This window comes from Arctopsyche grandis, chromosome 6 (assembly GCF_051622035.1).
Source record: "Arctopsyche grandis isolate Sample6627 chromosome 6, ASM5162203v2, whole genome shotgun sequence".
Taxonomy (NCBI): domain Eukaryota; kingdom Metazoa; phylum Arthropoda; class Insecta; order Trichoptera; family Hydropsychidae; genus Arctopsyche; species Arctopsyche grandis.
The window spans coordinates 22474732-22618910 of record NC_135360.1 but is presented as its reverse complement, the minus strand read 5'-3'; the positions used below and the strand labels follow the sequence as shown (position 1 = coordinate 22618910).

The 144179-nt window shown below is 32.6% G+C and overlaps 9 protein-coding genes across 10 annotated transcripts; 5 read left to right on the top strand and 4 right to left on the bottom strand.

The window, feature by feature from the left end:
* Positions 1 to 61373: 61373 nt before the first annotated feature.
* Positions 61374 to 61733, bottom strand: LOC143912651 (putative salivary secreted peptide). Its single transcript, XM_077431947.1, has one exon. The coding sequence runs from the start codon at positions 61731 to 61733 to the stop codon at positions 61374 to 61376; it is 360 nt and encodes a 119-aa protein (XP_077288073.1).
* Positions 61734 to 64113: 2380 nt separating this feature from the next.
* LOC143912937 (putative salivary secreted peptide) lies at positions 64114 to 64872 on the bottom strand. Its single transcript, XM_077432400.1, has one exon. The coding sequence runs from the start codon at positions 64815 to 64817 to the stop codon at positions 64458 to 64460; it is 360 nt and encodes a 119-aa protein (XP_077288526.1). The 5' UTR covers positions 64818 to 64872; the 3' UTR covers positions 64114 to 64457.
* A 5226-nt stretch (positions 64873 to 70098) lies between these two features.
* Positions 70099 to 77721, top strand: LOC143913362 (pancreatic triacylglycerol lipase-like). Of its 2 annotated transcripts, none has more exons than XM_077433097.1 (6): positions 70099 to 70225; positions 74723 to 74780; positions 74977 to 75229; positions 75980 to 76128; positions 76207 to 76590; positions 77219 to 77721. In XM_077433097.1, the coding sequence occupies exons 1-6, from the start codon at positions 70177 to 70179 to the stop codon at positions 77298 to 77300; spliced, it is 975 nt and encodes a 324-aa protein (XP_077289223.1). In that variant the 5' UTR covers positions 70099 to 70176; the 3' UTR covers positions 77301 to 77721. The 2 variants fall into 2 exon arrangements, with proteins under 2 accessions (XP_077289223.1, XP_077289222.1); XM_077433096.1 differs by lacking the exon at positions 70099 to 70225 and adding an exon at positions 74499 to 74656.
* A 3090-nt stretch (positions 77722 to 80811) lies between these two features.
* On the top strand, positions 80812 to 83710 carry LOC143912945 (phospholipase A1-like). Its single transcript, XM_077432410.1, has 7 exons — positions 80812 to 80985; positions 81383 to 81440; positions 81517 to 81769; positions 82839 to 82987; positions 83054 to 83271; positions 83348 to 83510; positions 83592 to 83710. The coding sequence occupies exons 1-7, from the start codon at positions 80856 to 80858 to the stop codon at positions 83662 to 83664; spliced, it is 1044 nt and encodes a 347-aa protein (XP_077288536.1). The 5' UTR covers positions 80812 to 80855; the 3' UTR covers positions 83665 to 83710.
* LOC143912944 (KIF-binding protein) lies at positions 83677 to 85988 on the bottom strand. The gene is made up of 2 exons (XM_077432409.1): positions 84955 to 85988; positions 83677 to 84873 (listed from the first exon to the last, which is right to left on the bottom strand). The coding sequence occupies exons 1-2, from the start codon at positions 85910 to 85912 to the stop codon at positions 84038 to 84040; spliced, it is 1794 nt and encodes a 597-aa protein (XP_077288535.1). The 5' UTR covers positions 85913 to 85988; the 3' UTR covers positions 83677 to 84037.
* Positions 85989 to 87206: 1218 nt separating this feature from the next.
* Positions 87207 to 90416, top strand: MED17 (mediator complex subunit 17). The gene is made up of 11 exons (XM_077433095.1): positions 87207 to 87430; positions 87503 to 87773; positions 87842 to 88123; positions 88194 to 88344; positions 88414 to 88637; positions 88709 to 88943; positions 89011 to 89147; positions 89225 to 89310; positions 89395 to 89527; positions 89609 to 89750; positions 89832 to 90416. Exons 1-11 carry the CDS (start codon positions 87342 to 87344, stop codon positions 90050 to 90052), a joined length of 1971 nt encoding a protein of 656 aa, XP_077289221.1. The 5' UTR covers positions 87207 to 87341; the 3' UTR covers positions 90053 to 90416.
* Positions 90417 to 92783: 2367 nt separating this feature from the next.
* Positions 92784 to 96542, top strand: Rsf1 (Repressor splicing factor 1). The gene is made up of 4 exons (XM_077433085.1): positions 92784 to 92881; positions 94441 to 95114; positions 95342 to 95460; positions 95604 to 96542. Exons 2-3 carry the CDS (start codon positions 94459 to 94461, stop codon positions 95412 to 95414), a joined length of 729 nt encoding a protein of 242 aa, XP_077289211.1. The 5' UTR covers positions 92784 to 92881; positions 94441 to 94458; the 3' UTR covers positions 95415 to 95460; positions 95604 to 96542.
* A 3572-nt stretch (positions 96543 to 100114) lies between these two features.
* Positions 100115 to 128969, top strand: bark (C-type lectin domain-containing protein bark beetle). The gene is made up of 14 exons (XM_077433062.1): positions 100115 to 100759; positions 116396 to 116559; positions 116751 to 122983; positions 123062 to 123273; positions 123394 to 123529; positions 123619 to 123838; positions 123923 to 124048; positions 125711 to 125740; positions 125919 to 126177; positions 126249 to 126450; positions 126573 to 126705; positions 126785 to 126902; positions 126981 to 127641; positions 127712 to 128969. The coding sequence occupies exons 1-14, from the start codon at positions 100403 to 100405 to the stop codon at positions 127984 to 127986; spliced, it is 9126 nt and encodes a 3041-aa protein (XP_077289188.1). The 5' UTR covers positions 100115 to 100402; the 3' UTR covers positions 127987 to 128969.
* Positions 128970 to 128972: 3 nt separating this feature from the next.
* Positions 128973 to 142231, bottom strand: LOC143913351 (uncharacterized). Its single transcript, XM_077433082.1, has 3 exons — positions 141682 to 142231; positions 138974 to 139264; positions 128973 to 129902 (listed from the first exon to the last, which is right to left on the bottom strand). Exons 1-3 carry the CDS (start codon positions 142061 to 142063, stop codon positions 129460 to 129462), a joined length of 1116 nt encoding a protein of 371 aa, XP_077289208.1. The 5' UTR covers positions 142064 to 142231; the 3' UTR covers positions 128973 to 129459.
* Positions 142232 to 144179: the final 1948 nt, after the last annotated feature.

Genomic DNA, 144179 nt, shown 5'->3' with positions numbered 1-144179 from the left:
CCAGAGCCACAGAGAGAGAGAGGCTGAGAAGCATCTCGGTGGTGTGTGCGAAACTGCTCGACCGCAGCTCGTGATACGTAGCCGCAGTATATTTTCATTAGTGCTACCGCAAGACCACAGCCAGATATTGCGCAATCTGACCCAAGAGGATTCCTGAAACACCCCAAACCTCAGTCAAGAACCCAACGTTGATGCCCAAACAGCCTATATGTAAGTCTCGATTTCAACAAATGCTGCTCGCGTGCTAGTTGGGTCGTTAACACTTAACTATCCGCATACGAATCGACATTGACGACAATTGACGCTCGTTTGACGTTGATTGAATATCTATATGGTAAGCGTATTTTGTCATGTTTATTGTATCGGTCTGATCGTTTGGTGTAATCGATTCACTTCCGAAAAAAATGACGAAGCTGTGGTCGCGTGTTCTCTTCGTTAAACCCGTTGCGTTTTCCACAGTTCTGTAACAATGTTTGTTAAAATAAATTTAGAAGAAAAAAAACATTTTTATTATTTGATTTATGTATATGATACCACGTAATCCGAAAACGCAACTAGAGCGATAAGATAGTCTTCCAAAATTTCCTAATCACTATACATTAAAATAAATTATAAAAAATATCACTAAAATAACTTTTATATATGTACGTATGTGCAATTAATTATACATTGTACATATGTACATATGTGAAAGTGGAACTCGTACATATGTACATATACATACATAAATATCCTGTATTATGAACATTTATAAGGATTGTAAATAGGTTTTTGAGCTCTTTTTCCTATTATGCTTTAGATTAACATTAGAATAATATAATACTGTGATTACTAACCAAATTAAATTAAAATTGTAAAATAGAAAATGATCAGTAGATCAGTAGCTATTAAAATAGATATAAGATGTATTGTGAACATAATTTCGTAATAATAAAAAGCATTTAAAAATCAAAAATACATAAATATCCAGATTAGGGTTACTGATTTCCCGGACTTTTTCAATTCTCGAGGCACGGGATGGAGCTCGGGATCGTTCTCGAGATTCCCGGGATACCGAGAACGGAAAATTTGATTATAAAATCAAAATTATTTGAAATAGCTTTTTTAAAAATACTAGAATATTTAAATGAGAACAGAAACCGATACAGATGTTTTCAGTAATTAAAAAAAATTTAATTTATAATTATTTGTTTTCTTTCCTATCAGCATGTATATACATACATACATACATACATGCATATTTTCATTTATTTTTTTAAGTCTTCTCAAGACAATTTTTTTACGTTATTTTGTAGTTTTGTTTTTGATGAATCCTTATTAAATTCTTCATTCATAGTCGACTACACCATATTCATATGGATCTAAAAAAGTTTTATCCATTGTGGAATCGTTGGATATACATACATGTGTGCATACATTCCCGTGAATTCCTGGGAATTTCTGTCCCGGGCCAGAAACCCTAAAATTATGTTGTTGATTTTCCAAAAAACAGTTCCATGTGAGATAAACGTACAAATGTAACTACTTTTCCGTTAGTTTCAATGTTAATTAAACTAAAATAATTTTTAAACTAAAATAATTGATTTCATAAAATGAAATATTAATGACAACAAACATCATTCGATCACGTTTTTGTTTAATTTTAGGATTTTATGAAATAAAATACGTAGCTAGGTAATTGAAAGCTCGTATCATAAAAGCTGTCATTTATAATCAAATTCATTAGCATAAGCAAAAAAGTTCCCTGTCTGACAAATTCTAAAATTTCTGTTTATACCGAGTTGGTTTAAAAAAAAATAATATACATAAAACCATAAACAAGTACCGCGTATTCGATATACCTCGACCAGTGAAAAACAACTAAATGTAAATTCAATCCTACGCTGCAGAGTTGTGTTCGACATTCGAGATTATACAGGCTTTCGAAGTTATTCCGAATGAAAATAATAATAAAAAACAAGAGAAAAAGCGACGGCAATCTCGTTCTTTCTGATTTTTCATACTGTCTGCAAACACAAAGACCCCCCGCAATATCATATACTTCGACAACGGGAGAAGCGTACGATTTTATCTCGAATTTTATAGTCGTACGTACATGCAAAAATGTACGTACAAGAACTATTTCTCATTCGCCGTAGCACAATATTGGAAATAAACAATTTCTTCAACTATTTTAAATAAATAAATATGTTCGGAATTGAATTAAAATAGTGCAAGTACATATATATACAGACATGAAGAATACAATTGATGTCGAATGAAAAGTCGCAGTTCGCCATTGTGTGCGAATCTCGGAAACTCGCGCTTCCTCCATTATCCGACTGTGAAATATCTACTTAAAAAGGAATGGAGAAAAATTCAAAAGGAAATTGCCGTCTTTAGGAGAATATAAAAGTGCAACACGGCTCGCTCGAATTTAATACCTGACACAGTGCAACGTTATCGTGCTATGTGAAAGCTTTATTATTTTACTCCAATTCCTAAGATCGTGTTGCAGAGAAAACGTGCGAACTTCGCAAATCCCAAACGACAAATCTCGATATTGTATTGAAAAATATCAATCTAAAATTTATATTATTTATCTTAACACAATCTAAATAACAAATTAAAATCGGTAATTACCAAATTTCCAAATCATAATTTTCCTTACAATTGATTTTAAACTAAAAATCAACACATTTTAAGACAACAAATAAATCAATTTGCATTTAAAATGCAGGGTGAACACCTTTTATAAACTTTCCCTCTATTATTGAATAAATTTTCCAACCAACCAACTTCCGTTCATCATTATTTTTCCTACTTTCAGTTTATTCATGTTATTCCGTTGATAAAAATCATTAATATATTATACTGTACTAAACATACTCTAAACTTTAGAGTCTAAAGTACTAAAAATCATAAAAACAAAAGCATTGAATATTTAAAAAAAAGTGCAAGTAATACGAAGTCAAATAAAATATGATTGATTGATTCAATGTTGATTAAAATAGAAAAAAAAATCAACTAGTCCGCTACTACATATATACATATATTATACTAACTATAAAAACAGAGAAAAAATTTTGTGGACAAATATAGCTTTCCCTCGGGGATTTTCGACATGTTTTGTTACATTGTGCACATACATATTACATAAAATACGAGTCAACTCATTTCAAAGCTACGTACATACAATACAAACTCCACATCCACTCATCATCGGATTTAATATTGAAACCCGGATTCGGGACACATTAACGTCTTTATGGGCAAAGTGGTCGTTGGTGAAAAAAATTCCGCAATATTTATCTCGATATAAAAACATCAACGCGGACAAACAGCGAGGAAAAAATCCCGACCACCTCGGTTATAAATTCAAATGTAATACGGTCCCTAATTGCTTTCGGCTTTTTAATTACTCTTTTGTTTGCGAATCTGGCGCTAGGCCTGGCAACGGTGTTGGGCCTGAAATTTTACAGCTTTCGGCGAGAAGAAGTGGCAAAGCGGAGGAGAGAGTGAAAATAAAAATAAATAAAAGGCGACCGCCAGAAGTGAAAAAATAAAACAAAAATAAAGGGGAAACGAGAAAAGCAGAACGTCCGTTTTGACGCCTTTAATTGCCGTGCGTCGTCTAGGTTCCCGTTTGACCTACATTTTGTCAAATGCGATTTTTGAATTTTCCTTCCCTCCTAAGCGGAAATCTACCCCATCGTGGAATAATAGAAAAACACTAAAACGACCGGTCCCCTAAACGTTCCGCATTATTTGCGGAAATTATTCGCCGCAGCTCAGAAAATATTATTTCAGGGTGGAAAATGCGCACCGAGGAATAAACATGGCGACGCTTATCTGCGCCACCATTACGTACTCGACGTGTCTGTTTTTGTTTCGGAAAAACTTATCGTATAAATTCAGGCAAATCCAACGTGACCAACACACGGTTTCCTCAAAATTCAACACAGATTTTCAAGGCAGGCCACATTGAAATGCAAGGCCAAAATTAAACAAATCCTGTCCCATGCATTGAATAAAACTTGCATAAATCAAGTCTAAATCGCATATATATACATACATATGTATACATACATACAAACATTTGTATGTATACACACGTCTGTATGTATGTATATGTTTACATATACATACATACATATGTACACACATTTATATTAAATAAATGGTTGATTGATTTTTCACTATGAAAACCAATAGTTTTCAATTCAAAATAAAATTGATATGGCGAATGTATTTTTGGTATGTTGCTTTTTAATGAAATTCTCAGTAACTATATGTATGTATATACATATATGAGAATTTGGTCAAACGATTTATCAGTTTGGTCAGTAAATATCGATTCATTAAAATGTCCTTTTTACATACCTCCCTTATTATAACTTCAGTTCGGCTTTAATTAAATTCAATTAAGATATTGAGGTACATGTACATATGTATATATTATTCTCTATTTATTTTATTTACTGGAATTATAGCAACTGACTATTTATTTTAATAACTGGCTGAAAACATACAAACTAGGGCACCAAACCCGGGATCCCGGCGTTTTCTGGTACTGAAACTAGTCTCAAAACTGGGATTACGGTGCTGACAGAAATTTATTTAAACATATAAATTTTACAAAAATAATATTTATAAAACATTAAACAACGTTATATTAGGTCATCCGATCTAAAATGTTGATTTTTATACGGATTTTTGAGAATCAGTTGTGTTTCAACCATTGGTTCTGGTTTCAACACTTGTTCTGGACGCATGCACTCTTCGTCGTCAACTTCAACATTATTTTGCGAAATTCATTTTCATAAAAAATATTATGAATAATTTTGTGTCGAACAAATATTGTAGCATATGTATATGTATTGAACAATACGGAAAAGAAATTCAATTAAAAATTGACGTCAAAACTCGATGGAATAGCATGTTTTTCATGTTGCTGCGATTTTTTGTTAAATTAAGACTGCATTTTAAAGTCATTGATTTATGTGGATTCACTCGTTTCATTTGAATTTGATTCAAAATAGAATAGAATTTGAAATAGAATCTGTATATTGATATATTATGTCACCACTATTTGAGTATGATTAATGTAAATATTACAATAAAAATGTATGTACAATTCATAAATGTCTCGTTAATTGTCGAGTTTAAGTCAGTGTATCGTAATTTAGCGACTTATGTATATAATAAAAAATGCTGTATTGTTTGTAATTTGGCCAGGAAGGCGCATTGGGGTTTACCTGTAATGCCTTCCTGGTATGAAATAAAATAAAATAATAAAATAAAATAATAAAATAATTATTATTTGTATATTATTTTTTCGTTTTATTTTGTTATTTATACTTGTGTTTTATTGTATATTATTATTACTAATATTCTAATTATATATGTATGTATTTACGTGTATTTTTTAAATAAATACAAAAATATTCAATTGAAAAAAAAAATTCTTATTCATTTAATTTTCCGGTGCTAGCACCCGGATCCCGGGATCAAAAATGTTCAGCAACGCAATTCCAATGCTGAAAAAACCTTCTGGGATTGGATGTCCTAATTCAAACTTGGTGACCCAATTAATTATAGACCATTTGAAATATTATCTCATAGACCTCTAACTATCGTAAGGGGGCTTGGAAGATCTTGGAGCTTTTTGAACATTTTTTTAACTGTCTTCCAATAGTAAAATAATATAATTAAAAAAAAAATCACAAAAAAATAATCAAAATTTCAATTAAACACACCACTTGCAATTCTTAAATGCAATTATTTTAAATAATTCCAACAGAACTTAATACCGCATAAAATGAACGTTCATTGAAATTAATCAAATCAAAATTTGCATGTAAAGAGGCATTCGTTACTAGAAGTGCTCTCTCTCTATTTACGATGAAGTGAAAATTCATCGAGTGCATTTGCATCCCCCATTCACTACGAATCTTACCGTCTGATTATACCGGGAGGCAGCTCTGAACCATTTCAAAACGCTATCGTTCAGGAGGATCTTTCAGCAATATTAAATCCTAGAATGTTTGGAGATCATCAAAAGCGCGCATACCAAGTCAGCTCAACATTGACGAATTAATACATACATACATTTGTATTTCAACGAAATACCTCATATAGTTAAATATCGTTTGAAGTTTCCTATGTGATTTTTTTACTTAAACTAAACGAGCGGGAATAAATGCAAATTTTCAAGGTAATACAAAATACGTTAATAGCCCTTAAAATTTTTGCATATATGTACATATTTATAGTAACAAAGTGAGTGACCTTCGTCAAAATGATTAAACGTCGATATTAAAACTTTTCTCTGATTAAGGTTGTCACGCAAAAGCGGTAAATTGGAATTTATAATTCAAGATTATCCTGACAAATTGCCATAGGTTCGTCGCAGCAGCCGTCCACGTACAAATTACCCCTTGTCGAGTCGACCACGGACGGCCCTGGACTGCTATGACAAATGACGACATAATCAAATTAACAACAACGGCTAGCCTAATATGACATCACTTCACATACATACGTATATCATGGAAAATTTTGGATAAAACGGAGTTCGATTACATATATGTAAGTAGACTAAGTGAATATACATAGGTATAAATAAGCCAACGATTCATTTGTAACACACTCGCAAGCTTATGCTCATAAAATACTCAGTTTCAACATTTTTAGTGTACTTAAAATGTATTAATCCTATAATCAAACAGTGTTTTACGAGCATGTGCTCACGAAAACGTTGAAAATGAATAGTCGGCTTTACATTTACATAGTACATAAATTTTCGTTGAAGTTAGATAACATGAAATGAAAAGACGAGCTTATTAACAAGTAAAGCTTGATTATTGATTTATTACCAAGTATTGTATGGTATAGTATCGTAATGAATACACATAAATACGATAGAATAATTACAGACGAGGCCGTGAAGCAAATCTAAATTAACTTCGTGAATTTCTACCATAAAGGTACAAATTTTTGGGGAATGAGTTAACTAAATTTAAATCCATTCGCAACAAATATAATAAGTAAATAATATTCATTCGTACTTATTTACACATTTATTCAAAAAATTTGTATAATTTTACTTAAATTTAAATGATTTAGAGATATATATTTTTACCTACAGAAAATATTATAGAATAACTTAATATAATTTTCTATCCCCACACGGGAACCAAACCATGTAAACTATTTTATACATAATTCACGTAAGACTGTATTATCAAAAATATATAACGAATATCTGATGAATAATTTTCATTTTCGATATTGTTTTTATTTTATTAAAAATATTTAGTAAAAATCAACATAGACATATTTTTCTTACATACATACATATGTAAATGAAATATCAGAATTTTTCTTTACAAAGATTCACTTATTTTACATATTTATTTCATCTTTTTCAACATTGTCTTGTAAATTTATTGGAAAAAACAATAATTTTATGCATTATGATAATTTACCGAACTTTTTTATAACACAGCTTACTGACTGCAAGTGACAAAGACAACTAAGTATTATTGTTACAAATTGTTGTACTCATTCTTTTACAAATCATATTTTACGATATTTTTGCAATATATCACTTACTTCCTTAAATAGACATTGTCAAAACTTGTCTAATATCTTACGCAACTATCAATCCAAGCAGCTTTTCCTGTTAAATTTAAAAAAAAAATCACTAGTCTTTATTTTGTTACTAGAAAAATTTCTATACACTACTAGAATTTTAAAATCGTTTATTAAAAAATAGTTCACGTCCTCTTTTGTATACCAAATTATGTATATATCAAAACACAAAATTACTTTTCACGCCCGTCCTGTCGCGTTATAAAAATTCACCCTCGGTAAAAGCTCAAAGCGCGACGTCATAATCCCCACACGATAATATAAAAACTACAAAACCGACCCAATTACACGCACTTTTAACAGACAAGAACCTAAAAAAATTAGCATTATAAGCATACGTACATACATACATATGTATATACAGTATAAAATATATAAAAAGATGAGAATAAATCACTCGATTCAGTATCGCTTAAATGCATAACATAATTTACCGATTGAATTATTCAATACACAACAAATATCCTTGAGTGGGAAATACCGCTGAGCGGCTTGGATAAATCTGAATGGAGGAAATTACTTTCTCGCTGTTGATTTCCTTCGTACTAGGTCCCTCGTCATCAATTACTCCCGTTGCGAGTTCGACCGACGCCTTTATTGAGATAGTTGCTAAATCCAACAAGAAAATGATAAATTGAATATTTGACCGCGAACAAAGCTCTCGCGAAACCGGGTCGACAGTACGAAAGACGCACGCAAAACTCCATTGAAATAAAAAAAATGGATATAAAATGGAGTGTTTCTAGAAAATGGATATCTTCGAGCAGCCACTATGTAAAAAGTGTGGGTAAATAACAGGGCGAGTAGGTTTTTTTTTTGCTTTTTGTACCGTTGGAAAAACTACGCCACTCCCTTTTCCCGGACGGGTGGGTAGACATGTTCGCGTTTTTTTTACAACCTCACATAGAGGTGTGCATATTTGTTTTAATTTTCTCTAATTGCTTTTCCCGTTTTTCATGCGCGGGGACAGTAAACTCTAATCGAGTTCAGTTCGAACGAAAAGCAACAAAAATATAAACACAAATGAGAAATAGCCGAGCATTCAAACACATTGCGCAACACTAATTCGCTCAATGCGCCACTTTGACATATCCGAGGATATTTTAAAAGCAAATATCGATTTGAAATCTCTTTCTGAATAAAAATTTTAGACTCGGGCTCGTGGAACAAACGGTGTGTACGTGTTGGTCGGTCGGTTTCTGCCAATAAATATCATTTTGTGAACGAGTCTACGTGATATGGCGCCTAGTGACAATGGGCGAGGCGCCGAACACAAATAAAAGGAAAACTCGGAAAACTCTTGTCCGGTAAATCAAACTAATTTTTCCAAAGTCCAATCAACGGCACATCATTGAACATGTGAGCTTTGCGGCAAATTGCTAAGTGAAAAATAAAATCGCACTCGATTTGTGTTTTTTTGTCTAGATTTCTACATCAAATTACATATCAAAATAGACCGAATTTTCAAGTCGTAATAAAAATTATAAATCATTTATTTTAACAAAATAAATTTCAAAAAACATACACATTCGAAAAAAATATACAAGACGACAATATTATAGTCAACGCATTCGATATTATTTGACTAATTCCTGCAATGTAATAGCTGTCATACCCAAATCTACCCGCATCCATTTCAGAACAGATACCTGCCCCAAAAATAATTTTAACTTAATCTATTTAATTGTTACTCTTGATTGCATTGATCTAGGCAATAAAAATACGCGATTTCTGCCGGTCGAAGTTTTTGGGATATAACTTATTTGGGATTTTCCTTTTCCGACATATCCCAAAGTATATAGAAAATATCAGAAAAGCAAAAAAAATCACAATAAAAACGTTATAAAGAATCGTGTTACCTAATATTATGCAGTAAAATCACAACGTTATAAATTTAAAATCTACCATACAAAAACCTACGTTATAAGTCAACAATATAATTTAAGATTATTTTTTCGCCAGGGGAATACGACCACTTGTGAATTTTACTTTTAAAAATTCCTTTGTCATAAATACGCGTGCCTTTGTTTCAGTAAATGAACTTAGGCTATTTGGGTTGAATACGAGATTCATAACAAAAACCAATTATACATTTCGTTTACTGTCTAGTAATATACATATAACAAAGTGTAAACAAAAGCAAACTCGTTTCGTATCACTACATAAATACATGCCCGTGTACAATAATATATTTCACATACACACACATATATTGCCATATCAGAAATTTGAAAAAATTTAATGGTATATAAACGATCTCAATGTTTTAAATGAAAATTCTACGCCGGCATTTTTGCCAATAGTCTTAAACACCTTTCGTACGTGCATAATATGTAAGTATCGGGTGTATTTTGAATGCGCGGTGTGATTTACGTAGTCCGGAGGTGAGCTGTAACCGTAACGCGGCAACTTTCCCGATATTTAATATAACATTTTGCCAGTATAAAATATGATACGGCACATCCTGTCGACGTAGCGGGACCCGACCGTCGTTTCCGGTCCCGCTTTCATCCTGCGATATGACAGCGACGGAGAGAGGTGAGAAATACACGCGAGAACCTGCAATTTTCCACGTTACCGCGACAAGTTTTCCACGAAACGACGAAAAAAAAGTTCTTCTTTTTTTCATGAGCGAATCGTCGACACGTTTCGCCACCTCATCTTCAAAAATCTTACTTCTTTTTATTTATGAATGTGACTTAAATATATAATCATAGCATTAACTTGGTCGTTTAAAATTTAAAACGAAATATTGTATAGCTTTAAAATCCATTTTTATGACATATTGTTTGGAAAACAACCGCATTCGGATTTCATTGAATATTTTGAATCACATCATAAAATAAACACACAAATTCCCATTGTTTTTGGTCATATTTCGTTTATAAAATAGAAAATCTACACAGTGCGAATTGTAAAATATTTTTAAAAGCATATAAAGCAGTTTAATTTTTTTTTAATTTTATTCAAAGTGCGCGGGCGGATAATACTATTACAAATAACGAATAGTTTTTCGGTGAAAAGCGCGATTCTCTCTCGTTACGCGCGTCTTGTCTTGTTCACGAGAAATTTTCCGTATAATAAAACGAGACATATATTCCAATGCTATGAAAGCGACGCTTAGTCACACTAAAATAGCCCGCCTCTATTTCCCTCCTAATAATAATCTCGCTTCGAATGCAACATCTTCCTGAATAAATTCAAATCCGAAAATATACGAATCTGTATATGTATATCTTTTGGTACGTGCAGGATTTTATCCCCTTTTTTCTTTTCCCGGTTAATTTTCTTGTTTCCTTTTGTAAAGAAGGCCAACTTCGACCATTGTCCCGAACCAAACATACGGACTACATCATTTTTACGTTGAATAATACAAAGCTCTGCGGGGGAAATTGCGTAAGTTTTCGCATTATGTACGAAATTGGGTTAACCGAAATGATAATTTGGCCATTTAGCTCTTTCGCTGGAATTGACTCGGAGGCACAATGCTCAACCGCACTGTATTGTGCATGGTTTCACATGACGAATAGCTTATTACTACCGGAAAATATACATCAAATTTAAACCGTTATAAAATCTTTTACTCGACGACTAATTTTATTACAAATTCAAGCCAACTTTTGGGTGAATACCATTATATTATTATCCTATCGCTAATTTATCGAAGCGATAAATACGTCAGTATTTGTATCAAATTAGATGAAGTTAATTTTCTTGGAGAAGACGGGGTTGAGTTCGAAATTCTAACTTCAATTCGGACTAAACGATTTAATTTCAATTGGTCACAATATAATATGATTTGTGACTTTGTTCTTTTTATTAATAAATAATTAAATGTTTTTGTTCATTTAGAACTTAAATGCTTTAATCAATTTCTAAATAATATAAACATGTGATTCAACTATTATATTCATATTTAAAAGCCTTTGGTAGATAAAATACAATTAACAGACTTAAAACAATATTTTTGATAAACCAACAAACAGTTAAAATTGAACAATTTTGTACAACTCGACCAAAAATTTACGCACAATATAATAAAATATTGTTAATGCAAATTTAGTCAACGACGCGACGCAAGCGAGTGCGAATTTTTTCCTCATTATTATTCGATTGATATTAATTGTTGCGTGCGTTTGTATGCGGAAAAACGTGGCGGAAAAACCAGCGCGAACCGGAAAAGCCACAGCCGCAGGCGCCCATGCGCTAAGTGGCATTTCGAATAATTAATTGTCGCCGTTTCGAACAATACACCATGAATAATAGGTTCTTTTATCGCACAGATGTATAACAACAAACCCCACCCCCCAACCCCCTACCCCTTATCCACCCATAAACTCCCACAAATCCAGCTACTAACACATTTCAAATCGCTTTTTCAGCTTAAGCCCCGCACACATACAAATAAATACATAGCTTTCGAATCGATAGCCCAAAACATTGACAACTTCTGGCGCACATCCAAAGAGTCCAATTGTACACTCCTAGACACTATTAAAAGCGAACGAAGATAAAACATAAAAAAGCACTGGAACTTCAGTAGGTATGCAAATGAGCTTAAGGCCGAATGCTGGCAAAAAAATACTATGGAAAGCTAGACCGATAGTGACGGTAAGAGTCCGTAATCGTGCAAATCCAAGTAACGATTAATTTAAACGTGATTCATTCAATTAGTTTTCTAATTAACTTCTGACGAACCACTATATGTATGTATATACTCATACATATATTATATATGTATATTCTACACAAAGTCCAATTCACTCAAAGAAGTATGGAACGCTGTATGTTTGGCATTAAGGGAAGAGAGATAGGAAATGGAATAAGTGGGTTAAAAGGGTGACAAGGCTAGTGGATGTTGTGGAGAGATTTAAGAGATTTAAATAACAATGGACGCGTCACATGGCTTGAAAAATGGATGAAATGTAGACAAAAGAATTGCTAGAATGGGGACCGAGGAAATGTAAAAGGGTGAAAAGTAATCAACAACCAAGATGGATAGACAAATCGAAAAAAAATGTGGAGTGAGATGGATGATAGTTTTGCAAAAAAAGAGACAAATGGAAGCGTGTTGGAGAAGCTTTCATCCAGCAGGGGATGATGAGTGGCTGTCGTTGATGATGATGATGATACACATACATATGTATTTATGGAAAAAAAATATTTCCAAATCTTGTGAGCTATAATATTCAGTCCACAGTAGGTATTGCATCAAGCTATTTTGTATATAAAAAAAATATATGAAATGTTGTATGAAGTTTCGTAAGTATCCATAATAAAAGAAACTTAAAATAATTTCCACTATATTCAAGGAGAAAATGCACTTGAAGTTGAAAATAAACAGCAACTTTGATATTTCATTTCACCAAGAAATTCAATGCTAGGGCGTATTTACATTTGTACATACGTACATATGTACATATGTATGTACGTAGTTTAAACGCTCCGGCGTTGTGCTTATTATTTGAAACTTACTTAAACGTTTATTTAAAAGAAAGAAACACACATACATACATAAGTACTTACATTATTTTATATAGCTACGCCACTGGTGAGGGGAAGTTTTATCGAGACTAGTCAGCTTATCTCATCAGTGTATAGTAGTACATAGTTCAGATCCTTCTCCCCGTCCACTCTGGCGCCTTGTTGTCGTCCTCGGGGTGTCCTTTATTGATTCGAGTAGTGCACAATTGTGGTGCATGGTGCACTATTGTGGTGCACCATGCGCTCAGCCACAATGAGTGATACATTGCAGTGGCCACTTGTCACAAAGGAGCTAATCTGCCCCGGGCACAAATTACCACAAATGCAACGCTGACAGGCGACGGGGACTGAACGCGAATGAGTGAAAATCAAAGCCTTAATATTAATAAGATCGATACAAGCCACGTTGTCTATATACATAACACTATGTATGTATGTACATATATATGTCACAGGGAAATTATATTTCAAGTGAACATATATTTTCATTGACGTTGCAGTAAAATCATAACCAGTTACATTTTCAGGGTTGGTTTTATTCATTTAAAATTAGATTGTTAGGGTTGGTATTATTTAAGGGTTAGGATAGGTTAGGCTAAGTAAGTGTTGGCCCTATTCATTTAATATTGGGTTGTTAGGGCTACATTTATAGAGTTAAACGTTGTAAATTCATTGTTTGACACATTTCCACTGCTTGAATTGGTGAAAATATATTTTGACTTGAAATATGCTTTCTCTGTAACATATACATAGATACTTTATGCAAATATAAACATAAACGTTCCTGCTACAAAAAATGCTATTTACCAAACCGATTCTGGCTCTGTGCAACATATGTACCTCCAACGAAATATGTCTACTTTTCTTAATTTCGAAAAATATTTTTAAAAACATTTAACAACATTTAAAAAAAATACTGGTGGCCTGTAATACGTTTATTCTGCTTTTACGTAATACGTTAATTCTGGATATATCAAATTAGAAGAAGTGATAACAATTTGTGAATTAAGTCAAACAGAAATAGTGTTTTTGGAACTGAAAGCTGGACTCCCGCCACTTTCAAATATAACGGCTCATATATATGTACATATGTATATTAAGCTACGATTTTCTTCACCCGATTTAATACGATTTTTTTCCAAAACATATGTACATACTATGCCGATATCCTACTGCAATTACAGAGTTCTTAATAATGATCGTTTTGTTTTCTTGCAACCTAGCAGGAAAATTTGTGATTCATCTTTTTTTGTTTAAGCTTTTGAATTATATAATTGATAGTCCTTATTTATTAAGTAAAATCCTATTTCAATGTTCCAGATCCTTAATGTCACATTAATCCTTGTTCTACCAACTATTCCTGTAATTCCTTTTTATATAGATCATGCTCTTCTTCATATTGGTACTTTTTAATAATAACATTTTTTATTTTTAGTTTCTTGTTTTAAATTTCTATTTTCTGATCATTTTTCTTAGTAATACATTTGTACATACATAAATACATACATACATATGTACCATATTTATGTACATATAAAATGTAATATGTATGTACATATGTATATTGCTTAGTCACCGTAATTTTAAATCTACAAAATAATTTTAAGAAATTAAGAACCACATTCATACAATGTATTACAAATTCGTCTACGTGTAAAACTATAAAAATAAGGTACAAATAGTGTAACAAAAGTGATGCAAGTCAATGAAACAGTTTTCGTTCTCCCCCGAAAAATAGTTTGAATATACGAGGTAAATTTGAATTTACGAGGTACGCAACTAACTTATGAACTAAAATTTTCAAAAATGAAATACTATATAATATATTATATCAAAATGAACTCATTTTCAACTCATATTTTTTATTTAAATAATACACAGAAAATTTTCAAGAACTAAATTTAGCAGCAAAAATAGCATTCAAATCTAAAAATATCCTTTATATAATATTTGCATTGCAATTAGAAATCAATTTTCTCCTTAGTTTGTACGGCAAGATATGTAAGTAAGAGAGACTCGTACATAATTTTAAACGATTTCAAACCAACACCTCGACAAAGGATCAAACAATTTCCCACGCATTCTCCGTCGAACCCTTCCGATCACATTATCATACACGCGTACAAACTCAGACACATTTTTGCCCGCCTAAGTTTTAATCTGCTCTAATCCCGCGCATTCCCGATTTCGCCGAGCACGTAATGATTCCATTTCCTCCATATTGAAGCGTGGCTAGCCATCAATATTCATGACACACACTCGTGTCGGTTCGTATTGGCTTACGACCGAATCGCTCTTAAAGCCTTCATTGCCTGTTAAGTATTTCGACAACTCAGCCCCTCATCAACAGTGTTCTCGGCGAATGTGCACACACACATACGCATATATGTATGTATGTACATAAACACCTATCGATCCTATTTACGTATACACGTAGAAGAGTACGTACATCTGAATAGGATGCTGCGGCTTTATTTTAAGCTGAATCTCTGTGAAATTGGGTCCCATTCTCACGGTTAATATGTTTCAGTGCGTGGAATGATGCTCTAGTTCAGAGATGCACGCGAAGAACAATGGAATCGTTAAATAACTGGAATAAATACATACATACATATGTAGAACGTTTGAGTGACTCATATATTTCTCACTAGAAATCATTATAATAATATAAACATAAATTAAAAATAATAATGCTATTACTGGCTATATGTAAATTGAATAATTAATTCTACATATGTATATGTATGTATGTATATGCATAAATGGGCAATGTTTCATATAAATATTTTTAAATCGATTTTCCTGCATAAACGTACAATGTCGTGACATACAACTTTTAAGGAAAGTTCTTCTACCTAAGCTTGCACGTAAATTTAATAGATTGTAAAGTCACAGTAAGTACTATGATTAGTAGTGGTTGTATATAAAAAGCATTTCTCGGAAGTAAAATAGTTTGCGATCTTAATTTCATTTTAATTCAGTGCGGCACACTATAATCCAATTTGTGAATTAATATTAAATTACAAAACAGTAGGCAAGGCTCACATTCAATTGCTCCTAAAATAATTTAATAATAAGTAAGAAAACCACTTACAAAATTATTTAAATGGTAAAAATACGTCAAATAATCAAAAAATGACCGAAATCGAGTTCAAATCTGTAATCGAGTCGTAGCATTTCAAGTGGAGTCGGGTCCGGAGTCGTAGTCATAAAAAATCAACCGACACCAACTCCTTATTTTTTATTTTCTTTAATCAATAGTATTGTATGACAATATGGATCAACTAGAGTCTCCAATTTAATTTAAGTAAATTCACTAACCAAATTGGTTTAATAATTTCTTTACAAAAAATATTAATTTAAATTACATTATAAATAAATTCGTTGAACTGCGCGTATATCGATGTTTTGTGGCCAAAATCGATTGTTTCTATATAATTCCTTGAATTTTTAAATTTTTAACTACTTTTTTTTATTATTTGCAATTTTATACGTTGGCAAGAAAAGTCGATCTTATTTATATCGCTCAAGTAAGAGTCTGAGTCTAGATTCGAAGTCGGTAAACTTTGAATCGACTCCACAGCTCTGCATGTATGGCATAAGTGGTGGGGTATAAATATATGAGGTATATATAGGTACATACATATATATATATATATATATATATATATATATATATATATATATATATATATATATATATATATATATATATATAGCCTGAAAAAGTGCAAACAGGATCTTTTCTTAGGCAAAAACCAAATGATCGCAATCAGATCAGAGAGCGGAGTAATAATTAGGAATAGAGAAGAAATCATAGACAGAGTTTACACGTTCTATGCAAAACTATACGAGAACGACAACGGCCAATTCCCCGCTCTGGAATCGACACACGGCCAAAGGGTTCCTGCAGTATTGCCTAGCGAAGTAGAGGCCGCGCTAAAAACTGCAAAGAACGGTAAAACCCCAGGGGAAGATAATATTCCCATTGACTTACTAAAATGTGGCGGCCCCCCCCTAATTAATATCTTAGCTAGGCTTTTCAGCAAATGCATCCAGAACCAAGCTATACCAGAAGGATGGAATAACGCAACTATCATTTTAATACACAAAAAAGGCGACAAAAGCGATATCAAGAACTACCGACCCATTAGTCTACTTTCAGCGGTCTACAAGCTCTTCACGAAGGTTATTACAGAAAGGCTGAAAAATATCCTCGACGAGAACCAACCTATAGAGCAGGCAGGGTTTAGGGCAAATTTCAGCACAATGGACCACCTCCAAGTAGTTGGCGAACTAATCGAGCGCGCCAACGAATATCAACGGCCATTGTGCCTAGGTTTCGTCGATTATGAGAAAGCCTTCGATACAGTTAGTCATAATGCAGTACTTAACGCTCTAAAAACACAGGGAGTGCCGGAACCCTATGTGGGACTGTTAGCTGCAATATATAAGAATGCCACAGCTTCGGTTAAAATTTTTTCAGGTACAGATAGATTTAGCATAGGAAAAGGAGTAAGACAAGGAGATACAATCTCGCCCAAGTTATTCAATGCGGTGCTTGAGGGAGTTTTCAGGAAATTGGATTGGGATACAGCCGGAGTAAGCATCAATGGTCGCTTTTTGAGTCACCTTCGGTTCGCAGACGATATAGTTTTAGTAGCTCGTGATTCAGCTGACCTACTTATCAGACTAACACAGCTGGACAGGGAAAGTAGAAAAGTAGGATTAAAAATTAACGTAGATAAGACTAAACTAATGTTCAATAGTTATTGCATGCCTGATAGCATCCCCTTAGATGATAAACCAGTAGAAGTAGTAAATAATTATTTATATTTAGGTCAAATAATTGACATGTCTGGTAGTAAAAATGAAGAGATAAAGAGACGTATGAAATTAGGGTGGAGTGCATTTGGACGGATGAATGCTGTTTTTAAATCAAAAATGCCACTCTGCCTGAAGAAAAGGATCTTTGATCAATGCGTTTTGCCAGTGATGACGTATGGATGTGAAACTTGGACACTGAACGCCAAGATGCAAAATAAAATCCAATGCACTCAAAGAAGTATGGAACGCTGTATGCTTGGCATAACGAGGAAAGACAGGAAGCGGAACACGTGGGTGAGAAATATGACAAGGGTAGTGGACATAGTGGATAGAGTGAAGAGATTGAAATGGCAATGGGCGGGTCACGTAGCTAGGAGGATGGACGAAAGGTGGACAAAAGAAGTGCTTGAATGGTACCCGAGAGAAGGCAAAAGAGTAAAAGGAAGACCGCAAGGAAGATGGGTGAACGAAATTAGGAAAATGTGCGGAATGAGATGGATGAGTGTTGCGCAAAACAGAGACGAGTGGAAGCGTGTTGGAGAGGCCTTCATCCAGCAGTGGATGGCGAATGGCTGTAAATGATGATGATGATGATATATATATATATATATATATATATATATATATATATATATATATATATATATATATATATATGTATATATGTATGTAGATAATATATTTTATACTAACGCTAATATATTTGAAAATTAAACATAACATACATATTTGTATGTATGTAATGAAATTCTCATGAGCTGAACCTTGTCCAAATTATTGCACAATCTACTAATTAATGAAAAGCTATTAATAAAGGCGCATGCTAAACACTCAATATATTATAGTTAATTAATTACTATATGTACATACGTCAGACAAAGTATTACATATACGAAAAATTATCTAATATAATATGTAAGAGATATGATTTATTATCATCATGAGACATACATAATTAGCTAATTGAACAAAAAAACAAACAGCAAAATTCATAACATCAACACCATGTATGTATGTTAATATAAAAAAAATAAAATAAACACTTCGATCATCCATATACATACATACATATGTACAATATAACACAACAGCAGCTTGCATAACGTCAAATTCCAATATTGATTTGTTCTTAAGCTTTATTTTCGACCCTCATTTGTATTCAGGTCGCACCACTATCCTGTTCATAAATTATGAAAACGTTCCTTTACACGTGGAATAATTAAAAAATCGTACCTCGATAATACGCAATAGCTTTCGATACTCGACGAAATTGCCCTTCCGAATTATCGCCGACCGGAAATGGGTTCATCGTATTATTTCGATCGATTTTCCACGACGAAAAACTAACGAGCTTCGGATTCAATTCCGCAAATTATTGTATTACCTAAGCCGGCGAGACTCTCGCGTAAAACCGCACGGTATAATTGATTGTATTACATTTGTCAACATGCTTGTTTATTCTAGGATGTGTACCGACATTGTAAATATGCATATGCATATGGATATAATATACACAAGTGTACATACGTATATTGATTTACAGTTAATTAACCGAACACCAACATATCAATGCTGTGATTATTGCTGTCTCTCTGAGATAAGTCAATTCAATTAATATTGCCGCTCACTTTGTGTTCCAATTCGAGCCAATCAAGACACTCAAGTAGTGAATTCATTCGATTAGAGGCACAATCGAATCAAAACATACTTTCAAAATGGTGAAATATATATAAAATGGACGATAAAATACATATATGTAATATATTAAAAGTAATCTCCCATTTAAATTGGAATCATTTACAATTTATTTTCTTTAAGAAGCAAAATCTAATATTTTAAGTTCCAAATAAAATACTCACACATATACATCATATTTCTCCGTAATAAAAAACATAATTTTCATTGCGTTCGAAAAAATGTGTCTTTTGAATACTAGGAAAAAACTAAAGCTTTAATGTAGTCACTTATAATAAATCAGAATATACTTGTTAATTTGGTTACGAAAAAATTCCACATATCTGAAAAGGTCATGTTGACATTTAATTTGGGGTTCTATTGCGTAATAATATAAAAAAGGGTCACTGGTCCGTTGTTACGTTATCTTATTTACGTGCAAACGACCATGTACATTAAGCAAATTAATATATTTTATCTTTGGGTAAGCATTTTATCTATAATTAACATTAAAGCTAATTATAAATTGAGACTAAGTACTACACACTCATTTAAATTAAACAAACTAAATATAATACATACATACATATAATATGTATGTATGTATTATATAAAGAATATATATTCAAATTTATACAAACATACATATGTACGTACATAAGTACACATTCCAAAATTTTCCTTAAACGAGTGAAAATTTATTATAATATCAAGATACAAGATCGATTATATGATTTATGAATATATACATAGGTATAAATCTTTTTTAATGTGAAACATTTTTACTAACCGATTAAAAACCGAAATCACACATAATGTGTGATTTCGGTGATAATTTACTATTTTATTTATTTATTAAAAAAAAACCAACATAATTACAACGAATAAAAAATTGACAATAAAAAAAAGTGAAAACAAAGAAGAAAAAAATTGAATAATGGTACATACATACATATATAACAATACATATGTACATATGTACATAAATGGTTTTGAAAATTCATAGCAAGATTATATCTCAATATGTACATACATATATATATATATATATATATATATATATATATATATATATATATGTATATATATATATATATATATATATATATATATATATATATATATATATATATATATATCTATATATATATATATATATATATATATATATATATATATATATATATATATGTACATATTGAGATATAATCTTGCTATGAATTTTCAAAACCATTTATGTACATATGTACATATGTATTGTTATATACATATGTATGTACCATTATTCAATTTTTTTCTTCTTTGTTTTCACTTTTTTTTTGTTGTCAATTTTTTATTCGTTGTAATTATGTTGGTTTTTTTTTAATAAATAAATAACAGTAAATTATCACCGAAAAAGAAAATCTATAAGAAAAATTAATGACAGGATTCGAGATTCTAAACCACTCCTCTGGCAGTCTCCGTATCGGTAATATTTTTAACATTCAAGCCTTCGCTGAGTATTCCAGCTTCCGGTCGGCCAGATAATGAGTATGAATTTATGGTGTGGTTGTGCGGTTGGCGTTTATGGCTCGCCTGTACCGCGGATAAACCCTGAACGACGCCATTCCCTTTACATACACACACACACACACAAAACCATATGCACCCATGGGAACCATCGCTCCTCGGACACAACGCCATAGCGACACACGCCATACCCACTATGGAAAACAATGAAAAATACAAAAAAAAAAACAAGAAAACAAAGAAAAACCCCATATTTAATTCAGCGACAGCAGCCCTATCACGCTATCGCATCAAATATCAAATTCTTAAGCTTAACCTAACACTACATACGTTAAGTAACACGTTTAACTACACAAATATTAACCTATTACCTAAAATAGGCTTCGTCACGCATACCATGACCTTATTATTGTAAAATTTATCCTTTATATGAATATACATATGTACATACATTCGTGCATTCAATATATGTAATGAGTCGTCATCATTATCCCAGTATATGAGAATCGCACTGCACAATCTGCACACTCAAAATCAAATCTGAATTCGATATTATCTCATTATCTCACATTATAAAGAGTGATTAATGGTTCATATTTAGCTCAAATCAAATGCGAATGCAATGAAAGTACACATACACTCATTGCATTCAAAATATTCGGATGTGACCAACCCATGACTTTATCTATGTATTTGAGGAATATAAGAAGTTCCCAAAACAAAATTTGATATTGAACCGTACAGACACATTCACACATACCGGCAGCGTTATAAAATACTAATAGCTATGATTGCATTTTCGATACAAATTGAGCGCAAATGTATGGAAACTTGAACAAGACAAAAGTTCTACTTTCGGTTGTCGGTTTTTTTTCAAATTTTTTTTTATTACTTAAAATCTCTATCAATAGTATGCACATTAAATATCAATAAAATAAAAATAATTTAAAAGGTCAAAATAAAATAACGAAATATTGTTTTAAAAAAAAATACTACTTCCGGTTTACGAATTCTAACCAAAACCTTATCAGCTCTATGTTAGCACATAACGTATTATACATATATAAATACAAATTTTCAGCTCGATACGTTCAGGGGTGTGGACAGAATCGTGGCTACAACATTTTTGACCTTTCTAAGAGAAAAAAAATTTCTGGTTTATAAAATTTAGTATTTTTTTTTATTTTCATCACATTAATACAAGAATAATACTTTAATTTTTTTTGTGAAGAGCACGCATCTTTAAGGGGTCAAAAATATATTGTAAGAGAAATCGAACAAGAGTAAACTGCCACTTCCGGTTGAGGGATGCTTACCAAATTTTATACAAAACTTAGTGTTAATCTTAAACTTTTAGATATGAAATTTCAGTTCAATAAACCAAAAGATTTCTAAGAAAAACATAAAAAAACCTCGATTCTATAGAATAAAAGTACTACTTCCGGTTCAGGTAAAAATGTTACATATAAAAAATTTACAGTCCGATTTGATTAGCGGCTTGAGAGATAGTTGAATTCAAAAACTTAAAAAAAAGAGGACACCAATTAAATATTTGAAAGAATATATGTACGTTGTGTCGATAAGAATTTCAGTTACCAATACTAAGTTTCAGTTCGATAGGACTAACGGTTTTCAAAACATCACCAAAATACACAGACACACACACACATTTTTTCTAGATCATTAAAACGTGATCAGTAATCGATTCTGAGTTCGAATCAGTCAAAATCTCGAGTTCGAATTTTCGCATGATCACAAAACTTCATCTATTGTTACTACGTACATATACATAGATAAGGTAAAAAATGTATCACATAAGAATAATATAATATTTTAACCACTGCAACTTTATACTATGATATTTGAAAGTAAACTTTATCTAATAGCAGCCATCAAATCCAAAACATTCTCCGTGTTCTCGTTTCTCCGTGTCCTCCAGTTGCTGAAACGTACATACATGCATACATATGAATGTATGTTCGTTGACGTGCGCCATGTCCATGTTTTCCAATGCACCCCATTTATTTAGTTGCTAATATGAACATCAAGACCAGTAATTCCCAACAATTGAATGCTTCAAAAAGGACTCATCATAATTACATATATGGCCCACCAAATTCTAAAAATAAATGAAGGCCGCTTCAAATAAAATATGCGTATAATTTATTTTTTCGTAAATAGATATACATATGCATTTTATACTTAAAAATACAATATCAGAAGTTCAATAAAATCATGTAAGTATTTATGCATCATAGATTTTGCATCACTATAGCCTCACTGTATCTAATAGTTTATTCATCTATCTGTATTGAGAATTCCTTCGTTCTCAACTTTTTAATAAGTTGTGCTTCTAAGTCATAGCCTATCCTATCTAACCTATCTTTAACTGTATTATTGCTTAGTGGCATTTCTTTGACATATTTTTCATCTATTTCCAGAACTTTCGTTAGAAAAACAGATATATGTATTGACTGTAACTGATTTAAATAAATCTTCTCCATATATCATAACTAGCTTCAAAAGTACGATTTTTGCTAGCATTTCGTGCAGAGAACAATAAATTTACTATTAATCTTCTCTCAAATTTATTTTTTAACTTCATAAATTATGTAATTCAGAGTGTAGTTTATACAAGTACTATGTTTCTTCTTAAAATGCCTTTCGAAGCGACATTTTTTTCATAGATTCGTTGGTAAAACAGCATTTGAACAAGACAGAATGGTAAACGAACGTCATTAGTAGTAAACCAAATGGTTAGTGAAATTAATGATTTACTAATTGCCCCCACACCCAACACATTAAAATTACCTCACGCTAGGAAAAACTGGTCAAGACACAAAGCAATCTAAACGCGACTTTTCACACTTGTATCACTCAATTAAAAACACACGCAAACCGAACTAAACAAACATTAAAAATTCTCATCAGACATCCAATCAACACACAAAAATAAACCATCCAAAACGCATTTATTCAGAAGCTTCCATTTTTTTATCCGCTGGAAAACTGCAGTAATGGGTTTTCACGCACTATTTACATAACGCTTCAACCATAAATTCGTGTATAAAACAACTCGTTAGACCGACCGACCGGGTAATACAACACACTGATTCGTCCATATTATAAATTCACACAACATATTCATATATTTTAAGTACCTACATCCATAAGCATACGACCCAATGCCCATTTTTCCAATAGCCACGTTCGCCGAGTAGGAAAACTCCACTCCACTCGAAACAATCCCCATCATTATCCCACACACGGCCGCCAATTTAACCATCAAAAGACCAAAGTTGAACCGGTGACGCGCGTTTAACCGCGCGTATTTGTTTTACATTCGTGCGTATATAATTTATAAGGTGAAAACCGTAATGTCAGAACGTCACGCGTTCTGTTTGCTCGCCTGACATCGTCGGACAATATGTAAATGTCAACCGTAAACTTGGACCGCTTATCGCCCACTTCCCAACCCCCCGTTTAACGACAATGTCACTAGACCAAAATCAATATTTGCCCGGAGACAACATTATTTTATTTGTCCGGTCACATCGCCGCGTAAATTACGTGAACTGTGCCCGACTACGACGTGTGTTACGCTCACGCCCAACGACTTTTCCACCTTTTAAGGGAAAGCGAAAGCGCGACGTGCTCCGATGGTCAAAGCAATGGCATATTTTCCGTGTCACTAAACAACGATTGATATGTCCATTGATGTTAAAACCTTATCGTTAAAATATAAATTTATAAATGTGCAAACTTGCAAACACATATGCAGCTTACACAACGTTAAAACTTCTCGATTCTCGATTCTTACATTTCTACAGTTAATCACTTTTTATTCCCCAAATATAATTAAAAAAAAACCTTTCAAATGGAAGATTACAAACGAAATTACACTCAAACTTATTTCGAAGCTCAATTATTTTGCAATTCTATACTCAATATCATGTTTCAATTTATTTTAAAAGAGCTTTTCAAATTCGTAATCAAAATGTCATTTTCAGATTTTTCAATTATTCGCCATTGAAGAGGATTTTAATTAGCAGCTTACAGCATTAATATTTTTACATTCATTAAATATACAATTTATTTATACTAGGTATATAATTATATGTTTTAATTGAAGTAACATTTAAGAATGCTTGGTCTTTGTACATACATATACGTATACGTACGTATATAAATGAAAAAGTTATAATATATTATAATATAAGATGAATCGTTATATTTCGAAATTTCCCGAAAATACACACCGTATTTATTAACTCAGTAAATATTTACGATACCTGAAATAATTAATCACCACGCCATAACATCGCATTTTAGCATTAGCATTTGCATAAAATTATCCCACTAAATTGCATATTTGTGTACAAACATTTCATTAAATCGAGAGGCATTAAATCGAACAACTTCAACAAATTTTAACGCAAATTGCGAAATTTATATTCAAAACTTTTATATACACTACCATTCAGAACACACAATTCGCAGCATAGTCGTTACTTTTAATGAAAACTTTCATTAATAACGTATCGAATTCATGCGTAATGGCTCTCCGTTCGTTCGCATACACATTTACATCGTGAAAAGCTAAATTTGAACGAATTTTTATCATACTGAAACAGCTCAATTTGTGAGCGAATAGCATATAGCGGTGAACAAAAAATAAATAAATTAAAAACCCTCGATTTTACGGAAAGAAACTCCTGTGAAAAATTGGTACAAATTGACGTCGTCGTTGTTGTCGACTTGAGCTTTTGAATTGGTGAAAATGTGACAGGACAGACGCAAATCGCGTCAAATTTGAACTGTTTCGTCGAGATTTTCCACACACCGGATGCCATCGTCTTCAATCTCGTGTTTATCCTTAATAACCGTTTGCTATTCGCACGCTTTCGCGTCTCTCTTTGACGTGTGCTCGTCGGATTAGATTCGCACGCGTGTTATTTTTCCAAACTAAAATAAACCTTAAAGAAAAAAGCGTAAAAAATTCTAAATTTTGAGAAGAAAATCAGACGTGTGAATTTTAAATTTTCCAACCCGCTTTTCTGCTTACCAACTGTCTAATCTTATGCATCGTTTCCAGCTTTGATTACATCCAACACGAGTACATACATATGTATGTATATACAATTCCTATGGTGACATCTAAATAAATACTGGATATCAATTTAATGTTTCTACATGCATAAAGAAACTCGGCAAATTATAAGATTCGTATCGAAAGCACGAAAATCATTAACATTACTTTCGAGTGGAGGGTGGAGAGAGGAAGAAAAATTGAAATGAGGATAATGTGAAGACAGCTCGTATCATTAGCATATATATGAAACTCTGGTCGACTAGTTTAGCCGGCATAGTTCATTTATTCCATACGCGAGGAAGTAAGCTATTATACGACAAGAAGCAAAGGGCTCTTTGTGTTCGACGAACAATGGACCTAAAAGGGGAGGACCGGCCTTTAGTCGCAGCGATCAAACAAACTAGACGCCTCTAACCGGCCTCTCCCTCAATTTCCATCTAATAGACGCACTTTCGATACAAATAGTTTGGAACAACATTCCCATAAATTTTCAGAAGCTTAAATGTCGAAAAAAATTATTACGACTTCCAATTTCTATCGAAACCACTTCAAAATTCTGCCTCTTTTCCAGCTCTCAATTCATCAATAATATCGCTAATTTCAGTGTCGCAATATAATTGAAAAATATACATATAAACATATATAAAAGTTAAATATTTCTTATCCGAAAAAATGCTGAAACTCGGAAATAATTATGAATTACTTGCGAAATTAATTAAGCATTCAACGCTCGAAACGAATAAAAGTTTTCGCGGAGATTTTTTTTCTGTTTTACAGCCACAAAAAGTATTAAACTGTAATAAAATTAAGAAAATCTCGGTTATAAAATTTTGTTTAATCATGAAATTAATTTCTCCTCAAACGTATTCATTGGTTTAATATCTGAATAGTTTATTAATTATCCATTGAAATAATTAATTTTCAAGCGAGACACGTTCATACAAATATGTAGTTAACATTTTAAATATGATTTTATGTACATGTCGGTACGTTTTAAACTTAATAATACGGATATATTTAGCCTGCATACACTAATGATGGTAAAAGAGTTGTCCAAAAATATAAAATGAAAAGGAAAACCGCGCTTCTGAACACACACTTTTTACAAAAAAATAAACCGAGCTGAAATTGTGAGCGAAACAACCATCAAAGTACTCACATACATACATATGTACAAAGGTACTTTGAAAGCTTTCGGAAACACGAAGAACTTATTACTTCCGAAGAAAATATACAGCTTTATAATTTCAGTAATATTTTATTACGATTCAACTCCAACATTATCGATTTCAAAAATCAACAGCGCTCTCAAACAGATAATAAACATATTGTTTACGAATTTTTCGCATCTAATGGGAATTGAATTTCACTCTACCGTCTTAAAACTCAAATATCTCCCTTGCACAAAGCTGTGAAGCTTTGTCATTATACTTTGTCGGATCATTCCGAAGGATAATTTTCAGGACACGCTCGCTTACGTATGAACATTGTGTATCGAATGCGACACACTGTGTTTGCATAATTTTAATTTTAATTGCATTTAACCATATCGACGAAATACTAATAGCACTATTAGAGAATCACATATATTATTCATGTCGAAATACAATTGCTGGATTTGATGTGATTAATTACCACCGAGACAATGAATTATCGCTAATACGCTCAAATCATGAGATCATACATATTCTGAGGCAGTAACAAACAATCATAGACAAATGTACCATGAAGTAACTTCTAAACAGCATGCAAAATATTATAAACTGGTAAAACATAAGTCAAATATTAATATTGAAAAATCGATACTTACGTTAAAATAATATATTTGAATTTATAATAAATGGAATTATTTTTTATCTATATATGTTAGCTTGTTTTGCTTTAACTGTATTATATTAAACTAGTGGTATGTGTGCACATAATTGTGCACTTGATAAAATATCGCAATTCGGATCAACGGAATTGATAATTTAAAATTTTATTAATTTTTTTGAAAAAAAAATCGTTTGTTGGCCGATCATGTGAACGAAGTGATATGCCGCGTCTCTTTCCACGATACACGATTCCAAGGGGAAAAAGAGAGATGGAGCGTGTTAGCGAACATTAACACGCACTTTTACACGCACGCAGGACGCAAGCAATTATTGTATATTTTTATTTATTTATTTTTATTTTTACATACATATATACAAATATACCAGGAAGGCTTAACAGGTAAACTCCAAATGCGTCTTCCTGGTCCACATAATTATTACATACATAGATACATGTAAATCTAAACAATATCTGACATCTACGGTCAGATATTACAAACATCGTATTAATACGATAAATAACGATGAATAACTTTCATGTAACAATACGAATTTTATATTCGATAAACAACCACAGAGACATCTATGGTGAGCAATATGATAAGTCTATATATGTATATAAGAAATCAATACAGATCTCTACCATGAATTATATTTAAAGATTAGTCGGTTGTTTCTATCAAACACACATACATATGTACAAATATCATCTCACTAATACTACAAAATCATTTGGTCTAAAATCACAAATTAGAATATTTGTATATATTAAAAAAAATAATTATTATACTTTAATGATAATAATAAAAAGTTTTTAAAAATTTCATTCATCGCATCAAACAAATAATTCACTATAGAAGATTATAGTGCAGCTATTTTCAAACAAAAAATATAGTATCATAGGGAAATATCGTCACTGCAACCTATCATCAATAGAAAAAGGGCCACTCACAGCGGAAAATTAATTAAAAACACAACTTTTTTTACATAATAATATGTACATATATGTACATTATATAATACATAGCCTTATCGTTTTCACGTCATCGGATCCGTTAAAAAACCGCGACCGGTTCCATTTTGCACCGACTATTCGCTGCCGATGCGTACACGCGCTCCTTTCACGAAGTAATAAAGCGTGCCGAAACGTGCCAGATAACATCTAGGCGTCGGGGAAAACTCCTGAGGAAAGTTGGGAAATGGGACACGGGACTTTCAATACAACACGCCGGCAGAGGCGAGACGATTTTAACGTCCAATGATAATAAATTTCGGGGATAAGCCGTTCATTTAGACTCATTATGGCGCCGGCTTATAAGCACCGGCGAGGGGAGTATGGGGTGGAATGGTACCGAACGCTATTCGACACTAATGGGAAACGCTGAACTAAAATGTGCGGCAACCGCCAAATTTATTGCGCAGTTTCACTTTAATTAGAGAAAAAATACCATCGCATTGTTTCATGTAAAAAATTGAAATAAAAACAAACCCCCATTGTCTTATGTTACAGCGTAACGTGAGCATGATACCGTTATGCATGTAATACATATAACGTACTACGTAGTCATCAATAATTGTGTTCGAGGATATAAATCACGTTAACGATCGTCTCGTTGACAGAAATCGTTATTCGAGAATATGTCACCCTACTATGTGTTATATGTATATACTATATGCCTGAACCCTCGCCGTACCTGTGGGACTCGTCGAACGAAACTCAATTAGGGTGACCATCGTGCACGCTAATTCGAAACGTCATCCATCACCAGAAAGCGCATACAATCAACACATTTGCAAATGATTCACTACATACGTTAGCCACTGCCGTTGACTGCTTCCAATCAGTTCAATTTTCCAGTTATATCTTCTGAAAATTATACCATCGAAGTTTAATTGAAAAGTTAGGTTGAAGAAAATCTTAATCGGAAATCGGCATCCATGACATTTCGCTCACCGCTTTACAGTCATTTGTATAATATTATATGTATGTACGTACATATGTATATATGTAAAAAATAAAGCGATTACAATTTTCAATTTAAAACCAGCAAATTTGGTATACTCTCATATTACCGTAATAATATATATATATATATATATATATATATATATATATATATATATATATATATATATATATATATATATATATATATATATATATATATATATATATATATATATATATAAATAAACGGACGCGATGTATGTATGTTTGTGGGTTTGTGGCGGACGCGTCGACCAGTATGGAGATTTAAAAAAAAATTTTAGTGCCAGGAGTATACGTTATGCATAGGAGTGTGCCATGACGTTCGATCGTGTCGAGAAGACATCGGGTAGTGGGATAGCGGGGAAGTGTGGGGGGGTGGAGCATCTGACGTGTGCTCCTCATATTGAGCAAGTTAGAACGGGTGGGTTCAGAATCAGATGCACTGCGCACACACATACACACATCCACGAAGGCACACACACACACACACATTAATTTATCATGCGAAAGGGCGAAAGGCACAACACTAGTGTTGTGCTCTATGAAATAGCATCGCATGGATTATGGCATATTAAGTTATTAAATAAAAAAAAATAAAAGTAATGTGTTGGTTCTGGTTTTGATCCGCATCGCGGTTGAATTTTTTTTCAAATACCTTTAAAATATAATTTATTTATTTTAGTTTTTGATATTTATATAAATATTTATTATATTTATATTTAATTATATAATATGAAAAAAATGGTGATTTTTCCCTTATAGTATGGCGAGCGTTATCGCACACAGACACTGCTATTATATATGATTATGTAACTTTATTTTAATTCGTGTATTCCCTTTCCGAAGCTACCCGTTGAAATAAATGGGCTCAACACTAGTAAATATACATAGTTTTTGAATGAATCAATATATCGAAAATTTCGGTAAAAACAACATTTCTATAATACAGAATAAGCGTAAAGCCATATAAAGTCGCTTGCGGCTGTGACCCACCTCGATTCATCTCAATATATTACATGTACATGTATAAGAAATCGTCGCCTACTGTCGAACAAATATAACACGAGACCGTAATCAAAGTGACAACAAATAATTTCTATTAATTCCTACCGACGACTTTGGCATTCAAGACGCGCAACGATAGGGTAGTGAAGAGAAAAAGTTTTGATTAGCACGAGACCCTGAGGGCTGCTCTCCCTTCTGACATTGATATCCTTTGGGAAATATCTTGTTTCGCACGCGGCCTCTGTATCTGGAGCTCATCTCGGGCAAACGCAATTTTACCAGCTTGTCACATGGCGCTCACGCAACTATACCCCGCTTAGGTACTCGCGAAACCCACCGCGATAATAATCGACCGTGGTTGTGGTTGGTACCTTATCCAAGTTTCGCCACTGACACGTTAAATTTGACGGCACGAAGGCGGATAACGTCTCCGTAACAACAAGTGTGTGTGTGTATGTGTGTGTGTCAAGAAAAAAATGTCAACTTCTTCCTCGCGTTCCCCTCAATGTGTAAGTAGTACATACATACATATGTACATATGTACATACACGCTAGACACTCTCATACGCCTTTGTAGAAACTTGCTCCTTGGCATTATCAATTTAATTAATAAACCAAACTATACATCTATGTACATATATATGTATGTATGTATATAAACATCAATGTTTGTCTATTTGTCTGTCACGTATGCGTTCTTAAACCATTCAACCGATTGCGATGAAACTTACAAGAGTTATTGTTTGCACGTCCGCGATGGCTTCTGTAAAAAAGTCACCAGAAAACGGGGAAAACGGGAATGAGTGGCATTGCATGGCAAATAATTTCAAATCAGTTCGCCACCTACGTTGTTAGGGTAAAATAAACAAACAATTGAATAATTGAAAAAGTGTTCGCCGCCTTCTATTGTTTTTTTAGTCAAGTTCACCGCCTGCGGTTTTCCGACAAACGAGAACGTGAACGGGAACGAAATACGGAATGATCTGGCACTCGAGCTCTGTTAGTAAGATAATTCGCATGGGTTACTATTTCTCGATGGATGGAATGTTCCGTGATCGAGATTTTAGTGACGTGTGCCAGATTACTTTGTGCGGAATAATCACTGAACCATAATTTATATCTTATCAAATTGAAACTTATTTTTAAATATTAAAATGTTAATCTTTACGTTACAATAAACTTCTAAGTTACCTCCAAGGTACCTCAAGTGGTACCTCCACTTATATATATGTAGATCACCATTTTTCATTGAGTTTAATTATCTCTTAAACCGCCAATAGATTAAAATTTTTACATTTTTAATTAACACCTTACCGCCCGCTTTGACGCGTGGATTGTTTTCACCCATGTCCGGAAATGTGCGCGACTATTTTCACCAGAATCCGGGCCGATTTCAGTTTCAATAGAAAAAAAGCCTTATTGTGCATTTGATTACTTCTAGAATAATGATCGTATTGTAATGATATTTTGAAACAGTGTTCATTATATCACTCTGCAAACATCTAAAAATTAAAACCAGGAATTTTAAACTGGAGTACGCGAATTAATGTTAAAAAATAATAAATTACGTAAATGTCATCCGAATAGCCTATGAATATAAAAATAGCATAAAACTAAAGTTTGTAGTAGTGGACAGTAATAGACAGATCATGGTAAATCAAAATTCCAAAAATGTGAAGAATAAAATCATTTTTCACACATTTGAAAATGAGACAATTTGTGATAACTTCGGAATAATAGTTGCTTAGGATAATGTTTAAATAGGATATTTGAGTTTAATTTAAATTAACTGTAAATTATAAGTATATTTTTTTAGTATCCCAAATCAACTAGTGAATCCTTGAGAACAGTATCATCTGTGTTTTAAATTTTTTAAAGATCCGGTGTTTCTTTAACTTGCATTTTTGTAAAGCGATATTTTGGTTTTAAAAAAGGCAACTATTTTTAAGAGGTCATAAAATTTATTTTCCAAGAATTATTCTCAAACTGTATTTTTTATGTAAATACATTAACAATTTTGATTCGGTGATTCTCTAACTTTTTTATTTAAAAAATACTCTTTAGCCATTAATAATTACGAGACGACATTTTTTTTTTTTTTGTAAATTGCGAAAGTTCAAGACCAAGATGTCAAAATAATAATTTTAAACTCGGTGTTTCTCAAAGATTAAGTATTAATCTAGAAAAAGTATGGTTAGTGTTAGACAACACCAGCATCCACCATACCCCAGAAGTGATACCAGCATACCCCAGAAGTGATACCAGCATACCCCAGTGAGTGAGCTGGTTGAACGTACAAACCATATTTTTAATTACTTACATTCATACTCACCAATGATGAATCCCACTGAAGAAGTTGCAATATTTAAAATATGATTAAATATTGACTAGGGTAACCAGCCTTTTTTTATACAAAAAATATTGTTGCGTACACTCGGATTAGGCCGAGTAAGTGCAATCGGATTAGGCCGAGTAGCATCCCAGAGACTGTGTGACCATTATAATTGGTTTCGAGGATTATCTCCCCCGAATGCACTTAGCGGGAGTAGCGGTAACTCAGGCTTGCATTCCGGTAGAGTTCTCAGAACCCACAGCGGTAGCGAGGGACATCTAGTACGTGACCATAACAATAGGCAAGCAAATCGGACGTTGAAGATGCCCTGAGAGACCTATCCGTTATAAGGCGGTACTTAGGCGATATCAAGACATTCTGGACGGAATCTCCTTAATCACCAATAAATGCTGTGAAACGACTTTGGCCTTTTACTTGGATCCTCCACCCACCCCTACGCAACAATATTTTCAAGTTGTAAATAAAATCTAAAAATATTCTCATTGTTTTTATGCTATGGTCTATGAATGATGACAAAATTTAAAATAAAATAATTTTTTGAACTAAGGTAACCATCCTTTTTATACAACATTTTTTTTAAGCGAGAAAACATCTACAAATATTCCCATCTTCTTTATGATTAAAATTTAAAATACTATAAATTTTGATTAGGGTAACCAGGCTTTTTTATACAGCAAAATTTTTGTAGTGAGATTTAAATCGAAAAATATTCCCATCGTCCCTATGCAAAATTTAAAATAAAATAGATTTTTTGACTAGGGCAACCAACCTTGTTATACAACAATTTTTTTTTAAGTCAGAAAACATCTCAAAATATTCCCATCATCTTTATGATTAAAATTTAATATACTATAAATTTTATTAGGGTAACCAGCCTTTTTTATACAACGATTTTTTTTAATTGACAAAATAATCTAATTTATTTTGAAAATCTATTTTATTTTAAATTTTGTATAAGAACGGTGGGAATATTTTAATATTTTTGTTGTTGTATAAAAAAGGCTGGTTACTGTTGTCAAAAAATTATAGTATTTTATTTTAAATTTTAGAATAATTGAAAGCATTTAAACGATGGGAATATTTTTGGATTTTTTCTCGCTTAAAGTTAAACATACATACATTATTAACTGTATCTTGATTTCATCTAATTTTATTTTAAAATTATTAAATATTCAAATTTTTTAAAAAATAATTTTTTAACAACGATATACAAATTTTAAAATTTAAATTAAGTTTATTTATTTTTTAAATTAAAATAATAATAAATTGTCATTAAACATTACTTACATATTATATTGATTGTTTTTTCACATTAAAAATTGTTGTATGAAAAGATTGGTAAGCCCTGTCTGAAAAATAATATTTTAAGCTTGCAATATTTATAGCATTAAGACTTTTAAATTTTATTTCCAACTCGAAAAAAATTTTTTTATAAAAAGCCTGGTTACCCTAGTCAAAAAATTATCATATTTTTAATTTTGCAATAATTTATATCACAGAGATGATGGTAATATTTTTAGATGTTTTCTAGCTTTAAAAAAAATGTTATATAAAAAGTTTGGTTACCCTACTCCAAAAAACTATTTTATTTTAAATTTTGTCATCATTTATGGCATAAAAACTATAGGAATATTTTTAAATTTTATTTTCAACTTGAAGAAATTTTTTGAATAAAAAAAGGATGGTTACCCTAGTCAAAATATTATTATATTTAAAATTTTGCAATCATTTATAGCCCAAAAATGATTTTAATATTTTTTCTTTTTTTTCTGACTTCATCTGATTTTGTTGTAAAAAAAAGGTTGGTCACCCCAGTCCAAAAATTATTTACAATAATTTAATTTTTACAATTATTTATAGCTTAAAGACGATGCTATATTTTTAGATTTTTTTTCCCACTTCAAAAATTTTTTTCTATAAAAAAAGGATGGTTACCCTGGTACAAAAAATTATTGCATTTTAAATTTTGCAATTAATTATATCGTTACGATTAGAGGTAGGATAGTCACAGTGCTATCCATTGTTCGGCAAACCTTTAACAATGCATTTACAACCTTTGAACAATACACGGCCCCCTCAGGCTCCGGTGACTAGTTACGATGATGAAAATATTTTAAAAAAATATTCTCAATTCAAAAATTTTACTATATAAAAAAAGTAAATCAAGATTTTCAGATGACCTTTAACCGATGATGAGATCATCTCAGCGTTAAAATAAATACATATACATAGATATACATACACACATATAGATATGTATGCATACATATATGTATGGGAATTTGCTTTTGTGTGCGTGAATGTACACAAAGCGCAAGCTAATTTTATTCACGTATATACGCGTGAGCGGACGTTAACGCAAAGTTTTTATTCACGCATATACGCGTGAACGGACTTTTACTCAAAGTTTTTATTCACGCATATACGCGTGAGCGGACAGTAAAGTGTTAATATGATAAACTTTATGCAATCGTATTTTTTAAATATTTTTTTCTCAACCAGTAGTTTTTTTGTTTTTCTCCGAAACCATTTATTGTATCGAATTGAAATTTAATATCTAAAATTTTCAGTTTATAATTTAATAATACAATACAAACAACCGGAAGTGATAATTTTCTCTTGATTGCATTTTCATTTGAAATATTTTTTGGCCTTTTAAATTTGTATATGCCCAGAAAATTACTGTATTATTCTGATATTAATAGCATGTAAATAAAAATAAGTTATAAATGTCGAAAATGTTGTTACCGCACGAATTTTTCCACACAGCTGAATGTATCAAGATGACAGATTTGAGCTATAATTCGTAAACTGGATGTAGTAATTTTATTAAAAACAATATTTCATCGTCATATTTTGACCCTTAAAACTATTTTCATCTTCTTCTGTTATAATTCAAATTATTATTATAGCGATTTTTGCAAATAAAAAAATATGAACAAAATTTGAGATACGCAAGTGGAACTTTTGACTTACTGAAAATTGGAAATGTGTGTTGAAAATTGAATCGTTATATATCGAGATATGTATATGTAAATATATATTCTCAGATATATTGAGAACGCTCTCATAGCTGGGTTTGTGTATTATACAACTTTAAGAAATTTTATTTTATACTACTTATATTCCTCAAATATATATATATATATATATATATATATATATATATATATATATATATATATATATATATATATATATATATATATATATATATATATATATAATATATAGACAAAGTCATGGGTTTATCACATCCAATTTTTTTTTATAAAAGCACTCACTTGTTATTCTCAATATCAGTAATGGAATGTTGTTCAAAATCTCCTACCTTTTCTGGAGGCTGAAAATTTCAAATAAAAACAATTAATATTTGAAAATAATAATAATAATTATGATATCAAATTGACTAGACGCAAACAATAAATTTAAATATGTAATTATTTCATCTAACATAAAATTCCAAAAATAAATTTCAGATATTTTATGTACCTCATAGTAGAATTAAATTTCCAATTTTAAAATTGGGAATAGAGTAAAGATACAATTGCAGAATAATAGAAGACTGGTCTGATGAGCACCGTTGTGATAAATTCGTGTGAAAGATCAAATAAGTTTATTATTAAACGACTAGTTATCATGCACGCATTGCAAATTCATCCGATCTGCATATAAAAACAGCTCGTTGAAATTCATCTAATAAAAATGTATTACAATATGTAACATGTATTTGATTGCAAGCCTTTCATTTTCATTTTTTATTATATTAAAATGAAGAAAGGTCGATTAAAAACACGTCTTTATTACTGATTGGTATCATTCATTATTACCATTATTCAATTTTCAAATAAAAAATTTAAATTTTCTTTTGTTTTCCCGTGTAAACTTCACGAATATTTTCATATTATTTAAAAATGGCTTACATATCGCTTGTTGTCTCCATAGCAGTAAAATTGGCGGCTCTGCCTACCCCTTTTTCAATTGCACAGATTCACTCTCCCGACATTTTAACCGAACAAACACTGATTTTACCTGTCATATAGTAATTAAAAATTAAAGCAATATACAGCACTTATTTTATCACTCGCGGTCGAACACCGTGTTAAAACCGAACACCGACTGGTAGGTGAAACTATAAAACAAAAGAATATTATTGTTGTCATCATTTATATGTTTGCTGTTTTATAAACCGGTTGTTAATTTGTATGTATGTCGCAATAATTGATCAGCATCATACATGCTTAATTTTATATTATAGAATGTGATAGTATGCAGCTATATTTATTATACATATACCTATATTTTATACTACGTGTAAATTATTAAGACAGCTACAGTTTGATTTTATCGTAAAGCTACATATATTTTTATTTAAACATTTGTAAATAAATATATTCGAATAGCACTGAGCAACAAAAAAAATCGTTATTAATTTTAATCTCGTTTGTGTGATATAAGCGTTCAATTTTTTGACAAAACTTTTCAGTGCAAAAAGTGATTAAAAAAAGTCAGATATTTTTTTCTATTGATTGTGAATTAAAACTTTAAAATACTTCTAAATAATTATCTAGCAAATTTTAAAACTTTAAAATATACTTTTTTTTCAAGGCTGTGGAGTCGGTGTCGGAATCATAAAAAAAAATCAACCGACTTCGCATCCTTTTTCATAATTTTCTTTAATTGAGTATTACGGTATGTGTCAACTAGAGTCCCCAATTTTACTGAATTAAATCCTCTAATAAATAAAATCGTTAAATTGCACGTACATATTTTGATGTTCTGTGGCCAAAACCGATTGTTTCCTCTGGTTCATACTATTTCTATTTTTTTTTTTTTTACTCCCATTTTTCGCATAGATTTATTTGTGTATGAAATTCATACACTATGAATGTTATTAGTTATTGTTTAATTATACCTATTTCATTACCAATAATTCAATAAATTGGGTAACAAGTCAATTTTTGGTGATTTTTTTAATTCCTTCATTTTTTTATTTTTAAAATCGGTTTTATTTCTATAGCCAATTACTAACAATTTTATACGTCGACAAGAAAAGTTCATCCTTACTAAAATCGTTTGTAATACAATTTGGAATCGGAATTTGTTGGTCGAATCATAAAATAAAGTCGGAGTCAAAAATTTTAATCTGACTCCACAACCTTGTATGTTTTTACAATTTTTCATTTTAAATATATTTAACAATTTGAGCAATATTTTCTCTTATGAACATACTACCACATATTTGAAATATACAATAAATAAATTAAGTACAATATTTAAATATAAAAATAACAAAATCAAATATACACAATATTTAAATTAATACTTTAATGTTGTTTTATTCTATAAGTATTCAAAGTTTATATATTGTGTCAAAAATGAGAACTCGTCGTCTTCATAATTGTCAGTGCAAATTAACCGAATGTAATCGTAATGATTTCATCATATACTAATAAAATATTAAAGACACCGAATAATAAGCGGTTGATTTAATTTCTTTATTATACTGACGGATATTATGAATCAAAATACATACATACATACATACATAATACCTTTCATGTATATATAAAGTACACCCCGAGCTGTCATAAATGGAAGATATATATATATCATTTAACATCGTCCATACATATGCAAGTACATTTTATACATATAAAGATCGAAAAATGCAGATATAGTTTACAAACATAAAGTTAATAGGTGTAAACAATTAAAACCTGACAAATCCAGTGGGTGTCTGAAACTAAACGTCATCGTCCCCAAAATTTTTGCATTCTTAAACGTGTTTATTACGATTATATTTCAACATCTAACTATCGGCAGCAATTTAAATTTCTATCCGTGACCAAACCGCGCAAAAAGGCAAAGTTTCAAACCGTTCGGAAGAATGTAGGAATATTCCGTGAACCATTTTCGAGGTGAAACATAAAATTCTTGTAAAGAAAGTCCCATCAATTTTTTTTGACAATTCAAAGATATTGAAATAATTTCCAAATATTCCTAATAAATTTTATTCGCTATTATTAGCTTTCTTATAAAAGCCACCGCTTTGTGAAGTATTGTAAAACTATGATTTTATAACTAAAAAAACATCAATATGGTTTATTTTATGTTTGTATACATACACATCTAACTAGCAAAAGAAACATAATAATTCAACGTGCCATACTCAACACGTTCGCGCGCTTTATACGATTTACAGCGAATTTTCCCGCAGCGACGTCAATCTCGGAAAAGCTCCAACGTGAATTTTCTTCACCCACAAGTCTACCTTTGATATGTAGTACCGTGCCGAAATTCACAAGACGTACATCGAATCGTTTCGTTTTCGCAGAAGACGAGACGCACCTGCACCAGGCGCGACAAATGAACCGTAAACCTTCGACAATGTATTTTTACGACAGCGGCGCCGTTAAGGTGTTACGATGCAATATATTTTCACTTTTCTTTTGCGCCGAACGCGTCGCGTTTCGTCGTAAAAGATCGCGATGATTCGGCGGAAAATTCGTGGAAAAACGGCGCGAGATGCGTCCTGAATCTGACCGATAAAGATTTTTTTCGATGAATATACGACTTTTTTCTGATATATGAATAATTTTATATTACACATAAAAGATTCCATATTCCGTGAATAAAAAAATAAAATCTTTATTGATTTTTAAATGAAAATAAAACAAATCTTAAATTAAATACTTTTATGTGTATATTATAATACAAACATTCCATATGCTTTTTACAATATTTTTATTAGCTTCACACTGTTATTCTTTTTCATGATGAAACATCATCATACATCAATTATATACCTTCTTATTTTATTTGGAATAATTAGCCTTTTCTCATTAACTATTGCTGATTGAACTTCCTAAAACCTTCTGGGTTAGGTACTTTTACATATTAGTAAAATTACAAATATTATCTTCAGAATTTTTTTTTGTTTTCTGTTATCCGTAGAACACGCCCCAGTATATTTTTAATCAGCAAAATAATTTTAAAGCTTCAAATTCACACCAACAAATCAATACATACTCATATACCCAAACTAGGGCTACCAAATTTTCTAATTATTCGAATATTGAATAATAAGCTTTAAATTATTTAGATGAAGTCTTAGAAATGTTAAGATATGTTTAATATCTCAACAAAATTCTTTACTGATACTTCAAATATATGTAGAATCAAATATGTTGAACATCTAAAGTAAAAACAAGGTACGTATATAAGTATTCGAATTGGTATCCCCAAATTCTATAGCCTTCTACAAGTTGATCTTTTTATATCCATTGCATTTACTTAATCATGAAAAGTAATGCTGGTTCATACTTATATATATATATATATATATATATATATATATATATATATATATATATATATATATATATATATATATATATATATATATATATTTTTTTTTTTTTTTTTTTTTTTAAATCTCCATACTGGTCGACGCATCCGCCACAAACCCACAAACATACATACATCGCGTCCGTTTATATATATATATATATATATATATATATATATATATATATATATATATATATATATATATATATATATATATATATATATATATATATATATATATATATATATATATATATATATATATATATATATATATATATATATATATATATATATATACATATATATATATATATATATACATATATATATATATATATATATATATATATATATATATATATATATATATATATATATATATACATATATATATATATATATATATATATATATATATATATTTATTTATTTATTTATTTATTTGTATATCTGCTATGTAAACCTACAATTTTCCATTTGAAAAGACCAAATTTGATTATCATACTTAGATTGTAGATTGTGAAATTTTCTGATATAATAGTCGGGAAATATAGCAATCATCTTTATAAAGATGAATTTTCATTTGATTTAAAAATGTACAGTTTTTAATTTAAAACCACCGAATATAACAATGATGTAATTTAAACTAGAAAAGGTACATATTTGGAATGGATTTAAATCCACATGCAATTTTCCCCATACAAAATTTTCTGGAAAAAGTTCATTTTTTTTCACCAGCCCAAGCAACGCCGAGCAGTTTGGTTAGTACCTATATAAGAAACAACTGCACAACGTTTCGAAAATATCTTTCAACATTTCAATACCAGATCAAGCTATTAAACTTTTACGTAACCATAGTACAAATTTAAAATTAAAATTAACTGAGCGCTCAAAATCTATGTATATATCTACATCAATATACTTAATAGGGACGTATAAATTTTCCGAGTTTGAATTTTCCACATAAATTCCTATACACGGCGAGTTTTCGGACACCGCACATGCGGGTACGAACATTTGGCGAAACGAGCCGCAAAGGGACAAAATCACCCGCGGAGAGTTTGCGGCTTGTTCGGGGGGACCTGCAAACGCGACTCGGAAGCAATAAGTCACCCAGGGGACCCCCTGGAGATACGGCGAAGATGAGGGGATAGAGGGGAAATGGGGTACCGGAGCACCCATCGGTTATAAATCGGTGGTCTAGCTTCATTGTCGTGATAAACCCACCTCATTTGCACAATCTCACCTAAGAGATCTGACGTTTTCAATTATGTATGTATATAAGACTGTAAGCTTCGGTTAAATTGTTCGATCGATGTAACGCGTAATATTTTCGACAGAGTTTGATCTATCGATTTTGTACGGCATTATATTCTCACATTGGGTTATTCGAGAGTCATATTACGCATTTGAGGAATGATAAAAAGGGTCATTTGGAAGAAACAAGTCATACGACCTTCAGCACAGAAAATAACAATCATCAAATTTCATTATATGCATAAATTACCTATGATTTGATACGTTAGAATAATAGTAGATTTTCACATTATATTTTGAAATTTTTAATCTTGAAATACTAAGCTCGGTCGTTAAGCCTCTGCTTAGCGTTGAGAGGCGACGGGTTCGATCTCTGAGCCCGAGCCTCGAATTAAAATGAATTTTTCAGAGTATGCTGTTGGTTAGACCTGGATTTGTGATTGTTGGTTAGACAGATTTCATTGTTGAAACGGTTCCCGGAAAAAAAATTGGCTAAAAATCCCTCCTATACGATATGTCACCTATAATTTGTTATTAATTAATGTACAATAAATAAAATTAATAGATGTCTTATTGATTTACGAGTTTTACAGTGTCTCGTAATTCAGTGATTTATATAAAAAAATGCTGAATTGTAATTTGTAAATTTATAATTGGCCAGAAAGGCGCATTGGAGTTTACCTGTAAGGCCTTCCTGGTATACATATATGTATGTAAAAAAATAAAAAAATAAAAAATTACATATGTATATGTATGTACATACATACGTACGAACAATGGAGCATCTATTTGATATTTTTTAAATTTCTTATATGTGTTCATTCAAATAATAATACAAATAAACTGTTAATTATAACTCCACAATCGCAAATACACTTTCATCAATGTGCGCCAGTTGTAATATAATATCTTTGACAGTTCTGATGTTTTAACGAATGCTTTAGATTTCAATAATGCCTTAAGCCTTAAGGCTTAAGGCATTATTGAAAATAATGGTATAATGAAAATAATGCCTTAAGGCTTAAGGCATTATTGAAATATTACGAATTATGGTCATGATTATCGCATTACGATAACGCATTCCAACTCAATTTACTATTCGAGTGACATTTTCGTGAAAACCTAACCTTTCCATCTAACCTGAAACCATCGTAAAAAATCGATCTTTCCATCTAAATGATCGATTCCAGGTCACAAATATCCAAGTCTGACCAGCAGTAGTGCTACAGAAATACTTTCCATTAAATTATTTTTCAATCAAGGTGAATCCAGGGCTTCAGCCCGGCAACCTCGCGGTGGTTAGCATTAACGCAACCACCGAGCTATACTGCTAGCTTAATTAAGTATAATATGTATGCAACAAACGATAACAATTTTTCAATGGTTGCTTATATTTAAATTAAAATGCAATAAAGAATGATTTACATTTAGCACAGAAACAAGAAACCATTAAGTTCCGTGCTTTATAGTCAATTTTTCATGGAAAAAAAATCGTTTGTGCAATTCGTGCAGTCAATTGCGTTTACTGTGTACTGGGAAAAAAGCGCTTTTAAACGTTTTAACGACTCAAATGAAATTTATTTATCCGCATTCTTTTGAAGTCATAATTGCATATTCCCTCTCTCGTAAAATTATATTAAATTGTACGTTGTGCACTTTTTTCCCTCATACATATGTACATACATATATACACTCATGATTTTATACATACGTAATTTGTTTACGTAGAAATGAACAAAACGATCGGTACAAACAATAGGTACGATATTCGCTTAAAAGGATTTCGTAAATAGACTAGATTAGGGTAAGCGATTTGCATCTTCAACACGGTACGAAACGACATGCATACTCATTGTTCGATCGTAGGATAAGCTAACAAAGTTTTGGGGTTTATTTTGAACATGCGAAAGCGAAAGCCGAAACAACCAAAAGGCTATCATTTCACTATCTCATTAAAATTTGTATATCGTATATAAATTAACTCCGCTTAAACGTATTCATATGTACTCGTACTGATATTTAATACATATAATATAAATTTATCATGTGTTTATGTCTGCTCTTTGTTTGAACCCAGTATAATAGATAGATAATCAAGACTGAGCATTACGCTACCTGAATTGGCATTGGTCTAAATTTAGCTACGAAACATTATAATTATTTGTTTATCAACCAATTATGATTATATTTATATAGATATTTGCATATTCAATGTTCTTTACTTAAGATTAATTTATAACAGCACAGCTTAAGTTGGCAACTGCACCTAAACAGCAGTACGAAAAATATTCTTTAGTACATTCTATATGGACGCATTCATATATACCATAACAGCAGCAGCCGACACAATAAATTCATACAATACAGCAGTACGTGTCACCGAAACGTATCAAGCAGAACCGGTTTTCTTTGACCATTGTGTGATATTCGTACTAACGAAATTGTTTCCATGTGCATCTGAACTGTTTCCGAATTGTTTCCATGTGCAAGACGAGCATGAACGTGCCGAAAACGATCGGGACTGTATAGTATGAACAGAACATGTATTTTCCGTGCAGTGCTGTGCTTTGTTGTACGGAACGTAATAAATATAGCCAGCAGCATGGTTCGGTGGTTGGGCTTTTGCTTATCACCAAGAGTTGCCGGGCTCGATCCCGTGAGTTGACCTCGATTGAAAAGAATTTATTCTGAGTATATCTGTAATGCTGCTGGTCAGACTTGGATATTTGTGACTCCAGGTCGATCGTTTCCTATCAGAGTTTGCCAATTTTTCTGATTAAATTGGCTAAAAACCTTCGTACCTACTGTCACCACTATTTGAGTATGATTAATGTACAATAAAATGTATGTACAAGTTTAAAAAAAAATCATAGATGTCACGTTAATTTTGAGGTTTTCAGTGTCTCGTAATTCAGTGACTTATGTAATAAAAAATTTTGCATTGTTTGTAATTGGCCAGGAAGATGCGTTGGGGTTTACCTGTTAGGCCTTCCTGGTTTATATGTATATAATAAAAATTTGTATTGAAACGATTAGAATAATTATAATAGCAACGTTCTGTCTTTAGTATAATTTATGTATGTTGGAAGATGGAAATAAAATATTTAAAAAAAAATAAAAAGTTGGTTGAATCGAATCAAATGCTCTTTTATAATACTTGAAGCTTTTGATGAAAGCAATTTTTAATGTGCACGGTTTGTCCAAGCGCTTTCAAGAGTTTTTCCAGACGGAACGGATGTCTTCCTGAAAGCTTAAGCGCACAAGTCCGACTTTTGACTTCCTAATGCCGCAAAAGGGTTCATTCTTACTATATAAAAAGTAGTTTTCACGGCATTTTTGCCGCATCGAAAGAGTTTTCATATGAAATTCCCGCGTTGAAAAGTGTGAAGGAATAATTGGTGAAAAAAAAAATATTGGGATTTAAACTCGCGCCCGTATTTAATTTCAAACAAGTTTTTGCGCTTTTTTTCCATTCCTCGTCGAGAGTAATTTATGTAAATATGTGGAGCATTTCGTAACACACACGCCACGTGAGTTTTCGGCTTTCAACGTGTAAAAGCTTCTTTGTGGAAACGGCTTTGATCATTCGGTTCGAGGCTAGCATTAGCACTTCACAAAGGAAATTTTCCCCGAGTGAAAAATTTAAGTCTAAATTAATTTACGACGTGCCGTCGCACTTCTTTTTCAGAAGGTACATTTATTACTATTTCCTTTGGGGGCAAAGACAAGACTATTTTAGATTGGATTAAGGTGCTAAGGAAAGCGTCTCAAAACTTCGGAATTGGTACATTTTATATCTACATATGTATGTAAATACATTAATCTATGTATGCTTTAATATATGTAATAATCTTTAATATATAATTTCGAAAGAGAATTTGTATGTATGTATGTAAATTTTGATTCGTAGAATCCGTGAAGTTAAATTTAATAAAAAAAATAAATGAATATTCAAATAAATTTAATAAAATGTTTATCTTTAGATTAGCCATGTTTAAGCGGTTTATATTACAAATACCGAGCGAAGCCGGTTAAAACCACTAGTTTACAAATATTTTTAAGTTAAGCCTCTATAAATGTATGATTACATTATTTTTTTTATTTTATTACGATTTGCCGATAAACGCACCGATAAACGCACGTGTATCTTATAATGTGAGTAGGGACTTTAGATATATACAGATACATATGTACATATGTATGTATTAGGGAGTAAAATGCCGATCAACCGGTTTACTGGTAAATAACAATTAATAGTTATTACTGTTACCGGTAAATCAATAAAATATATTCGCTCTGTTTCATCACTTTCCTCTTATTTATTTTGTCTTCTGGTTACACTAGTCTGACTAAATGCTGCATCTAAGAGCAATGTGAATATAGTATTAAAGGTTATCGAACGGATTTACAATGGAGATGTAGTAAATCTATCAGTTTCAGATTCAGTTAATGATATTGTAGTAGTTTTATTTTATTTAAATTTATTTGAATAGTTTTATTTTATTTAAATTTATTTGAATATTCATTTATTTTTTCTGCGAACCAAACAAACATACAAAGTCTCTTTCGAAATTATATATTAGATTAATTTATAAAGAATTAATTATCATTCATTCCTTTTTTCGTGCAATATAGTACATACATATGTTCAGTTTATAATAAATAATGTTTATTAGCGTTTATTCAAAGAGTATTTTTGAGTAAAATTAACACTAAAAACTAATATTACATATTAATATTTGAAAAATTATCGGATTTCCAGTAAACGGTAATTACAGTGTATTTGGTCTCCCTAGTAAATACATACATATGTACATACATACATACATACGCTATTCGTTGTAGATTATCTAGAAAAATTCCGTTGCGTAATTCTTAAAACATATTGTAACATTGTACTTTTATTTTAAAATATCTCAATTCTTACAAATATCGATATTAACGATCAATCACAGCTATTGTTATTTTCAAATTCGTCACGCTATTGTTTTTATCTATGTATCTCAAATAATATCATGTCATTGCTATTGTCAAGCAATATGTAATACAAGACGATATATCCGGCATCACGTACGTAACGTATGTACATACATATGTACATTACACATTGCCAAGGCCGAAAATAATTTAATACAATATTAGAAATCGAATAATGGTTCATCGATTAATTTTTGCTTGGATGACACCAACTATATTCTCACATAAATCATTACTTACGTACTTGTCAATAACAATTAATTGATGTACATATAATTTATTCGATTTTATTATATTATAGATAAAAATTCACATAGCAGATGTATCTTCATATTTTATATATTGAAATAAGATATTTAAACTTAATACATTTTCAATTAACTAAGCCGGATTTTCACGTCTGGAGTCAAGAGCTACAATTCTAAATTTAATAATGCAGCCAAATAAAGGACAATGCTAAAGTCGGACAAATAAAGATTAACGGTGAAGTTTCCTTGGTAGCGTTCAAGGGACATTTCTCGAGTTGCACTCGACTTTTTCTCAACCCCGACCAACCCAACGGACTTCCTCGACTAACAAGAAATCAGTCCTCGGGTAAAAGTCGCGCATTTCCGTCCCTGATTTACTTTGCACTGAAAAGTGGATCTCCCGAGGAGTAAACTTGGATTCGAGAGAGGAAGACGAAGCGAACCGAGTTACGTTACGTCCTCGTATGATATTCTCCGAGTTCAAATACGACCGACTTTTAAATTCGGTTACGACACCACCATCGTTACTTAGTTTCGTGAAATTTAAAATCGTATATTCCTCACATTTCATACATTATAAAATCGACGTCAATGTATGCACTTTCAGACCGCGTCTGAAAACGTAATGTATCGATACATACCTATCGTCAAGTACAAAATACGCTACGAACAAACGCGTAGTTTTAAAATCAAAATACACCTGAAACAAAAATTTTCACATGAAAATAAACAAAATAACATATGCATGAGAAAAGCAATACCTATATGTATGTATAAACTATATAAATTCTCAATTAAAATATGGACGCCGTTACAAAACTGCGCGGGACAAAATCGCGCAACGCATGTATAAACAAATATAAACAAGAAACTAAATATAAACACAACTAATATAAATATTAAAAAAGGTCTAATATATAAGAAAAATCCGATAGAACACAGTTATTGTAAAATAAGAATCGTTTAATTATTTTAAAAGTGTACTTTGAATATATTCACACATTATTGAAACTTGAAGAACAAGAGCAGACATATTAAATATAATATGTCCCAAATTTTAAATAATATCAAAGGATCAGCACAAATTCAAATAAACGATTCTTATTTTATCATCACTTTGTTTTATCGGATTTTTCTTATACATTAGACCTGTTTTTAATATTCATATTACTTGTTTTTGTATTTATTTTCTTGCTTATGTTTGTTTATACATACATGCGCTGCGCGATTTTGTCTCCGCGCTATTTTGGTTTGCGTGATTTTGTTGCTGCGCGGTTTTGTCTTAAACCGAAAATATGATACAATATAATGAAGGAATTCAAATTATCGATTTTTGATTAATGATCGTTTTTCTCATTGAAGCTGCCAAATCACAAATACTTTGAAGACATAGTTTACATTCTTGACTCTCAAACCACTTCATGACGACATCTAAGCATTGAAAAGCTTCAGAAATGTGTAGGATTAAATTTCCCCCTCAAGAATCTTCTTTTTGTCTTCTTGGTCTTGATCCTCAAAGTATCATTTCCATCAATCAAAATTTAGAATCCAGAATCGGACACATTGTCTTCTTCTTCGATGTATTCTCTGCATATTGAAATTCATCCTACTGTTCGTGATATTCTCTTAATCACTTTCTACTGCATAACTGGAACTTACCAACAATCTTTTCAAAATTTCTATAGATGATTTTACAAATTTGACACATCCAAAGAATTCCAACTCTCAGCTGCCATATACATAAGAACAATATTTGAATAATTTTTCTTGTGGAAGCTGTTTTTCATTATTTGCGTCTGTTAGCAATAGTCGAAATAATTTAAATTTTTCTATTACAACCTAATCCATCTATTGTTTTAAAGACCACCATTGAACCAGGTTATTACAAATTCGTAAATTTTGCGCTTGTTTTAAATAATCTGCATAATAGAGGTTCTACTGTATTGAATGTTTTAATTCACATTAAAAATACATCGTAAATTTGTTACACAAATAAGTACATACATATGTATGTATGTATATAGAAAAAAATATGCTAAAGGTATGTAAATCATTTAAAAATAAACGTAATTCCTATGGTGTTACCATTAAATTGGTATACGATAGTAGTCTTAAATAATTTTAATTTGCTCCAAAAATGTGTGAAATTAAACGTACATTATAATTCTTAATGTTTTACTTTTTAATTTTGTTTATAATGGTACATCTGAAATAATCTTTCTTTCTAGAAAATAAAAAAGTTTTCATGTTAGTTTATTTATAAAAAAATATTACTATTTATATACATAGATGTATACGAAGATAGCTCGATACTTTTACGGTCGGTTTTTCTATATTCCAGTTCATCCCAAAAACGCGTCACATACCCCACATTAAAATCGGTATTCCTTTGCATACCCACACACAGCAATATACATATATGTATGTATGTACACTAGTGTGGTCGTATTTGTGTACAAGACCAACTTAGTGTTATCATAAAATATTCAGGCTGGCCGCTGGAGCGGCGCCATCGGGTATGAATCCCAAATCAAAAAATTACCATAACCGGGTGCGAAACCGAATAAGCCTGCGCCGGCTACCGGTTTATCCGTTTAACCGGTTTATTAAAACCGTAAAAAACCGTCTCCACCGACGAAGGAAAGTTTTCACGGGTTTGCGCATTGCGCGCTTTCCATATGCGCGCATTTGGACAATGGTGTGTGTATGTGTGTGTTAGTGTGGATTTTCCAGGAGTTTTCCTCGATAAGGTCCGTTGGTTACGATAGCCATTGAGTATCGAGTCGTTTGTGTGACGGTCTAGATTTCGAATCGACATTTCCCAATCATGTACATATATTCTGAATAGATTCTTAAATCCGTTTTCGTAGCAGTTTCTGCATACGATCTACTCTAAATTGAAATGTATACAATGTATTTGAAAAATATTACTTTACTATGCATACTTATTTTTATTAACACATATTTTAACAGTTTTAGAATATAATATTGATTATGTGATGTGTTATACGTGTGTTTTTCCGTAATTTTCTGATATGACATTTGTTATAAACATTTCATTGTTCATAAGATACGTTGCAATACGTTTTAGGTCTATTCAATTAGTCACTGAATCAGTATTCTATTGTATTTTTAATGTTTTTCTTATTTCAAAATAGTATATAAAGCATAATAAGAGATGAAATTCATATCCCCAATGAATTAACAGTAAATTTTAAGTACATAGTGTCTTTTAAACTGTACTTTAAAAAGTATATTCAAAATTCCTACATATTTTAAGGAAATTCTAATTTTGTTAAACAAAAGAATGCTAAATATTTTCAAGGCAATTTAAAACATTCAATTGTTTTTATTCACATACCATGTATAGCTCTTTAAATTAGACCCAAGTTTTGGTTACATTGCGGGAAAAATTAAACATTCCTACATTAAATGTACGTATTCATGCATAATACAAAAAAATACATAGATATTTAATAACGTTGTGTTATTTACCCGACTAAAAGAGCATAATTTAGTCAAATAATTTAATTGTATTTGAATTGAATTAATTTGAGAAAGATGGAGAGAGAATGAAATAAATATTATACTACATACAGTACAGCATAATCATTGCAAAAAATTTCCAAATGGGAAAACTTAATAAAAAATAAATACGTACTCTAACTATCCACTCATTTTCGAATTAATGCTAATTCAAACTAGGCACTCAATCTCCCAGCAAATAAAAACTTCATGAGCTTTATCACCACTTGTGCGCCATATATTACAAAATATGTAGTAACTTTTTGAACATTCGATACAGATCGTCCGGAATTTTCTCATTTCATGAATTATGTAACACCGCATTCCAATAAGGGTGAAATCATGTCTGAATACGGCGCTAATTTAAATCGCAAAAATGGGTGTGTTTCACGTGTTTGCTAATGATACCTCACGAGGCAAGTTATTACGAACGTGCACGTTTTGCGATGTAAAAAATGAAACGCTTCCGGCACTAGACACGTTAAGAGGACAAGAAAAGACTGAAACGAGTCGTCGACCCTTTGCCGAAATATGAGTCACGTCCCTATTCTCCTGAAGGGTCATAAAAAACTCAAAGTTTTATTTACACAAACGCGAATTTTCCATTCGCTTCGGATAAGCGCATGGGAAAGCGCGTGTTTCGAACATCCCGCGTGTATTTCGTGAGTAATAAAAAAAAATAAAAAGTACAAAAAAATAAATGTTTATACGCCTATATAATGTGTGCACGTTCGTTGTTTTTATTGAGCAATTTGGCGCCAAACTTCCGTAACGTATTGCACGTAAATAAATACCATTTTATGATCGTATAATTATTGCGATGTAAGAGTTTTCGGTTGGCCGATCACCTATGACCCCATTGTTTTTCATTTTTATTTTTATTTTTCCTGAACGTTCTCTTCCTATAATGTAATACAATAAAGTTAACGTTCAAATAAATAAGCTCGCAAATATTAATATGTATACATACATACATACAATAAAAACGAGTTTTCTTTCAGTTGAATAAAACCCTTTTGTAATGTCACAATATAATAAGCAAAGAACAATAATACAGAGAGGAAATATACATAAGCTAATGTACTCTTATTCAAAATGCTGTTATTTTATTTATATTTCTTTCGCCCTTAATATATTTATGTACAAATGTATATAAAATTTGCAACTCTTTCTTAAAAATATGTATATCAAAGCTTAAAAGATAGTTTTTGTATTAAATGAATATGCATAAAACACTTTTTTTTAGTTTCAAACAATCTACGTAACATAAATTACTACGATTCTGATTCATCATATTGAAGGACTACACATTAGAACCCAAATAAACCCGCTTGTATCTTTTGGCAAAATTTCTATAAATATCGATATGAAAATACCAATAGACAAATCATTTGATTATACATATACATAAAAATGCATATAACAAGAATATCTACACCAAAATATTTAACTGGTTCAATCATCTTAAATACCCCATTGTTCAGTTAACACGATAGTAGAAATAAAAACACGCAACTTTTATTGATCAGCTAGATTCTACCATTTAATAAGAATTATGTATTTATAAGCTCATAACAAAGCTTGTCGACCAGTAAGAATCGAGATCTAGAGTTCACTTACTACGAAATTAACTGAAATTAAATATATGAACTTTTGTACAATGTACTTTTTTACATAACAAAATTAAGAGTGGGTAAATATTTAAAATAAATAATATATAAATATCGTCCATAAATATTATGATAGCCATGTTAACCCTATGAATGCTGACCAACGCCGACCAGCGTTTTGCGAACAAGTAGCATTAAAAATGCATTGAACGTGGGTCGTGTAATCCATGTCATTCATTTGTCAACGTTTATAAAGACTGGTTTACACCGTAATTTCTGAATTTATAACCATAACATAATTTCACGATAGAAATCCCTAACTGCAGAGTATATTAGATTGTAGCTTGGCATTTAGATTGTGAGCATTACATTTTAACAACAATGAAGAAGATGGAACTAGTTTTGGAAAAATGCATTTATTAATAGACTTCTTTTTTTATTTTATATTGTTGCAAGATATATTAGAGCGTCTAAACACACCATTATAAAACTTGAAATCCTCGGCGGTAGTTATCTAGGGTAGTAATCTAGGGTGTGTTTGGATTAGCAACAATTTTTATAACTGATTTCTATTGGATTTTTGAATAATTCTAGTTGGAAATGTTTGAGAAATTTTCAGCGTGGCGGGCTTTCAACAGAAACGATGTCAGCACTCAAAGGGTTAATGAATTTAGTTTACAGAATTCGTCTCCAAAGAAGATTACTCGCCACAATCCATCATCGACTACATCTTTTCCATCTCAAGGAGTCTCCACCACACGTGGGATACATTCGTTATATTAACCCACTATGTGGGGTTTTTCCGCCACAGCGATAGCTACATACGTTCTAACGTCCCAGGGTGGGAGAATGATTGTTATAACATCTATTTAAAAATGTAAAAGTCTCTATGGCCACTTACATAAATTCGCTTGCAAATGAGCCTATCCTCAAATTATAATTCTCCATTCTCCAAGTACGTTTTAGAAAGAAAACATCGTTAAGATCATCGCTCTCCAGAGAAAGGAGAGGAATTGGATGGAGGTTCGGGTAGAGAAAGTTAAACAGAACGGATAAAAACCCTCCTAATTTCTTAATCGTATCGAGTTTGAATATAATTGAAGGTCCCATTGAAACCGGGGAAAGGAAACAATTACGACTAACGAGCGCCATTCAATCGTTCCGCAGCTAAACATAAACGAAGGCTTCGCAATTAATGTCGTCTCGATTTAACGGACAACACCACCACTCTCCTCCAGAGGCCCCCGAAAACATCTGGACCCAAAGTCGAGGTCTAACGACCCAATTAGAGGGCGAACTTTCACCGGGGCGAATTTCACGAGTCGCGTCAATTTTTGCACGGGACGCGACATTAGCGACGGTTGATCTTCGGTTTCGCATACAAATCGGGACTTTAAAAAAAACTACGCAAAATGCCGGTGGAAAAAAATATACGCGAAAGCATACAAACTTGAGTATCGTTACCACACAGGTAATGACCTGGAGTCGATCGCACGTGAGAAATATGACCCGTTCGGGTGTATCTAAAGTGCTTCTTTATGACACGTGCGTGTCGTCGTACCTAATCATGTCTGTATTATATGTATATTTCACAGAATATGATATGTAATATTTTACAAAGAGGTGAGAATTTGCTTCGGAAACTTACTTTTCTGTTTGGCATATGAAATGATTTTTGTTTTTAATGTCAGAGTTGTTTTTTCATGTGTAATAAGTAATAATATATGTAATACTAGCTAGTGAATAGTATTCACCGGCTTTTTCTTTAATCTGTTTTTATAAAATAACTAGTGTTTTTACCCGGCTTCGCTCGGTATTTGTAATATAAACCGCTTAAACATGGCTAATCTAATAGTAAACAATTTATTAAATTTATTTGAATAGTTTTATTTTATTTAAATTTATTTGAATATTCGTTTGTTTTTGTCTACGAATCAATGAAACATACAACGTCTCTTCCGAAATTATATATTAGACAAGATCATTTAATTTAAAGAATTACAAATGTTGGTATCTCCTTTACTCACTTAAGCTTTAAAAATTTCGGCTATTTATTCTTATTAACAACTATCTGAACCCAGCATGTGTTGCAATGCCAGAATAAGGCATGCAATTCCCGTTCTCGTTCCCATTTCAAGTGATGGTTGGAACTCAACAACGTCTCTTAAACACCGTGTCGTCATAAGCCAACAGGTAACGTGGTTACCAACAAACACATTTCCTTTACTACACAGTGGCACTTCATACTATCGCATCGGTAAAATCGTAATTACGAATATTATTATTAAGAGGTTTTTTCCCGTTTTTTTTTTTTCATAGTAATCTTCCCGGACATACATACAACAAATCCTGAAACTTCCATCGTAATTGATTGAATAGTTTATGAGCCTATACGAGACAAACAGACATTCAATTTTATATATAGACATACATATATAGATAGATTCATTAATATGAATTCAATATTCAAAATCAGAATTAAAATAATTAAAAAAAATTCAACCATTTTACAATTTCAAAAAGGTGACAAATTTAACTAAATGTGTCATGTAATCTCTCGTATTACTAGAACCCACCCAGTTTATATACAACAATATAACATATGTATGTCTAGATTTAATATTGCTACCATTAAATATATAGGTACATACATACATATTATACCGGTTAATATGTAATTCGACTTAAGATCTTTCGATTTTCGATCTTTGCCTTCCGATATTTTCGTTTTCGGGCGTTTCACATTCGGGCCCGTGAGGTAGACCCATATTATACATAGGTAAATCGCGTATAAAGTGTTTACATGACTTATTATTGTAAAATTTATATGAAATAAAAGCTATAAATACATTTAGTCATAACGCCCTCAAAACTATTAACAATGCATTTATTTGAAAAAAAAAATCAGAAAATCGAATCTAAAATCTTATCTTGTCATTTTTATAAAAAAATAATACTAAATGTTTTTCTTCTCTCAATAATTCAAGATTATTGTGATACACGATCTTATTGTGCAATTGATATAAAATCGGATTATTCAATTGATGACTTAATTACGAACCGCTTAATATATCATGCAATGATTTTAATGAATATAGCAAACATTAACATTTCCGCATTTGTGCGAACAATTGAATTATCTAGAAATTGATACAGTTTGTTTTCTACTACATACATATGTACTCGAGATTTTTTAAAGAAAACACTTTTTCCTCTCTTGTGAATCGCAACCGGAACAACGACGGAAAATATGCGATGCAAGAGCGTTAACAATGCACTCTATTTGACAATATTTCAACGGAACGAGCCATTGTTTGCTCGCTTTATACTATTTTCTCGTTACTTTCCTCGCTGAACGTTGCCGTTCGTACCTATCTGACACGTACGAGAAAATAATGTACTTTGACAACAGAAATTGAAATATCATCATGAAAAAAAGATCATTCAAAAACTATCAAAAATGTCCGAACAATAAAAAACTGACATATTCATGTAATTTTTATAGGTGATTGAATTATAGATTATAATATTATATATGAGATGAAACATATGAGTATGGTATATGTATAATACAATCATCGGTATTATCTTATGAAAATAACTACATAAAAAATGTTATATGAGAATATATAATATCATCTTACATATGTTTTATCTACAGATTTAAATTTTTAATCTAAAATATAAATATTTTTCAAATATTAAATTTACTAGAAGGTTATTTATACATAATACGAGTTGAGGATTTGTTGTAAAAAATATATATAGATACATATACATACATATATAATATTGAAAAATCATTTTGTTCAACTATAATACACACATGCATCCATGATTTTATTTATGAGATGAAATTTACAATCAGACTTAAAATATATCACAACAATTTATTTTATGATCCCCAAACTTCGAGGAGAAAGTATAAACCGTTTCCTCTCTGCGATCTAAAATTCAACGAAACATGCGAAAATCCTATTCCACCTTCAGTAAGAGTACAATACCCGCCGTCTCCGTTAATATATTGATCGTAAGCTTTGATGTACGAAATAGTGGCATTATTTTCCTCTTCGGGATTGGGGAAAGTTACATCCATGGTGACAATTTGCAATAGTGATGACGCTTTCAAGACAACCTCGGAGTACAGCAACACATCGTCTTCCGTCGTATCTCCAATCTCGAAATTGTGACTCTGGCCCACTACACAGCTAGCCAAACTTATCAACAAGAAGAAAGCTGTGACTTTTGATTTCATCCTGGTGCTGTTAATGGGTTCGAACAATTCGGATAGACAAAACTTATAAATTGATCGTGGAAATCTGGTGAACTTTTTTATATTCAGAATAAATCGATAACATATGTTTTATCTGCCTGATTCTAAGAATGTTGATACTTTAATTGAGATTTTTGATTATAAATTCATTTAAAATTTAATCAGATGAACAACCGTATTAAAATAAATAGATTCAGGTAGTGAGTGCGGATGTACAATAGAATTACAAATTTACTTCTCAATGTCAGTGAAGCAAATGATTCGTATCTAAACTAGGGATCCCAAATATTCGTCAACTTCAACTATTCGAATATCGAATAGTAAATCAAGAGCTATTTGAATATTCGAATATATTCGAAAATTAAAAAGAAGGTAATTACATATGTACTAAGCATAAATTACATTATATTTATATATGTAATATATTACAATTAATAAAACATAATTTAAAAAATATATAAAAAAACATAACTAAAATACACACATAAAATGTAAGATAAAAATTTATAAACTCCTGCTGTTATTAAAGATTTTTTTTATTATTATTCTGTTATTAAAACTATTTTTGCTGAATTCTTTGATTTCGGTTTCAACGGGAGTAAGAACATCAATCAAAATTTTCAAAATAAATTTCATTCTTAGAAACAGTATTGAAATTATATTCTTTTAGTGCTGTTTACAGTTTACTAACCTTGAAAAAATCGTCTTATCATACATAGTTGCCATTGAATTCCACCTCGTTTTTATATCCAATAATAGTTTCAATTTTTTATTTTCTTTTTTTCATTATGATTTCTTCTAAAAATGTATATTTCGCCGGTGACTTCTTAAATATTCGTATTATTTTTCTGATGTTTTCTAAAATTTCGTAGAGATTATTATCGATCGAAATTTTATTTTCTTCAAACATTTCTGTATTTAATGAATAAAAATCCGTTTCTTCACATGTAGACATTTCATCTTCCTCATTATCTTTATTTTCATCACAATTATCCCCAATACATATTTAATTTTCTTCATAATCGTCGGCTTCTTCGTCATCACCCTTTTCATATTGATTTTGTGTATTTATTTTATAAAAAATATATACACGAATAATATTCGAATATTTGATGAAATATTCGAATAACGAATGGCTGAAAAATCAAACGAATAATTTGAATACTAAAATATTCGAATATTCGATTGGAATCCCTAATCGAAACCCGCTCTCACCTCGACTACGTTTACTTATCATCACTGATCTTCTCGATATTCTTGATAACCAACAAACCGAATCTACTCTTATTACGACAAAGCTTGTTTATCATTATCGCTAACCTTTATCTCAATGGTAGAGCACTATGTAGATGTGGGGGAGCAATATGAATAAACTCTGACCTCTCATTTTTATCCTCTCTTCGTTTGCGATTGTGATTAAGATTGCGATTGCTGCGTAGATCTGATCAGATTTGGCTGGTAGATTTGGGTTTTATCACAGACATCTTGGAAAAATTGAATTCTTTAATCTTGGCAGCTACACGGAAAAGACAAACATGTACATAGCTAAAATGATAAAATGTAAATGGCAGGTGACAGCGAATTTAACGTGTCATTTTTGATTAAACACCTTCGAGTGCTTCAAGAGTAATTTGAAAAGCAGTACTATAATCGAGCCAATGGTCTCCTTTTTACTTTATCTATGTATGTACGTAGTAACAATAAATGAAACTTTGTGATCATGCGAAAATTTTAACTCGAGATTTTGACTGATTGGCACTCAGAATCGATCACTGATCACGTTTTTAGAATCTAGAAAAAATGTGTGCCTGTGTGTGTTGTGTATTTTGGGGATTTTTTGAACACCGTTAGTCCTATCGAACGAAATTTAATATCGGTTACTAAAATTCTTATCGATACGACGTATATTTTTTTTGAAGTTGACCGGAAATGGTACCTCTTCTTATAGGTGTCGTCTTTTTTTTAAGTTTTTAAATTCAATTATCTCCCAAACCTCTAAACCAATCAGACTTATTTTTTATATGTAATAGAAATTATAAATTTTATACCCTAATATTTTTTGAATATTTTTATCTGAACCGAAAGTAGTTATTTTACTCTAAAGATTCGAGGTATTTTTATGTTTTTCTCAAAAACTTTTTAGTTTATTGAGTTCAGTTATTCAGTTCAATAAACATTTTGGTTTATTGAACTGAAATGTCATTTCTAGATCTTGAAACTTAAAACCAAGCGATGTATAAAATTTGGTAAGCATCCGTCAACCGTTCGATTTTTCTTCCAATATTTTTTTCGACCCCTTAAATATGTGTACTCTTAACAAAAAAAATCATGTATTATTCTTGTATCAATGTGATGAAAATAAAAAAAATCACAAAATTTAAAAAACCGGAAGTGGGATTTTTTCCTCTTAGAAAGGTCAAAAATATATATGTATATTCCTCAAATACATAGAAGTCATTGGTTGGTCACATCCGAATTATTTTACAAGACTCTTATTAGTTTGCTTTTTTTATTTATCAATCCTTTTACTTGCCAAATAAATATAATGGAAATACATAGCTGTATACATAGTAGAGCTCGTTCAAGTAAAGACAAAACTGAAGCTAGAGATTATATACCTTCAGAATGATATTATGCTAAAATTCTTCATATCCGATGAGGACTTCTGGAATACAGAGAAAAATTTCCATTCTTAAAAAAGCAGCATACAAGATAAAATTATTTTTCGATTCCACATACCTTTGCGAATCATTGTTTTCAAATATGAATTTAATAAAATCAAAATATACATAGATCTCGACTCACCGATGAGCATCTTTATGATTGTTTACTTATAGGAATATCATCACACTCTCTTAATTATGAGGCACTGGCCAATGAAATGCAATGCCAAAGATCACACTGACTTTGAGATTGATATTATAATTTTTACATAACGTTGACTTTTTATTACAAGGCTTTTTTTATGTGTTTCATTTCGCTAATGGTTCAGGCAATATTCCTACATTCTTCCGATCGCACACTGGTTGAAATTGATAAGCTGTGTGTGTAAAAGTACAAACCGAAGTAGATGTCAATTCCAATAATTGTTGCATTTCTCAGTATAGAATAAACAAGTGGTTCCTGATAAAGCATAATTTTTATGTCTGCTCAATGAATAAAATGCATACCGAGAGAAGCCGGGTAAAATTACTAGTCATTTATATATTTTAATTAAAAAAAAATTTTTGTCCAATTAAAAATTTGCTGTGAAAAAAAATAGATAGTGCTCGCCGTCTTACCGATATTTTAGAATGTGTTCTAGGGCACAACACGTTTGGAAAGCCCTGCTCTATATTATGGACCACCCGCGACCCAGCAGTTCTCTGTACATACTTCAAGATTTTATATAAAGATATGGACAAATTTTTTGAGTCGCTAAGCCGATATTACAAATTGAAAATTAATATATGTACATAGAGCCCCAAATAATTTTATTTTCATAGTACCTAATATCAATTAATTATTGAATCGTAAAGCATTAAGTTGGTATTGCAATTCATTCAACTGTCAAAAATTATAATTTCACTAATAGGGGCCAGTGAATATGTAATTTCTGTACTGAAAATATAAGTATACCCAGTGAACGTGTAATTGGATATGAATTCACTGAAACATCAGTATAATGTTGATTTCACTGCTGTCATAATTTCACTGTAACATACATATATACATTTATACAGGGCTTTTTTTTATTATGTACGCACTGGAACGGCGTTCTGGCATCTTTTTTTATTTTTTTTTATCTTTTTTAATAAAGATTAATTATGAAATTTTTTTATTCACTCCGTGGCATAGGAAAATCTGCTTTAAATTTCATTTGAATATAATTTTCTTTAATAATAAGCTTGACAAGAAATGAGTTCCAGCACATTTTTAAAAAACAAAAAAAAGCACTGCATTTATATATGTATTTAAAATGTAACGCTGTTGATATTGTTCGAATAAATAAATAATTTATTTCTTATGTTAGAAAGAACATTTTATTATTTTCAATTTCATTTAAAAAATGTCATTGTTATATGTATGTATATATGTGTCTACCTACATATATGTACATCAGTGGCGTGCGGTGAAATCCTCTCTCTTTTTCTCGTAGAGCCTTACTTAATGTGTGCGAGCAGGATACAAAGGGAACAGCCTGTTCCTCTTGTATCCTGCTCACGCACGTTAAGTAAGGCTGGACGACAAATAGAGAGAGAATTTCACCGCACGCCACTGATATACATATATGTATACAAACATTTATAAAAATTTAATTTAAAGATATATTAGTATTTTTTAAGGTTTACTGAAAAAATATTACTATACATAGGTCAATACAAAATTTTTATCTTCATAAGTATGTATGTATCTATGTAAATTTATGTATATTTAAAAATGTTCATACAGTTAAGGCATTGTTTTCATATTATATACATACATACATGTGTATATATATAATATGAAAATACATATGTAGGTATAATCATATTATAAGTATGTATACATACATATATGTATATGTACATATATATATTTAAATGTAAAAAGGTTATATTAGTATTACAATGAACAATCTACATATGTACATATGTATGTTTAATGGTGATTCATTTAATGAAATAACATAATTAATTGTTTTTAAATTATTTTATTTAAACGTCATTTTAAATTTATAATTAAATACTAATATATCACATTTCTTTAGATTTGAATTCGTCACTTAATAGCCCCAGATCTCAAGAATGAATTTTATGCCGTGTCCTCTTTGTGACTTGAAATGCAATTTAACGTTTTGGAATCCAAGTCCACCACTCAAAAGTGTGCAATATCCTCCATTTCCGTTAGTGTATTGGTCGTAAGCTCTGATATATGTGATGATGCCGTTGTTAATTGTTCCAGGAACGGGGAAAGTCACATCCTTAGTAACAATCGTCAACACCGTAGATGACTTGGTCACAATCTCGTAATAAAGTTGCCTATCACCAGGGTTCTTATTTCCGATTTCGAAATGATTGCTTTGGGCCAAGGCACATGCAACCAAAGCTACCAACAGGAAGGTGATGATGGTTTTGGAAACCATTTTTGTACAGCTGACAAGTTTCAGTGGTTTAGACAAACAAAACAATGTAAGTGTTCGAAAATTTTAATCTAGCCACTTATATACAACATACAATCATTTTATCAATCTTTCTGATATGAAATTCCTCACTGATCGATTGTCTATTTTTTAATTAATGTTTATCTTTCAATTGTTCAAAGGTTTTGATTGCGACTGCCAATAGGCGAATTTGTACTTAGAACTTTTATTAGATTTGTTTAGTATAATTGGAAACTCCACTATATTATTCATAAAAAAAATGTTATCAATTGGTCTTACAATATTGTTTTATCAAACCTTCTAAGCTTTCAAAAAAAATCTGTGTTTTGAAATTTGATTCTTTGCAGTCATATTGAATTTCTAATAAATATTATTCTACTTGAATCAAAAATATACAATTGGAAAAATAATGTTTATTTTATTTCCAATATATAAGTATGCATATGATAGGTATTTATAAATTCTGTTATTATTTATATATCGGTTATATATTTTAATAATTGAAAGATCATCTGCTTTGTTTACGTGTATATATATATATGTACATACGTACATACATACATACAAATGTACATAAATTTTACATAAAATTAAAATCAGTTGTGTATGTTTGACCAAAGTTAAATATGTATATAGTTAACAGTGGTTCTCAGGCGAAATTTTACCGTGGCCGCACAGGTGATAATAGTGGTCCCATGGAAATGTCTGGTGGCCGCACCAAATTTAATCAAATAAATTAAAGTTACAAAAAAAAGTGGATCAATTTATTCATAAAATAAAAGAAATTTTAACATTTTGGTATCTATTTATTTAATAATAATGCAAATGGAAATCGCTCAATACTCCTTTCTTCCAATGCAAGCCGCATTGCTGCTTCTTCATAAGTTTGCGTCTGTCAGCTGGTTTCTAACTTTGTTTTTAATAAAGTGCATTACACTGAATGATCTTTCGCAACATACGGTAGTGGGAAAAATAGATAATATTAATAAAGCAATTGTTGCCAAATCTTTATATTGGTTTGTTTCATTTTCAATTTATATTTCCGACCAAAATTTTTGAACCGAAATATTATCAAAATGGTTATTAAGTACTTGATCATGACTAATTTCTAATAATGCATATTTGACGTTAGCCCAGTTAATTAATCTCAATACTGAAAATGATTTTAATCTATTTTGTAGTACTATAAAATTTTCATTTGTCATCATAATAAAAGGGGAAGATACAAAAGAAACAGTTTTAAAAAAATTAAATTCTTCGAACCTTTTATCAAGTTCCAGATTCAGAGATTTAAGACACTATTATTTTAAGTTTTGATTTTAATTTTGAAGTTGTGTCTGTCATCTTATCTATCAAATCACTAACAGAAGATAAAATTAAAAATTGTCATTTTCAACTTCTGTCACAAGGCTTTTCTCTATATTTTTTAGTTGATGATGAGCATAGTTTCTATTATTGTTAAGTTACTTTTTTGTAGTTTTTAAAATATATTTAATTTTTTTTAAATATTAGTATTATTTACTATTAAGTCGCTGGTGGCCGCAGTAAAATCCACTAGTGGCCGCACTTGAGAACCACTGATATAGTACCCTATTTAAGTCCAACATATTATGCATACATCAATAAATTTAATTTTTAATCAATAAATTTAAATAATTTTTTAGTAAGTGTTCATATAAAGTTGAATATTTTGCACTTTTTCATTTTATGAAGCATGTGCATGTAAATTTAAATACATCACATCTAAAATATTTTTACACATAAATTTTTTGTAGACATATATCTTGCTTCACTTTCTTATATCTTTGTAAGTTACATATGTATATTTGGATAGTTCATTAAATTTCGTGATGATAATTGATGATAATGAAATTCAAGGTACATACATTGTAAATGCATCAGCGGGCCCGGTTTCACCTTACATTAATATAATTTGTCATCAATTTTGAATAAGTTTAATAATTTATTGTGTATTTAATGAAACCAAAATCTTTTAAATTTAATAATTAATAATTTTATTTAAAACTAATTATTTTTTACATTTAATAAATATTGAATTTAAAGTATAAACATAGTAGAGATATTGGAAAATGTTTCTGGAATAATTACTATGATGATCCTAGTACCAAGCCAACGACACAAGTGTAGAAACAGAGAGTTGATTTAACGAGAATTGATGTTTTGCAGGAGATCTATAAATACATAAATCCACATCAAATGTCCCTGTACAAACCATGAGGCCATTGCTTCCTTATAGTATACGTTTAGTATAATCAAACAAATTATTAATACAAAAACATTATTTCTAATAAATGTTTGTATATTAATTAATAGGAAAATTAAAAAAAATTCAAATAAATACAAATTTTGTTTTTCTCTAAAAAAATTTATGTATGTAAATGTTTATAATAAATATGCTGTCAGCTAATTTGAAGCCAAACTGGCAATAAAACCATTATAATACATATGCAGATTGTACTTTTTATACTTCATAAAAATCAAATCATAAAATTATGAATATCTTTGTTCATTCCTATACACACGTTTTATAAATCAATTTATTTTCATAAATTTAAATACAAAATTATTTTTTTAATATGAAAAATTTACTATCCACTTAAATATTATGTACATATATATGCATTACAAAAATAACATAAATCAAAATTAAATAACACTTTTATTTACTTTCGAAATTAAAACATCTTATATGCCCCAAATTTCAAGAATGAAATTAAATCCATGCCCTCTCTGAGACTTGAAGTGGAGCTTAGCTGTCTGATAGCCGACACCTCCGCCGATGAGCGTACAATATCCACCGTTTCCGTTAGTGTATTGATCATAAGCCTTGATATAAGTTATCATAGCCATATTTGTTGATCCTGCCGCAGGGAAAGTAATATCTTTGGTGACGACTTGCAAAACTGATGAAGATTTTTGCACAATCTCGTAATGAAGACGCCTATCATTGATTCCTTTTTGTCCTATTTCAAAGTGATTACTCTGAGCGATGACACAGCTGGCTATCGCGAGCAGTACAAATGATACTAGCACCTTCGAAACCATGTTTGATTTTGTGCTTAGACGAATTGAAAGATATCACTGAACACCTCAACACTTGTGCTGTGGCTGAAATTTGTACAGCGTCTTTATAATGTGTGTTATCAATAAAAATGTTATCCTTCACAAATCTGTATTATTCGTTGCATTACCAAACAATAAAGTCATTGTGAGGATTAACCACTTACATTAAATATAACAGAATACTAGAAGATAAGATGTCATTGTTTAATCATTTTCACGTGCATTTTCAAACTTATTAAATACATTCTAACAGGTATAATATCTGTATGTATGTATGTACATATATGTATTAAATGCTCCTACATATTAAAAGTAAAACCTCGAAGTAAAAATTTTCTCAAGTTCGCAATACTTCATTTATTAATATTCCGTATATAAAGTAATTAATGCTGAAGATTTACAATATTTATACATATTTTATCTACAAGCATATTGGATCAATGTTTTGTAAATGAATTTAAGAAAATATCAAAATTGTGTAGCAAATTTAGCTAATGAAATAACTTTTTTCTCAATAATTCTATTTTATACAGTTAAATATATACATACATAATGCAATATAAATTACAACATTATGCATACATATATAAATTAGAACTTGTAATAATTATTTATTTTTCAAATTATTATAGTGACATCTATATACAATTTTGTAAACTAGAACGTTTATAAATGAAAATAATTTATTGATACAGAAACATTAATTTTCATGCGATAATGTCAATTTTCAAATATTTCACATTATTTACATATTCTAAGAAAAACAGTAATAATTTTCAATTTGAATTGAAAATTTAATTTAAGTAAAACCAATTTTTCTACAAAAAAACCCAAACTCAAAGTACCCTTTTTTTGTTCAATCAATAATCTATATTAAATATAAAAAAAATCGATTTATGCTCTGTTTCGTTTCACATTATTATATACATGGTGTAAGAAATATATAGGATAACTATTTAATATAATATAAAGCGAAATATAACAAAATTAATAAAATAATAATTTTAATAAAAAAAAGGCAGATAGCTCAGCATAGTAGCTAAGACGAGAAAAAGTAAAAAAATGGAATATTTTTAAAAATATTATACTCCACAATAGTTAGGCTAACATGATATAGCATGGCAAATTCGATGGTCTTGATGGATTTGAAAACTGTTGATTTGCATCGTAACGAAACATTCATTTATATATAACTTATATCCAATTTTATTATAAAATAATATTTCATACATGGTTTTTAATTCGTCCAAGTTGAATTGTAATAAAACAACTAATTTTTCGGTTTCATTAAGGCCTTTTATAACCAACGGCATATATTCAGAGTGTACTAGGTGTGTATCACACACCCTCACAAACTTTAAACCTCACTATGTAAAATATTTTAAGGACGAATGATAATATAATTTAAACAAAAATAATTTTAAGTTTTGATTACGATATTGCAGTTCGCTAGTACATATGGTTTTAAATCAAATAATTAAAATAATCCACACGTATTTATTTCATAGTCATAATAATTTGTTTTACATGAATGACAGCATAAAATCCTGGTGCGTTTAAAACGAGACACCTTGTCAAAAAGATTTCATAAAACCATGATAGGGTTAATTGGATGGTTGACCTTTGGCGTATTTAACATTCTCCAGATGCATTAAAACACTTGTATACAATATCCATATATAGTTATGGTATAATAATACTACAGTATGCCTAAATCACGCTGTACAATAATCACTATAAAGTGTATATAAAGGTATTTCAACCGAACAGAATAATGCAATCTTGTTCCAAGCCCAAGTGTGATTATAAGTACATACATATCTTGTGGTGTTGAAGAATTTAATACTTAACACATTTTAAGAAAATGTTTCATTTATTCAAATTTGTATTGTTAATTAACATATTCATTATTTTTCCATTGAAAATTCAAGGATTCTTTTCCATAACCACCCCAAATACAAGTAAGTTCCATTATAACTATTCTGATATATTGTCATTGTACATATATTTAAATATATATATTAAAAACTACATACATGAATGTCTGTATTATATTTTATACGAACTCACATATGTATAGTAAAAGTATAATACTCACCAAATACGGTTATTTTATTCCGTCAAAGTGTTAACATAACTTTCATCTGATTTTAATACCCAATTGTTAAACTGTTACATCACTTCCAAATTACACAATACCTTTATCGTTTGAACAAATACAGAAAAAAATAATAATATAATGGAAAAAAGTACTGAAATGACCAGTTGGTACAATTTTGTAAAAGAAATTCTTATTTTGATGATGAAATCCTAAAATTTATACAACAAACTCTTTTTTCTAACTTGTACACATGTATTTCTGTATTTTAATGACTTTGTTTTTGGTGATAGTTACAAAACCTTTATAATTGTTACAAACGATTTTAAAAATTGAAATTTAATGAAATAGAACATTGTTGATTTTCGTATACATATGTATGTCAACATGTATGTATATATGTATGTCTGAATTTTTTTTCATTTGATAACAATTCTGAGGCTGAAAATATGACATCATTCGACCATCGCACATTTTTGTATGTTTATTTGTTTCATGTGGTGTTCTTATTAATTCAATTGCACAACGGCCGAGTGTAAACGACCTTTTAGCACATTTTGTATATTCAAATCTATGCACACTCGTCTCGTTCACTGAATATGTGCCGTGCCCTACGTGAATCCAGAATCTCAAACATTCCGTTTAAAACTCTCGTTACATTATATTATTTTGTACGTTGTTTATTTCAAATTGATTCCCATTACATTGAACTGATTTTGTTTAGACATAAACGTTCAATATTTTAATCAAGCTGCTTAATACATACATATTTTCAATTTGTATTTACTCAAAGTTCTTAAATAACTATTGAGCTTTCTGAGTATTTACACAGAAAAAAATCAGCCATTTTAAAACTGATTCAATATTTGTTTTTTATTATTTACTATTATTTACTAAGAAATCAGCCTTGCTCGGTGAGCATGTCGGTAAATTATCACCACAAATAATTCCAATTGCAATACAACAATTCTATTTTATTTTTATTTTACTTTAAATAAGATACAGTTCATATGGAAAGGTATGAATTGATTCTGTAATGATGTAAAAAATCGAATCGGCGCCTACGAATCGAAAAAAAAATAAATCGAACGTGTCGTCTACGAACGAACCAACCAACCAATGTTACATACAAAGTCTCTTTCCAAATTATATATATTAGATAGAATATTCGTTTGAAACATAAAAAATGCTGAGACAAAAAGGTGACGGAACGCCGTTCCACCGTGTTACATGGGAAAAAAGCCCCGACAATACCTAAAAACATTTTCTATAAGCCGCCTCTGATTTGCTATTGGCGCCGTCCACACGAACGATATCTACTACCGATATTTCCATATCGGAGAGCTCCAACGCGTCACTGTGGCCAGTCATTCAATAATAATAACATGATAACAATAATAATAGCTTATAATAATAACAATATTAACACAACATAATTAAAATCATAAAAAATAACAATCATTCACATTTATTATTGGCAAAATCAACCACTGGCATTCCTCAACAACCACTCAACCAGATTAGCATAGTTTATATTGAAGAGGTCAATTTCACCAGCAATCCGGTTGAGCAGATATATCGCCCTAGATATAGGAGCCGTCGCCGACATAGTTGTGCGAGCCACAGGAGGAACAAACAAATCACGATTCCTCAAGTCCCCGAATTCAATAGGTGCATAAAACCTAAATTCATTAAGAACCTGAGGATTGTGTATGATCCCATTCAACAGCTTAAAAAAGTGGGGATTATGTATTATCCCATTCAACAGCTTAAGAGGGCTGGACACCAGCGCCTTGTCCATACAAACGTATTAGACTTCTCCCTTCCTCAATTATGGCACTAGAGAAATTATGTTATGGATAATATGCTATGGATATCCACCATTAGGTTGCATCTATCGTTTTATTTTTTTGATTAGTTATTTTTTATAGGAGCTAGGAGCCGCCAAACATCAATAAAATCACCTCTTTTTTACACCCACGAAAAGACTCCAGCGTGCTTATTTAACGATCGATTTAAAAAAAAAATACGCGCATAGTTGCACAGAAAATATCTTTCTCATACCGATGATGAAATTTTTTTAAAAATTGGTCCAGTTTCGGAGGAGAAAATAGGACAATACGAAACCTCGATTTTGTCAATTTAAAATACGTTTTATCTGGTCGAAGCGCAACTGTCACATTCACTCAATATATATATTGATATATATTGTCGCATTCACTCAATATATATATCGAAGAACAGAACGGCAACAAAATTAAGGTTTCGGGTGTACAGCCCTCTTAAATATGAAAATATCGTGTGTGTGGACGGCGCCATTGACAATTTTTTAAATAAATAAATGAATTATCCTCAAAGTACCTTAAAAATAACGAACACACAGAAAACAAAATACCCTATTTAGAGGGCTGTACACCCGAAACCTTAATTTTGTTACCGTTCCTTTCTTCGATATATATATTGAATGTATGTATATATTGAGTGAATGCGACAATATATATCAATATAAATATTGAGTGAATGCGACAGTTGTGCTTCGACCAGGTAAAACGTGTTTTAAATTGACAAAATCGAGGTTTCGTATTCTACTATTTTCTCCTCCAAAACTGGATCAATTTTTAAAAAAAATTCATCATCGGTATGAGAAAAATATTTTCTGTGCATCTATCGGCGTATTTTTTTTAAATCGACCGTTAAATAACCACGCTAGACTCTTTTCGTGGGTGTAAAAAAGAGGCGATTTTATAGATGTTTGGCGGCTCCTAGCTCCTATAAAAAATAATTAATCAAAAAAATAAAACGATAGATGCACCCCAATGGTGGATATCCATAGCATATTAAAAAATAATTTCTCTAGTGCCATAATTGAGGTAGGGAGAAGTATAGTACGTTTGTATGGACAAGGCGCTGCTGTCCAGCCCTCTTAAAGGAAAACTGTTCAGCCCTAGAAAAGATATTCTTAGAAACCCTTCATATAACCATGATCGAATCAAAGCACAATTTATAACCAGCAGCACACTTGGACGTCTTCTGACGCACATTTTAATTTATTAGTGTATCTTGAGAGTGCATCTCTGTCGAGTTTACCGGTTCACGGTTACTACAACAGCCGTGGGCGTTTTACCCCACTCTTTTTACCGCTTCCCGTCTTTACCGCCACTTTTACCGGTCGGTCGTGGTCGGACAAGTCCAACAGTCGATATGTGACTCACGTACGGCGAGCATCGCCACGTGTATTCCATCATGTTCAAGAAGGCCGGCGACGGATGGAAGAAGTTTTGGTGGGGAAAAGGTAAGAGAAACAATCGACTCCATTTCCTGAAAACAAAAAAAATAAAACTCTAAAGCAAAGCGCACTATCGATCGATCTTATCTCACGCACTGCGCGAGATAGCTTCTCCCTCAATCGTATCTCATTTGCATGCCATTAACTGCACCCACTTTTCCTCTCGGCGGTATTGACTTGCGGAATTTGCACGTGCAATTGCGGTGCTATATCGACTTTTACACGTGCCGGATTCAATGTGCGATTGCGAGAGAGAGTTTACCGTACGGTCGACGATCCGGTAAATTGCTTTCATCACGGTTCGTTACAGCGCGTTTACGAAACTTTCGTTATTTATTTTGCCTTTCCTCTCAATTATTTGTATGTACTTTTTTTTTTTGTCTTTCACATACACACGCATGTCTACGTATGTGTGTTATATTTCTAGCTTTGCAAGAGCGAAACGTTCATACGAAACTGTTTCGGAAGACAACTCGTTCTCTCTATATTTATCTTTTCGCGCGTCTCTCGTCTACTTCAATAATAAATCCACTAGAACTTAAATAAATTGTGCGTGTATTTTCGATGGTCTAAATTCTACTTCACATAAAATCAACTAATGAAAAACAATACTTCACATGATAAATCGAGTAAACATAATATAATAGATGGAGTAAAACCTAACGAGCGTTACAAAAAACCTTTACCTGGCGTAAGTTTAAGCCAGGTAGTAACTATAGAAAAGGTGTATATGTATTTGAAAAAGTGTTATCGCCATTCATTCTAATGGGATGAATCCTCCTTTTTGTGACAGGGGTTGAGCTATAAACCGTGTCAATAAAGATAAAACTACGTATGTATATGCAGAGCTGTAGTGATAAAATAGGCAAAAGGGCAACTAGCTAGGGCGCCATTTGGCTAGGAGCGAAAAATCTTAATTGTATTTTCCAGAAAGTCATCACTGTGGATCTGATTTAGATGAAATCGATTTTATAATTATATTATACTAGTGATTTTTTCCGGCTTCGCTCGGTAATTGTAATATTAATATAATATTTATAATATATACAACTTAAACATGGCAAGACAATCTTATAGTAAATATTATTGTTTTCGATTTTCCCAACAAACCTTTTATGTATACATAGTTACAGTCTCTTTCGAAATTACACAATAAATGTACAAAAAAATAAGTTTTATTCAATATCAAAGAAGAACTGCGTCATACAAAATTGTTAATTCTTATTAAGAATCAATATTCAATCGATTACACTCATAAGCAAAAAAATAAATATCTCTTTTGAATTTATGTTTTAGTCCGAATAAAAAATTTTAATTACAATAATTCAATCTCTATACTATTTGAGATTATGTTTCATTTCAAATTGGCATTGAAATGAAAAAGGGTCGATTTGGAATGAAAAACGTGTATAAATTCAGTTTCTCCAGTAAAACCAGTAAAAATATCCAAAAAAACTATTATTGCATTATACACCAAGTGCGCCGATAAAGATTAATGCTAAAACATACTGTTGTTCTAACAGTAAATAGCGGAATAAATTTTTAACGCGAACGCATGAAATAATGTCGTAAAAAACGCATAAATATTCAATTTGATGCAAACGAACCTTTTGATATTCGACATATGTATGCATGTATGTAGGTACATATTGTACATACATACACATTTTTAATTTACAGACACATATTGAATGATTGTATCGAAATTGATTGAATCTATACATTCTACATATATAAACGAGAAGATAGAACGAAGGTTAATTAAAAACATTGAATCAATTATTTCAATGCCTCTGGACAGTAACATGGTTTCAATTAATGTGTGCTAGTGTGAGTTGTGCGAACGAGAATCAGATTCATTGTTATTCCTATTTGTATTTGAAACAATTGGCAAATCAATTTGAACCAATCAACGACGATTCATGAAATATTTCGTTTCCTTTTTTTTAAATATCGTATTCCTTTAAAGATTGCGATGTGAACTGTGTAAACTATCGCTAATTGCTTTTTTTGTCTTTGCATTGCAATGTTGTGAAACGTTTAACATCGTATCTGACCAGTGACCATGTATATGGGAGTATATGTACTTTGGACTATAATTATTGCTGTAGATTACGTTGAGAAATCATTCATTTACATAATTACTTAATTCCACCCATACAACAAATATTATTATACAATACAAATATACTACATAAATATTCATTCAAATAATATAAGAAAAAATTCATTCGTTTTTTTTTCATACAATAGAATTATATTTCGAATCGAAGCTAAGACAAATGTATGACATGTTCCAATTATGGTGACATTCTAGGGAAGCAACTTTTATCCGATTCGTGTTTCGCACTTTTCCATTGACCATAGATTTGACCAAAAATTGACGGTCGAACTACATACATACATGTACACATATATATGTAATAAAAAGTCGTCGCCATATTTTACAATATTGAGAAACCTCCAATCTGGGCCATTTCATTGTTATAAATATGGAAAAAAGAAATCAAAATGATGATTGAAATAAATACATAAATGCATATGTGCTGATTTTATATAAAATTTCACATTCATTTCAATTTAAGCTTCCGATCTGTTTTTGAGGTAGCAAATCGCATAATCGATCCATCATACATATGTATAATATCGCTATTCTGTCTGTGCGTCTGTGTATCTGAGATAACGCTCATACATATGTACGTCACATCTAACACACTGCCAATAAAATGTACGAATATAATAACGAAAGAAAAAAACTTCTATATATACTGTTTGCTACCAATGTTTCCTCTAGGAAAATTAGTCTCTGAGCATATATCATGTATTGACAATTTATTTAATTAATTAATTAATTTTTAAGTTGGTGTTTTATATTGTTTATATGTAGGTAGGTAGTTTTTAACTTTTTTTTTCATATTAAAAAATTAAATATAAATATTAAATCAAATATATTTAAAAGGTATTTGAAAAAATTCGACTGCGTGAGGATCATTTCTTTTAATTTTTTTTATTTAATAACTTATTATGCCAAAACCCATGCGATGATGCTTCATCTGGTACAACACTAGTTATTCAATAATGACACTTCTTAATGTGGGCATTGACGGAGAGCTTACATGTCTCCAGATGTTTGTCGTGGCTGCATCTCAACGACGAACAACTTGTCTGCCAAGAGATAAAGCTTTTATTCACAATACAATATAATCAATTGGATAATCGAGACAAAATATTTAATATACTATTAAATAATATACCAAATTATTGTCGACCTATTTCAAATTACGTAACTACCCACGTGAATTAATTACGATTATATACAAATTTAAATTCAAACAGAGCTGGGTAATTTAGCCAGTATATATCTACATATATATGTATGTTACAGTCCAAGTGTACATTTCATTCGTTCGTTTATGAACATACTACATAGTTTGTTCATACACGAACCAATCTGGCCAGTTATAGTGTACACAAAAGAACAAATTTACAAACGAACTATGTAGTTATTTTTTATTATTAAATTTAATACTTGATAAATGTGGCATAGCAATTTTATATTTTCCCATGATGCCATTTTCGGGTTGGCCCTGAGCACCATCTATGATTCTATGGTATTAAACTTGTACATACATATGTATATAAATTTATAAATTATAACTTTTGAAAAAAATTTAAAACAGTGGTGACATAGTGGGTAGGATGGTTTTTTCCAATTTGATGAAGAAGCGTTTCAACAATGATATCAGATAAATTGGCAAACTCTGATAGACTTGGAGTCACAAATATTCAAGCCTGACCAACAACACTACAGAAATACTCGGAATAAACTCTTTTCAATCAAGTTTAACCCACGGAATCGAACCCGATGACCTTTCGGCGGTTAGCATTAACGCAACCACCAAGCTATGCTGCTGGCAACGTTTGTTCATGCACACACTACATATTAGGCATAAATTGAAGTTGTATTCTCAATCGTTTGGCTCTGAATATGCCTACCCTAAGTTATATTGTTTTTAATATTAGCGAAAACGAGAATTATAGCAACGTTGTAATGTGGTTCCATGGGATTTCCCATCTAAATACTTGGCGTTAGACATCTCAGCGGTTTTTGACAGCTAAAAGTTTCACACGACACCTGGTGAGTCTATTTGAAAATAGTTCGTGTAAGAACAAACTAGTATGTTCATAAACGAACCGGACTGTAACATGCATATATGCATACACTTGGAAACATTTTTAAACTGACGGTGTTTTTGCTATATTCAATCTACCGTAGTGGTAAATTTTCAGTAATTGCAATTTTCGTCGTATAAAAATATACGTATTTTTTAATAATATGCACGAAAGGAATTCCTATGTCGGGGTCACCAAAAAAACGAGTTCGTATGATAATTTTGATGTCAAACCTCGACGAATCAAATTTAAAACGATCTCGAGGTCAAATTTTATCATGATCACAATGCATACTACGTCTATTTAATAATAACTTAATTATGCTTTCAGGTCTACAACCACATCGCGACAATGTAATAGAAGATATATATTTAAGATTTTACACAGGGTGAGTAAGAATAAAACTAAAAAGAGACTTCTAAAAATATGCTTAAACTTCAATATTTTATTTTCACTGAATAACATATGTACTCTTATCTTGCTCACTGTTATTTATATTATACTTACATATTACGACTGGTTCAACAGCCATTTATCGCACTGCGGCAATGCATTTAAATAATAATAATTTGTCAACTTTTTAGGTCCACAACCGCAGAATATTCGGATTACAAACTGCCCAGATCTCAAGAATTGTTGACAGATGGTAAATTTCAAAAATCCAATCCCACCATACTTTACGTGCACGGATTTGAAGAAACGGCCGAGCAAGAGAGCGTCAAAGTCATGGCTGAGGCTTATCTCAAAGGCCAACCTGACACAAATTTCGTATTAGTCGATTGGGCAAATATGGCCTTTGGAAATTATGTATTAAATGCTGCACCCAACACGAAAAAGGTTCATTCATTTAGATATTTATTAATATTTTTACATATATATGCAAATACCAGGAAGGCCTGACATGTAGACCCCAATGCGCCTTCCGAGACAATTAATTACAAACATTGCAGCATTTTTATTATATAAATCACTGACTGAAGAACGCGAAATTAGCAATTAATTAATTAATCCATTGAGACGTCTATAGATTTAGACTTGTACATAATTTTTTACATATTGTACAAAAATCAAATTCAGATATTTGTGACGGAGGGTAGGATGATTTTTGTCAATTTGAGGAACCGTTTCAACAATGAAAATCAGATAAATTGGCAAAATCTGATAAGAAACGATCGACTTGGAGTCACAAATATCCAAATTTAACAACCAGTATTGAAGATTAGCACGGGATCGAACCCAGTAATATATCGGTGCTAAACACAAACGAAAACACAGAGCCATTCTGCTGGCTTATATTGATATGATCTTGATATTTTAGACACCTAACGATGTTCCAGATTCGAATAGACATTGGCTACGTCCACACTACCGATATCTACACCCGATATTTACGAAATTTGCCATAACCAGTTCCTAAATAGCAACCACAGGTTGCAATATGGGAACAGGATATGGAAAATTTCGTAAATATCGGGTGTAGATATCAGTAGTGTGGACGTAGCCAATGGAACATCGTTCTTATTGTTTGAGATGATAAACTCATCATAAATCATCATAGATTATATAAGTTGTTTATTTTTTCAATAGGTGGCAGCAGCAGTTGCTGCAGAAATTGTTAAACTTTCAAACTTAGGATTAGACACAGATCTATTGCACCTAATCGGACATTCCCTGGGTGGGCAAATAATTGGATTCATAGGCAGAGATTTACAACAAAGTAATATAAAATTAAAAAGGTTAACACTTTCGATTCATTCTATTAATTCACAATGAACATCGTTGTATTTACTATTATATTCGAATATTTATTATAGATTGTCTGCCTTGGATCCTGCTTTTCCACTATACTATCCAGGATTATTCTTAAGTCACATAAACGCAAACGATGCCGAATTTGTAGACATCGTACACACAGATGCTGGTTTTTATGGAGCGCCAGTCGCAACGGGATCCTTAGACTTCTGGCCAAATGGAGGTGTTGGGAAACAACCAGGATGCCCAAAATTTGCACCAGTACCTCTGTCTGACGACAGTCTGTGCAGTCATTGGAGATCGTGGAGATTCTGGGCAGAATCTGTGACGAATCCGACAGCCTTTCCATCAATCACTGCTTCATCTTACAGTGCTTTCTCAAGGGAAAATAGAACTCCAAATACGGCCGGAAATTTCGTCTACATGGGAGTGAAAGCCGATAAAAAGTCAGTGTAATTTATTTTAAATATATCGATGGCTTGGTGCACCGATATTGTATGTCCATTTTTGAATTTGTATCGAATATTTAAGTTTGTATCAAATTTTAAGTTTGTAGATGCTGGAATAATCCAGGTTTTTCCTTTCAAAGTACATAATTTATGGGTCTACCTCAGGGTCCCGAATGTGAAACGCCCGAAAACGCAAATATCGGAAGGCAAAGATCGAAAATCGAAAGATCTTAAGTCGAAACATAAAAAAAGGGTGCATGGTAAACGGTACATACTCACTTAATTTGCGCGAGCAGGATACAACAGGAACAAGAGGAACAGGCTTTTCCTCCCGTATTCTGCGCGCGCACATTAATACGGGAGGAAAAGCCTGTTCCTCTTGTTCCTGTTGTATCCTGCTCCCGCAAATTAAGTGATTATGTACGTGAGTATGTACCGTTTACCATGCACCCTTTTTTTTTTGATCTTTAAATTTTTTTTTTGATCATTGACGTAGACCGATAATTTATGTATACCACAAATATGCAAAATCATTAAATGGACATACAATATCTGTGCACCAAGTCATCGATATATTGTATTATAATACGATTAATTTTATTTGATTTCTTAATTCTATTCACAGTGCCAAAGGAAATTATTATTTAACAACAAATTGTTGTACACCATTTGGAAAAGGAATGGCCGGAACATACGTAGCCAAGTGATTTTTTTCCTCAAAAACATTAACTGCTGTGCAAGTTACATAGAGGATCTAGAATATGAAGCAATAGTTTTTAAAATGACAGGGAGTGGTTTGGATTTTTGAATCTGTGGTTAATTGTATTTGTTTCATTTCTATCTCTGATAATATATCGTTTTATACAAACGATTCAAATAAGCACAGAAATTTGTCTAGAAAATATATTCATGAAAATGTACAGTTAATACTTTTGGAATATTTTTTATTTTTCATCTCCTCAATTATAATATAAATTATACAAGTTTAAACTGCTCCGCATTTATTTATTTATGTTTACACAGAAATTTATATTGTTTATTTCATTTGCCTGTATTTATCACTGTTTTTATTGTATGTATATCAAGACAATATTTAAATATTATTAATAAAATGTTTTGTTACAATATGATTTTTAATGGTTTAAAAATTTCGATAACATAATTTCCGATGGTAATAAAAGATATGAACATATACATATGTACATATGTATATATAATATATGCACTGGATATGCATTATATATTCAATAAAACATAATTGGTGTATCAGCAGAGATCCAATGATATCACAAAATTAATGATGTAAATAATTATGTATTATGAATACATATGCAGATAATATACTGATATATACGTATAATAAAAAAATATTTAATGCATTTTATAGTATAATAATAACAATGAAAATAATACATAAATAATGAGATTCAGCATAGATACACCAAAATATATATATATGTATATATATATATATATATATACAGTCGTATGACAACGAATTACTAACACCCGCGTATTTACCCTATTTTGTGTACCTGCGCCGTCTTAAGTAACATTTTGGGTTGGTTTTTTTTGTAGACCATTCATTGTATCCTATTCTATGTATTTAGAGAAGGATAGGATGAGTAGTGTTTATACAAATAGTTTAAAAACCGAACAAGTGCAAATACACAGTTTGGCTTTGAAATTCGTTTGGTGTAGACGTGTGCTTTCACTGGGAGAAAAGTTAGTTTTGAAGAGATTTTTGCTTTCCTGTATATTATCGATATCATTGAAGTAAGTTAAAGTGTTTAAATTTTTTAAATGTGACTTAATTATTTGTTTAAATTGCTTGTGAAAAAAACCCCTTTCCTTTTTAGATGGGAAGAAATAAAGATTTATCTATGGAGAAAATCGCCAATATTTCCACATTATTAAATACTGGGAAGTATTCTATACGATATATTGCTAAAGATTAGGGGGTTAGAGTTTTCAGTGTGCATAAAATTAGCACCCAACTAAAAAGAGGTGAAAATCCTACGGTCACCAAGCGTAAGAATTGTTGTGGCACTCGAAAATACGGTCCTCGAGTCGATCGATATATTATAAATACTGTTGAGAAGGATCGGTTTGCCACAAATAAAAAAATCCAGACAAATTTACGGGAGCGGAACCGAAATATCGACTCGGACAATACAACGCCGTTTCGCAGACGCGGGGATGAATGGCAGACAACTACTTAAAAAAACGCTTTTGACGCCAAAAATGAAGAAAGCCAGGCTCAATTTGGCTAATGAGCATCGCCACTTCACCCTCGACGATTGGAAAGGGGTAATTTAATTGAAATTAAATTATTTGTCTAATTTTTTTTGAATGAATTGAATTAATCGATGTTTTTAACATTTTTAAGGTTCACTTCTCTGACGAGTCGTCAATTCAATTGATGACACCGACTCACCAATACGTACGTAGGCGAGTCGGCAAGCGGTATAATGAGTCCTGTGTCATAAAAAATGTGAAACACCCGCTGTCACTCATGATTTGGGGCTCAATTAGAGCGGAAGGTCGGGGGCCATTGTATTTTGTAGAAGGGATGATGAATGCTTCGCAATATATAACGGTATTGCGATACACCCTATTGCACTCTATACAAAACAAAATTGACAAAAGGGATCGCCTGCACTTAATGCAATATTTTTGCACCCTGCCATAAAGCCAAAATTGTGAAAAAAATCATGTCCAACCACAATTTACCGCTCCTTCACTGGCCCGGTAATTCTCCCGATCTAAATCCTAAAGAAAATGTCCGGCATACCCTTAAAATGAAATTAAATAAGCTCCAATGTACCAATAAAAATATCCTAAAACAAAACATAATTTCTGTGTGGCAGGGAGATCCTGAGATAAAGTCAACCATTGCGTCTTGTATCGAGAGTATGCCCAAAAGAATAGCATCGTGTCTCCGAAATAAGGGTGGACATACAAAATATTAATAATATATATATATGTTGTATTAATATTGTAAATAAACTATGTATAATCATTATAAACACATCTTTGTTTTAATTTTACGAACCTACTCTTCAATATATAGCTCTAAACATAGAATTTGCAAAATCCGCATGGTGTTAGTAATTCGCTGTCATGGGACTGTATGTATGTATGTATGCAGGGCCGCCGAGAGGAGGGGGAAACTGGGATTAAAGTTCCAGGGCCCGGACTACTTGAGGGGCCCCGTGTTGGGACGTTCGAAAGATCGATATTGATATTTTTTATTATTCTGCATAAAAATACATATATTTCTTTAATGCTAAATGTTTATTATTTTTCAATCCACGCATTCTGTGTCCATGTGAAATCGTACCTGTTATATAATACTTTCTTGTTCGATTATTTCAAAAAATAGCATTTAACATATAGGTATTTTTCTAATTGTTCTAATTGATTTTTCACATATTAAAAATATATCTACAACCTTTTTTCTTTGATATTTTTCATATGGCATGGAATTATTTTTCCAGGGCTCGAGATTCCTCTCTGTGTGTATGTTTTAATATTAGAATTTACGAACACAAAATCTAAAATTTAAGTTATAGTCAAAACGAACACATACATTTTAATGGAAAAATCTACTTTTAAAACGAAAAATAATTAAATGATATACATACATATAAATTTATTTATTGTATGTAACAGATGAGTAAGCATAGAGGTCGGAGCCTTTTAAAGAGTTTTTACTTTATTTTTCAATAATGCCTAGCAATGCCGGCTAGTTTTAAGCAAATATTGCAATATTCATTTTATAGAAGCTAAAAATTTCTATGAAGCTATTAAGCTCGATCGACAATTTTGCATATTATACAAATACGTAAGTATGTAAGATAATATTGTTAACCTGTGAACCTTTTTAATAGTGCTTATTCAAAACTGTTTGTTGACACGGATTTTAAAACAAAAGTCACGTGTAACTCATAAATTAGCTTCAAATATGTATTGACCGTATTTATTTCAATGAAATTGCTGAAGTAACTTCTTTTAATAAAAAATATGATCTAAAAAGACTACAAAACTTATGTACATGCATAGCTATTCTGCTCATCATTCTTGTTTATATTTATCTCTCACATGTTTATCGTTCAAAACGTGTATTTAATTTGCGTTGACAACTTTAAAAGTCATTTCGTAGCAAAATCGACTTGTTAACATTATGATGATAGTATAAATTGAAAGTCGACAACATAAGAATTGCATTTGATCACTGGAAGTGACCACAATCATACATCATGGCTAAACTTAAACTTATCTTTGTGTTGCTTTTTACACTATTGAACCTTGCAAAAACCAATATTCTTACGAACATATTTGGGACAGGACCTGATCCACAAGTTTTCGAGGGACCGTTGACTATATTCAGTGAGTAAAACTATGTATTCTCAAAAAAAAATTAATATTTTAACATTTAGAAACTAAATATTGTTGGAAAATATAATATTTCAATATTTCGCTCATTGTTTAACCTATGTATGTATTTATATATGTAAGTACATGTGTGAGTATAACATTCACATTAATGCATGTACGTAATGTAATGTACATCGGATTTATTATATGTGCATTATCCATAGTTTCGAAAATAATTTGATTCTCGTGATACTTTCAAATTATCCGAGTGCTTTATTTGCGTTCGAACGATTGAACAGCTAACAGCTCAAACAACTCCGACTAACTCATTTTTAAGCAACGATATAAACCACGTATATGACAAATATGTATTTATTGTTATTGATTGGAATGTGTATGATAATTTCAGAAGCATATATAGATCGCAATAATGACTATCGAGATATTCATCTGAGATTTTACACAGGGTAATATTGTATTTCGTTACTATTTTGTATATTTTTCGCTTTTTTATTATATAATATCACATTAGTATATTTTTAGGAAAACTCTCAACGAATATTATGATATAAAATTATCCGAATTTACAAAACTGCTAACACACGAAAAATTTAGAGTTGAAAATCCAATAGTGTTGTATATACATGGATACAAAGAAAACACGAATATGGAAAGTGTTCAAACTGTTGTCGGAGCTTATTTGAAATGGCAGCCCGAAACTAACGTCATTGTTGTTGATTGGTCTAACATGGCTGTCGGTTCATATATAGTAAATGCAGCACCGAATACTAAAAAGGTAAATTAGATTTCTAGCCTCTAATTCCCTACAAACCCGAGATATCACCATATATACATATAATATCGCCATTCCATCTATGTGTCTGTCCGAGATAACGCTCGCCGTACTATAATAGTCGTTTCGGTTCGACATACATATGTACTCACAGCTAAACCATAGCCAAAACGTATATACGAATACAATAACAAAAGAAAAAACTTCTACATATAGTGATCACTAGAGGTAGGATAGCCAAGGTGCCGCTCATTGTTCCATTGTTGTAAATCCTTTGTAAAAAAAGGTTCGGCAAACCTTTAACAATGCATTTACAACATTTGAACAATACGCGGCACCTTCTGGGTCCGGGCTTTAGTGATCACTACTAATGTTTCCGCTTGCCATAGAATTTACCGCCATCTATTGAAAATTTATTTATATATGGGTGTTTTATATTATTTATATGTAGTTTTTAGCATTTTGTTTTCATATTAAATATAATTAAAAGATGTTTGAAAAAAAATACAACCGCGTGGGGATCGAACCCATGACCGACAACACATTTCTTTTAATTTTTTTTTTATTTAATAACTTAATATGCCAACACCCATGCGATGATATGTCATCGGTTACAACACTAGTAAATTATAATATTGCTGCATAGGGGTGAGTTCAGGATCCAAATGAAAGGCCAAAGTCGCTTCACAGCATTTTTAAAACGATTCAGGAGGTCCACACCAGATCACCGCTCGCTCCAGAATAATCTGATCTACCGTGTATACCTTCTTATAAAAGACAAGTTGCCCATCACAGCTTCCCCGATTCATTAATGTGTATATTATCTATTGTCACTTAAAGGTTTACCCTGGCGAGTCTTTTGTTTACGCATGCACTCGCCCAGGTCTGTGAGAACTTAGCGTATCCTTTGTTCGCCTTACTGAATACTGTTTGTCTAATCCGAGGTCTTTAGTATTCACCTATGAATGCACTTAGACAGCGGATACTCTCTGCCACGTTTCCACATTACAATATAATATAAAATCAAATTAAAAACTAAAATCAATAAAAACAATACTTTATTCGGTTTAAGGTTGCATCTGCGGTAACAAATGAAATACTAAAATTGATTGAAGGTGGAGTCAATTCCAATAATATTCACATTGTTGGACACTCATTAGGAGGACAAACCGCAGGCTTCATCGGAAAAGCTTTACAAAAATCTAATATAAAATTAAAGAGGTGTGTATAATATTGAAATCAAATTACAATTGATAAGACGGATTATAAATAATTGAAAATTTATAGGATTACTGGTTTAGACCCTGCATTCCCCCTGTTTTACCCAGGCTTAGTTATGGAACATATTGATAAAAATGATGCTGAATTTGTTGACATAATCCATACTGATGCTGGTTTTTATGGTGCACCAATGGTGACGGGTACAATTGATTTCTGGCCAAATAATGGAGCAAGATTCCAACCGGGTTGCAAAGCTGGCGTCTTCCAGCCTCTCACTCCTGAAGGTATGGCACTTTTCAATTAAATAACTTAATTTCAAGAGAAATGTACATATATGTAATTTAATGAAATACATCACAGATTTATGCAGTCATTGGAGATCGTGGCATTATTGGGCTGAAAGTTTAGGGAATCCTACAGCCTTCCCGTCTTACAAAGCTATCAATTATGATAACTATTTGAAGAAACTTTCGAGTGGTTTTGATACTCCTGTAGTTTATATGGGAATTGCTGCTGATAAAAAGTAAATTCTTTTTGCATATTATATATAACAATTAAGTTGTATTTTTTGTTGTAAAACGTTAATTTGTTCATTAATTTTTAGTGCCAGCGGGAACTATTACTTAAGTACTAATGACGCATCACCATTTGGAAAAGGCAGAGTTCAAAATAATTAAAAACAGTCATCTGGAATATTACATTAATTTATTTAACTTCAATATTAATTATATGTATTTTCATAATATAAAAAAGAATTGTAATGACTAGATTAAGTTATAATTTCCATTATTAATCAATATGCAACATTCTCACCATTCATTCTAAATATGTTTACATTTATATATAAACATTGTTTTTATTTATCTTAACTATTTATTTTAAAATGTAACAGTGCATTGGAAAAAATATATAATAGCTAAAGCTTCAACATATTCATAGTCACGATTTAAATGCATCAACTATCCAAAAATACAGTTTTTTTTTTAAATATTAACCAATAAAATGATTGAAAAAATTTGAGAATTTTCTTTACGATGATTGAAAAGAAATTTATTCTAAAACCTGTAACTCTCTTTTATATTTTTGTATTCGGAATGGGAGCAATTCGACCATCTCTTTGCATAAGCTCAATTCAGTTTTCATTTTTATAGCTGCAGACTCATTGGAAGCACAATAATTTACCAAACTACGATAAGCTTCCAAAGTCTTTTCCGAATTTTCCAATTGATTGACCTTATTCGGCGTTACTATCTTCAAATACAAACTACCAATTTGGAAATATGCACCCAAAGCGGCTTTTTCTGTCTCTGGAGTGAATGTACTCGGCATCTCTTCGGATGTGGGTTGCTTCAAAGAATCCAAAAATTTTGTATAATATTTTATGCTTTGCTCAGCTAGAGTATTTATCTTCTTTAATGCATGAGGAGATGGAGCATCGCCCAAAGATCTCATCTTATCAATTTTGATATCCAAGATTTCCACTGAAGTCTCGGCAAGTTCATACCATATTTGACGAAGAAACGACATATAATACATGGGATTCAAATCTACTATCACTTTTTCCAAAATATCAATCCTTCGTTTATGCATTTTTGCTTGTCTTTCGCTATCATCTTCGAAAAATGCCAAGACTTTATAAAGTTGAGACAGATCTTGCATTATTTGCAAATGATCAGAAGCCAAAGTCTCCATTGTGTAATATGAGGCTGATTTGTCAATCCAATGTTTTACAACAGGGAAAACAATCTTAGCATCATCATAAGTAAGAATAAATTTGTAAGTCATTTGATTTTCGTAAATAGATAAGTTTAACAGTGAGAATGTCAATCGTGCAATATCAGCTGCGGACACAGAACTGTTCTCCGAAAGTTTCAACTTTGTCAGATCTGAAATAAAAAAAACAATAGTTGATCATTTATTCTTATGTAAGTAGGTATTATGTGTATTGAGAAAAACTGATTTTTAACCTGAAGATAAAGAGCAAGATAGTGAATCTTCATCATCATCATCATCCGCATGATGCATAAGGCGGTCTTTAGACGTAGTCAATAGCAATAAGCCATATTTAGTCCAACAGCGAGCAACGTCAGCCGACCTATGTTTTAATATTTCCATTTTAGCATCGTGCACCTCACTTCCAGGCGTCTCTTTCAAAAGTTGCTCTTCTAATTTATCCAAAATAAATGAGGCAGCTGACAAGTGATGTCGTGCTTGCTTAAATCCATTATTTTCCATAAAAAACTGTGACAATGTAGCCGAATTGAGAGCCCAATCGATCGGGTCAAAGTCATTGAATTCCAACTGCCTCTTCAGCGTAGTGTGACAGTACACAGCCGACTTCAGAAAGTCTTCTAAAGTCCCATACACCTGAGCCAAGTAATACAAAGTGAGAGTGTGAGTCTTTTCCAAATTCAAAAAAGAATCTGTAGAGAGAGTATCATCAGGTGCGAGAAACAAATCAGATATATTGATGGGAGTTTGATCGAGGGCTTTGAAATCCTTGTAGATAGACTCGGCTAATTCTAAATGAACTTTAGACTTGTGAACATCTTCCCTCTGAGACCATAGGATTCCAAATTGATTAAGTGCATTGAGCGCGACCAGAACAGTTTCCGGTTGCCGTTCAAATCCTTGCAATAGCGTGATGCATGCGGCAAGATTTTTCTCACCTTCAGACAACTCGTCGGTATCAAGTCCGATTCGTCCAAGCGTTAACAATACGGCAGCTAATTTTGACCTGTGATTCTCGGAATGTGCGGGCAACTGCTCTAGCGCTGCTCGCAATGCCAATAGTTCCTGTCGAGCTGCGTAACGGGATTTGTGAGGTTGATCCGTGGGATCTGTCTGAATCCCCTCCTCCAGGAGACGACGTGCCTTCTCGTATCGTTCCCGTAAACCCGATAGCACCTCTTTTTCAGTCACCATATTGCCCTTCCGAGACGCTCACTTACGTACACTGACGAAACAAACGTCAGACGGCTGACATTTAAAAACAAGACACATCGTACCAACTGAAGAATTTTGTTCCCACTACTACCTCTATTAAAACATTTGTCATTGTCATGAAATAAACAATCTAGTTACTCTCCACGTGAATAAGATAAATATCATACTGACGAGAACTCGAGTGCCAAATATTCTGTATTCGCGATTTTCATGGCAAAAATTGTCTTTTGAGCGATCGCAATGTGCATAATAATCCGATTACCTAAAAAATAGGGGTGACTTTTCTGCATTTCGAGATGTCTGGGAATACAAAAGATTTCAAAATTAAATTGTAGATTTAGTAGAGTTCACAACCTTTCAAAATAATATCGGGAATGAAATCAGATCCCAAAGAACTAGACGACTTCAATATATCAAAACCATATTTCGGTTCGGTGATTACTGGTCACAAATTACTCGTCACAAAGTCACTAAAATCTCTATAACGGAACATCTGGCAGCCGAAAAGTCCATCATACTAACGATAACTATCATAGTAACGAGAACTTGAGTGCCAAATATTGTGTATTCACGATTTTCATGGCAAAAATTGTCTTTGTGACCACCCCAATGTGACGAATAGTCCAATTACCCATATTTCATATTATAAATGTCAAACTTATTAATATTCAACATGATTGACGAAGTAAGATTGGAGGGAGATTAAGCACTGTCGTTGGACACGCAATTATCAAAAACTGATAAGAAATACTTTGTAAATCCATTAGCAATATCTTCGAAACTTTAGATAAAAGTTTTATTATCACATAAAGAAGAGTTTAATTTTTTTTGTGTTTATGCAACTCCAGAACTTCCAATGATTATTTATAAGTTGCTCTCCGTATTCCTATAAGTATCTTATTCCGCAAAAAGCGATCTCGCACAAGTCACTAAAATCTCGATCACGGAACATCTGGCACCCAAAACTCCATCAATCGAAAGAAACACACACTAAATATTGTACTAAGAGAACTCGAGTGCCAAATGCTCCGTGATCGAGATTTTATATAATAATAATCCATTTACCGTACCTCATATGCCTGGAGGTAATAAAGTAATACCCCCTCCAATGTTTTCCTATAGCGGACGGACTATGTGGAAAGTGTCTTTCAGATTGGTGGCTTTGTGTTAAGGGTTTTATAGGTTGACTTCGTTGACCTTTAGAAAAGCTTTTAATCGATTTGATTTAATAATTTAGATTTACAAAAGAGTATGGACATAGCAAATATGACTTAGGCCTTAAAAGCATCCGCCGGCTTCTTCGGTTCTGTCAGTGGTTGATAACGTAGGGTAGAGTTATCAAGTTATTAATTCCAGAGCACATTATCAGATCACTAGGCTAACAGATTGTTAATCAACTTCCGTGGAGATGGCGTACTCCGTCAATATTTCGGTGGAGGCGCCCATTGAAAACCAAATACAAGAAATCACATACGATGGTCAAGAAGTCTACCAGGCGTCAGTATTATCTAAATTTATAAATTAAATATATGATTTATTTTTTTCAACCGTTCAAATCTCACATTACAGACCGTTGACCATGTCCGAGAACTTGGCCAAACTAGCGCAGAAAATAGACTTCAGTAAGACAGCAGACGATGCCGTTACGACAGTTGTCAAAAAGGAGTTTAATGACAATGCTTCTGTCGATTCTAAAACGGCAGATGAAGATACCAAGGATCCTGGGTTCCAATCTAGCCTCTGGCCTTGGGATTCGGTTAGAAATAAATTGAGAAGTGCTTTGACCGAAGTATGTGTGTTAGCAGACGTACTCGCGATTGCGAAAGAGAAACGATATATGGTATACTTTATTGCACTATTTTCAACGTAATATAAATGTACATATTGTTATTAATTATACCTTATTAGGTTTTAGACCCGGTGCCCCAAGAAGCTGTTGAATCTCGTCCAATGGTACAAGTCTATGGTAGAAAGAAAGCTTTGGGGTGTGCAGCTAGTACACTTTTGGCCGGAGTTGAGAGATTAAGAGCCAGTGAAAACTTGCGAAACTCCAGAAACACAAGTGATTTTCATATTGAACTACTCAGATTGAGACAAAATTGGCGATTGAAAAAAGTCTCAAATACAATAATTGGGGATCTAAGCTATCGAACTGCTGGTTCTAAATTTCCTCAGTCTGGAGTTTTTGAAGTAAATTTTGTTATTCCCTGCACTTTTATTTAATGCATCAGTGTTTTAAACGTACATTATATTTCATTAGGTTAGTAAAGCCCCCGAAGATTCAGTTCAAAATACAATAACTACAGTCGCTGGCTTACCTGGAGCTCAAGTGCCAATACCATCAGCTTTGCGAGTCACTGTTCCTGCTGAATTACAAGGAGTTGCATTTATTTCTGTTATTTGCCAAAAAGGTTTGAAAACTAAAAAAAAAAGACAACTAATATTCGCATAACTATGATTTATTTTTATCAATATTTTAGATCAGGAAGAACTATTGAATACTCAACTAACTGCCGGAGCACTAGGTGTAGCTACAGCAGGAGCCGCTGGAGTTCCTGGCTCTGACCTCCATTGGAAACAGCGATTAGAAGCTGCCCAGAATGTTCTTTTCTGTAAAGAACTCTTCGCTCGACTAGCATCTGAGGCTGTTCAGCTGAATGCACCCATTCCCCACATGGTTGTCGGCAATCAGATTGTGGCTACAGTATGAACCTTGACATTTAATGGATAGATAGTATGGCAAGATTATATTATAATAAACATATTACATTTCAGGTTTTGCCAGGTATTCAATTAATAATCGGCTTGTATCACTCCAATGGTCAAAGTGGTTCTACAGATGTCAAAATACCTGGAAATCCAGGACCCCAACAGAAGTCTGATCACGATCATGTGTTAGAACATTCATTACATCAATTGTTACGGCAAGCACATCACACTAATACTCACCATCCGTTTCCACATCCTGCCAGTGGCCCATTGGGTCCTTCAAAACGCCGATGTCGTGCAGGTTGTTGATTGCTTTTTTTTTAATCATTTTAAGTTTCGATGGAAAAATCAATACCTTATTTGAATAGGACCTGATGCTGCCGATCGATACGAATTACTGGAAATGAGTAAGCAGCAAACACTTCTAGAACAAATAATTCAACAAGCACAACATTTCTTTATGCGACGGAGGACTGAATATGTTTTGGATACAATTGCCAAAGAGGTAATGGATAATTTAAAACCCTTAAATCACGATTCTTAGCTTTGATTAATTAAAACTAATCTTTTTTTCAATTGTAGGTCAAAGATCCTTTGATTGTTTCACATTGGAATGCTTTAAACAGTCCAACACAGTCATGTGTGAAAATTAATATTATGACACATGGGTATGTAATCATACACATACATATGTACATATATATTTCTTTCATTTATGTAATAAAATTTATTTATTTATTTACGATTTTCAGATATGATACAATTTGTCGCACATCATTAGTTGTGCATGTTGGTGAAAAAACTTTAAAATGTATATGTAGAGACGGAAGAGTCATGCACATGTCTTATGAACCTCAAGAATTGAGGGATTTAATTTATTGCCAAGTAAATGTTTTATCCGCTTGTATGTTTAAAATGGTTTTCTTAAAGAGTATACTATAGTGCAAGTTTTCTTTTTCTTCTCAGATTTACCAACATCAAATAGTAGCTGTACAAGCTGTCGGCCGTTGCATGGGTTGGCAATTTTTAGCTAGCAGTGCACATTTAGGATCTGGACCGGTTGAACCATTAGGGAATGCTTCACATTGTTTAATGGCTTCTCCAAACGGTACATGTGTACAAATATTTTCATATAATATTTACTATAGTTGTAGAGATACATAGATTTAACTGGTGTATTTACTTCTAGGTGACCGGATGATATCCATTAGATGTGAACCTTCGAATGGCATTCAAGTATCCATTGCGCAATCGCCTAGGAAAGACTTTTTCGCTGGGCAATTGGTTCAAGAACGCAAATGGGAGCATCTTGGTGGATCTTTTAAAGAAGTACGATTTGACAAAATGGAAGGAAAAAATTTCTTAAATAAAATGGAATTGTTGATGGCGAGTCTAAGTAGCTCTTCTTAATTTATTAGAAGACTGTCGAATTTATGCACTCTCATGCATTTTTTAATTGAATGATATATGTACTTGTTTTATATTTAAATTAGTTTAGTAAAAAAAATATATATATGTATATGTATGTATGTATTAAAAAGTATTGTATGGAATATGAATTGACCCGTACAAAGTAATATAATAATTTTATATTTAAATTGAAAAAATGTATTTAAATAAAACCTTTTTGGTATTATTAGATCTTAATATGTATTTATTTATTTTTAACTAAATTTTATTACTGTATCTGTATGTAATATACCAGTTTAGAATCCATTTGATGCAAATAACATCTGTTGAATATGAATCTGTATTAAATGTGAAAACGAACTATTTACAATCTATTTAATTATGTCCTTGCAAACATACAGTGCATTTTTTGTAAAAAGTAAAGAAACAACAAAAGTGTTATTAACACCTTCAGTACGGCATTATGCACACTTCAAAGGTAGTTCATCAATTATTAAAATTTTATTACTGAACTGACCACAAAAATAAATGCTGAAACTTTATTTTATGTTCTATATGCAACAAAAATACAGCTTTTATGGAAATTGGGTATAAGTGTTTCATTCAGTGGTGTAGTGCTAAATTTTATGGTGCCGGAAGGCTCGATTTCTAAAAAAAAAAGAAAAGTTAATTACGATACATGCTGAAAGACTCCTCTTTGTCAGTGCTGTTAAAGATGATGATAAGAGTACTATTCGGTGAAGACCATTAGAAGGTGGAAGCCCAACACCTTACCGGGAAGGGAAGTGAATTTGAAAGCTGGAATGTTATTAAAAATTAGTAAACAACGATATTACAAATAAAAAACCCAAACTTGGAAACATTTAATTCATAGATAATGCACATACATATTTAGATACGAATTATTTTAATTTATTGAAAAACGACTAAATATATTATGTCTTTTATTTATCCAGCCATTAATTTTTTAAGTCAAGTCCATATTAAATATTAATGAAGTTCACATAAAATAATCGAAATGAAAACAAATCATTTATTTTGCTAAAATAAAATTATAATTTTCGCTTCAAGGCTTCATTCAATGCAAAAATTAATAAATTATCGTTCGTGTGCATTAGTACATTTTAATAATAATGAAAAAAAAGACAAGTGCTCAAGCAGGTAGTAGGGAATTAAGGATCGATAATTGTGATAACGCCAGAACACCAACATTTATCGATTGTTGCGATTACAAAGTATTTCCACAAAGGCATGTACACCTAAATTTTCTGACCACCCTGAAACCCTTGTCTTCTGGGAAAAAAATATTGCAAAACTGGAAGAAATAAAAATTTTATACTATTTTGATATTAAAAATGTGAAATTTTTATGGCGGAACTCCGGCTCGAAAATGAGGTGCCGGTAAGTCGCTCCGGCTCCACTACACCAAGGATTTCATCATGACTGGACCTGTGTTTTAGCATCTATCTATCATAGAATGTGGGGCTTTGATTTTAGCATCCATTACGCATATATTTTTATTGTACATAATTCTAAAAAATCAATTTCAATACAGTTACACAATTTATTATATTATATATATATATATATATATATATATATATATATATATATATATATATATATATATATATATATATATACATACAGGGCTTTATTTTGAAAAAAAAAGGTGCTGGAACTCAATTTTTGTCAAGTTTTTATTAGAAAAAATTATTTTTAAGGATATTCGTTTGAAGCATAAAAAATGCTGAGAAAGAAGGTGCCGGAACGCCGTTCTATCGCGTTACATGAAAAAAATCCCTCCATACATACATATATAAAATTTAAAGCTGTCATAAAAAGTAATACAAAAAATGGCAATTATTAACAAGAAATAGCAATATGAAATAATACAGAGTCAAATAACACGAACACTATAATAAAATATAACATTAAATTAAAAATTATTCAAACTAAGGACCAAACGCGTTTCTACAGACAACTCTTTTAAGTTAGTGTGATGACCAGTTACCACTGAAATTTACTAGAATTTATTTTTGCATCTACACTGTTTACAGGTCTTCAAATTGATTTCATTGTGGTAGAAATAAATTATTTATATTTAAATTTCGTGGCCAATAAAAAGCTTGTAAAAATGTTCTCATCGCTCTAAACATTAAACTTCTGTTATTGAAGAAAATAAGGGTATATTTTTAAATACAAATATTATTTCTCTTATATTTATACCATTTTTTGAACCCGCTACAGATGGGTTAAATATGTCACTCAATATTTCATAATATAAATTAGTTTTATTTAAATTCGATTGAAAGTGAATTAAGTTTGAGAAGTTTTTTCATCAACCATTTAAAAACTGAATTCCATGTCAATTATTTTACTTTGATCCATTAAAGAAAGCAGTTATGTTGTTTTGAGTAATTGGACTATTCGTCACATTGGGGTGGTCACAAAGACAATTTTTGCCATGAAAATAGCGAATACACAATATTTAGCACTCAAGTTCTCGTTACTATGATAGTTATCGTTAGTATGATGGACTTTTCGGCTGCCAGATGTTCCGTTATAGAGATTTTAGTGACTTTGTGACGAGTAATTTGTGACCAGTAATCACCGAACCGTTGTTTTGGCTTACTAGTTACTTTATAATCTAAATAAATATAATATTTGAAATCGGTTTGCATTGATTTGAATAAACGTGCTCGAATTTGAAAGGCTCGTAATGGTCGTAATGTACGTCGTTAAGAGGGCATTTAGCGGGAGCGGCGAGTCGGTCGGCTCAGTGCGTCGTTGGAAGTTCGCGAGGCAAGTCGACGCTTCAGCTATCGGGTGAGACCAGATTGTACGGTGCGTTTCGGGGCTCGACGCTCGCGTTCGACGTTCAGCCTTCGATGGCCGCCAATGCGACGAGAGCGCGTTGGCGACCCTCGCCTACTCTATTACTACTACGGCGAGCCCCGAACATCGAACGGCTCGCCGGCCGGCGATTCGCCCCCCGCAGCCCGCAACCCGCAACCCGCGACCACGCGCTCGTAGCCCGCGAGGAAAACCTCGATGTCTGTTTGCTTCGAAACGAAACGAATCGAATCGAATCGAATCAAATCAAATCAAATCAAATAGGCGGCGCTCGGCCCAACCCGGGAGCGTTCGAGAGCGAGCGTCGCGTCGCATCGCATCGATCGCAGTCGCGCGCTCACTCGCTCACTCGCTCACTCGCCCGCCATGTTTGATTCGGCCCGCTTGGGTTCGAACGACGCCGACGCTCTCCATTCCGCGCTCGCTCCACCTGCTCGATTGTGATTGCTATTGCTATGAATGCACCAATGGCAATGGCAATGGCCGGTTTTCGGTCACCGCCCGCCCTCGCACGACTCTGCCTCTTATCGGCATTTACGATGTTGTGGCGCGCATGCGCTTTTCGCCTCCGCTCGAGCTTTGTTGTGGGGCCAAAATATCCGTTGCGTAGATCGCCATTTCTCTGATCGCTATTACGGCTCCCTTGGAAATTTTCCAGGCATTTCTGGTTATCCTTGACCCGAACTCGGACTCTGCCCCGATGACGAAGCGTCCGATGTCTGGTCTCTAGTCTGGGCTGGTGACAGTCGCGATATTTATGACGGCCATGTCTCGAGTTTATCTCGTCCGAGAAAAGTTCGTTTTAGCAGACAATTCAAATTATCGATTGTTATCCGAAGACGCTTTCGCGTTTGGAATGCGAGACGCCATTTTGAATATAACCTTAGTTTTTGGCCAAAATCCTAAATTATTTTATTTCTATTCTCTTATAAAAAGATTCTTTTGTTTCGTTCTTTTTTTTTTCTTCAGGTGAGTATTTTAGATATGACATTATACGTGCCCTTCACGATGCTCAAAATCTTTCATTTCAAAACTTAAATTTTTTTTTGTTTTTGTTTATTAGATTGTAATTGGGTGAGATTTTGGGTCATCTGTTGTATGGCAAATCAATCGACTTGATATATTTGCTTTTTTGATACTGAGCAATTAATTTATTACTTATTCACAGATTCCTATGATGACTGTATTTCATTTATTTGGCAGTAAAATAGTCATGTAGTGAAATTTTTTATTATTTTTGTTTAGGTTTTTTTTCTTTTTAGTTATCTTTTAGGAAACTTTCATATACTTCCGTATGACAATGAGTGAATGTTTTTTCAGCAATGGTGCTGTGTGGAAAACCACTTGTGTGTTGTCTTCTTTCTGTAAATACGTTCGCCGTCGGATTTAATATTACTTTTAAAATATTTCTTTGTATTGTGTATTAATTGTAATTTGACAAATTTGAATAAACATTTTTAGTGTGTTCGATAGTAGTTGTATTTTGTTGACGTAACCTTTCGCAATTTTTGTCATATATATTTGCTCCACAGTTACTGATCTACTTCGCAATGGGTGAAAACTATGGTGGGGGGGGCGCGAGGGATGAAGAAGGTGGGGTCGTTTACGTTGGGGGCCTCGCAGACACAGTAAAAAAAGAAGATCTAGAGAAAGAGTTCAAAGACTGCGGCAAAATGAAATCAGTGTGGGTAGCTTTCAACCCTCCCGGCTTTGCATTCATTGAATTCGAAAACCAGGGCGACGCAGAAGACGCTTGCTTCCGATACAACGGCACAGAGATGCTGGGTTCCAAAATAAAAGTAGAGCTGTCGCGGCGGCGCTCCCGCAAAGACAGAAACTTCCGAGGGGGCCGCGGAGGCATGGGAGGCGGCGGAGGTTACCGCGGCGGGTCTCGCGGGGGCGGAGGGGGATTCATGGGTGGCAGCGGAGGAGGCGGCGGTGGTGGTGGTGGCGGCGGAGGCTACCAGAACGGTCGCGACAGTAGTAGTTTCCGCGGTGGCCGGGGAGGGTGGAGTCGCGGCTTCGACAGAGACTCATACGGGGGTGGCGGAGGAGGCGGTAGAGGCCGCGGACGAGGGGGTGGTGGTGGTGGTGGTGGCTATGGAGGTAGCAGAGACTATGGATCACGAGAAGGCTATGGAAACAGTGGAGGCTATAACGGTGGAGGCTCCCGTTTCCGATCACGTTCACCTACAAGCAGAGGAAGGTATTCACCTTGAAACAGCCAATCCAAATATAACAAGACAATTTATCAAACTTTAATTTCAATTTCCATTTGTTTCCACTGTATAAAAAAAAGTTTTTGTATACAAAATGGCAATTTGATTTTCTGAGCATGCTTGCAATTGTCCACTTCTTATTTTGAACAAGTATTTTCTTCATTTTAAACATTTACTTGCAAAATCTGCCATATTGCGAAATATTGAATTTTAGTAGACGAGATTTCAATGATGCAAAGGGAGCCGGCGGCGGTTATTCACAGCATGAGACATTCGACCGGTATTAGTCTCTCAACAACTGCGTTATCTTCGTTCCTCGCACTATCCATCAAGGTACATCTACGATATCAAATAACTATGATAGAGCATATATCCTCGTATTTAAAATTGCTATACTTTAATTCTTCACATTGCAAATATTTTTGTACTACGATGAATATTTGACTACTATAAATCTGTTATTAAAATGATTACAGTCAAAAGCCAACATCTACGCTTCGAAAGTATAATATATGACACGTCGATTGAGCAACTTCGTCACATCTAGATAATGAATAGTCAAAATACTGTGTAATTGTATTGTCTTATGATTGTTTTATATACTTTTGTCATCGCCATACATTAATTTAATAGACTTCGACATCATAAACAAAATATATATGTTCTCCAAAAATATCTACAACCAACAGAAATTTATTTACTATCCTCTTTATCTTATCAAGTGAAAATACAATTCGCCATTGCTTTCTCTACCGAGACTCGTGAATCGATCACATTTTATTTCGGTTCTTAAACGAAGGAAAACACGTCACCAAAAATCAGCGTAACGATAAAACTTAATATGAAAAAGAAATGGCTCAATTTTTATCACTTGGTAGATGAAATTGTCTTCAATTTACTATTTGATATATGTTCAATGTTATGTACCTATCTTCGCAACGCATTCAATGATTATAAAGTCTTTGCTCTCATCGCAACACATTACAATATTTAAATGAATAAATCGAATTTACAAATGAAAGATTTAAAAAAAGCTGCAATATATCAATCATTCAAGCATGCGTGGGGGATGGATGGCTTGTTTTTATACTTACAAAGGTCAAAATTATGCATTGGTCAATGTACCTGAATCCAAATATCACAATTTATTAAAAACTGAAAATTACATGCGTCGAGTCTATGGAAAGTCATCTCGCCACCGCTATATCTGCACTTGGAGGTCAACGTTAAAAGAGTAAGGTACGTCATGGTTACGAACAAGGTTCTTTAACGAAAATCGACATAAATTTAGTAAACGTTTGGAGTAAGTTGGTTTTTTTTTTTTTTTTACCAATCTGCTTTAATCGTCGGTTGAGAAAAGGTGAAGTAAAATTTGTAACTGCATTATCTTGCGACAATAAAATCTTAGAATATTGATTTTGGGTTTTTTTTTTTTATTAGCCATGGAAACTAGGTAATGTATGAGATTTTGTATAGATGGCAGTAAATCAACTAGATGCTGTTTATACTGGTAATAAATAGATGGCAGTAAATCTTGAAATATAAACTTAAATTCGTAAATGCGCATACAGAAATAATTACATGTAAACTAAAATGCTAGTAAATGAATTATTTTATCTCAGTTATATACTTGGGAATGCGTGACTATTAATTCAGTGTACGTATATATAATTTACGAGTATCAAAATACAGGTGAAGTACCACAAAACTACCTGCAATACATGAATGTGTATTTGAAACGAATTGCAGAACACTTTATACGGTAGTGTCCATTTTTCAATTAAATATTTACAAGGGTTATTTTTTTTTTTATTTATTCACTTGTTTTGAATATAATACAATTTTAGTAAATGAAGATATAAACTAAATATATGTATTATGAACAAATATAAATTATATTGGATGTCTTCTTGATGGAGCAACTCGACGACAAAAAGATCCCCGCACGCTTCCGATGGCGGTCTGTTGCGATTAGGCCAACATCAGGAGAGCATATTGGTCAGATATATGTTTAACTTGATTGTAATACTAGTGTTTTTACCCGGCTTCGCTCGGTATTTGTAATATAAACCGCTTAAACATGGCTAATCTAATAGTAAACATTTTATTAAATTTATTTGAATAGTTTTATTTTTTCTCTTTCGAAATTATATATACATATATATGATTATAATAATATATTTTTGTAATTGGCCAGGAAGGCGCATTCTATTTTATATTGCATAAAATCAAATTTATATTTCGGGTGAGGCTGGTTGGGCGCAAACAATCGATGAGGTGACAACCCCACCACCTGTCAGGGCTGCCATTACAAGGTTAAGAGACTTAAACACAATTGTAATTATCTTGGACATGATCACTCATTTGTATACATGCAGTGGTGTCACCCTAATGATTTCCGGAAACCCGTTGTTAAAAATCAAAAGTTTCCAGAAACCTGTTATTTAATCTAAAAATTCATATAATTTTTGTCAAAAATTATACAAATCTTGAAAATTTAATGAGTTCATATAATAGTGACTTAGACCAGAGCATCGTAACCTGTGCACCGCGGTAATATGTGTTCCCCGAACAGCACTTCGGCCTAATGCGTGCGAATGAGTTAGTAAACCGATGTTAGTTAGTGCTTTGTCCTATACATAAACGGAATAACTAGCGACTGCCGATGAAGTACATATGTATGGATGTAGCTGACAAACTCAACGAGTCGTAAACAATGTGTGCCGCGAATATCCAGATATATATCTCCGCGGGTCTCGCTTGGAGATGTTAGGATAGCAATTTTGAAGCTGAAAGGGTCTGTTGGGCCTGATGGTGTGCCCCCTGACGTATTAAAGGCATGCTGTAATTCGCTCTTAGAGCCTCTTCAGTTTATTTTTAACCTTATTCTGGGTTCTGGTAATTATCCTGAAAAATGGAAATTATCTAGAGTCATTCCCATTCATAAAAGTGGCTCTAAAAATGAGGTTGAAAATTACAGACCTATTGCTATCATCTCGGCTATTCCCAAAATTTTTGATAATATCCTTCACCGTTTGATTCTTTTGCAGTTCAAAAGATTGTTGTGTGATGAGCAGCATGGTTTTTCACCATGTCGTTCCACTACCACTAATCTTGCCTGCTTTTCATATTATACCATGTCTAAAGTTGACCGTGGACAACAAGTTGATGTAGCCTACTTTGACTTTCGAAAAGCATTTGATCTTGTCAACAATGACGCTCTTATGATCAGATTAGCTGAAGTGGGCTTTTCTCCACGTCTTCTTAAACTCTTTGCTTCTTATCTTAGTGATAGGAAGCAATTTGTTAGATATGGTATTTATGAATCTCCTTCATTTTTTACGCGATCTGGTGTAACTCAGGGGTCCACCTTAGGCCCTTTACTATTTACAATAGTCATTAATAACCTCCCAAAAGTACTACGCAATGCTTCATGTTTCTTGTTTGCTGACGACGTTAAACTATTCTTTGCTGTTAAGGATGAGAGGCAAGCCTCTCTCCTTCAAGCTGATATTAACGCTGTTTTAGAGTTCAGTTCCAGTTTAGGGCTTGAACTGAATACTAGTAAATGTGCTATTATGAGTTATGGACGTGCGAATTCGCTCTATTGTCACGGATATTCCATTGGATCCGTATTGTTGAAGCGCGTGGAATCAATGGTTGACTTGGGTATCACTTTTGATCCTCAATTCACCTTTCACAACCACATCAAGACAATCGCTGACGTTTCCTTTCGTCGACTTGGATTTGTCTTGAGATATGCTAGATTATTCTCCAACCCCTTGTCTTCTCGCTTGCTTTTCAACTCACTTGTTAGAAGTAAGCTAGAGTATAATGCAATTGTGTGGAATCCGCATGAAGCAAACTACTCTCTTATTATAGAAAAAGTGCAAAAAGCATTTCTTCGTTTTCTTTATAAGAAAGAGTATGGGTACTACCCATATCTCTATCCTACTCCTTTCCTTTTGGGCATGCTTGGGTATAATTCCCTTGAACTTCGGAGAAACTTCTCGTTAATTCGTTTCGTTCTCCAGCTATTGCGTGGTAATACGTCATGCCCGTTGTTGCTGGAACAGTTGGGACTTTATGTCCCTAATAATTATGTGCGTGGTAGACATCATCATTTAATGGTTGTACCTGCTGCTCGCACAGTTCTTTTTCGAATGGCTCCTATTCCAAGAGCTATTCGACTTCTCAATGAAATCGTTGCTGCTGTCCCTGAATGTGATATTTTCCACCTTGGGGAGCGTAGATTGTCGGATATTATCTTAACATATTTATCTGGTAACCTGCGCTCATCATTACTTTCTTAATTTGAATGTGATGAATGAGTGGAATCTTAATCTACTCTCTTCCATTTGGACCTCGCTGTGATTTTATTTTTTATTCATATTTTGTTTTATTTTATTTTATTTTTTCTTTCTCTTTTGTACATTTTTATATACTATTTTAATTTTGCTCAGTGTAAACAAAGAATGGGATTTATGGATTTTATTTTTAATTTTTACACTTTTGTTATTTTTTTTCTCTCTGAATGAGGTATTATTTTCCTTTTGTTACTTTTTTTTATTATTTTATTTTACCATGTTTTCTGCTTTTGCTTTTTTCCTTTATTTACAGTATACTTGTTTTTATATCATGTTTTTATATCTTTTTCAAATGTAGGCCATTGTGGCGCATTAGGTTCTTCCTGTAATGCCACAATGGTCCAAAACTATTAAATAAATAAATAAATAAATTACGATGCTCTGCCTTAGACGAAAAAAAATGTATATATATAATTATATTTTCAAAAAAAATTGGAAACCCGTTCGAAAATTGGGGCGATACCACTGTATACATGTTTATGAATTCACATATATACTTATTACAAAAGTAATATAAAAACTCATTGATCAAACGATAATTTGGTAAAGTATACCATCTGTTGTATATGTAGATACCTAGCCTGTTTATTATATTGAGGCGATGTGCGTTGGCAACACTGGTTATAACGAACGCAACTAGTTTTGAACGTATGTTGTATGTAGTCTCCGTCTGGTTTACCTGCGCAGGTGTGCATAGTGGAGGGTCACGTGACCAGCGGGCGCGCCCACCTCTGCTTATGCCTCAACACAACTCATTCTCATACCGTAGTGAGGTTTCGTCGGTGGCGGTCGCCCGCTTTTCTCTCACCCTCGTTTCTCGCCCATCTCCACAAACAAACAAACCGGGGGTGCCTCGACATGGTGTCCACTTCCGGTAGATAACACCCGAAGGACCTCTTCAAAGGAAAATGGCCCTTCTAAGGAAAAACAATAGCCAATATGGAGACACCAAACACAAGTGGCGGACACTGCCTCCGTTGTTGTTGCTGCTGCTGCTGTTCGTCCATTTCACTCTCGGCCAGTTCACGGAGCCGGAATACACTACAGATCCTTATCTGGTCACTGTAAAGACTCCACAGTATACGGAATTACCTGGTGGCTTCGTCACAGATGGCCAGATGCTGTGGACTGTTGGGAAAAGTCCTTATTTGCTGAGGGAGGACTTGGTCATAGAGAGAGATGGAGAGCTGGTAGTGGAACCTGGGGTTGAAGTTCGCTTCGGTCCCATGGTCGGCATCACAGTCCGGGGCAAGATCACAGCCATCGTGAGTAATTTTTATCTGCCTATTTTCGCGCTAGATTCTAATGCGAATTTCCAATTGGAAATTTTCCGACGTGATTCAACTAGTGGATTAGTTTTCCGGGTGTTGTTGGTAGTTCTTTTGAGATTTAGGATGTGCGCATTTGAAGACTGTGTACACGTTGAGGAATGCCGGCAAAAAAACGTGCTAAGGTGATCGACTCGTTGATGAACGTTACGACCGTTTTTATTCCAACGGTCAAATGAAATACTGCAATTATTAGTTTTAATGGTTTATTATATTGATAAATCGATGGTGTATTGTATATTATATAACGGTTTATTGAGAAATCTGCGGATGAAAGTGAAACAATAACGGAAAATAAGGCATTGTATCTTTCTTATTTCCATACCCGTCTATTCACATTTCCACCGAAAGCTACACATTTAAATTATTCAATGCTTGTTTTTTAATCATTCAATTCCAAGAATTTCTTTACATTTTTCCTCTCTTATTGGGCAGGCATAAAATAATAATGCGATTTACCAAATCTAAAGAACATCTAAAGAATTGTTAAAGCTTGCCCTATTTATTATACACACTTCATAGAAGATAGAACAGTACTAAAAAAGCCTGTTGCTCTTGTTCCTGTTGTATCCTGCTCTCGCAAATTAAATGAGTACCGTTTACCATGCATCTTTCGATTTTCGATCTTTGCCTTCTGATATTTGCGTTTTCGGGCGTTTCAATTTCGGGCCCGTGAGGGAGACCGATTAATATGTACTAAGCTTTCAGATTTTAAAATTGAAAAAGATTTGTAAAGAGCATAGGTCTGCAATTTGCGAGTGATCTTTGATGTCCCCACGATTTTATAAAAAAAATCATTTATTTTCTTTAGTCCTGATCATTTGAACAAATACAAAGACTATCAATCGTCTAGTTATTCGTATCATATACTTGGATGAAAATTATAGACTATTTATTGGATACATTAGCTATATTTTTTTTACTAAGAAATATGCGTAATTTTCTGCCTTCGTACAATTTCACTAGCGTTTATTGGTGTCCTCGTATCTTATCGATAACAATAATGAGTCGTGTAAACCAAAATTATTCATCACATACATACGTACATGTGTCAACTAATGAATCACGCCAAACACTGTCCATTCAACTAGAAATTGAATCTCGTTATAGCGAATTATGCACGTCTAAGTATGCAAATTGAATATTGATGTTGCAATGTTCAACGGATGAATCCGTGCGTGAGACTATTTCTTACATGATTCAAATCGGAATTTAATAGGAAAATTGTCGTTGGTATTTTTTCATTGTATTAAAAGTATTATTGAAAGCTCTTTACCATGGTTTATAGATTTCGTATGAACTGTGTCTCAAATTAAATGTAAAATTCATGCGAGCGCATTCACATCCTTCATTATAACGAAAAGGTTACTAAACCAGAACGGTATCCTGTGTTCGAACTATTCAACCCCCTAAGGTAAACCTGATTTGTAAGAGCTAAAAAAGAAAAAAAAACAGTATCCATTTATATTCAACAGGTCGACCCAGTGCTTCCTCTCAGATTCCTTTCGTTATTCTCGTTTTTGACGAACCCTTTTTTATCGTCAAGTATCAATGATCACACATACTATACGATACGAATACAAATCATAATATATAGGTACATACGAGCTACACAATCGGAATGAATCAACAATCGTCCTTTCTGATATCCTCGTCGTACATATATTCAACCTTGCTTGCATGAGTCATTAATTCATTACCAAAGCCGGTTTTTCACATTGACGAGATCGATATGTATAGGTATATTTAAAATCGTGATCAATAAAAAAATATTTCTAGAACCATTTATTTACTGGCTGTCTTAAATGAAATATATGTAACTGTATTTATGTATGTATGTACTTCGGAAAAGAAAGTTCTACTTAAACTCTGTCGTAATGTCAGGTATCTCTATCCTTGACGTTGACTGACAAAAATAATTTCACTGAAGTTTCTTGTTGTTAATTTTCGTACCGTTGCTTGAATTTACTGTGAATGTCGTGAGTTTACTCTTGCATAGCCGTAACTAAAGGTTTACACATTTACAATATACAATAAATCATTATCAACATCTACCGTGAATTGCACAAATTATACATCGACTCCATTGATTTTATTGTTCGTTCTATTTCGGTTTTTCGATAGCCGGATTCAGGGATGAGAGGTTATTAATGTGTGACGAAACGATTTCCTATTGTTCTTATTAATAATTTTGATAACATTTCCTTCATTGCGTATACGTACCTTGATGTTGAATATGTACTTGTTTGAATCAATAGAAAACTAGAACGCTTATGAAATTTGCGCATTGCATAATCACTGCAGTGTTTTAGTACGTCATCTGCTTAGTATTGTGTAGTATCAAAATTGTTCAATGCTATTATTTATTCTTAGGATCGAAAAATTATTTATTCTTAGGATTAGAAAAATCGATCCAGGTTACAACAGGAATTCACGTGGAAGTACATAAACATATGTATATGTAGGTACGCCACAATATTGATTTCATCATCTGCACGAAACTCGAGTCAGTAACCGTCGCGACCTGACTCTGACCTACACTGCAATCCAACTTTGAAACTAAAGGTGTTCGTTGTATTTGAGTTTTGTACTCAATTTGATGAGAAACAATTTGTCACTTTCTAAGAAGTCAGTCAGCTTCGGTGGAAATGCTTTTTGGTAATTTCAAGTTTGTTTGCTTCCATCGCAGCTGTTCAAACACAGTATCAACCAGAATGGTGAATAAAGGTCCATTAATTTGACAGGAAATTCTAACAGTTCTAATGTGGCTTACTAACAATGACGTTTCTCAAACTCTCTTACTCAACCGTTATATTTTATTTAGGTATCGCATTACACAAAAACGTTTCACGAAATGAAAGTTATTATGCTCGGATTATCCTCAAGGCTATTTGTACAAACTTATAAATATGTACAAATATAATTATAATTTGCTGTATAACCAAATAAACGGTGTGAAGTGAAATAACCATATTCTGAGTATGCTCGCGTGGTCGATGATCTTCATCAGACGAAGAACAAAATTAATGTAAGATATAATGAGTCTAAGTACCTATAATACTATTGGTATCGGATCCTTATTCAGGGCTTTAAAATCAAAATGTTAGATAGAAGGAAATTAGTTTTAGGTTAGTTTAGATTTTAAAGTTAAAAATCGTCACCGTCTTCAAAAATTTCGCAAATTTAGAAGTGTTTATTACGATTATTTTTCACCATTGAATTATATAAAATCGATTGAAATTTCCATCGTTAACCAAACCGCGCAAAATGGTAAAGTTTCAAAACGATCCGAAGACTAGGAATTTTAGTTCAATCGTTTGTGAAGTCAAACATAGAAAAGTATTGTAAAAATAAGAACCCTGTGACATTACATACTGGTTTACTTTTGTGCCCTTGATGGTTTACTACTTCACAATCATCATCATTTAAAGTCATTGACCATCCATTACCAGATGAAGGCCTCTCCAACACGTTTCCGTTCGTCTCTGTTTTGAGCAACTCTCATCCACATAGCATTTTTTTTATTTCATCCACCCATTTCTCTTGTGACCTTCCTATCACCCGTTTACATTATATCTGGTACCATTCGCACACTTCTTTCATCGATTCTTCTAGATGCGTGACCCTCTCATTGCCATTTCAATATCTTCAGTGTCTCCACTATATTCAACTACCCTTGTCATACTTCTCACCTATTTCGTTTCCTATCTTTCCTCGTTATGCCGAGCATTCGGCATTCCATACTTCACTACTTATTGACAATGTGCCAACCCCGAGGTACTAGCCGTAAAACCATCGTTTGACCAGCGCTTCGCGGGAAGCAATCACTTCCTTCCCGGCTGTCGAAATAAATAGTTGTGCATTACCAGCACAGGCGTCTCAATCGTCCCACCTCTATAATAGCAATATATGTACATATTTATTATTTTAATTTAAGTTTCCAACGTCTATCGCATGACCAACGACTGTACTGTTTTTCCTGAATAAACCTTTAACTGGTTTCAAGTAAAATAAAGTCCTGTAAGTATAATATAGATGATACTTAAATAACGTCAAGGATTATATGTAATTATGTAAATGCACATGTTGTTAGGGCATACCATTCGCATTGATATATTGACACAATAATACAACAGCATGTTGAAATATTGTGGAAATCATTCTTAACAATGATTATAAAAGACGAGTTGAACTAAAAAAAACCGTTACGAATTTCTCCTCGAAGTGATCGCGAAACAATGGCCGCCTGTCGAGGAGTTTGTTCCAGTCGAGGTGGCCGAGAGAGTGCAATCGGCGACCGTGTCCCGTTACTCTCGCAACGAGTTCACAGGAAATGCCCTTATAAGTGAATCGGTGGCCTTTGGCCTGCGTCGATCTAGTTAATTCGTAAAAGTCGACCCCTCGAATTAACCTTGGCGCTCTGATGCCATATGATCTTGTTGATGACAGTAGAAGAGAGCACCTACGCTCGCCATCACTGACTCATCAGGTGCAGAGGCGGCTCGCGTGCTTCGAACCTGGCGAGGGGACAAAGAACCGACCGGTCGACTCTACTGCCACTATAGCCTGGAATTTAATTTTTCCCACCGTGGCCATAGTAAACAAAGGGATACCGTCCTATTATGCAACTGTGAGACCAAACAACATAACAGAAAAAACTGTTTTGTTGATATGTATGTCACGAGCACTCTATTTTTTTAAACATTTGTTCAAGAGTCGGAGACAAAGTTAACCAATTGGTTTAAATTCTCATGAAAAATCTCAAAGCCTTTGTAGCCTTTGTATTGAGAGGAATGAGCACAACTGCTTAAATTTTTTTGAGAGAAATGCTAAATCTACACATATTTATTTATGAAAGATTCAATTCGTAGTGAGACGTGGTACAGGTGTTCAATGATACTTGGTTCAGCGCTTTAAACCATGTTTATTATTCGATGCGCCGAAATATACTGTCGTTTGGTCACATACCAACTTAAACACCTCGAACTTAACATGCCAACCTAATCATTTATACATGTGTACTCTTTTGGGTTTGAAAACTAAATCCAATATGTATATAAAGGGATAGAAGCACAACTGCTTAATTTTTTTGAGATAAATGCTAAATCTACACATATTTATTTATATAAGATTCAATTCGTGGTGAGACGTGGTACAGGTGATCAATGATACCTGGTTCAGCGCTTTAAACCATGTTTATTATTCGATGCCCCGAATAATACTGTCGTTTGGTCACATACCAACTTAAACACCTCGAACTTAACATGCCAACCTAATAATTTATACATGTGTACTCTTTTGGGTTTGAAAACTAAATCCAATATTTATATAAAGGGATAGAATAGCCCACCGAAACGATACGAAATTTTCTGGTGTATATTAATCAGGAAATAAAATTGTATTTTATTTTTATACATGATTTACGCATATGAAAATTGAGAATTGTTACATCTTACGTGTAAATTAGGGTATAAATGTATGTTTTAACTTATTATATTAGAAAAATTACCTGTATATTATTAATTTTATAAGGTGCAATGAGTCAATTTGTATTTTTTTTACTGAGGGTCACAATTGGAAAGTGCTTTTATAATATATCACTAAATATAATTTAATTTATACGTATACCTACATATGTACTTGAAAATGGAAAATCATGTATCGAATTCTAGGTATTGTTCTATCGAAAATGATTCACGCTTCATTCAAAACGAGTAAAGAGAGAAAATAACTTTTATTTTCATAATAGTGGTTACTGCGGTTGAACAAGAATGACTAGGTATAACGCATTATTGTAAAATTACAATATAGCACTTACTCGAATGAGTACTTTGTTTGGTCGTGGATGATTTTATTTGACTAAAATGTTTGCACTAGCCTTTATAGTGTAAAAATAAAATGTAAAAAAAACGGTTATCATTATGCTGAAGAACCTGTTTCGTAAACTATATAGATTAGACAAAGATAAGGACGTGTACCATCTGATTATAGCCACATACAATTTTATCAATATTATCTTCCAGTACTCCCTTTTATCACAAATTCAAATACTAGGACTTTGTTTTGCCCGATGGAACCACCTTACATATTTCGACACTTGCTTATTCATACACACCTTTACATGATGTAAAAGTAGTCATAACATTTAATAATAGCAAACAATAGTGTAGTGTTTCTACTGTTACCTATGTATTACCAAATTTAGTAAGTTTGTTTTTACATTGTACAAAAAAGATCTATGGAGTGGAGCTGTCCCAAAAGTATTCATATGTCAAAACTAAATTCACTACATATTTGAATGTACATATGTATTGAATATTGTTTACTTGGCAACGGCTACATTTATATTTAGTTACTACTAGAGCCACCGAGAGGGGGGGAAGCTGGGGTTAAAATTCCTGGGCTCGGACTACTTGAGGGGCCTCATGTTCGACTGATCGATATTAATATTTTATATTATTCTACAAAAAATACATATATTTCATTAATGCTAACTGTTTATTATTTTTCGATCCGCGCGTTCTTTGTGTCCATATGAAATCGTACCTGTTATATCATACTAGTGTTGGACCCGTTGATTTCAACGGGTGGTTTCGAAAAGGAATTGAAACTCGAATAAAAATAAAGTTAAAGATATTGAATCGACTGGTTTCGGAAAGAAATTGATGCACGAATTACGAAGTGATTACGAATTACGAACTACGTTTTGTGCATCGCCGACCTCCTGACGCCTTTGCCCCCGATGCCTCCGTCGCTCCGGGGCCTTCGGCCCCAGCGCCGCCGACGCCTCCGGCGCCCCCAGCACCCCCGATGCCTTCGGCACCCCGGGGGCTTCGCCCCCAGCGCCGCCGACGCCTCCGGCGCCCCCAGCCCCCCCGATGCCTTCGGCACCCCGGGGGCTTCGCCCCCAGCGTCCCCGATGCCTTCGGCACCCCGGGGGCTTCGCCCCCAGCGTCCCCGATGCCTTCGGCATCCCGTCGCCCCCAGCCCCCCTGATGCCTTCGGCACCCCGGGGGCTTCGTCCCCAGCGTCCCCGATGCCTTCGGCATCCCGGGGGCTTCGCCCCCAGCGCCGCCGATGCCTCCGGCGCCCCCAGCGCCCCGATGCCTTCGGCACCCCGGGGGCTTCGCCCCCAGCGCCGCTGACGCCTTCGGCGCCGCCAGCGCCCCCGGCAATGAAAAAAATGAAAAAACTGAAAAAATGAAAAAAATGAAAAAACTGAAAAAATGAAAAAACTGAAAAAATGAAAAAAATGAAAAAACTGAAAAAATGAAAAAAATTAAAAAACTGAAAAAATGAAAAAAATGGAAATTATGAAAAAAATGAAAATTATGAAAAAAATTAAAAAAACTGAAAAAAACTGAAAAATATAAAAAATATGAAAAATATGAAAAAACTGAAAAAATGAAAAAAATTAAAAAACTGAAAAAATGAAAAAAATGAAAAAAATGAAAAAACTGAAAAAATGAAAAAAATGAAAAAACTGAAAAAATGAAAAAAATGAAAAAACTGAAAAAATGAAAAAAATTAAAAAACTGAAAAAATGAAAAAAATGAAAATTATGAAAAAAATGAAAATTATGAAAAAAATTAAAAAAACTGAAAAAACCTGAAAAAAACTGAAAAAACTGAAAAATATGAAAAATATGAAAAAATGAAAAAAAAAAAAATTTTGTTCCCCATACTGGTTGACGGTTGATCGTCCGTCACATATATACAAATATACAAATATACAAATATACAAATATATTTAGCGACAGTCCGTTTTTATATATATTATTTTCTTATTCGATTATTTAAAAAAATAGCATTTATAATATAGGTATTTTTTTAATAGTTCTGATTGATATTTCGGATATTAAAAATATATCCAGAAGATTTTTTTTTTGGTTTGTCGTAGGGTATGGAATTATTTTCCAGGGCCCGGGTTTCCTCTCGGGGGTGTCACGACAAATCACTCACGGACTTTCCACTCAACGGCGTTACGCCCACGAAATTTCACTCACGTGACAACTGGCTCACGGCCATTACACTCACGAGAAAAATCACTCACGCGACATTTCGCTCGCGAAATTATTAAAAAGCGTACAAAAACGTTATTTTTTTACACAATAATTATTCCAAACCTCAATTAAACGTATCGTGACTAAATAGCACACTATCCTTTCACAGATATATAAATAAAATATATACAAACCATGGTTAATTAGGTATTACGCATTCAATATCGAGGCAGGTGTTTTCAACTAAAAAATCGAAAAATTTTTCTGCGAACATGGAAAATTGTGATGCTTGAATTTACCGCTCCGCAATCGAATCGAATTTGGAGGCAGATGTTGTCAACTGACATTTATTAGGTCAAAGAAAAGCAAATTTAATTAAAAAAATTACCTTCACGACAGTAATGATGATGCCTCTGATATTTTTATCGATATAAATGAATTAAAAATATTTTTTTAAGAGATTTTAGCATACATATATGATAGAAAAATAGTGTAGCAGATTTCATGATTGAACAAAATTTATAGTTTACAACGAATGAAATTCCAAAAATTTAATGTATCGTTGTCCTAATAGAAACTGTAGAAGAAAAGAACGTATATATATTTTTTTGTTATTGTGTATTCGTATAATATTTATGATGTCATGATATTTCAATGTTGAGTTTCAAGGTATGTAAGTGTATTGTTTAATTTCAAAACACGTGAAACTTAAAAATAAATTATAATTAATGAACTAAATTTCAAAGACTTTTTTTTATCTGCGATAGGATAGTATGTTAATTAGTCACGATACGTTTAATTGAGTTTTGGAATAATTATTGTGTAAAAAAAATAACGTTATTGTACGCTATTTTAATAATTCCGTGAGCGAAATGTCGCGTGATTGATTTGTCGGTGAATGTCGTGCGAGTAACGCCGGAGTGTAAAGTCCGTGAGTGATTTGTCGCGGAACCCCTCTCGGGGGCCATAGTTACTACATATAATTACTTAAACATCAATACGATTACAGCGGTAGATTCTAACGTGATGCTTTGTTTATTATTGTACAATAACAAATCCATCCAAAACTTTTGAAATACAAACAAACATTTGTCATTTCCGAATTCCATTTCGACTCATCGCGACTATACCGTTGTCTGTGTCGAAATCGCGTTCAAAATTTTTTTTTGCTGTCAGTCACAAAAACGCAACCAGTTAGTTATTCAACGATCACCGACTGAGTGAGAAATTGTTTAAACGTAGACACGCAAAAAAAGTGACATTACGGGACAAGCGAGAACAAATAGATAAAATAATTACTGACCGCGCAGATTAAATCGTTAAACGGGTCGTGGTGGCTTTGTTCGTGGGATAAAGGCAAAAATTACGTACTAATACGAGCATAATCTAATTATTTGCGCTCGTCAAAATGGGTACGGAAATAATTGAGATGTTGAATCAAGATTCGACGCGGTTAATGAGCTATAGGTATAACATAATAAATAAACAAACATTCACTGAACGAAATTTTCTAACCGTTTGTTTGCCAATTAACGTGTCCAACGCTACGTAACACTGTTATTAATTATTTCGAAAAATTCAAAAGAGGATAAAACGGTACTTTTGAAGAGATTATTATACCCTATCGTAGAACCCGTTTCAACGAGAAGTTCTGCCTGGCGAGAGAAAAGTTGTAATGTTGCTCTGCTCGTGTTTCTTCATCTGCTTCAAAACGTATTGCAGTCGGTTTCATGGTCGCAACGCGACGTTACATGACAGCGAGCATTGCCATGGTTAATTGTTGAGAAGCACTGGTGCAAAGCATAACAAAACTGATTAATTGTACAGTCATAAAGGCAGATTTTGTCAACTTCAGTTAGTTTGAAAGACTATTCCAAAAGAGTACAAAAAAATCACCGACAAGATAATTTCTAAAAAAATGGATTTCAATTGAAATGATCTAAATTCATAAGATATATTTGACGTAGAGTATATTTGGGAAAACATTTCTACAAGTTACTGGTTGGTTTATTGAGCAATCCTCAAATTCTTGCAGAATTGAGCTTCAATTCAAATCCTAGGCAACTCAGGTACATACATTAGATGCCTTAATGCCTTACTTTGTTCTCTTTTCCTGTGACATGCACCAACTTGATGGCTTCGTCACCTGTCGCAAGGGTCACCTGTCGCAAGGGTCACCTGTCGCAAGGGTCACCTGTCGCAAGGGTCACCTGTCGCAAGGGTCACCTGTCGCAAGCTCTTCAACTAGATTTCTGCTAGTTTTGCTTTTGATTTGTTTAATCTAAAATATGCTGATCTGATTGAGGGATTGCTTAGTTTGAGATAGTAAATGTGTTCTAATATTAAATTTGTTTTATATATTGATTTGTTTCGTGTTTTATCTTAATCTCATGTATTATCTTATTTTGTTTATATGTACATACATACATATGTACGTACTTACTTATTCTTGAGTCCTTTTTTACTTAGCCATAGTGACGACTTGGAGTAATTATGTAATATCAATATGGCAAAATTGTAAATAAAGTAAATTAAATATGCACATCCATTTAGAGGTAATTCTATTTATAAAGACCCTCCGCCACTTCTCAGACGAGATGCACAAAATCAGAAAGTTAATACACAATCACATTGTGTATTTGGGGGTACGCCTCCATAAATGAAACTATCTCTACCTCAATAATAATATATACATATATAAAAACGGATGCGATGTACATATGTATGTGGCCATGTGGGTATGTGCCAGACCGTGGACACACAGACCAATCAGAGTCAAGTGGTCGAGGAGACGCGGGGAAGTGGGGGGGGAGCGTCATGTGACGTCAGACCGAGCGACGGGTGACACATACACACACACACACACACACACACACACACACACACACACACACACACACACACACACACACACACACACACACACATTTATTCATCATTTCGAACGGGTTGGATTGGTGGCGTGTAATGCGCGCATTTTTTATTACGATTAATATTACGTGCGCGCGCGCCCATAAATTACCTTAAATTATATTTATATATAACATATAACTTTATTTTAATTCTTGTATCAATTCCTTTTCGAAACCACCCGTTGAGATCAACGGGCACAACATTGGATAATAATAATACGTACAATGGATTTTAGATATTATAACATTTTAATGACTTAATAATTTAATAAAGATGTGATTTTCTTTATATTTTCTCACGTTGAAACAACTCTACAGTTATAATCGTGACGGCATCTAAAACGAATAAACGTTGCATCTTCATCCTGCTGCTTTTCATTACGAATCAGATTGTCCAGTGGAACGTACTGATTTACGGATACGGACCAAAGTCACTCTCTTTATCCGTACGCAGTTCGCCACTCCTGTCCATAAACGACGGATGTCAGCCGTGCATATTAACAGTCGCCTGTAATAATAATGACGATGATGATGATTACGACTATGAACATAGCGCGTGCTCTTTTATTTATACCTGTTGTGTCGTCTCGGTGAACGCGCATGTCTAATCTGCCATCGACCCAGCAACGTGCTGTTGCACATGAAAACTGCACCGATGCACCGGAAATGCGGTGCATTCAAAACTGTGGCGCGCGACAGCGGAAATTGCGTTAGGCCATGCCCGCTACTTTGGCGCCGCATGTCGAATAATTAATATTGGACTTATTGATTTCTAGATAAGAGTATATGTACATTAATCCACTCAAAATGGTTTCGAAATTCGAGTATGAGTACGAATAGGTGGCCATATATTTTGGAGGAAAATAAAGGACATAAAGAATCGTTTTGTAACTTAAAAAATATAAGTTTATTACATTTATTATCAAATGTTCGCATTCAAAATTTAGCATTATAAATAATCATATTTACTATTCATTATTGAAATTTAAATGACACTAATTTTGATATTTTTTTTACAAGAACTTTTTTTAAAAACGCGGGTTCGTTATGTATTCAACTTATTTCAAAGTTGCATTTGCATATATGTAAATGCATGCTCATAATGTATCTCTTTTTAATTGGGTTTTTTCATTGGTCCACATATTGTTAACTAATGAAAATATTCGTTCAATGGGGGCATTAGATCCAGGAAGACGAGGAAAATTCGAAAAAATGATGTCATTCTTCGATCTTTTCATTGTCGATCTTCGATCCCTCTAATATTTCTATAGCAGAAAACAGAATCAATTTTTAAGGTTCCCCGCTAGGACCGTCCTAGCTCCTAGTGAACCAGCGATAGTTGACTTTACAAAAAAATTAAAAACAAAAAAGACAATTTTATAAAATTAGCATTTAAAGGAAATATCAGTGAAATACATGATTTATACAGACAAAAATACATTTATAAATAATCATAAAAAACAATAGCATTATAATTATAGTAGATAAGGTAAAAATATCAAACAAACAATATATAGAATGGAATTTCTTGCATCTACAGCCGGTACCAATATATAAGAACCAGCCGTAAATACAAAACATCTCTGCGAGGCCCAAATGTAAGAATAAAAAATATCAAAATTCCACTCATATATCCTATACAATTATAAAAACAATGATGAGCGCAGGCTATCTCCGATAACCTACGCCTTCTGAGGTGGAAAATATCATATTCAGGTACAGCAGCAACGATTTAATTGAGAAGTCAGATAGCTCTTGGAATAGGAGCCATCCGATAAAGCACTGTGCGGGCAGAGGTACAACCATCAAATGACGATGCACATGATTATTAGGGACATAAAGTCCCAACTGTTCCAGAAACGACGGGTATGACGTACTACCACGTAGAAGCTGGAGAACAAAACGAATCAATGAGAAGTTTTTCCGAAGTTCAAGGGAGTGAAACCCAAGCATGCCCAAAAGGAAAGAAGTAAGGTAGAGATATGGGTAATACCCATACTCTTTCTTATATATGAAACTAAGAAATGCACATTATCAATGGTGTCACGACAAATAACTCACAGACTCATATTTTATTTAACATCAGTTATTGAAAACTTTTTGCTTTATTATTTTATATGAATTGTATGTAGAAGTGTCCTTACGTAACGCCGTTGAGTGTAAAATCCGTGAGTGATTTGTCGCGGAACCATTCTCAATCACTACAGATTAATTTGATTCATGCGGATTCCACACAATTGCATTATACCCTAGCTTGCTTTTAACAAGCGAGTTGAAAAGCAAGCGAGAAGACAAAGGGTTGGAGAATAACCTTACATATCTCAAGATAAATACAAGTTGACAAAAAGAAACGTCAGTGAATGTCTTGATGTGGTTGTGAAAGGTGAGGTGAGGATCAAAAGTGATACACAAATTGACCATAGTTTGCACACGCTTCAATAAGACGGACAATAGAGCGAATGTGCACGTCAATAGCTCGTAATTGCACATGTATAAATATTTTAAACCTATCCTCTAAAATAATTAAGATGTAGAACCAATATGCAATCCATAATTGTAAGGACACTTTAATATACAATTCATATAGAATAATAAAGCAAAACGTTTTCAATAACTGATGTTAAATAAAATATGTTGAGATTTTATTATTCATAATTTCTAAATAATACATTGGATTAATATTTATACTAAATTACCATTTAATATGAAAAATATAAATTTATCTTTTTTGGTATTTTTATTACAAATCAAATCATTTGACATTATATTCATTTCTTATATCATCTTATATTCAATTCCTTTTCAAAACTTTCTAACCGCAAAATTATTATTACTCACTAAATTTTATCATTACAAAAATAAATTTAGACAGTATAATATTAAAATAGTATAACCTTCTAGTATCAATTTATTTTATATGAAAAAGCGACACGGTAAATGAGCAATAGATAGTATGTTTCTTACCTATATTCTGATATATTGATTTGAAGCGAAACCTTACATGTAAATTTACCCCATAATATTTCTGTAGAAACCCTCTCAAAACACGTAAACAAAACTTGAAAGTAAACAAGCAAAGGATTATTTCCCACGACGTTGAATATTTTACCTGTACTACCCACAAAGGCCATTGAATAGGGCAATGTAGGAAGCAATTACTATTTTTATCTGTTTCTACCATTGATATTTTTACCTGTACAACATTTTTTTGTCGCCAGGAATGTGTCTCGTGTTTAGAAACATTGACTAAGTACATATACGATAGAGTAGTAGTAGATAGAGATCTTTTCGATAAGAAAAACGTGCCCGCTTTTTCACGGATTGTGCACATAATGGGGCTCTTAGAAAGGAACATTATGGGTGCATAAGATCTCTGACATGGCATTGAAATTCCCTTCTAATTATTTGTCTCGTTGCACAAAGAGAATCCAATGGTGACACGATTGCAGTTGGGGCGTATGCATGCATAGAATCGAAATTCATTCATGAATTTTACAATATATTACATAGGCATTTTAATGTGCAATGTATACTGAACGTTGTTGAAAATGAAAGTCAGCGGTCATTATTACGTCGAATAACTGGTTGAAATAAACGTGGTGTGGTACATAGTCGATGACTGGCCAATAAATACTTACTTACTGCTCTCACTAATATATTTTTTTCCTATTTTCATTTTTAACCTTCATTTTGATATGCAATGGTGTTGTTTTATGAGAATTTGTATGGAAGTGCTGATTATTTCTATCTTGTATCACCGTTGATAACAATTAACGTTTCGTTGAAACTATCAACAGTGTGTTGAAGCGAACTGATGATTATTTCGATTCCAAAAAATACAATATCAATATATTTTAGATTAACTATGGATTGTATCACCATTTTTCTGGCTGGAGAATTTTTCATAATTTATTTAAAAATATATCTGAAAACTATTATGAAGTAGTAGTTATTTAGTACATAAAGCTATTCAAATATTATTTAAAATTTGTAAGATATTGTTGAATATTTGAATATTGACGATTGTACAATATACGGCAACTAAGCAATCATTCGCTTCAAATTATATAATAAAATGAAAAATGTAACAGTTATCAAATATTTTTTTTCCTTCAGGATGACTAACTGAGCTCTTAGTGTTTTAATGACGACAATTGCGGTTTAAGTACAATGGATCAAATTTTATAAAACCGTTTAAATGTAATTTAGACATTATGTTTTTTTTTTTTTGTCGAGCAATGATTCTTTTGCCACATTTACTGTGTCTACGCTCTAAAGACGCACTGTTCCCATTGTCTCGAATTTATCATTAAAAAAAACTGCTTAATGTATGGCGATTTTGAAGTGATTAAAGCTGGAATCTTTTTCCATTTAGGCCGATGTAATTCTGTAATATACGGACCAGAACACATTAATCGTATAATTTTAACTGAATTTTTGACTGGGGAAGTCTTTTGACCGTGACCATTTTTTTCGCCGTTTGCCAGTCGAGAAAACTACTCAATATGAGAAATTTATTTCGTGAATCGGGGGCAACGACTTCTAATTTTGTTCACAGAATGCAAATAATGAAAATTGGTTCTTGAACTTCAAATCTTATATTGTACAAGTTTTTTTTCTTCTTAATGTGTACTTATACATTTTTTTCTCACTTTTTAGGGGCATGAAAATGAAAAAATTGTATTCACAAGTGCTGACGAGCCTTCAATGCCAGCTAAAGCGATACCTGATATTCGATTAGTTGATGGACCATCAATTTTAGCAGGCAGAGTTCAAATTATGCACAAACAAGAGTGGAGATCAGTCTGTACTAATTCCAGGAAGTTAGTGTTCTACATCTAATATTACTATTTTTTCGTAGTTCAGCTTTAGAAGATTATTCTAATTTAAAACTAAAATGTGTCAATATCAATTTTATTAGTCAATAAATACATATATGCAATAAAATAAATCTATTTAATTTTTTTTGTTTAACTATATATGTAATACTTAAAAGATTCTAATTTTTTTTCAGCTGGACAAGATTTGATATGGAAACAGCATGCCGGCAACTTGGATTTCACGGAGGTAAATTTTACAATTGGATTGACAGGCAAGCTTACAAAAAACCGCGATTACTGTACGAAGAGCCAAAATGTAGAGGTACCGAATCAGAAATAACACAGTGCGATTGGAAATCAAGACAACTTGGCGCTGGAGTATGCGATTATCATCCAGATTTAGGTATAGAGTGTTCACCGATCCATGAAACCAACGAACGCATTCAAACAATGAAGCACTGGAGAGGAATTCGATTCGAAAAAGCACCATCTGAAAGAGTCCTAACGCAGTCCAACACTCTATACATCCCTACGTCGATGTCAACACTCACCCATGTTGTAATGAAGTATGCCGGAGTAGGAAGAAATAATAATGCCACAAGTGCCTTGGACGTATATGGCGTACCTCCAATTATGAACAATTTAGAAATTATTAATTCAGCTTACAATGGAATTAATATTACATCTCCAAACGCACCAATTAAAATAAACAACTGTACAATACGCAACAACAGAGGCTACGGCATTGCTATAAATTCGACATATGGATTGGCACAAATTGAAAATTGCGTTATAAGTGAAAATGGTGCAGATGGTGTTAAATATGTCGTACATGAAATCAATCCAGATGAAAAACACGACCGGACTGATATATACGATTTTTGTACATTGCCGACTACATCTAGTCAAATATATCCTATACAATTTTCCGTTGAGCAATCTAAGTATGTGAACGTAGAAAAAGATTGTTCTAAATATTTCTTCACTCGACCAGGACATGTGTTGACTTTGAATTTCATAAAAATTCTAATGGATCGAAACGACTCAGCTGTGATATCTGTGTATGATGGCAATTCAGCGAATGATAAATTGCTGGGATCATTTCTGCTCAAAAACCATACGAGACCACAGAGTATATCGAGCACGTATAATAAAATGTTTGTGAAATACCACGCCGAAACGAAGAGTAACATACTAGGATTTTTAAGATTGTCATCTGGTTTGAGCAAGACTTACGATTTGAACGTTAAGGGTAGTGTCATCTCGGATAACAATGGTAGAGGAGTTGCAATAGAAAATCTCCGTTCTCAAGTACACATCCATCAAACTTCAATTTCTAATAACAATCATGTTGCTGGTTTGCATATAGTTAGCGGTGTCGGAGATGTAAACGTCACTGAAAGTAGAATTTCATACAATACCGGAGATGGAATCAATATAACATATTCAGGAGGAAACAGAAACATTTCTTACAGTACACTGAGCTCAAATTTGGGATATGGCATAGCTGTTTGGTTAAACGATAGTAAAGAAACTGAATACATCCATTTTAATCAAACAACTGCCATTCAGTATTCTGAAATATTTAAAAATCTTCAAATTGGCGTTCTCCATGGTAATTATTGTGGGGAAAATTGGATCAACATTACTGGAAACTGGTTTAATAATAGTTTGGAAAATGCTGTTGAAATAACGTCGTGTTGGTATGAAAGCAAAGAAAATGAATTAATGAATTTACAAATAGGACACAATATGTTCATCCAAAGTCAAAAAATATCAATCACAATACAACCAGTTCTAAATATCAACGGTAAAATAGAGTATAACCATTTCGAAAGTGGAAAATTTGGTGCTATTTTCCTGAAAAACCTAATTGAAAATAGATTACATGATGCGTTTGATATTTTACCTGTTAATATGCTCATTCAGCACAACCAATTTTCTTTAAATAAAGGAACTTTCGTAGTCAATCTAGGCTTGTCGCCGTACAGTCATGTCCAAAAGGTGCTATTCACTAGAAACTTCTTAAGAGAAAATAAAATCAAAGAACCATTTGAAATAATGGAAGTTCAAAACCGATTAACTCCTAGAAGTAGAGTCGCAGCACCTGTCGTCGTCTCATCAAGTAACGTCGAAGTGTTCAGAAACATTTTACATAATTCTGAATCAAATTATGAAATTGGTTCTCATCTAGAAGATCAAAGTAAAATTATAAATTGCACATTCAACTGGCTTGGATTTTCTGAAGAAAGCGAAATATACAAGAGAATTTTTCATCGTAAAGATAGATACAATCTTGCCAAAATAGAATACTTGCCTTATTTATTACACAGTAGTAATCCAGCTGCATCTCAAATTAATTATAATTCAATGTATGTGCCATTATTCTATGTACAAGGTTCAAATATAGTTGGAGGAGAAGTGGACGGAAGTGAAACTTTGAAACCCGGAGAATATACCGTCGATAAAGATATCAATATAAGACCAGGGGGAAGGCTAACTTTAAAACCAGGAGTGAAATTAAATTTCCCCCCGGCTATTGGGATTATGGTAGCTGGAAAACTCGATGCTCGTGGCAAATCTCCAAATGATATTACATTCACTTTGAAACAAGAGATTGTTATGACCAATGATAATGCCACATACGAAACCGATACCGAACAGTATGAATCTGAAACTCCGGCTGTGGAAGTTGAGCCTGTTGTACCAATTAGACTCCTTGGAGGTAAAACGGTTAATGAAGGACGGTTACAAGTTCGCATTAACGGTCGATGGGGAACGGTTTGCGATTACCACTGGAGCATAATCAATGCTGCTTTGGTGTGTCATCAACTGGGACTGGTTTTAAATCCCGATGATTGGTTTATGGAAAGAAGTCAAATACCAAATGCTGGAACGACTGAAGATGTCATACTTTCTAATGTTGAGTGCACTGAATTTGACAATGACATCACTAAGTGTAAAGCAGAGAATACAGATGATTTTGAAAATTCTTGTACACATGAACAAGACGTTGGAGTTAAGTGCTACGATGTGTCTTGGGCTGGTTTAAGATTCGGAGTGTTGGCCGAAAGGGCTAATTTGCAGTTTATAAATGTTGAAAAGGCTGGATTATTAGACTATGCAACAAATACCTTTAAACCTGCGTTACAAATTGATTTTGCTCGTCATAGCTTGGAAAGTGTGCGGATATCTGACAACTTCCAAGATGGCTTGGGAATCTTATATTCTGATCTATATAGTGCTGATGCTGTAAACACAGTTAAAAATTCTGAATTCTCAAACAATAAAGGCAATGGAATAAGTTTTAAGCAATTGGGACTAAAAATCCATAATTCTGTTATTGAAAATAATAATTTGGCAGGCATTTATCATGATCAGCGTTTGACTGGACTTCAACAGAGAGAATTGGCTGGTTGGTTTAATATGGCACCTGATTTCAATATAGCAGATTCAAATTATCATCCGATAATGATTCCAGACTATGCAACCGATATTTCGTTGGAAAATGGTGAAACTAGATACATAGTTACGACAAAGTTATTAGGAACAGATATAAAGAAAGTTTACAATATAAGATGTAATCCAGGATACGTTATTGGAATTCAGTTGCTAAATCCAATTCACAACTATTCTACAGAGAGTATTTCAATATATGACTCTCAAAATATGAACACCCAGAGTGATACATGGAACTTAAAAAGAGATTTATCTGTATTTCCTACAACTAGTAATAGTTTTAGTATTGTACTTACATATGAAAGTGGAAAAGACGCTCACGGAGGAGTCGTGCTAATAGTCAGCACAGTATTAGCACCGGTGCAAGATGTTAAGAATAAGATTGTGAAAGGAGCAACACCAACACTCACTGTGGTGTCAACAAAGATCAAAGGAAATTCAAAAGGAGTCCATTTGTTATATTATAACAGATATTTGAATGAAATTGGTGAACATTTTTTAAGGAAAGCAAACGAAAGCTTAGTGTTTGTGAATTGTGAAATTGCTCACAATAAAGATGAAGCTATTTTCATACATACACCATTGTGGGATATTCATGAAAGCAATGTATCTGAAATTACAATTATGATCAACAACAGTTTGATTACGGATAATGGTAGAGGCATTTACCAATTTTCAAGAGATTTGAGAAGTTCCAATAATTTGTACCATTATGTATTACAAGATAATTCTATTGAAAGAAATCATTTTGGTGGATTTGAAGTCAATCTACCATATGTTTGGCAGTATAATGAAAATTTCACTCATTCAATCTATTCAGATAATAATACCTGGAGACTAAACAACCTCTTCGGAGTGGTAATTGATGGCCACTTCTGTTCAGTGAATATAACAAAGAATCTTTTCTCTGATAATATGTGCAAATCTGGGTTAATATCCATAAGGGGAATGGAGAAAAGTATGAAGATTAGCAGAAATAAAATCGAAAGAAATAACGGACGATACATGGTTGAATTTAAAGCAGATAGTCAGAGTGAAATTTTGGGAGAAGTTAAAGCTGTTTTTAATTATAATGAAGTGCGCTTCAATAAATTTGTTTCTATCTTTTCGCGAGGTTCACATCAAGTCATGGCAGAGCCGACGTACGTTGTCGGATTTGACGGAATACAGAAAGTCAAAATCCGACACAATCTCTTTGGAAATAACGGACTGGACTATAACTTGGTGGCTGGCATTTTGACAGCCAAAATCAACAATTATTTAGATGCCACTGAAAACTATTGGGGATCTGCTGACGATGTTGCAATAAAAAAGTCAATATTTGATTTTGACGACTGGAATAATCACGCAGTAGCTAAATATTTACCATACCTGCTTGAAGATTCGTTCGATTCTGGCTTGTCTATGTCATTCGATGAGACGAATACTGTAAATATGGAATCTCTAGGTGGAAGATTGCAGAAAAATATTACAATATACAAAAAAGATACACCATATATTATAAAGTCTGATATTACTATTATGTCCGGTTCAACATTGACAATACATCCCGGTGTGGTAATGGAATTTATGCCTAACGTTGGAATTTTAGTTTTGGGCACGCTAGTGGCTCAAGGTAGACCAGGATATGAAATAATCATGAGGCCGTTTACTAATCCTGGTAATATTGAAAGTAGTCACATAGAAAAAAGGCAAACGTTGTACCATTCTTCTAACGAGAGGAACTCACTCCATAAAAGCAAGAGACAATTGGAAAATTTAATCGTTCAAGATTCAATAAGGCTATGCACTGGTAGGAATTGTTCCATAAACGAATATGTGATCAATAAGACTCATGAAGGATTCTTAGAGTATTATAATCATACAACTTTACAATGGGTTCCAATGTGCGATAAAAGATTTACGGAGAGGAATGCTCAAGTCGTATGTAGAGAGTTGGGATACGATCCAATAAATGCATATTTCGATCATGATTATAGAATAGAATTTCATAGCAATTCTTTATCTAGAGTGTGGTCTTGGCCAGAACCGTTGCAATGCAAAGGAACTGAGAGCCACTATGACGATTGCCCGGTACGTTTGAATGGACAGTTGTACGGTCACCGGCATGAATGCAAGTGGAATTCGAAATATGTATTTATACATTGTGGAATGAGAAATTTGGACAGCAATCAGGAATATTGGGGTGGTGTACGTTTTGCCAACTCTGAATTTGAATACAATTTATACGAGCATAGAATTCATGATGTGCATACTCACGATACCGTCAAAAAGATTGAAAGTATCATGGAACATGTTCGTATTATTGGTGCTGGAGTATTGCACAATGAAAAGTCACCAGCCATCCAAAGTATTCTGAAGACTCCTAAGATAAATTTCGTGAATATAACTAAATCAGCATATCACGGAATTGATCTATTCTCTCCTAGTGATAACGTTAATCTTATGTTCAACGAAGTAAGAGATTCCTTAGGAGTGGGCACAAATATTATTACCCTAACTGGCGAAGGTAGAGAATCAGACGAGTCAAGTTTTACACCTTTGAAGTCATTAAATTTGCCATATAATTTATTCTCCGTAATCGATATCTGTGATAATTCAAAAGAGATTACTATAGAAGAAAGAGTTCTTATATATTATAAATATGATAACAATCCTGTGAATTGTGTGAAGATAATCAACAGTATGTATCGCGTGAAGCCATTCGGTTTGAGATTCTTACAGTTTAATTTGTTCAACCATTCCGAGATATACGGAAAGCACGATTCGATCACATTGTACGACGGAGATATCTACAACGTATCAGCTCCGGTCATAGCTCATTTGGAAAATGGATCACCGCTCGAGAAGAAGCTGTTTAAGAGCACCGGACCGAGTATCAGCATAAAGATGTTCACCAACGGTGCCTCGTCTATTCACGGTTTTATCGCTGAAATTGTGACACTTCCAATATCGGCCATTGGTTTCAGTAAGTCATCATTTTTATAAACATAATTATATTGAAGTGAGTGCTATGAATTTAATTGTTTATGTGTATTATTTACAGGCCGAGACGTACAACATAATATTTCATTCGGAGTGTACGACAACAACAGACAAGGTGCCATAAACTATCATTCCGTCGGTGAAGTAAATCCCATTATTACCATGGATAAAAATCAATTTATCAACAATTGCGAAAAATTATATGGAAACTTTTCAACATGTCAAGCAAGCGTCTATTTTGACATACAAAATACTCAAACGCTATTTTTCCGAGTGAGTTATTTTTTTTTTTTAATTTATGCCATCACTATTTTTAATCTACTGTATAAAAATGAGTGTTTGATTATTCGTGTTATACACATATAATTTAATATGAATCTCTTTTATTTATAGAGCAATTTATTACGTAGTAATGAAGGTGGTCTATTTATTCGAGCCGATTCCAGAGGTTCCGCTACTTCACTTAAAGGATGGATACACAATAATCTGTTTTACGATAATCATAATTTGCCTGCACTTCAAATAGAAGGTAATTTTTAGTACACATACTATACCTAATTTGTATAATTATGCACGTAACTGTTATTAAAATCAATGTGTAATATTTGTACCGTTCAGGTCGTCAATCATCGCCTTATCAAGAAGTAATAATATACAGAAATTATTTCACTCGCAATAAAACTCCATTTAAAGATGTGATCGTATTGAGACAAGTCGTGTCTAACTTTACGATGAATTACGTTCATTCGAATATTGGCCAACGTATTTTAGAAGTTTCTGGATTCGATAAAGTGCGGCTGCCAATTTATCAGACAACGTCGCATAATGGTTTTTATAGGTGAGAATTTTTTGTCTTTGACTGTGTTAAAAGAAAATGGCCTTTGTGAATTGCTACTGAGTGTGTTATTTATTAATTTTTCAGAAATTATGCTTTAGATGTTGAAGGTAGAGCTACTGTCGTAGCCGGTACAGCTGGTCAGCACTATGTTCATAATATCTTCTTCAATCCTGATAACGATTATGAAATGATAACTGTCAACAAGTCTTTGTAAGTATTTGTAGCTTTTAATCCTAATTTAGTAATATTTCGATTAGAAAATTTTTGAATTGAATATACTACATGTATTTATAGGTAGTTAAAGAATATTAAGTACTCATTAATCTGAGAGTAATATTATATTTGTCTTATTATTGTAGTTAAGCTGTGTGTATATGAATTAAGATATTTTATTATGAAGTTTTTCAATATTCATACATTAACATTATATTATAATATATAAAACATTATTCTAGTATACATCATGCTCATTATTATGCTTCCATTTAAAGCACGAAATTGTGCTTAAAATACAACGTAAATAATAATTATTGCAGCTTTATATTGACTTTCAAACTAAATATTCCTTCTAGTGTCTAACAATTTATAATATGTACAATATTTTGTATAAATGTTACAGTTGAAGTATATCTTCCAGTTGTAATAATTCTGATTATATAGTTGGACTATATTCCACCTAATCTGCTACCAACTACCATTATAGTTGAAGTTTATTTCCAGTTGTAATGTATTTTGAGTAGTTGGAATATATTCCGTCTAACCCTCGTAAGTTGATTCATATGGCGAATTACATTCCAACTGGTAAAAATATATTACAACTGAAAATAAAGTTCAACTGTAAGTTGGTGCCAGGTTAGATGGAGAAGTTAGGTTTTCGTGAAAACGTCACTTGACTATTAAATTGATTTGGAAAGTCAGATTTTTATTTTGAACACATTCTTAGAGTTATCGTAATATGGTACACATTACCTTTATTCGTAATACCTAGCAAATATTGACGCATTATTGAATTCTAAAGCATTCATAAAAACATCTGAGCTGTCAAAACTCAATTGTTATATTACAACTGGCGCACATTGTTGAAAACGTATTTACGCTTGTAAAGATATAATTTCCTAGTTAAATTGTATTCGAATATAAATGACCCAAAACGCTTACAACTGCAAATACACTTCGACTGTAACATACATATATTAAAACATCTCATTTATACATAATACATCGGTCTCCGTGACGGGCCGAATGTGAAACGTCCGGAAATGTAAATATCGGAAGTCAAAGATTGAAAATTGAAAGATCTTTAAGTCGAAAGATAAAAAAAGGGTGCATGGTAAAAGGTACATACTCACTTAATTTGCGCGAGCAGGATACAACAGGAACAAGAGGAACAGGCTTTTCCTCCCGTATTCTGCGCGCGCATATTAATACGGGAGGAAAAGCCTGTTCCTCTTGTTCCTGTTGTATCCTGCTCGCGCAAATTAAGTGAGTATGTATGTACGTGAGTATGTACCGCTTACCATGCACCCTTTTTTTTGATCTTTCGACTTAAGATCTTTCGATTTTCGATCTTTGCCTTCCGTTATTTGCGTTTTCGGGCGTTTCATATTCGGGCTCGTGACGGAGACCGATAATACATACATACATATTTTCTTTGAAGTTGTTTTCCAATAAAGAAAACTGAATGCTGAAATTATGTTTTCACCGCCTTTCAAATTTTATACAAACTTTTGCTGAATATTTTAAACTTACAATAAAACATATAAAAATATACATACATACATATACTACGTCGTAGCGTTTAAGCATTTTCTTTAATGTTTAAATAATTCATTTGCATGTATCGCTTCCTGCATGTGCTCATGGAACCAATAGATTCATTGACACTAATCCCAATACAATGAGGTATGATATATTTTATTTAATTGTGTTTTTGTGTGTAATTTCTTAGGCTTTTGTGTATTTGTGGTGAAGGCTTTTTTTCTATGTCGTATTTTTGTGTTGTTTTTTTTTTATGTTTTAAAATAACGTAATTCTACATAGTTCGACGTGAGTTGTATTGAATATATTCATTTGGTTGCAGCAATTTGGATCTTTGGAGAACACGTATCGACGCCTCACATAATTACTGGAGTTATAACGAAACTTATGCAGTGAGCGGTCGCATTCGAGATCGTTCCGACAATCCTGAATTGTTGGAAGTAGAGTTCCAACCGTTTTATATGAACAACAAAACAGTTCTTAATGGAAAATGCCCTCCAGGATGGGATTTAGTCGGTGACACTTGTTATATGTATGTCGGAGCACCAATGAGTTTCCACGAAGCTAGACAATTTTGCAGCGTATGTTCAGTTTACATAACTGCTGTTTGATTTGATTTTGGATAAGTGTATTAATTTAACTTTATTTTCAGTCTGATAATGCATCTTTGCCGTATGTATCAAGCAACCACTTCGCTCTATGGCAATTCTTGCGCATGCAAAATCAATGGTATGAATATGGTGATAAAGTTTGGGTCCAACATATTGACCATATTACAAAGTGTACAGTTTTTACCTTTCGATCAATTGAAGTTGATGACTGTCAACGAAAGAATCCTTTCATTTGCGAAATAGGTAATTTAATTGTTTATTATCATTATACGCATGTACATACATATATAAAATATATATTTAAGATGGTTTAGTATTTTTTATTGAATAATACAAGTAATGTATTGAAATAAACCAATTTTCAGATCCTAAGATTGTAATCGATCCTCTATCATGGACTGACGATACTGTTACTATAGCCGTTATTGGTGTTCTGGGAGCTGCCATAATATTTATTGCTGCTGCAATAGCTTGCTGGTATACTAAATCCAAACACAGGTATTGACTTTTCTCATTTTGTCTTATGAATACTTGCAAACAAAATTTTGATACTAATAATATATTTTAACTTTTTCAGACACGTTCAAAGATTAGAAAGACGTAATTCAATTCGACAATCTTTACATTCAGTAAGATCTATAGCAAGTATGAACGGAGGATTTTCAGATAGTAGTTATAGACGTAAAGGCCCATTGGTATTACATTTTTCTATCGTGAAGAATTTTAGATTTTTTTCATGTTTATATATTTTTATTTTCATTTTTAAATTTTAGAGTACACGTTCTACTGACACTCTTACGAAAAATTCTGACTATAAGAAAATGTTGTCTTCTTCATATTCAATGGATTCCGTCGAGAAGAGTCAATTCAACTCATCGTTGGATGACAATCAGAGTTACGACGTATATGAAGCTCACAATCCGAATCCGATGACGGCAAAACCAGTACAACATTCTACATTCAAAAGAGAATCACCGAAGTACTCTCTGCCGATCACAAATTCAAATCCGATGTTCGAGCTGTCGTTCAGAAATGACGGCTTCAAAGATAATTTTACACTGCCGAGTCAGAATCCATCGATGAACACATTGCTCACTGAAGAAACACCAATAATCCATCACAGAGAAGGTGATTTTAGTCAAGACACCACATTCAGAGATGAGGATACAATGACTCCGCATAGTGATCTGCAATATTATAATTCAGACACGCTTCCATTACGTAGCAACATTGGAAAATCTGATGATACTTTAGATATTAAACAAGAAATTGATGATGATAATAAATATATGTACAATAATCAATATGGTGCTCCAATGTACGGCGAACAGCCAAAGTTGTCGTTCTTAAAGGAATTGAAACACAGAAGGCCAGAAGCTCCACCGAAGCCACAAGCTCAACCGACCAGCTTCGGTCAAAGAAAGAATATAGCCGGTAAAATAGTTTTTTGTAACTTTATAAAATGTTATTTATTAAGCGTTTATTAATCATATTTTAATTGTAGGTGATAGATTTTATGAAGATAATTTGCCAAGTCCACCGTTGCCGTCCCATTATGAGTCTTTAAACTCGAATAACAACCATGCTCCAAAGCCTGTGCCTTTCAATGGAAATGGTGATGTTGATCATACGAGAGGGATGCCAAAAAGTAGATCAAAAAGTGAAGCTTTACTCGAAACGAATTTTGACATAGATGAAAATGAGGAAAACGGGAATGCGTATAATCCGATTACAGAAGCAAGCCGTAGCAAGAGTCAGCCATTGGAGACTTCGATGTAAATTAGTTTTCAAACAATTAAGTGATAATGATTTGTGCCTTAAAGTTACAGTTTTTGTGATAAAGGTTTTCTAATGATGGTCATGCCCAAATCGATGTGGAAACCATCGAACTCTTATATAGACTGATTAATTGGATGAATGATGATATAGCTTTATATGACTGTTTTGTATTATATAAAATTGTTATTTTATTTGTAAATCTATAAGTATATATTTTAATTTTAGAATAGTTGAATTGTACATTAATACTTTATAATGTAATATTATTTTGAAATATTTGTCATGACAAAATTCAACAATGAGCTGTTTATTTTTTGGAATAATTTTGTTTATTTCTTCAGCTTGTTTATTATATTTTTTAAGCATTCCACAAAATATAATTTCAATTTAATATTAATTGATTTTAAGTCAATTTGTACAAAAGTCACATATCTGAATACAGATAAGAATAATTTAATTTTAAGTATTTTGTGTGAAGTTATATTATTGATTTAAATATAAATGCATTTTTCATTTTTTATATGTACAATACTTAAAGTATTCAATTTTCTTTATTTATTTATCATTTAACCACGATTCTAGAACTATTCCTCTGTATTTAAGTTGTGAAAAAATAACGAAAAGTGCTATTTGACCGTCCTAAAGAAATTTTATATTTATACACAGACAAAATCTATACCTGCATTATTAATTATGATATCCATCATTTTTTATAATGTGATTTTTAATTTAATTACTTAAAAATTCTATTATATTTAATGAAAATAGATAGGTTTTTTATACAATGTATTATTTTAATGCACAACGATTTGCAAGATATTTTTGCAAATACAATTTTAGACTGATGCATGCTGGATTTTAATATGTATATAAAGAAGACTATAATTACCATGTTTTCAATGTTTGTGATCTCATGACGTGCAAGAGTTAATTTTGAATGAAATGTATAATAATGTTTTTAATAAAAAAAACCACTACTTTTTCTTCATCTGTTTTATTCACCTTACAATTGATTATGTATATAATTATACATAAATTACCCTAATTTGTTTCAACCTACATAATAAGCTTTTACAGGATAAATATTGTACATAATTCATTTTATATACAAATTTATGATTAACTAAGCAATATAACAGTTTAAATATAACTTAAATCTATGAAATATATACAGTTGTCTATAACAGTTTAATGTTATTTAGTATAGCATTAATATTGTTCATAAATTACAATATTTTTAAAAACCTTTATTGCATTAGTAAAAATAATCTTAATATAATACTAGCCACTTCAAATACTGTATCCACATTTAAAAATATTAGATAGATAACTTTCTTTATATAAAAAAAGGAAATCTATTCTTCTAATCACTAAGCACTACTTACAAGCACTTCAAATTCAAATATTCAAAATTACACAATACTAATCACTATTTTCACCTATCTTTATGAAAACATTCCCCCTCTGATTGACTTAACTGGAATCTGGGCTTCCGGCACTGGTCAAAACTTTCCCGTTGACTATGGATGCAGCACCACTACTTGTCAAACCGTTTTCTAGAGGCTGATTCCCGAACATACAACCTAAAGGTCCTACATAGTAAGGTGCAAACAACGCAGAGTAAGGTTGTGAACTGGGGTTAAAATAGTGAGCTGGAAACAAGCCTTGCCTCTGTGCCATCTTCAAACGAGAGGTTAGTTGTTTTTTCCATTTTGTTCTACGATTTTGAAACCAGGTTTTAATCTGCACTTCTGTCAGATTTAACGCTTTCGAAAGCTCCATCCTCTTTGAGACACTCAAGTATTTATCAACCTTGAACTCTGTCTCGAGCCGCTCCAATTGTTTGGCACTGTATGCTTGCCGGGGCTTTCTGTCCAATCCTGGTTTTCTGGAACGCCTACCAGCTGGTTTTGGTGCTAAAATAAATAAATTAAGACTTTTAATACACAATATGTCATAAAATATTATAAAATGAAAATAAAAAGAATTATAAAATCAAATATTTTTATAAAATATCTACAATTATGTACATACATACATATGTATTATATAATATACACATGTAAGTAGGTATATGCAATCATTTAAACTTCAATTTTCAATTAATTTATATATCAACGAGCTATTTATAACAGATTTAAGTAAATATATTGGATACAATATCTTATTCTAAAACGTACTAGATTACTTTGCTGAAGTTCTGGGAATTTTTATTACACTGAACAAACTCTCACGTACTTTATACGTCCTAATTAAAATTCGTATAATAGTAATAAATTTTTTTTTCATAACCAGCGGAATAGATTAGTGGTTAGCATAAAATACTTTGAACAAAGTGGTCACGGGCTCAAATCCCACTGGTTTCTAATGGCCAGACCTTGGATTTGTGACTCCAGGTCGATCATTTCCTATCAGAGTTTCCCAATTTAACTGATTTTCATTGAAACAGTTCCAACAAATTGGCAACCTTGCCCATTTTATCGCAAATCTCGAGATTTCAGCAATCTCAAATTTCGCTGAGTTGTATGAAATGCTGCAAATTCACAAATTTGACCATAAGTATCTCTGTGGATGTTAACTGATATGTATTTACTGAATTTCGCTGAATTGTTTAATAATGCTGCAAATTTTGCAAATTTTACCATAGATGTCTCTGTGGGTGTTAACTGATATGTATTTTCTTTGTATAATACTAATAATACTTATATCAATTGTACAATATTTCTGGCCAGGAAGGCGCATTGGGGTTAACTGTTAGGCGTTCCTGGTATAAATTAAAAATAAAATAAAATAAAATAGAATATTTAGTTACATACATACATATACATACATATGACTTACGTATTATTTGGTCAAAATCAATGCTTTTGATGACGACTTTGATGGTGACGAGAATGAAAATTTCTCATTTTCATTCGTCACACCTAAACTTTATTGTCCCCTTTGTCTGTTTTGCTAATTGTGATTTCAGTTTATATTTGGATTTCAATATGGTACATAAATATGTACACGTTTGGCCATAGAATTGTGTTACGGGGACGAGTAGAAGATGGTATAAGAATATTATAGTCACAGATTTTATTAAATGATTGTTATCTTTTAAATAGCAGTTTAATATAAACGAGATTCTTGTACAAGTTTAGTATTACAAGTTACTAATCACAAGTGGGGTTCAATATAACCAATAAAAGGATAACAATTTTAACCAATCATAGAATTTTGGTTTAACATCAAAATAATTAAGATACAAAGCAGCATCCTTGTGTAAGACAGTTTTAGTACTTGATTTATGTATAGCCCTTGAGTGTGTCGAGATATCATTGAGTAGATACACATAATTTACCATACGGATAAAGAGTGATAATAATATTTGAGGGTTGAACAGGTCGTGGGACAAATGCAGCCGCAGCAATAAATATTATTAAAAATAATACTTTCGGTTTTAATATGTCATTAACTATGAATTAGAGTAGATAAAAAGTTAATTAGATATAGTTGAATATAATATGTGACCGAAAAGTCTGGAAAAAATATAGATGTTGAAAGTCTCATAAATAATAAGAGATAACTTTAAGAGAAAACGTCAATAGTGTTTAAAAATGAAACGTGCCTTCAAATAGTTAAGATTAAATAATACGCGAGGTTAAACATATGTATGTACATACATATGTAGGTTGTGGGACAAATTACGTAACAGTCTTGAAACAATTAAGATATTGAAAGTCTCATAAATAATAAGATATAAATTTAAGAGATAACATCAGTAGGGTTTAAAATTAATGGAACGTGCGTTCAAATAGTTAACATTAGACCAGTGTTTCCCAAACTATGTTCCGCTGAACCTGAATAGTTGTTCCGCTGAACCTGAATAATTGTTCCGCGACAATTTGGATAGGTTTTATCCACTGCAAGAAATTTAAAGATCTTCTACTTCATATTGAAATACAGATACAGATAGTGCTCAAGCAATGGTAGGAAAGATGAAAGGTGTTGTATCACGTATCCAGAAAGTAGCTACAAGAGCCACCAGCAGTCATTTTATTTTGCATAGGCAAGCACTGGTGACTAAAAAAAATTTCCACAAATTCAAAAAATGTTATGGATGAAGTCGTGAAAGTGATAAACTATGTAAAAACAAAACCACTTCAATCCAGATTATTTAAAATTTTGTGCGATGAAATGGGTAATGGACACAAAGCACTTTTATTACGTATGTAATAAAGTTACCTTTTATGACATATACTGTGAGATGGCTATACAGAGGAAAAACACTATTAAGTCTTTATGAACTTCGAAGTGAGTTATTGGTCTTTTGGAAGGCACAAAACAATTGAGGACAACATTTTGTTGAAGTTTTAACAAATCCTTCATGGTTGATAAAACTTGCATATCTGGAAGATATATTTATACCAAGTGCAATGAAGTTAACTTATCATTACAACGAAAATTTATTAAAAATTTTAAATACAAGAGATAAAATTGCATCTTTTGATAAAAAAATACAATTTTGGATTTCTTCAGTTGAATCTAATAATTTTGATAGTTTTCCTGCCTTACATGAATGTTTGAATGAATTCAATTTTAAAGTAGATGAAGAAGTTTCCAAAGTATTTTTAGAACACCTAAATAACTTGAAAACAACTCTTTTGCAATATTTTTCGAAAACTAGTACGGACGATTCCTGGGTTGGAATTCCATTTTCCATGACAGCTAAACCAATAGGATTAAGCGCAAGTGACTATGAAAATCTAATTGATTTATTTAGTGACTCCGATTTGAAACAAAAATACAAAGATCAGCCTTTAAATGATTTCTGGGCGAGTTTGTCAGAAGAATACCCCAATTTTTCAAAACAAGCTATTATTGTTTTACGTTTTCTACAACCTATTTATGCGAAGCGGGATTTTCTTATTATGCTGCAACGAAGTCAAAGTGCAGGAACAGGCTCGACGCCACACCAGATATTAGAATACAACTTTCCAATATTTTGCCTGATGTCAAAAAGATATGCAATTCAAGGACTCAAAATCATCATAGTCATAAAGTGCTATTTATTCATATTTTATGTTTATATAATATTATAGTTTTATATTATATTAGGTTGTGGCTATTTGGAGGTACTATATCTGCGAATTATTGGCTATTTGCAGGTACTATATCTGCGATAGGCGCAAAGCCTTCTGCGTATGCGCGTGAACTTATAATCCGATTATAATTTCTTACATTTAATGTATGCTAGACTTGTTTAATCAATCGTTCATTATACATGTGGCAAATAAATTTCGCACGTTATTATAATAGATTTATATCATTTAGCTAGTTCGCGGCATGTACTTGTATGTATGTATTATACGTTGTATATGATAATAATTTTCTAACAATTAATAATATTAACTAATTTGGATTATATTTTTTACTCTACGTCACTTTACGAGTTCGAACTAAATTTTAAGAGGTTTAAAACAAAATTTTAACAGTAAACACGTTGACAGTGACAGTTCACGCGCATGCGCAGAAGGCTTTGCGCCTGTCGCAGATGTAGTACCTGCAAATAGCCAATAATTCGCAGATATAGTTCCTGCAAATAGCCAATAATTTGCAGATATAGTACCTGCAAATAGCCACAACCATTATATTATAGTCACCAGCAGCGTGGACTAGTAGTTAGCATATATTCTTTCGAACATAGTCGTCACGGATTCGAGTCCCAATGGTTGCTGCTGACCCGAATTTTTCATCTCGAAATTTGATGATTTATATTATAAATATAATATATAAAAAAAACTCCGAAAATGTAAGTTTATCAAAAATGTATCCATATGCGAGGCTAAACATAGATTGTTGGAAAAATCACATAAAAGTCTTGAAACAATTAAGATATTGAAAGTCTTATAAGTAATAAGAAATAAATTTAAGAGAAGACATCAGTAGTGTTTAAACATGAAACGAAAGTTCAAACAGTTAAGATTATACAATACTTGATACAATAAAGAGTATTATATATGTACATACATATGTACATAGGTTGTAAGCTCAAACCACATAACAACCTGTCATGGCATTATGGTAAAAATTGAATTAAAAAATGGGTTGTAATCAACGATTAGTAACAAAGTATATTCATTTAATTAGTCACATAACAAACCGTTCGATTTAAAAATGTATCAATCGTTTCATTGAAATAAAATGATTATTTAATTATTTTCCATCAGCAGCATTGCCTCCAGGTTCTAATCACAAGAATTAAGCACACATTGAGTGTACGAGGAAATATCGGGAAAAGATCCGGGCCTGTTCCGCGAGGAGCATTTGTCGCACGGTATCGTTAATTTCACGCCTCAAATTGTCGAGAGCTGCGGGTCGAAATTTTTGAGCAAACAATAGTTTTGAACCTCTAATGCGGTCCTCAAACAGTGACAATGCGGCCACAAAACAGCGCAAACAAACAAAAAATGTCACCGGTGTACGAAGCCGTAAGTAAATTGTGTAATTGCCTCAAATTGAATGGACAAACCACCAGCATTCAGATGTATCGATTGCCAATTACCTGGATGTGCTGTCAATCACGCAAAGATACTGAAAAATTGAACATCATTCCTGAAATACAATATGATTAACACTTTACGACCGGATTCAGTGCTAAATATATTGTATATATACTATCGATACATATGGAAAACATTTCACAGATCGTTCCATTCACCGATGTGTCGTTTTGAATGACAGTTTTACTAAATAGTTATTATGGTTCTGTGACTAGATTAGACACGAAAGCTAGATAAATATTGACGTTAGTAGTTTGCGACATATTAAAAATTGCGAATGTGGCCTCTGAGAAGTGTTTTGGCAACTTTTGCCGTAGGTGTGCGAACGCACGTTTGCCTGCAATTTTTTTTCTTTTTTTTTCTTTAAACCAACCTAAACACGACTTGCTAATCAAGCTAACACGGTGTTAAGTATGCATATTTATTAGACACAAAACTGAAGAAAAATGCTAATAATGACGTGCGAGAATATGATATTAATTGCTTAAATTTTTATTACCTAACTCGTGGTGGAAAATTTTCCACTTTTATGGTATGTAAATATTCAAAGCTCGTTTTAAGCAATAGGAATATATGAAAGTATAATGTCGAAATCATTGGCGGATCAGGCCACAAGGATGCCGGAAATTTCACGTCATTTAAAAATGATTTAATCTCTTCTGTGTATGAAAAATTAATAACTATCAAATTTTCACACTCTGATCTACATACAAATAGCTAAGTAATAGTATAACTCGGTGTTTGCGTTAATGCCAACTGGCAAGTGGTCCTGGGTTTGAGCCCTGATTTAACCTCGATTGAAAATAATTTATTTTGAATATTTCTGCAGTGCTACTGGTCAGACTTGGATATTTGTGACCCTAAGTCGATAGTTTCCTGTCACAGTTTGCCAATTTATTTGATTTCATTGTTGAAATGGTTCCTCGTCAAATCGGCAACCAATTAAACCACTATTTGAAAATAATTTGAATAAAATTTATAATCAATAAATTTATATTAGCACAAGTTTAAAACCATGAGTGTCGCTTTGTGGCAACCTGTAATGGCATCACGAAATAAAAAAAAATATTAGTATGGACGTTTAGTCTACGTGTTTTACTGCGCCTCGGTTCGATTTAATTTTTAAATGATTCCACACATTACATTAAAATTAATCTTAAATAAAGAAAAAGCCTCCAAGCTTTAGAATATCACTCAAAATAAAAATAAAATAACAATCAAATAAACTACGTATGTATTTTAAGTGTATGATACGTTATACAAATAACCATCATTAAAGAAGACTTTAAAAACCATGGGTAGCTTTACAACATTTATAAATGAAAGATTTATTCCTAGTGCCGTTTTCACAATACTTTGTTGAGTAAAATTAATATTTGATTTAAATTTTGAATATATAACGTGTCTACAACTCAATAACATAACGTCATAGTTTATTTTTTTACCAGAAACATAGCACAGTGATTAGCGTATAATGCTAACAACTGAGGGGTCACGGGCTCAATTACTGATCATTCGATCAATAGATACCACGTCTATCAACTACATACCAATATAATTATATTATAAAATATTAGCCAGCAGCATGGCTCAGTGGTTGGGCTTTTGCCTAGCATCGAGAGGTCACCGGGTTCGATCCCGTGGTTGACCTCGATTGAAAAGAATTTATTCTGAGTATATTATCTGTAAAGCAGCTAGTCAGACTTGGATATTTGTGACTCCAGGTTGATTGTTTCCTATCAGAGTTTGCCAATGTATCTGATTTCATTGCTGAAACGGTTCCTCCATTAAACTGGCTAAAAACCATCCTACCTACAATGTTACTACTATTTAAGTATGATTTATGTACAGTAAATATGTATGTGCAAGTTTAAATTCATATATGTCTCGTTAAGCTCGAGTTAAGTGTCTCGTAATTCAGCAACTTATGTAATAAAAATGCTGCATTGTTTGTAATTGGCCAGGAAGGCACATTGGGGTTTACCTGTTAGGAATTCCTGGTGTATATGTATGTAAAATAAATAAATAATATTGTATTAACATTATATTGAATTCCTATCTACACGGGTCCACGAGCGATTCAATCATCACATCTCAAATTAAGATTTTCATCATCATAACAGGTGTGCAAAGAGGGAAAAGTGCAAGATTTGACGACGAGTCCGTCTACAACCGCTCGTAAAAACAAACGGTCAACAAATAGCGTGTCTTTAAACGCCGTTAAAGCCAGTGCTAATGAGGTGTAATTTTAAGCAATTATGGCACTCGCAGTGGTGTTTAGCGGTTTCGTCCATGTTTGGACGAGAGTGTATCTTCTGGCATTTTCACACCTCGACACTTTTCCAGGAACCGACGGACAGATCCACCAGCTGCCTACGACCCCCTCGTCGCTGGCAGTTTGCTTTGTGAATTCCACCACTAAACGCGAGAGTTTACATAATAATATGTACTGTGTGCTTTCGTGTTTATCCTAGGACTGATGCTTACGTCCCAAAATGTTCTAAAGCTCGCCCAGCGCACACAATACAGTATGTGACACTTCAATACTTGTTCGTTTATTTTTTCAAAATGTGTAGGTAGCATTGGTTTTTTAAAATATAGTAATATTATTTACCTACACTAAAGTACGCTTGTGTTTGAAAGCATCAAGTTGCATTTTTTTAAATATTTAAATTCATTTTGACATTGTTATTTGATAACGTGTGACTCTTACGATGAAGCTGTATTTCGTTCCAAGATTTCATATCTGAAAATTTTTCTTACATCCTGGAGAATGTATCAGATCGGTTCTATGAACATTTATTAGGCTTTTGAAATGTTTTTCCTATTATTCTGTACACTATAAATACTAACAAAAAAAAAAAAGATCACTAAATCAATAGATCAGCTATTATAAAGACCTAAGATGTAATATGAAAAATAAAAATATCTAAAAATCAAAATTAAATCAATTCGTGTTTGGAATAATAAGTGCTCTTACAAGTTTTTTTTTATAATTATCATATTAGACAAAACGTTCAAGGTTTCAATGGCTATAATCAATTTATGTAATTTATTTTTTAAAATGACATAATCAAAGAGTATTAATTATTGATTCTCAATTTTACACTTTATAATTATTTATTACATAAAATGTAATTTATTAGATTTAGTACTAGTATGATAAGAGATACTTAACGTTGATTTGTAATAAATACTTAATTTTTTTCATATACCTTTATATATATGTACATATGTATATACATTTTACATATATTTTATATACATGTATATTTTTCATATACATTTAATGAATTTTTGAACATAAACTAAAATTAAGAAATGTCCAACATCGGAGGTAAAAAATCAAATAACACTATTATTGAATAAATAAAAAAGTGAATTTAACTTTTGTTTAGTCTTACACATATTCATCTAACGAATGGTTACAATTTATATTTATTTTATTTCAATACATTAATCAGTAGATATTATTTTTTGCGTATTTAATTGATATTTGTGCTTTTTATTACATATTTAAGAACCATGAGGAATAGAAAAATATTCCTTTGTCTATAAATTATCGTCACAGAAAATTCTTTTTTCATAAAAATACACATTTAGCTATTTGTTTTCAACTTTTATTTAAAATAATGTAAAATGTCCAAAGCTTTAACTTCTGAGTTTGATTTTTAAATAAGCGCCATTGCAATAAGTAATGAGTGGTGGAATTAACCGGCATTAGAAGAATCCAAAATTATTTTTTTACAACTTCAAATAATGATTCCTTTCACTGCCCACTATGTACTTATTCAATATACCTATTTTAGACGATACTCAAGTACGATTTAAAATAATTTTAAATTGCAATTTAAAACAAATCATTTAGTTGAGGAGGACTAGATCATGATGGGTAATAGTACTGTTAACCTTTCACCTATTGGTACATAGATACATAGTTTTGAACAAACAATCTTTCAAAATAAAATCATAGAATTACATTCCACCAAAGCAAGATTGAAAAACGCTGATCCAGGACGTAGATAATGTAATAGTTAATGGATTTCGTTCGTCGAAAGCTCCTGTGCATAAGGATCGCGTGATTGAGATTTGGGCGCATTCTGTTGAAAGTGCATTACGTACAGTCGCCATTGTTCGGTTCGAGCGGGTCGATTTATCACCTGCAATCCACCCACCACCCCCGAGCCAACCCACCCCCAAAATCCGTGGGTGTCTGCTCTAAGTGGATGCTGGGTAATTGCATTGCACCTCGACGCGTGAAGATGGGGCGATTCGGTCACGCGATATACGTATTACCGGAACCGCACGGAAGCTGCGCTACATAAAAGCTCGCCAAATCGTTAAAAGTTTATCCGACGAATTAAAAACAGATGGGTTGGGTATTCGGTATGATCCGTGGGAATATGTCCAGTGTTTTTGCAATGCGACATCGTATAAAATACCTTGTAATCCTATTAGTTGGTGAGGTGGTTTTCCCGACGCTCCAAACCAATTGCCGTAGAATAAGGAATTAGCTGTCGCAGCTGTCGGCACGAGGGGGGCTTGGAGTCGAGGTAGTCCTTGAAAGCCTCTGGATGTGTGGAACTGGTCCATTTCAACTGTTGATAAGGATGCGTTGAGCCGATTCGAATGCAGCATGTCGAGGATTGACGTTGGAGTACCGGAGCCTGGAAACGATGATGGTGGTGTGATGAAGGAGGACGTGTCGTATGAAGGTAAAGGTATGGGAAGTCCTGTAAACATATAAATCATATGAAATTTGACTATATTTACTTAAAATAATATAAAATTTCCAATGGAAAACTACAAGCTTAGTCATTAAAAACATTCGTTTAACCTTTTCAATACACACCCACGAATAATTTGGAAATGTCCCAAATATATGTTGTCATGAACAACTTTCACTTTTTACAAGGCTCTTTATTATATTATATGATTTCTAATCACACATATTTGAAATTTATTGAAATGAAATAATAATTAATTAAAATAATCGTTTGTATATTTCAAATGCATTTTATTTAAATCAAGACCGGTCGTCTTCAAAATTATTCTTGAATCATTGAAACAATATACAAAAAAATGTCTCGTTAAACAGTTTGTTTTGATTGATCTGCTTTTACGCGGTAGATACTTGAACAATTTAGAGTCAATAAATGCATTTGTGATTTGTTAATGTTGACAAATGTTTAGATCAATTGAACTGCATATAAAGAAGCATATGTACAAAAACGAACAGGAACAAGAAAATTTCAAAGGGAAATGTGCGTTATGTTCGCCTAGTCTGGACGAGCCTTATAATATAATATACTATATATAAAAACGGACTGTCGCTAAATATATTTGTATATTTGTATATTTGTATATTTGTATGTGACGGACGATCAACCATCAACCAGTATGGGGAACAAATTTTTTTTTTTTTCATATTTTTCAGTTTTTTAATTTTTTTCATTTTTTCAGTTTTTTCATTTTTTTCATTTTTTCAGTTTTTTCATTTTTTTCATTTTTTCAGTTTTTTCATTTTTTTCATTTTTTTCATTTTTTCAGTTTTTTCATTTTTTTCATTTTTTCATTTTTTCATTTTTTTCATTTTTTTCATTTTTTCAGTTTTTTCATTTTTTTCATTTTTTCAGTTTTTTCATTTTTTTCATTTTTTTCATTTTTTCAGTTTTTTCATTTTTTTCATTTTTTCAGTTTTTTCATTTTTTTCATTTTTTCAGTTTTTTCATTTTTTTCATTTTTTTCATTTTTTCAGTTTTTTCATTTTTTTCATTTTTTCAGTTTTTCATTTTTTTCATTTTTTTCATTTTTTCAGTTTTTTCATTGCCGGGGGCGCTGGCGGCGCTGGGGGCGAAGCCCCCGGGGTGCCAAAGGCATCGGGGCGCTGGGGGCGCCGGAGGCGTCGGCGGCGCTGGGGGCGAAGCCCACGGGATGCCGAAGGCATCGGGGACGCTGGGGGCGAAGCCCCCGGGGTGCCGAAGGCATCGGGGGGGCTGGGGGCGACGGGATGCCGAAGGCATCGGGGACGCTGGGGGCGAAGCCCCCGGGGTGCCGAAGGCATCGGGGGGGCTGGGGGCGCCGGAGGCGTCAGCGGCGCTGGGGGCGAAGCCCCCGGGGTGCCGAAGGCATCGGGGGTGCTGGGGGCGCCGGAGGCGTCGGCGGCGCTGGGGGCGAAGCCCCCGGGGTGCCGAAGGCGTCGGGGGCGCCGGAGGCGTCGGCGGCGCTGGGGCCGAAGGCCCCGGAGCGACGGAGGCATCGGGGGCAAAGGCGTCAGGAGGTCGGCGATGCACAAAACGTAGTTCGTAATTCGTAATCACTTCGTAATTCGTGCATCAATTTCTTTCCGAAACCAGTCGATTCAATATCTTTAACTTTATTTTTATTCGAGTTTCAATTCCTTTTCGAAACCACCCGTTGAAATCAACGGGTCCAACACTAGTAATGAGATAATAATCATCAATAAGCTAACAGCTATCAATACATCGATTCCTAAGATGATTTTAATTCATAATTACTAGAATGCTTTACTAGATTACATATATAAATATTAAATTGAACCAAAACAGATCCCTATCAATACTTAATTTCCTGCGCATTCAAAATGGATCTAAGAAAAAGGTTTTAAAAAACATTTGAATATTTAAATGGTTATGAAAATCAAATAACAATATATAAAACATTTGAGCAATTGCTATGAAAATGTTTTTCTTATGTTTATTTTTATCGACAGCACAAAAAAGCTTTCTTTTTTATAAGAAATGAAAATATATGATGATTTTTTTTATTATACGATTAAAATACACAATTAAAATTGAAATTAAATTCCTTCACGTTATACAATATAAATTTGGCATTGACAAGAAGTGATTAAGTATTTGAATATAATTTAAATAAATAATAAAAATGTAAACAGCCATAAATATTATGTGGTTTCGAAATATACTTGAAAAAATTTTAGACAAAGTTTTTTTTTTGTGTTTGGAAATTAATTCATATTCAAGAAAAAATCAAATAAAAAATTACTTTTTTGTTTCAATCCAACTATGTAGATTGCAAACTATGCCTGAGATAAACCACACTTTTAATATTTAGGAAAACTATATGCATTTACATTTACAAGCAAATATCACTACAAAAATGAGCTCACCTGACATGGATAGCCTTTCGGACACATTATTAACTTTTTCAACGGCATTTATATCTTCCAAACATCTCGCCTTGGTTGAAGTGTCATATCTCACAACAGAGTCCTTATCGTGGCTTTTGTTAATACCCAAAATATTATCAATGGAGAACTTTTTACTTTGAAAAGCAGTCACTTCAACATCACTATTCTGTCCGGCGATCTCCTCGTAGCGGTCTCTACGACTGACAGCGGCGTAGGCCTCCGGAGACATTCGATCCTGATGATCACTACTGACGATATCGATACTGTTTTCATACTCGGAATCTTCGTAATTTTCGTACTCCTGCTGCGAGGAGGGGCTGACCCTTCCGTCGGACTCGTCGTCGGTGCGATACGCGGCCATGGCGACTGATAACACTTCATGGACCGTTAAGGAAATACGACGGAGACAGTTTTCGCTGGTGTTACGGTTATCACTTTCGGTGGCATTATGGTGTTTGTATATGTTTGGTGTCTGAAGTGTCAGTCGGTAGTGGGGACGTCGTGTTGGTTACGCGAGTGCGGTCGTATTGGAGGGTCGGATTGAAGAGGACGCCCTCTGAGCGTCGGTTTCCGGTTGGGAGGATGCAGGGGCGGTTCTACGACCCCCACTCGTCGCCTCATTAACATCTCAGTGTATTTTCAGGTAGGTTTGCATTGGAAAGAGGTGGTGATACTACATACATAATTCGCCGTGACGATTTTAGTATGAAAATTCAGATTTTTTTCATGCAAAATTTGTTATTTTATATATTTTCGTGTGTCTTTTTCAATTCAAAATTTATTATTCTCATAATTTTTTAATGTATTTAAGTATGTTAAAAATAAGATTCCTAAAGAAAATAGACTGATATGTATGCTGTGATTTGATATGATATGCTATGCTGTGATTTTATTTTATGCTATTTTTTCTTTTCCTTTCTCCTTATGTACATTTTTACTTACCTCTTATACAGTTCACATGGTTTTCGGTTTTCAAAATAAAATTATATCGCGCGCTCATATTACCATTATTAACCTATGCTTCACCTGTATGGAATAACGCCTCGAATACTAACCTTTCCAAGCTCCAAGTAATACAAAATAAATCCCTAAAAATAATTTATAATACACCCATATATACTAACCTGAAAAAACTGCATGCCATATATAATATTCCGTTTGTTACAGACATTACTAACAAACTAACCAGTAGATTCTATGACAGAATCACTAATAACCATACTAACACACTTGTGAAGAGTCTCGGTGATTACAACAAAATGTCTATACCCTTCAGGTATAAACACAGATTACCTAAACACAATCTGCTTTAGGTCATCGACTTTAGAGAGTCTTTAATTAATATTATGTATTAGATGTATTATGAACATTTATAAGGATTTTAAATAGGTTTTTGAGCTCTTTTTCCTATTATGCTTTAGATTAACATTAGAATAATATAATACTGTGATTACTAACCAAATTAAATTAAATTGTAAAATAGAAAATTATCAGTAGATTAGTAGCTATTAAAATAGATATAAGATGTATTGTGAACATAATTTCGTAATAATAAAAAGCATTTAAAAATCAAAAAATAAAAATCAAAACATGGTTTTCGTGTAAGGGGTCATTTTTTATATCTCTTATCTCTTATCCGAGCGTTTTCATACTTTGCAATATTGCTCATTTTGGTCATCAATATACGTTAATGTATCGTCTGCCATTACGTTGGAGATAAAATATCGTAATTATGTACTATTTTTCTTTTTTTCAATGTGAAACTAAGAATGGGATTTATGGATTTTATTTTTACTTCTTCTTCTTCTTGTTAATGCCTTGTCCGCATCCGGACGTTGGCGACCACCTCGTCGATTATTTGAAGATATCCGCATCGGTCTTCAGCGGCTCGGAACAACTCTTCGGCGCTCATATCGGTCCACATGCGCATGTTTCGAAGCCAAGTTAAATTTTTCCTGCCAATCCAATTTATTTTTACACCTTTCTTCATTTTTTTTCTTATGTATTATTTTTATTTTGTTACGTTTTTATTTTATCATGTTTTTCCGCTTTTGCTTTTTTCTTTTTATTTTATATTTTACTTATTTCATCTTTGTATTTTACTTATTACTTTTTTTTTTACAAATGTAGGCCATTATGGCGCATTAGGTTCTTCCTGTGATGGCACAATGGTCCAAAACTATAAATAAATGTAACTCATTTTTTTTACTTTATCTATGCACGTACTAGTAATGATACATGAAGTTTTGTGATCATGCAAAAATTCGAACTCGAGATTTGGACTGTTTCGAACTCAGAATCGATCACTGATCACGCTTTTATGATGTATCAAAATGTGTGTGTGTGTGTCTGTGTATTTTGGGGATTTTTTGAACACCGTTAGTCCTATCGAACTGAAATTTAGTATCGGTTAATGAAATTCTTATCGACACGACGTAAAATTTTTTCAAATTTTTAAGTTGACCGGAAATGGTACC

Excerpts from the sequence above, each read along its gene's own strand:
- Rsf1 (XM_077433085.1), top strand. The coding sequence starts at position 94,459 with ATGGGTGAAAACTATGGTGGGGGGGGCGCGAGGGATGAAGAAGGTGGG. Across the intron at positions 95,115-95,341 it reads TCACCTACAAGCAGAGGAAG|TAGACGAGATTTCAATGATG; the intron begins GTATTCACCTTG and ends ATTGAATTTTAG.
- LOC143912944 (XM_077432409.1), bottom strand. The coding sequence starts at position 85,912 with ATGGTGACTGAAAAAGAGGTGCTATCGGGTTTACGGGAACGATACGAG. Across the intron at positions 84,874-84,954 it reads ATCTTGCTCTTTATCTTCAG|ATCTGACAAAGTTGAAACTT; the intron begins GTTAAAAATCAG and ends TTTTTATTTCAG.
- LOC143913351 (XM_077433082.1), bottom strand. The coding sequence starts at position 142,063 with ATGGCCGCGTATCGCACCGACGACGAGTCCGACGGAAGGGTCAGCCCC. Across the intron at positions 139,265-141,681 it reads CGAAAGGCTATCCATGTCAG|GACTTCCCATACCTTTACCT; the intron begins GTGAGCTCATTT and ends ATATGTTTACAG. Across the intron at positions 129,903-138,973 it reads CCAACTAATAGGATTACAAG|CACCAAAACCAGCTGGTAGG; the intron begins GTATTTTATACG and ends TATTTATTTTAG.
- LOC143913362 (XM_077433096.1), top strand. The coding sequence starts at position 74,575 with ATGTCGGGGTCACCAAAAAAACGAGTTCGTATGATAATTTTGATGTCA. Across the intron at positions 76,129-76,206 it reads AGTAATATAAAATTAAAAAG|ATTGTCTGCCTTGGATCCTG; the intron begins GTTAACACTTTC and ends TATTTATTATAG. Across the intron at positions 76,591-77,218 it reads GGAGTGAAAGCCGATAAAAA|TGCCAAAGGAAATTATTATT; the intron begins GTCAGTGTAATT and ends TTCTATTCACAG.
- LOC143912937 (XM_077432400.1), bottom strand. The coding sequence starts at position 64,817 with ATGGTTTCGAAGGTGCTAGTATCATTTGTACTGCTCGCGATAGCCAGC.
- MED17 (XM_077433095.1), top strand. The coding sequence starts at position 87,342 with ATGGCGTACTCCGTCAATATTTCGGTGGAGGCGCCCATTGAAAACCAA. Across the intron at positions 87,431-87,502 it reads GGTCAAGAAGTCTACCAGGC|ACCGTTGACCATGTCCGAGA; the intron begins GTCAGTATTATC and ends CTCACATTACAG. Across the intron at positions 88,944-89,010 it reads AAAACGCCGATGTCGTGCAG|GACCTGATGCTGCCGATCGA; the intron begins GTTGTTGATTGC and ends TTATTTGAATAG.
- LOC143912945 (XM_077432410.1), top strand. The coding sequence starts at position 80,856 with ATGGCTAAACTTAAACTTATCTTTGTGTTGCTTTTTACACTATTGAAC. Across the intron at positions 81,441-81,516 it reads CATCTGAGATTTTACACAGG|GAAAACTCTCAACGAATATT; the intron begins GTAATATTGTAT and ends GTATATTTTTAG. Across the intron at positions 83,511-83,591 it reads GGAATTGCTGCTGATAAAAA|TGCCAGCGGGAACTATTACT; the intron begins GTAAATTCTTTT and ends ATTAATTTTTAG.
- LOC143912651 (XM_077431947.1), bottom strand. The coding sequence starts at position 61,733 with ATGGTTTCCAAAACCATCATCACCTTCCTGTTGGTAGCTTTGGTTGCA.
- bark (XM_077433062.1), top strand. The coding sequence starts at position 100,403 with ATGGCCCTTCTAAGGAAAAACAATAGCCAATATGGAGACACCAAACAC. Across the intron at positions 116,560-116,750 it reads GTCTGTACTAATTCCAGGAA|CTGGACAAGATTTGATATGG; the intron begins GTTAGTGTTCTA and ends ATTTTTTTTCAG. Across the intron at positions 122,984-123,061 it reads AATATCGGCCATTGGTTTCA|GCCGAGACGTACAACATAAT; the intron begins GTAAGTCATCAT and ends TATTATTTACAG.